At 39.3% G+C, this 143,797-nt stretch overlaps 4 protein-coding genes across 12 annotated transcripts; all 4 read left to right on the top strand.

Annotated features, from left to right (window-relative positions):
- The first annotated feature begins 8,671 nt into the window (after window positions 1-8,671).
- On the top strand, window positions 8,672-33,639 carry YBX3 (Y-box binding protein 3). Of its 2 annotated transcripts, XM_032855000.1 has the most exons (10): window positions 8,672-9,160; window positions 13,180-13,243; window positions 14,273-14,306; window positions 16,955-17,044; window positions 19,727-19,849; window positions 23,414-23,617; window positions 28,933-29,030; window positions 30,875-31,046; window positions 31,700-31,799; window positions 33,197-33,639. In XM_032855000.1, the coding sequence occupies exons 1-9, from the start codon at window positions 8,899-8,901 to the stop codon at window positions 31,763-31,765; spliced, it is 1,113 nt and encodes a 370-aa protein (XP_032710891.1). In that variant the 5' UTR covers window positions 8,672-8,898; the 3' UTR covers window positions 31,766-31,799; window positions 33,197-33,639. The 2 variants fall into 2 exon arrangements, with proteins under 2 accessions (XP_032710891.1, XP_032710892.1); XM_032855001.1 differs by lacking the exon at window positions 23,414-23,617 and having other exon boundaries at window positions 8,677-9,160.
- A 13,884-nt stretch (window positions 33,640-47,523) lies between these two features.
- On the top strand, window positions 47,524-85,420 carry STYK1 (serine/threonine/tyrosine kinase 1). Of its 6 annotated transcripts, XM_032854997.1 has the most exons (12): window positions 63,456-63,626; window positions 65,141-65,373; window positions 67,167-67,320; window positions 70,732-70,879; window positions 71,333-71,467; window positions 73,963-74,229; window positions 75,268-75,449; window positions 77,257-77,340; window positions 79,643-79,851; window positions 81,595-81,635; window positions 82,293-82,389; window positions 84,797-85,420. In XM_032854997.1, the coding sequence occupies exons 4-12, from the start codon at window positions 70,834-70,836 to the stop codon at window positions 84,999-85,001; spliced, it is 1,266 nt and encodes a 421-aa protein (XP_032710888.1). In that variant the 5' UTR covers window positions 63,456-63,626; window positions 65,141-65,373; window positions 67,167-67,320; window positions 70,732-70,833; the 3' UTR covers window positions 85,002-85,420. The 6 variants fall into 6 exon arrangements, with proteins under 6 accessions (XP_032710884.1, XP_032710889.1, XP_032710886.1 ...); XM_032854993.1 differs by lacking the exons at window positions 63,456-63,626; window positions 65,141-65,373 and adding an exon at window positions 47,524-47,592; XM_032854995.1 differs by lacking the exons at window positions 63,456-63,626; window positions 65,141-65,373 and adding an exon at window positions 48,422-48,543.
- A 7,805-nt stretch (window positions 85,421-93,225) lies between these two features.
- Window positions 93,226-112,104, top strand: LOC116866213 (protein mago nashi homolog). 3 transcript variants are annotated; one of them, XM_032854991.1, is made up of 6 exons: window positions 93,226-93,380; window positions 95,868-95,926; window positions 96,859-96,969; window positions 99,139-99,221; window positions 110,595-110,697; window positions 112,038-112,104. In XM_032854991.1, exons 1-5 carry the CDS (start codon window positions 93,287-93,289, stop codon window positions 110,689-110,691), a joined length of 444 nt encoding a protein of 147 aa, XP_032710882.1. In that variant the 5' UTR covers window positions 93,226-93,286; the 3' UTR covers window positions 110,692-110,697; window positions 112,038-112,104. The 3 variants fall into 3 exon arrangements, with proteins under 3 accessions (XP_032710882.1, XP_032710881.1, XP_032710883.1); XM_032854990.1 differs by lacking the exons at window positions 110,595-110,697; window positions 112,038-112,104 and adding an exon at window positions 100,920-101,025; XM_032854992.1 differs by lacking the exons at window positions 93,226-93,380; window positions 110,595-110,697; window positions 112,038-112,104 and adding exons at window positions 93,754-94,169; window positions 100,920-101,025.
- Window positions 110,778-121,911, top strand: LOC116866390 (killer cell lectin-like receptor 2). Its single transcript, XM_032855384.1, has 7 exons — window positions 110,778-110,793; window positions 112,021-112,155; window positions 113,800-113,888; window positions 114,997-115,209; window positions 116,863-117,005; window positions 118,797-118,903; window positions 121,641-121,911. The coding sequence occupies exons 2-7, from the start codon at window positions 112,040-112,042 to the stop codon at window positions 121,909-121,911; spliced, it is 939 nt and encodes a 312-aa protein (XP_032711275.1). The 5' UTR covers window positions 110,778-110,793; window positions 112,021-112,039.
- The last annotated feature ends 21,886 nt before the right edge of the window (window positions 121,912-143,797 follow it).

Here is a 143,797-nt window from a genome sequence, read left to right as displayed (position 1 = left end):
ATTTTTATACATTAGTAAAATTCAAATAAACGGTCATTCTTCAATTTCGTAGGCCCCAATAGTCGGTTCCTTTAGAAGTCAGGTTTCATATGTTAACTTTAGGACAATATTTAATTTCATTATAGTTATAGACTATGAAACTTGGCTCTGAATAAAATCTCCTAAAATTAAGATACAGGAGAATAAGAGTATCCATAGTTAAATAGCATAATACATGTCTTTACTCTCATCTCAAAGACATGTTTTTAGCATAGTGGGATTTTTTTTTCACAGTGGCAGAATAATAATAATTATAATACATTTACATACACACATATGCAAACCATCACCCCGACAACCACCAAAACAAAGTAACCTGCTCAGAAAACAAACAAAATCACTCCACTTAATTCTTGCAATCTTGGTTTTAAAAATTAGCCTACCTGAATTTGTGTTTCTTGTAGATATTATATAACTCTGAATTTTTTTTCATTTTCCATGTAAACTCTCACTGTGAGGACTCCTAGTGTGGTGTAACTTTAAATTCAAGAACACCTGCTTTCATCTTTAAAAACTCTTAAATTGCAGGATGCCTGGGTGGCTCAGTCAGTTAAGCAACTGACTCGATTTGGGCTCAGGTCAGGATCTTATGGGGTGAGAACCAGCCCTGCCTGGGGCTCCCGCCCAGTGGGGAGTCTGCTTAAGATATTCCCTCTTCCTCTCCCTTTGTCCCCTCCCTGCTCTCGCATGTGCACTCTCTCTCACTAAATAAATAAATGAAATCTTCAAAACAATTTATTATTTTTTTATGAACATATAATGTATTATTTGTTTCAGGGGTACAGGTCTGTGATTCATCAGTCTGACACAATTCACAGCACTCACCATAAGACATTTCCTCCCCAATGTCCATCATCCAGCCACCCCATTCCTCCCATACCCTTCCACTCCAGCACTCAAAACAATTAAAAAAAAAAAACTCTGAAATTGCTGCATCCTTTTTAAGATTTATTCTTATTTATTTTAAAGATTTTATTTATTTATTTGAGAGAGAGCAAGAGAGATCACAAAGGGAGAGGAAGAAGAAGACTCGCCGCTGAGCAGGTAGCCCAATGCCCATCTCCATCCCAGGACCCTGAGATCATGACCCCAGTTGAGTGGGGAGACAGACGCTTAACTGAATGAACCACCAAGGCTTCCCTTAAACCAACATTCATCGTGTGACTAAATCCTGGAAATCCTTAAGATAACTGGATGCTGCGACAGCTGGCCTCTTGGTTTTGGGTGTTGTTCCTTCATGGAATTCAGGCCTGAATCTGTGGTATACAATTTTTAGGTGCCTCACCCCACTGGCCAAATGGTATTTTAGCTTTGGCACTCCAGTTACCCTTTCTCTTTCACTTGTCAGCATAGCCGCATGTGCCTCTGGTGACTTCTAAAGGTGACAGGCCTTAGATCCACAGTGGCAACACAGTGAGGGCATCTTATTGTGATGCTTTCTAAATGATGAAGTCTGCTTCGTCCTCTCATTTCTGCTGCTGAGACCAAAGACTAAGATTGCTCCACCTCTAACAATGAAACTACTCTCTTATGCGTTGCTTCTTTTCAAGTTAAACGGCATAATAAGTCAAAGAGAAGAAAAAACTGCCTTGTTGAGAGTCAAGAGGTTGAAAACCACTGTTAGCTGTCTAACCAGGAGTGATAATAAAGGAAAGACTATTTTACTAAAAGAATTTTTGAAAATATATTTCATGTCTCACAAAAACAGCAGTAGATGGATGTGTTTCTGGGAATTTGCAACAAGCTTGTATGTAATTGTAAATTGTAGTAAAATACAATCTAGTTAGGACACAGGTAACCCATCATAATACTGATTTTTGTTCAAACTCAATGGTGACAAAATGACTTTCAGTTATCTCTGTTTGGGGAGGTTCTAAAGACAATGTTTGTGAGCAGGAAGTTGGTGGTGGAATAGAGTCTTGACTTATTGTGAAAGGCCAGCAGGATGTGTTTAACTGGGATTCTATTATCAGGATTTGATAGGAGCAGGAGTCTGCTGTGATGCGCAGTTTACTCATCACTTGACTCTTCCTTATAGCTCAGATTCAAATTCCCCAACATCCTATATTTAGACCAACAGTGACAGGTGCAAAGAATTCAGGTGAAGGCAGAATAAAAAGAAGAGGACTAGATGGGGTACCTGGCTGTTTCAGTTGGGAGAGCATGTAACTCTTGATCTTGGGGTTGGGAGTTTGAGCCCCACACTGGGTATAGAGATTACTTGGGGGAAAAAAAAAGGACTACAAATAGTTTTCTCAGAGTACAGTAAGATTTCTAGAGATCTAAACACTTGAAAGAGCTAGATATTACTCTCTTTGTTTAGTTGTAAAAAAGTGTAAAAATAAGTACACATTCATGTTATACTAGCAAATATTGCTACTTTATACTGAGTTTTTTCTTCAACATTGTGAACTCATCATATGGAAGTCAAAAGTCTGATGGTACTTAATTAATATTAATCTTTCTCTCTTGCGGTTTTATTAGGAGCTACTTTTTTTCCTTACCCTTACAAGTTTTCTCATTCTCAGTTTCTATTCCAAAGTTCCCATATTCAGGGACTATCACAATCAAATTGAACAAGTGTCTCCAAAACCAAAATAGATCACTACAGGAAGCAGTTACAGTCGCTAATAGAGTCTGACCGAGAGGAAGAGTTCATATTAAAGAGGAGAAAAGAAAGAATTTTGAAGAGCAAAAATTGAGGAAGAGATCTATTGGATGCTTTCCCCCTTCTCTTTTCTGGTTGAGGATTTATTTCCCAGAATTATCATATCTACCAAGAAAGGAAGAAAGGAAGGAAGAAAGAAAGAAAGAGAAAGGAAGGAACGAAGGAGGAGAGGAAGGAAGGAAGGGAGAAAGAAGAAAGAAAGGAAGGAAAGAAGGAAGGGAGGAAGGAGGAAGGATGGGAGGGAAAGAAAAAAGAAAAACCCATAAGGCATTAGATTTCCCAGAGTTAGGATTAGGTATCCAATTAGATTTAATTTTTGAACAGGAACAAGTAAAGATATAAATGAAAGTACTGAAGAAGATGAAAAGGAATAGGGAAAGTGGATTAGAACAGGAAAAAAAAAAGTAATCTGTGTAGAAAGAGACAGAAAAAAGCTTTTTCAGGAAGAGGAGAATTGTGCATTGTTTTAGAGAGTCAGTTCCAAATGCTATAAACTGAAATTGCACACAGCTGTTCGGTTTCCTCTCCAGGGGTCCTGGAAAGATGAATATCTTCTAGTGGCCAGAGAGCCTTGCACGGTTGATTCTTTCTCTCTCTTTCTCTCTCTCTCTTTTTAAAGTAAGCTCCAAACCCAATGTGGGGCTTGTACGCACAATGGGAAGATCCAGAATTGTATGCTTTACTGACTGAGCCAGCCAGGTGCCCCCATCAGTTGATTCTATTTCTGAGGTGAGTTCAGAGTATTTACAGATTTCTGTGCGTTTCTTACATTCTACCAGATTCCAATTCTTATATGCTTAATCAAAGAGAAGTTGGGGCACCTGGGTGGCTCAGTGAGTTAAAGCCTCTGCCTTCAGCTCAGATCATGATCCCAGGGTGCTGGGATCGAGCCCCCCATCTGGCTCTCTGCTCTGCAGGGAGCCTGCTTCCCTTCCTCTCTCCGCCTGCCACTCTGCCTATTTGTGATCTCTGTCTGTCAAAGTCAGTTACACTGTCATACCACTATTCAGAATCATGGAATTATGATTCATGTAAGTTCTTTGGGTATTATGTCATAGCGAAACTCATGTGAGCCTGACACCTAAACTTATCTTAATGGGTTACCACAGACGGATGTGTTGTTCAGATTTCAAGGCTAGGACATTTTCACAATGGGCTTGTGGAAAATTACTCAGGCTAAACTTCTCCTTGTCTAGGAGTACCTGGCTGGCTCAGTTGCAAGACCATGTGACTTTTGAGTTCAGGGTTGTGAGTTTGAGCCCCATGTTGGATGTAGACATTAGTTAAAAAAAAAAAAAAAAGAAAAAAAAAGCTTAAAAAAATTAAACTTCTTGTCTAGAATATTTGCACAGCTCTGTGGTAGCCACTAGCCTCACTGAGCACTTTAAATGTGGCAAGTCCAAACTGAGAGGTGCTGTAAGTTTAAAATACACATCAGGGTTTAAAAACAGTATCCAAAGAAAAAAATGTAAAATAGATAATTAATAACTTTATATTGATTATGTGTTGAAATGATAATACATATTTTGGATATATCAGGTTAAGGAAAATGTATTAAAATCAGTTTAATCTGTTTCTTTTTACTTGATTATTGTGGCTGGCAGAAATTTTAAAATTACACATATGTCTCATATTTGGCACTCAAATTATATTTCAGTTATGCAGCTCCTTTAATACAGGAAATATTCTGGTCTTGATTTGCATGATATCTTTAGCACCTAATGTGAATGGCCAATAAATGTGTTGAATGCATTATTAGTGAGTGCCAAACAGAGACTTATAGTCAAGCTATCTCCTCCCCTGGAAGGAGAAGAACATTGCTGAAGACCATGACTAGTCTTTTGCTCTCTTATTTCTGTATTTTTTATTCCAAACAGACCATTTCCCCCCCTCGGTTGTTTTAGCATCCATCAGGTTTAGAAGAGCACTGTTTTTCAATCTCAGATATGCTAATATATCAGTGCTTACATACTTTAAAGCTCTAGTTCTCTGAATGGCTTAAACTCTCCTTAATCTCTGTGAGTCAACTGTATTTTCCTCCCTAGGGTGATATGCTGGATAGTCTCTGGGCAACTCAATATCACCCTTAGCCCCTTCAAAGGCAGTACTGTATTTCCCAGAAGTTCCTTCCCTGTATGGTTCCAGGTTGGAATCTATAATTGAGACTAGTTCAAGATTTAGTTCAAGATCTAGAAGGCAGAATAGAAGGATGTCATTGTTTTCCAGTTAGTTACAGGAAGATGCATGGACAGAGGTTCAAAGCTGCTTACAGATAAACTTCTTGAGGAACTCTAGTATCTACATTGCTGATTACGGTAGATGGTATAGGGTGGACACGTGTGGACACACGTAAGCTAAGGATGTATAGACCTAAGGGGCTTCTTTCTTGCAGGGGCCCTTTCAAGACTATGAGAGTAATTTTGTGTTCATTATTTTTTCTTTTTTTTTTTTTTTAAGATTTTATTTATTTATTTGACAGAGAGAGATCACAAGTAGGCAGAGAGGCAGGCAGAGAGAGAGGAGGAAGCAGGCTCCCCGCTGAGCAGAGAGCCCGATGTGGGGCTCGATCCCAGGACCCTGGGATCATGACCCGAGCCGAAGGCAGAGGCTTGAACCCACTGAGCCACCCAGGCGCCCCCATTATTTTTTTCTTAAAGAGAGGTTTCTAAATTGCATAAGCTGTAAGTCTTCCCCAACCCAACTGTAGTCTTGAGTGGTTGAGAGTCTCCTACTAGAGATCTTATAACTCTAGTGGCATTGGGAGGGTTCCCAAGAACCACTGGCTTTAGGGCTGGATTTGTTATCTTCAGTGGAGCTTCTTGGATTTTCTCTCACCTCCCCCCCAACCCTCCAGTTCTTGTGGAAGTTGTGGAAGCTCCAAGTCTCTTCATCCTAGGAACAGAATGGCTTTTATTTTCATCATCGAGTCAGTCATTGCTTAAAAATGTTTGCGGCCAACAATTAGATTACAATTCGTTTTTTGTATAGTCCACTTAATCTCAAATTTAAGAAGTGACATTTTCTTTTCTTTCTTTCTTCTTCTTCTTCTTTTTTTTTTAGAAATGACATTTTCTTATAAAGGGAATGATAGTGAAAAAAATTATTTAACATCACATTAAAAAACCAACCAAACAAACAAAACTTTAGTGCAAACTTCATTTTGGTCCACAGTGGAGTCTCATAATGTAGCATTTTGTCTGTTAGATAGTGTTTGCTTAGTAACTACGTGCTAATTGAGTGTGTGAATTAATGAGTGAGTGAAGGACCGGAAGACTTTATGTGCATCTGTATCCAAGTTGCTCTCTAGTTATGATAATTAAAACAACATAGCTCTTGGGGTGTCTGGGTGCCTCAGTTGGTTAAACGTCCAACTCTTGATTTTTGCTCTGGTTGTGATCTCAGTCAGGGTCATGAGATAGAGCCCCAATTTGGGATCTGTGCTCAGCATGGAGTGTGCTTGAGATTCTCTCTCTCCCTCTTCCCCTCCTCCTCCTGCTTTTGCATGCTCTCTCTAAAATAAATAAATAAAAATCTTAAAAAAAAAACAAAACACCATAGGTCTTGTTTGTTCTAAATAATCCTCTCTAGATTTACCTAGCACAATACCAAGAATTACCAGCTGCTCACTGCTTTTTTTTTGGATGCAAATGATGAGTAGTTTTGGGAGCCATTCCAGCACAAAATTCTAGGAAATCCCAGGATGCATCTGTAAGTATTTTAGGATCTTCCAAAGGTTGGAAACCCCACCTGTTAACTAGGAATTATTTTCCAAGGGTGAATATATATACAGGTTTCTCTGCTATTGTTATGTAGAGTGTTTCTATGAGCTGGAAATGGCATAAAAACACAATTACCATTTATTTATATGAAAAAATTCTTGAGTATTCCCAGACCCCAAAAAATAACCTCTCTTGGGCTTTTATGATACCTTAGGACACATCTTGCTAACAGATGCACAAAATAAATCAAGAAAGAACACAGATGCTCACAGACACAGTTCAAGGCTATGGCAACTTTATTCTGAGATGCTGAGTGTGGCTCCTGGGGAAAGAGCTTGGCAGGCCATCCTCACTGCTCTGGGTGCACACTGCTTTGTGATGACTTGCCACAAAACGAATGTAGAATGCTATCTTCGATTTTTGCCTTTTTTTTTTTTTTAATAGAAGCGAAATCCTCTTTGGATTTCTTTCTGTTAGTTGAAAACTGGTACTAAATAGAGGTCTTTTGTGAAAGTGAAATGGCTTAACGTGAATTTTTGAAAGGTGGGGCATACGTGCATATATTTTTGAAAAGGGCTTGACTATGAGAATGGGGTTTGAAGAGTTCAAGCCCTCTCTTTTCTTGTGATCCAATTCTACATGGTAAACAGCATTGATAATAACTTTGTTGGCTAAGAAAGTCAATGGCCAGTCTTTGCCAGAATCAATCATGCTTATCATGTAAAGACTAAAATCTTTAAAATTAAGAGATACTTTAATCATGCTAAGTGTTTGACCAGGATTTTAAAAAACGCCCACAATTAACATTACCACATACTCCATATTGAAGTCAAGCTAAAATATGAATCTGACATTTAGGTGTTAATTATTTTGAAAACATATAAGTACATGGGAAAGTTAAAAAAAAATCCACATTTTGCTATTTTTTCTAAGAATTTATTTTTGTTAATTTGTATTTTTTTCATGAATGGAGGAAGGAAGTAATAAAACTATAGTTAAGTTAACACACTTGATAACGAGTGTGTTGATAAGTTTGGAAAATTTTGGTCTTTTTGTTCATTTGTTTTCATTTAGTAAACATTTACTGTGTTCTAGCTCTCTGTTAGCTAGGTACTGTGTTAGCAGTAGTATGGTGAATTACACTTGATAGCACCCTCTTGATGTAGCCACAAAACAGACAATTCCAGGGGGAAACAATAGGTAAATGATTCCGGACACTATGAAATGAAGAAAATGAGCTTTTGTTGGACAAAAGCAGCAGTTAACATATGATGATCTGACACTGGAGTTAACATGATAATCTCATCTCCTTTCCATAGAGCCTTGGAGAAACTTTAAAAGGAGGAAAGACCCTCTGTGACACTGCACACCTAGCCTAAGTGAACTCTCTCAATAAACAGCACCACTAGAATTTTTACCTAGGATTGCCCGGACCCTATAGGCAAAGAACGCCAAATACTCCTACTAAATTCCAAATAGGCGCTGGGAACAGCGCCTAATAACAGGGACTAATAAAATAGTTCCTCTGGCCACGCGTTTAGCATCACCCAGTGCATTCTCTAAAGGCCATGTGGACCCTTCAAACTGGGAAGGGTGCTTTTTTTCTCTGTACCCCTCATCCCTGAAGCTAAGAGGGCTCAGTTGCTTCAGCTTTCACCAGCAAGAGATGCAACCCGAGCAGAAGGTAGGATGTGAATTTATTCTCTAACGTTTGCACTTCAGTTCCCTTACTTGTGGGTTATAGATAAAATCATCCGTAAGTTATCGCTTAGGAATAAGCAGCTAAGTAGAGTTATGATTGTTTCATTCCTAAGTGTTGTGTCAGAAATAGTTTCTGGTACTTCATAAACGCTGAATGAATAAATAGAAAAGGTTTAAAAACAAGGGTATGGGGCAGAGAAGCGCCGCGTAATTCGGATCCCCTATTTTACTTCGCCCACAGGTCAGTTTCAGGTGTCTAGATGTCGCGAGGAAGGAGCCCCGAGGCCCCGCTCCAACAAAGGGCCAGCAGCGCGTGGTACTCAGCGAACCCCAGGCTGCAGTGCGAAGCTTACCCCGGCTTTCCTCGCCTCTCCAACGCGGCCCCTGCGCTCCAGTCCCGGGCGGATTGGTGGCCTGCAAAGGGCACCGGGCGCCTTTAAATGCTAATGAGAGTCGTGCCCAACTCCGAAGCCAACTTTCCCCACCCTCTTCCCTCGCCCGCCCTTCCCTCCCGGGCCGGCGCGCCGCCTAGAAAAACTTGTGCGGGGCCATTTTTGGGGCAGTAAGATCGAGCGAGGAGCCCAAGACCGAGCGCGCAGCCCGAGAGCTCGAGCCGCCTCCGCCGCGAGACCCCACCTCGGCCGCCGCCGCCTGCGCCGCGAGATCCGCACCGGCCTCCCCGAGAGCGAGCCCCGGCCGCCGCGACCACCAGCCGCGCTAACCGCCGACCAACCGCCACCGAGGTGCCCGAGTGAGAGCAGAGGAGGCGGCATGAGCGAGGCGGGCGAGGCCACCACCACCAGCAGCACCACCACCCTCCCGCAGGCTCCGGCGGAGGCGGCCGCCGCGGCCCCCCAGGACCCCGCGCCCAAGAGCCCGGTGGGCAGCGGCGCGTCCCAGGCCGCGGCCCCAGCGCCCGCCGCCCTTGTCGCAGGAAACCCTGGTGGGGACGCGGCCCCCACAGCCACGGTTACCGCGGCCCCCGCCTCTTCAGCCCCCGCCGGCGGCGAAGACGCGGAGAAAAAAGTTCTCGGTGAGTCAGGCGGCGGAGGGTGGGGGCTGCTCCGAGTGGGGCCGGCGGCCGCGGGCGGCTGCGCACGTGCGGGCAGCTCCCGGCTGCATTTGCCAGCAGGGCGGCAGAGTGACAGTCGCGGTGCCGGGCGCCGGTGGGCGAAGCCCGCCCGCTCTGCAGAGGCTCCCGGGTGAGCGCGCGGCGCCCTGCGCTCCTGTGTGCCCCGTGCGCGCCTCTCCCGGTCCCGGGCCAGCAGGTTGGGGGCTTCACTTTTGTCACCTCGGCGCGGGCACTGTCACACATTCCCGCAGTGGCGAATACCTCGGTCCAAAGAGGAAAGGAGCGACGGTCTGGGAAGGGGGTACTCAGGGTAGGATGGATGTGGATGTAAGGGAGGGACAGACACGTGGGACGGGGACTGTGGAGCCCTTGCTTGGGATCTGGGTGAGGTGAGGATTTCCCTCGGGGAAAAGTGGAGGAGAGGGGCACAGGGAGGGCAAGGTGGAGAGGCTTCTTGCCGAGAAGGCTCAGGTGTCTGTCCCGGATGCCCTTCCCACATGGGCACGGGAAAGACGCCATGCTTCTGGCGGCCACATGCCGGCTCGGAGGTGTTGCAATCCTCTCCGGGAAACTTGGGTCTTGATCCCACGTCCTCCCTCTGCCCGCTGCTGCAAAAAAAACCATTCCGTGTTTGCCAGTCGCTTACGCGTTTTCTTCTTCCCGGACTGTGGGAATGCGCTTGGGGCAGCAGCTGAAAAAACTTCGTCGATAGGGTGGGTATGACGTTTGTTCAGAATTTCCTTATCTAGGGACTTGGAACTTAGCAAAACAGATGGGAAGATGAGACGTTCGGGTTGGTGGGGCACAGCAGAGGAAAGGGTTCGTGCGGTCATTGTTGGTTTTGTCGCTTATTAAGCCTTCTGGAGGCTGAACGAACTCCCAGTGCAAGGCTTTAAGCAGGTGGGTGGTGAATATAAACTGAAGGGTGTGTGCTTATGTCATTCACTCTCTTTTTTTAAACAGGAAAGTTAGGAGATGGTGTAGGATGCTTCAGAGCAATTTCCAGTATTTGGGGTGGGGCATGTTTGATCTCTCTGAGCCTTGCCTACCCAATTTCCTAGGAAGAAAATTGAAGGACTAAGGTGAAGAGAGAGTAATACAATTCCATGCCCCCCCCAACCCCCCCCCCCCCCGGCCCGTTTTCTTGTTCTTCCAGGGCTTTTACTCAGTTACTGGGGGACAACTTGCTAAATGTAACCTGTGTAGGTTAAGAAACAAAATTGCCCTAGTTTTGCTGGACTGAAAGTTACTCCAGTCTAGTCACTGTTGTATTGAGATATTGTTTCCAACAAGTGTTTCTTGGAACATTTCCATGTACAATGTCTGAGAGAGACAACCTTGGGGTTATACAAAGCAGTGTTAAGGTATATTCTTAATATTCACAACTTGTTTTTATATACAGGAACGTTTTCAGGTTTTCACTTGATCCTTGCATCCTTCTGAATCTAAACTAAACTGCTGGATTTCAGATGGAAGCAGTTATCTTGAAAGATGAAAGGAACAGATAAATTAATTATTTTTTCTTAACCACCAACTGCTGTTAAGCCTCTACCACATCCCAGGTGATCATTCTGGAGGTTTTTCATGTTTCCATTGTAACTCCAACTCTTAAAATGAAGAACAGCCTTCTGCATGACATTTCAACACTGTTTGTCCCTGTCCAGTGTGTTCTGCCATCTCCTCTCCTTTGCCAGGCAAACACATGGGTGCCTAAAATGTGCCAGGCACAGTGCTGACTGAAATGGAATTCTGGTTTTGGATTCTCTCATTCTAGTTCCTACATACAGTCTTTAACTTCAGTGGATAGCCAGCCATAGGCCAGAGAAAGTAGTTTACCTGAGTGAAAGAAAACTAATAAATATCCTGGAAGCCATATGGTCTTCCTCTGTACATGCCCCCCTCCCTGCCTTCCCTCTTTGGGTATGTGAAGTGAGTTTATGGTTATAAAGCAAGAGGTGTACATGGATGTTGGATCCCATGATGTTGGGAATATTTGTGGAATTAGGACATTTTAAAAAACTACTTTGAGTAGTAAAAATGGCCTTCAGCCTGGATTGAAGTTAGATTTGAAAATTTCATCTTTTTTCCCCATAAACATTGCCTTTCTAATCAAGATCATTCCTTTGACAGTGTTAGACATTAAATATGAAAATGAATCAAACAGTTCCTGTCTTTATGTTTTTCCAGGTCATTAATTTTTGGGCAAATGAAAGGAGGCACAAAAAGCCCATTATTTCAAATAATGTGTAACTTAAAAGCACATGATTTATCAAAAATGAGCCTCTTCTGTGTACAGTTAGATCTAATACATTTTTTTTTCTTTGACCTGTTGCTCTAATTAGAATGGCCTAAAACTGAAGATTCCAATGGTTTAATCTCTGCATTGGAGAGATCTTGGACATAGAGCTGGAGATTTCTCGTCAGTGGTGGGCTGAATGACTTTGGAGGCATGAGTTTTTTTCTCTTTTCTTTTTTCTTTCTTTCTTTCTTTCTTTCTTTCTTTCTTTTCTTTTCTTTTTTTTTTTTTTACAAAGAGAGCTAACATACTTCTTTAGGCATATCAATATAGCAAAACTGTGGACAGCATTTGCCCACAACAAAGCAAGCGCTAATTACTATTTTAGTCTTGAGTTTAAAAACGGAATCCTTATTGTTTATCCTTGGAAGTTATCAACTTTGTATCTCAGTGTAGATTGTTGTTACTTTCATTCTCTACTAAACTTTTTTTTTTTTTAAACCATACTCTTATTGTCATGTTTCCTGTTTCATTGAGTCTTGATAACTGCTCTATGTATTTCCTGAACGTAGGCGTTTCCTAGACATTCTGAATTTAGCATTCACAATTGATTCAAAGGAGTCTTCTCAAATCGTGCTTGATGGCTGACAGATGAATCTCTGAAGGACAAGTTATATGACCATAGTATTTGTTTAGATTCTCTTGAATTCCGTTGAAGTCTGGTGTTGTACAGAAGTTGTCCTCATGATGGAAAGTGGAGGTAATCAGGTTAAAGAGGGGGATTTTGTAAAAAATGCTGAGTTTGACTCTCACCAACTGCAGAGAGTAGGGTAAACAATGAAACAGAAGCCCAAATTCATCTCTCTGGTTTGGAAAGGCCTGTTACATCATGTCTCGGGGTGGTGAGTACAGACTGGGATTGAGACAGCATCGGTTCTATTATTGCTCTTGACTCCTCTGATAGGCCCCCAGCTGGCAACTACACAAGATACTTTATATCTTTGTAGATTAGCTACAAAACAGTAGCTTTGTAGGAGCTACTGGATTTACTTACTCAAGTTTGCTTTATATGTCAAAGCTTTATATGTCAAAATGTGAAAGGGCTGTGTTGGGGTCATTGGTACTTACTTAACCTTGTTCACCCGTCTGCCTTATCATTCATTGTGACCTTCTTTTGCACTTAGAAAATTTTTTCAGCACTGGGGCGCCTGGGTGGCTCAGTGGGTTAAAACCTCTGCCTTCGGCTTGGGTCATGATCTCAGGGTCCTGGGATCGAGCCCCTGCATCAGGCTCTCTGCTCTGCAGGGAGCCTGCTTCTTCCCTCTCACTCTGCCTGCCTCTCTGCCTACTTGTGATCTCTCTATGTCAAATAAATAAATAAAATCTTTAAAAAAATTTTTTTTCAGCATTAAAACTTGGATCTTAAAGAGTATTTTTTGTTTTTTCCTTAAATAATGTTTCCTAGTTTTAATTACTACAGAATTGTATAGACTTATGACCACTCTTTATCTTATGACTTTACTGAAAAGTTTAACGAAGAAGAGAGGTTTAGTCTTCTAAAAAGTGTTTTCCTATGGTAGCTTCCCTTGCTCCATTTTCTTTTCCAAATATATTTTAGATTTAAGCCTTTAATGGTTTCCTCAGGTATGTTTAGGCTTTATATAATGCTATCAAAGACCTTAGTGATATGAGCTTTATCTCTTTGTAGGTCAGATACTAATTTATCTGCTTAATCTTATTTTAGCCACCAAAGTCCTTGGCACTGTCAAATGGTTCAACGTTAGAAATGGATATGGATTTATAAATCGGTATGTGTGTATATCTCCGTACATGTTTTAAATGCATGTTTACTATATGGCGCCAGGAGTTTATAAATCTTTACCATACTTTTTAAAAGGCTTATGTAAGTTTGTTTTGTTTTATTTTTAACTGATGTCTGGAGTAAGTTTTAAGATTTGTAAGTACTGTCAACATTCTTATTTGTAAGCTACTGGTATTGAATATTAATTAAAATACATTTCCAGAATACTGATAAGTAACGTTTTGTAAAATTCAGTCATTAAAAAAGGTGAGGGAGATAAATGAGAAACAGGAAGGGACTTAGGATAATTGGGACCATATCCATAACTTCACAGATGGAGAAATGGAGTCTGAGACCGGTTAAGCAACTTTCCTAAGGTCACACAACTAGTGAGTAATTGAGCTGGATCTGTAACTCAGGTCTGGCCTGAGTCCTGTGTAGAAAGTGTAGTGTTTTTTTTTAAGTGATGGTAGCTTCTAACCACATAAAAACGAGAACACAGCTGTAGGCTGTTGGGAGTATGAGGCTATTTTACATGATAATTGTCATTTTTCTTTGTCCCTGCCCTTAAAAAATTCCTTAATTTCTTCCATATCTGATTTGGTGCGGTGGGGGGTGAATTAAGGCAGGAAGGATGGAGGGGTGCTGTTTTAGGTTTCAGTGTAAGGAGAGCCTAGTTCACAGCTGTGCCCTGTCCTTTTAACTGGCTTACTTTGCTTTACTGGGAGGGAAATCGCAGGCTCTGATTACATTCCACGTGATTTAGGATGAGATGAGAGAGAAGGGATGTTTCTGTAGAATCTGCACATTTGGATCTAAGCACTATGGTAGTATGGAGGAGTAAGACAGGTATCTTGGAGGTTTGAAAGTTTTTCACAAGGGCTGATTCCAGGCATCTGAGTTAAGTTGAGAGATTAAACAAAAATTTATGTTGTCTTTTTGAAGTCTTGGAATCTAAACCCATAAAAACATCTGTTCTTTTAAGTATTTCCATATACCTAGTGCTTTTATTTGTGAATTTTTTGTCTCCCAACAGAAATGACACCAAAGAAGATGTATTTGTACATCAGGTAAGAGGAATAATAAATGTTACATTTGCTGTGTGAGGAGAGGGGTGTCTGTGATCTGCCCTTGTCTTTTTTCCAAAATGAAGTCCTATAAACTATTATTCTACTCTAAACTCTTACTGTGACTTTTATTTTTTTCAAGGGAGCTCATTTCCACGTTTTTAAGATTGGCAGGTAAACTCTTCTATCCCACGATATTAACCGTTTTTAGTTTTTATGTTTGCAGTAATATTCAAATGGAGTAATAATCAGTGAAGACCAGTTTCTAATTTTAAAGCCTTTGAGGCCTTAACAAAATTTTGTTTCCATGTTAGCATCTTATTTTGCTGACTTTGTGGTTCCTCGGTGTTTGGCTGGAACTGATCTGACTTTTGCCTGGGTGGGTCTTGGTTAAAGCCCTTCTACCGGAGGAACTCTGACTTGAGGTAAATAAAAGCACAGTGAAGCAGATGGTTAGAGTGTGTGTATCCAAGACATGAGAAAACTCCCCAGTTCCCAGGATAGTCCTCACTCCTGTTAAAATGAGGCATGGTTGGGGTGCCTGGGTGGCTCAGTGGGTTAAAACCTCTGCCTTCAGCTCTGGTCATGATCCCAGGGTCCTGGGATCAAGCCCTGCATCGGGCTCTCTGCTCAGCAGGTAGCCTGCTTCCTCTTCTCTCTGCCTGCCTCTCTGCCTACTTGTGATCTCTCTCTGTCAAATAAATAAATAAAATCTTAAAAAAAAAAATGAGGCATGGTTAGCACATCTCCAGGTCAAAAGGTCCACATTCCCTTGGATTCAAAGGAAATGTAGAAAACGGGTAAAATATGGGAACCGCAGGCTTCTCTGCTACTGGTATCTTTGTCTCTCTTTACATTCCTGGCCTGGGATGCTATTTATTTCATCATGTATCCTGGACTTGTTTTATAATGTTGGTTCAAAGAAGATATGCCTCCCCTTGTTCTTTTTATATATTTAATTTTTCAGTGACTTGTCTCGAATATGTGGGAGCTCTTAGCATATAACAGGAAGGTGTAGAGCCAGGTACCAGCACATTGACCCGCAGGGCTGTCAGGCCTGTCAGGCGGCTGGTTTTCTGTTTTTGTTTCCTTCTGTTTGGTGTTGTCGGTGGCTTTGAGGTGGGTGTGGTGACGGGAGCTGGGGATATCTAAGATTAAGCTCTCTAGTTGTGGTTTCTCTTGTTTACATTTCTGCTTGACTGGATATGTATCAGTCGTACCTAGATAAGGTGAATGGATTTTGTTGTTGTTGAGATACAGTGACTTTTGAAGTCGTAACAGACTGAAAGTATTGCTTTTAATACCTAGAAGCTAATAAATAGACTTTTTGGGTAACGAACTCTTATGTCTGGTGACTGCTGTAGTAAAAGGACCTCCCAAGTTTCTGTACTGGTGGCCAGCATCGCTAGCCTGCAAGCATGTGACCTGATTCCAGCCCCCATGAGGTTGTGTGTGAGTCACCTCGATGTGTTGAGGCCTGCCCAGTTTAACAGGAAAAAGGGAAGGAGCCGGCAGGGAGGGGCTGTTTTTGGAATGGCTGAATGTTCTAACCGCGGGTGCATGTGTCCTGTCCTGCGCTGCCTTTCTTCCTCTGTGGGTGAGGTCTCTGCCCTATTGGCTCATTTTTTTCCCTCCTCCCTCCCACTCGAGTAAGGGAAGGGCTGGATTACACAGGCCTAATCGCTTTATAAAATAAGGTTGACCTAGTTCCACAGAAACTCTGAGCCCCTTTAACTATTTAGAGATACCAGCTAAAGAAATGGAAATTCATTGCAGAATTGTTCTCTCCCTTCCACTGACCTGAGATAGGGAGAAAGGGAGGCCTTTGAATAGGCAGGTGTCTCCCGCCGCAGAACAGCTTCGTGAACCTTTTAATGCATCATCAGGGAATATATGTGTAGGGATGAGTGAGAGTGGTGTGATGGAGAAAATATTGAATAAATATCATACAGTACAGGGATATGCATTTCCACCACCCACTCCCCCTATACTTTCCCCACCAGGCTGTATCTTTAGGTCTTCTGCTAAATCACTAACCAGGTTTGTGTTTTCTTATCCATAAAGTGGCGGGGGTGGGGGTGGGGGTGGGAAGAGGCCAGATTATGATGATCAGTAATGTTTCATTCTTGAGATAATTTTGTGTATTCTGTCAGAAAATGATCCCTCTGGCATTTTTAAATTCCTTTTTTCTATTCTTCATCACCCCTCCTCTCTTCATACGTTTTACAGTTCCTCTTGAAGTTAGCAGTATCTCTTGTCTGTAGAAATCTCTCTACCTGAAATATGTATTTGTGTGTTTCCTTAAGATTTCATCACGGCGTTTCCCCCCGCCACCACCCACTGATGGATGTTCAATCTGAATCTGAGATGCTTAATAGTTTGAGGGAACTAATAGTATCCAATATCACGATCGGGTTGTAACAGAAGTGTGTGGTAACTGAACACTCTGTTTAATCCATCTAACAAGAAAAATTTCAGAAGATAGCATGAATCCAGAAAATAATGTGTAACATAGTTTTGTTTTGGAGATCCAGGTTAGTGGGAGAATAATTTTAAAAAGTAATTAATAATACACACAGTAAACTTGAAAGATGAAATCTGTGGCCAGTATTGATACATACTTCATTTAGAATTTTCTGTTCTCTTGACAGACTGCCATCAAGAAGAATAACCCACGGAAATATCTGCGCAGTGTAGGCGATGGAGAGACTGTAGAGTTTGATGTGGTTGAAGGAGAGAAGGTGAGAAAATATTGTGGCTGGGTATCAGTGTGCAGGCCTGTGCTTTTCTTGCATAATAAATGGTGCCTCAGCTCCTTCTGAATTAACATTCCTTTGGATTTTTGACAGGAAGAAGTGACTTTTAAGTAGGAAAAAAAATTTTTTTTAAGATTTTATTTATTTGACAGAGATCACAAGTAGGCAGAGGCAGGCAGAGAGAAGGGGTGGGGGGATGCAGGCTCCCTGCTGAGCAGAGAGCCCAATGCGGGGCTCAATCCCAGGACCCTGAGATCATGACCTGAGCTGAAGGCAGGGGCTTAACCCACTGAGCCAACCAGGCGCCCCTAAGTAGAAAATTTTTGATTATTGAATGTCATTATAAATGTTCTTTGACTTGTTATAAAATGGCATTTTAATTTCTCATTTAATAAATGATGAACCCTGTTCAATTATGGAGGGAGAAGCTAATTTTTCAAAATTTAAAGGAAATATTTTTGTTTTGCTATATACTCAAGTGTAGATTAAAATTTAACTTTAATCTCTGTACCCAACATGGGCTCAAACTGACAGCCCCAAGATCAAGAGTTGCATGCTTTACCAGCAGAACCAGCCAGTACTCATAATTTTCATAGTATTCAAAATAGATAAAAGTTGCTTTGGGGAGAAAGATTTCTTTTTTATAAGTATAAAATTTCCATGCTCTGATTTATAAACACTTCTGCACAAATAATACACATTAAAGAATGCTTTATCCTCAATAAAAGAAGATTCCAAAAATTATTTTTAAGATTTATTTATTTGAGAGAGAGTGTGCGTGTGCACACACAGAGGGAGAGGGAGAAGCAGACTCCCAGCTGAGCAGGGAGCCTGATAGGGAGTTCGATCCTAGGACCCTGGGATCAGATCATGACCTGAGCCAAAGGCAGACACTTAAGTGGCTGAGCCACCCCAGCACCCCAAGAAGATTCAAATTTTTAAAAAAGATTTCTTTCTTTATTTGAGAGAAAGAGAGAGCATGTGCAAGCACACACCTGGGGCTGGGGGCAGGACAGGGATGGGGAGGGAAAGAATCTCAAGCAGAGACTCCCCACTGAGTCTGGAGCCCATTGTGGAGCTCGGTCTCATAACCCTGAGAGCGTGTCCTGAGCCCAAATCAAAAGTCAGACTCTTGACCAACTGAGCCACTCAAGCACCCAAAAAAAGATTCAAATTTAATGTAATCACTCTGTTTTCTCTTTGGCTTGGATTTTGGAAAGCCAGAAGCATCTTCGTAGACTGTGTAACAGTTTTGGTCAGATCAGGAGCCATACGAGAAGCTAATGGATCATCTTGAAATGTATCTACAGAACTTTTTTTATACGGTTACATATTTGTTCCAATATCAGTAATGTCCTTTATGCTTTGTTTTTAATCAACAGTCTATTACAGATACCAGTAAAAAAATCTAGAATCAGAAAACATTTTAGAACCATATGTGGTATAACTGCCATGGTCGTTCGTGACAGCTGAATTAGAAACTGAGAGAATGACTAGTGAAGTACTGTGCAGGTGCTCTTTCCACTTACATGCACATTATTTTGTGGTCCACGTTCTTATCAGCTCTCAAACTGTTTTGCTGAAAGAGCAAAAGTTACTGCATTTAATAGAGAAATTTAAATGATTTGTTTACCAATGTGATCCCTAGGCTGTCTTGCAAATCTAGAGTTTCAAGTCATCCACCAGGGAATGCTGACCTGTAGTGATTTCTGTTAACCCACTGAACCCTTAAAACTGTGTGTTGCCAGGTTATTTTTACCTTGTATGTGTTCAGAACGTGAGGTTTTACAAATTGATGTAGAGAGTGCAATAGATTGTTTCGAATCTCTTGTCTGAATTTTTTATGTTTTTGAAGCATTATTTTATCTGTCCATTTGAGAAGGAGAATGTTAAGTCTGTTTCAAGGATAATAAGGAGGGCTAAAGTAGCACTACATTTGTGGAAAACTATGTCTTACTAAATCAAGGACCCTTTTCTGTTGCTGCCAAGATGGGAGAAGTTGCCCTCTCAAACACTCTGTGCTGGACAGAGCCATCTGAGCCCATGAATAGCTATTCTCCTAGTGCCTCTTAGAATCATACAGGTTTCAACATTTTTCTTTTTTCCCTTTTTTAAATAAATATCTATTTGAGACAGAGAGAGAGAGAGTGCACGAGGCAGGGGGAGGGGCAGAGAGAGAGGGAGAAGTAGACTCCTCACTCAGGGCTGGATCCCAGGACCCTGGGATAACGACCTGAGCCGAAGGCAGACAACTAACTGACTGAGCCACTCAGGCGTCCGGTTTCAATATTATTCTAAGAGGATAATGTGTCAGTTATTTTCCTTTGAGGAACATTCTTCCTGGCCTGGCATTATTTCTTTTATAATCGTATTATATTTACCAGTTCATGTTCTTAAAGAGGTGCATCCTGTCTTGAACGTATAACCAAACAGGAAGGAAAAGTTGAGGTTGTGTGAGCAAAGAAACTACATTCTAATCAGTACACCAAGCACCTTGCTCACCTTTTTAATACCTGGGTGTATTTTTTTGAGGTTCTGATAGGAATTGTGAGTATGTTCTGCCAGTCTTTAACATTCTGACTGTCCCAGGCTGTTTTTTTGGGGGGAGTGGGGAGGATGGTGTTCAGCATCTTTTAATTTTGAGGCCATCTTTATTTTCTTACTCAGGGTGCAGAAGCAGCCAATGTGACTGGACCAGATGGAGTTCCCGTGGAAGGGAGCCGTTATGCTGCTGATCGGCGCCGTTACAGACGCGGCTACTATGGCAGGCGCCGTGGACCTCCCCGTAATGTATGTTGTCTCTCTTCTTAAATGGTGATGAAAAAAATTTTCATGTCTAAAATTAAGTGTGCATCCTTGGAGCAGATAGATGTATCTTCTCTTGGAGGCACAAAATGATTTTTTTTTTTTTTGGGTGGGAAATTTTTAATGTCCAGCATTTTTCCATAGCCAAAGTCTCTTTGGATACCTGCCATGCAGAAGTTGTATCAGTTTGTACAAATTTGGCTGCAAGTAACAGACAATTATCTTTTAACAAGAAGGCTTAATTAAGATAAGCTGTGCCAGGGTTGTCAAAAGGGCTTTCTCTTTTTTTGGCTCTTTTATCTGGCCAGAACCTAGTCATGTGGCATTTACTGGCAAAGGGGAATGGGATTTCCATGATTGGTATAAACCTGTTGTTCATCTCTTGGCACTAGCACTGTTGACCTCTAAGAAAATAAGTGTTTGGTTGACAAGGGAGAATGACTGAATAGCTTGGGAATAGGCAAAAAAAACTCTACTGACCACAGAAATACTAATTTGCTTTGACCAAGTAACTATTTTATTTAGCGTAGCATTTCCCCATTATTTTTAAGTGAAGAAGCAGTAAGTAATTCTCCAGATTTTTAGTTCTTTAGATTGGTACCAATCCAGGTGAAAGGGTTTACAACCAAGTCTTATCTGCAGCTTACCTTAGAAGGCTCTATTTAAAGTATTTTCAAGGATCCGAAAAGAATCCCATTCGTTTGTAGTCCTGAGGATCCCATTAAATTTGAGTTATTTTTGATGTTTTAAGAATTATGACGTGGGATTGGCACTACAGAATAAAACTGAAGATGCTGTGTGAGCACTAGATTGTGGCCGTGTATATTATCCAAGAAAAGCTTTTGAAAAATCTCACCAGAATAAAATGTCTGCAGAATGAGAATGATTTATCCCCATGCTTTGGTAGGTTTACATCTTTCTGCTTACCTTAATGCTTTCCCTCTTCATTCTGTCATCTTAACACCCTGCCCAAATTGGTTTTTATCAGATACTTGTTATTTAGTTTTCTGTTTCTGTATTTTTCTTTTTTTTTAAATTTTATTTTACTGTTCTTTAGTTTTTTTGTTCGTTTGTTTTAAGTTTTTAAATTCCAGTTAACATAGAGTGCTGCATAAGTTTCAGGTGTATAATACAGTTACTCAACACTTCGTACACCCCCAGTGCTAAACCCGACCAGTGCCCTCCTTAATCACCATCGCCTGTTTCACCCACCCATCGCCCCCATCCTCCTGCCTAGTTCTGTTAACTTTCTTACACATATTTTGCTTATCCTATTCAATTTTTAGTAAAAACCCATGCAGGGGTAGAGATAGGAATGAGTTACTATAACATTCATTATATCGAGTTAACTCTGTCGTGTTCATCAGATTCACAGAACTCTAGTTTTGATGGTAGTTGACCCTGGATAACACGTGTTTGAATTGTGTGGGTCCACTTACCTGCAGACTTTTTTGGTGAATACAGTACAGTAATGTAAATGTATTTCCCTTATGATTTTCTTAAAAATACTACTTATTCTTACTTTGCTGTAAGAATACAGTATATCATATATATAATCCATATAAAGTGGGTATTAATTGACTCTGTTATCATTAGGCTTCCAGACAACCATAGGCCTTTAGTTAAGTTTTGGGGAAGTTAAAAGTTTTGGGGTTTTTGACTGCATGGGGTTGGCACCCCTAACCTTCACATTGTTCGAGGGCCAACTGTATTTTGATTAGTAGGTTAATTCAGAAGTAAAAATGGTAGAAAAACTTTTTAGTGAGAAATTTTTGTTTTCTTTCTTTCTTTCTTTTAAGATTTTATTTATTTGTCAGAGAGCGAGAGCCCAAGCAGGGGGAGTGGCAGGCAGAGGGAGAAGCAGGCTCCCTGCTGAGCAAGGAGCCAGATGTGAGGCTCCATCCCAGGACCTGGTGATGGTGTCCTGAGCCGATGGCAGCCGCTGAACCGACTGAGCCACCAGGCGTCCCAAGAAATTTTTCTTCAAAGACTTTTCTCCTTGGCTGGAAAGAACATGTTTGGCAATGGCAGTGCCATTATTCTTATTTTATAAAACTCTTAATGAAAGATTTGGCTGTAATAAATAATGATTTATGCAGTCTCACACTTAACTATTTTGGTGTATATTTTCTATGCTAGTATGTTTTTATATAGCTGGGCATTGTGTCTGATGCAGGTTTTACGAAGTATAGAATGGCTTGATTTTTCTGAAATTAGACTGTAGTTGAGACTTTTCCTCTTTGGGAATTTAGTTGCCCATGTGGTGGTTCTGGAGGGCTCTAAATCTTAAAGAAATGGGTCATTATTTTGTTAGTTTTTAATTTATTCATTTTTGAAAACTATAGTTAAATTTCTCTTGACTATCTTTGGCATTTGCATATCTTTATCCTTTAAGATTTGAGGTAAATTTTGAGGGATGTTTGGCTATTTGTTTTTTAATATAAAACATTAGTATTTGATATGGTAGCTTAAGTATGGGAAAAAAATATAAGGTCTAGTTTCCTTTTTTAATAAGGCCTATATTTAGAAACTGCCTATATCTGTTACTTACTACTATAAAAGTACAATTAAAACTTTATTCCAAAACACATGAAGAGAATCATGCCATAAGTCAGTGGTTCTCAAACTTTTTGGTTTTTAGACCCATTTGTATGCTTAAATGTTATGGACAATCCCAGAGTTTTTGTTTATGTGTGTTTATATGTATCAATATTATATCAGCAATTAGAGCAGCTATTTAAAAGATATTTAATTGATTTAAAATAAACTCATTACACATAAATATAAATAACATTTTTAATGAAAACTGTTTTTAAATTGAGTAAGAAGCATGATGTTGCTTATATTTTTGCAAATCTCTGATATTTGGTTTAATAGAAGCCAGCTGGATTTTCATATCTCGTTCTGCATTTAGTCAGCTAAGAGGTTTTATGTCATTGTAGCTTTTTGGCACCCCTCCACATACCCATGAGAGAATAAGAGGGGAAAAGGCAAATAGTGTCTTGGTAGTGTTACGAGGATGTTTGAATTCAGTGCCTGTCTCCCACTTGGGAAGGTTTCGAGACCCTGTGCACGCTTTGAGAACTGCTGCGGGATGGTTAGACTCTTAGGACAAACCTATTGAGAACACCACAAAGTATTTTTTTTCTTCTTGCTTTGTCCTGACTTCACCCCAGTGGATGGCAAATGTTGGGAAATACTCATTTGGCAGAGCTAATTAGTACCAACCTTGTAGTTGTTTTTTGGGGGGTGGTTGATCAACAGATAGTCACCAATTCTAATTAGACGACTGCTAAATTCATTATAGATTGCTCTCGCTTCTCTGCTGCTTGGTATTTTATCTGCACAGACCTACTTTGATCTCAATGTTGTTTATCCCCGGTAATCCCATGATAACCTGGGTTAAATGCATTCTGCCTGTGTAATAGAAGGGATTATTCTTTTGGGGGGGATTTTTTTTGTTGTTTTGGTGATACTCATCCTAAGTGGTATTCTGTGGTTCTGTCCTTGCCGAAACTTCTTCTGAATCTCTGTTTCTTTGCTTGCTAGTACGCTGGGGAGGAGGAGGAGGAAGGGAGCGGCAGCAGTGAAGGATTTGAGCCCCCTGCCACTGACGGGCAGTTCTCTGGGGCCCGGAGTCAGCTGCGCCGCCCCCAGTATCGCCCTCAGTACCGGAGGCGATTCCCGCCTTACCACGTGGGACAGACCTTTGACCGTCGCTCACGGGTCTTTCCCCATCCCAACAGAATGCAGGTAAAATGCACCTGGGACTTGTCTTCAGCAGTCCTCACCCCTCCGTCCTTCCTCTGCCTCTTCTTCCTCCTCCTCCTCCAACATCAGCCGCCGGGAATCAAACCTTGCCTGTGGCTTCCTGATGCTGCAGAAGCTGGGGCAAGGCCTTTAGTGTACGTTTCCAGAGCAGCCAGGCTAGTAATGGTACCACAAGCATAGCCACGGGAGCCATGCCTGTACTTGGGCACCCTGGTGAATAGCGTGCAGTTTAAAGTAGAGACGCAGATGGGTATGCATTAAGAGCTTGAACTCTGAAGTCGGCAGACCTGGATTGGAGTCTTGTCTCTGCTGTGAGAATCTGTGAGCTTTCAAAAAAACGAGTTTAATCCTCATCCATTAAATGGGGGATAATAAGGTACCTCTTCCATGGATTTATGATAATTAAATCAAGGTGAAGATTTTAGTGCACTGCCTCAGGATAGATAAAATCTCTAAATAAATATTAATATTGTGAGATGGCATTGATTATTAAGACAACCTAATGTAGACGTGGAGATTGTTGATTAGTTATCGATTCTCCTTTTTTACTGAAAAATACTGATACAGCTATTGTGAACTTGACCTATAATTAATAAACTTGTACCAATTTCACAGTCCCCAGGAAATTTGGAAGACTTGGGATAGGATATCATTTTTGCTATCACTCACTATAACGTCTTCCTCTTCATGTCCTTGTTTTTTGTTTTCTGTTTTTCCACTAAGTGTTTTGACTGAACACTGTGTTCATCTGTTCTTTGCTACGCATCTCCTATCCCATCACGCATGACTGTGTTCTTTCTACATTGCTTCTTGTTATTTCCCTTCCACTCTTTAACAGCTGTCCCTGACGAATGTGCTAAAAATAACGAGTAGACTTGCATATATGGAGAGATTGGGTCCATGAGGCATAGTAGGTTTCTTTAGGGCAGCACTCAGGGCTTCTAGGAAATGAGAACAGGAAGAGTCAGTGAGATTGGAATACACATTTATTTTTAGGGCATTAGTTGTACTTTCCTGAAATAATCTTTCTTAGTATTTAGCACGTCTGTATGTGTCATTTTTTTTAGAACATGCTGGTTCTTTTTTCTGTGTTTTTAAAATAAATCATATTTCATCTTAGGAATTGAAGATTCAGAGCAAAATGATTCTTCAGTGCTAGGGGGAGCAGCATTTGCACAAGCTGGCTGAAAACGAATTTTGAGAAATGTTTGCTTATTCTGATAATTGCATGGAGTTGTTTTAACTTGTGCTGGACCTCTCATCCATTCCACATATGAAATAAAGACTGTGCTTAGATTCCTTCAACATCTTTTCCTTAACAGTCTTTCTAATACACATCTGCTTAAGGCAATCAACAGCATCAGACGAAAATCCCTAAAACTCTTCCATACAGCTAGGCTACCTCCAGGCTGTTAGTGTAATGGCTTAAAAGTGTAGAGAGATCTCTAGGATGTTAAAATTCTTGAGGTCAGATAGAAAAGTGTTTGCAAACATTTTCTACTACATAAATACTGAAATTTATTGGACGTAACGGGGGGAAAAATGATAATATACAGGACAGTAGTGTTTCCCTTATGTACAAAGGACATGTATAGCATGATAGATCAGTGACCAAATGACTTCTGTTTTTTTAAAGATAATATTCTAGCTTGATTTTAATTTAATTTGCACTTGGAAGTTAAGTAGAACCGGTTACTGAGCGAAGAGCAGCTATTTGTGGACTTTGAGAAAAGAAGTGTATGAGGAAAAGGCGTATAAATTATTTGGCCTTGACCAGGTGACAGATGTTTGAAATCAGTGCTCATTCGGTCTTCCCTGTAGCTTTATAAAATTGGCAGTGGTTTCCTTATTTTTTACTGGTGGTGTTACAAATGAAGAGATTTGAGTATTTTTAAAAACTGGCAACTTTTACCTAAGGTTGCGTGGGCAAGAAGTTGCAGAGCTTGATTTAAACTCAGTTTCTGCTGATGCTCTTCCCATCTTACCATTCTAGTAAGTTCTAATCCTTCATACATGTTAATTGCTGCTTCTGTCTGCATTTTGTGAATCAAAGTTCCTGGGGGAGAAGCAGCTTGGCTTGTTTAGAGCACTAAAGGGAGGCTTGTGTGGTTAGGACAGCTATGAGGGAGGCTGCTAGGGGTGGGAGGTGAGATTAGGGTAGTATTTTAGAGCAGCTCCAGCCTGCCTGGCAGACTGGTAAGGACTGCTGACCTGCTCTAGATGTGACAAAAAGCCAGTAAAGGGATATAAACAGGGAAGACACATTTAAGAGCTCATGGGACTTTTTGTGGAAGCTAGACCACAGGAGGCGGGAGTGGAAGTAGGGAGACCAGCTGCTGTAATCTCCTCGTGCAGAGCTGGTCACGGCATGGATAGGAATGCTAGCGGTGAAGGTGTGCTAAGTGGCCAGATTTAGAAAATGTTTTAAACCCAGAAGTGACGGCATTTGATAATGGAGTAAATGTGTGTTGTGAAGAGTAAAGGATACTTCTGTGGCTTTTGATTTAAACAAATAGAGTAAGACTGAAGAAAGATTAGGTTTGGGGGAAAGGTAGAATTCATCTAGAGATCTCCCCCTACCATCCCTCCTCCACATTAATTTTCCTTGGAGATGTGAAGTAGACAGAAAAGTAAAGCACAGTCAAGAGGGATAACGTGGCTTAAGTTAGGAAGGTGTCATTTTAGATTAAGTGTTTGTCAAAGCCTTTGGGGTCATAAATGAAGGGAGGGAATGAGTCTTTTAGGTACTGGGAAAGGCTGCGATCAGCAGGGACAGAAGCCTAAGGGAGTCCAGGGGTTGTGGGGGGACTAGGTAGAACTTCAGAGTCATAAGGACTTATTAAAAGGCCTGGCCTGGGATGGTATTAACTATCAAATGAATGTTGGTTGAAAATTGATCCTTTGACTGAGTTCTGGGGCACACTGACAATGCAAGACGAGGAAGATGAAGAAGAACCAGATAGGGAGAACATATTTCAAGGAGGAAATGCTGTGTTAAATGCAGTTAAGCATAGGAAGTTGGGCTGAGAATTGATTACTGGGTTTGGTAACTTGGAGGTTAGTGGTCTGGTAAGAGCAAAAGTCTGGTTAGAATGAATTGAAGAGTGCAGAGGCCGAGGAAGAAAAGATATTAGATTCTCCCTTGAGGTTTCTGTGGCAGTAGCGTTAATGGTTTTCTTTTATGTGTGTGTCTGTAGAGGAACTCAAGTGGGGCAGAAGCTGGAGGAGGATATGGGATCACGGCAAGGTTTTGTTTGCTTTTTGTTTTGACATTTAGTGAATTCTATCCTGGCCTCCCTAACCCTTCTCTCCCCAACAACTTACTCCTAAAGCCATTATAGAGGGGCAAGTCAAATGTGCTTTACATTCACCCCCCCCCCACACACACACATGTATAGATGTGCAGCTCATACTGTGTATGTATCAGTATATATTACCATGTGTGTGTCCCTTGTTTCTGTCTACAGAGATGGCCTGAAAACAGAGACTCCTTAATAACACTGAGCATACCTGATCCCTATTTTTTCATTTCTAAATACCATGCTCCAATAAAAAGAAGCTCTCTTGGAGAAATGGCTGATTTCAGACCTGGGCCAGAGAAAGTACAATATGAGCCCAGAACATCTTGTTGTGCCAAAAAGCAAGAAAGTACTCAAAGAATGTTGGAGACATGTCAGAGGGACATGAGCCAGCTTGAAAGGCTTCCCATTGGCCAGTAATGATAGTAACAGATATAACTCATTGAATAAAATAGAAAACCATGAGCCTATACAGATATAAATACATAAATGAATATATTGAGGATTTGATGAGGAGGGAAATACTTACAGACTTTGAAAGTACTTCTCCAAATCCTCATTAAAGACAAAGAGAGAAAGAGTAAATTTACCGCGAAGTAGCCTTGGCAGATACGACCTTAACTACTTCTGAAAGTGAACATTGTCAGTAACGGTACAAATTGAAACCATATGGCATCCAGCAGGATGCAGTGAGAAGAATGCTGTATGACTTCTGTGGCTTCTCTGCCAAAGATGCACAAGCTAAATCATGAGGAAACACCAAACAGCCCCATACTGAATAAAATAACTGGCCTGTAATCTTTAAAAGTGTCAAGGTCAAGAAAACCAAGTACAAATGGAAGAACTGTTCCAGGCAAAGAGACAGCTAAATTCATTGCATGTCCTGCCTGGGTCTTTTTTGCTGTCAAGGACATTATTGGAACAACTGGTGAAGCTTGAATGGGGCCTGGGGATTAGGTTCTGTCCTTCCAACTTTTCTGTAAGTTTGTGATTATTTTTTTAAGCATTGCCAAGTATGGGTGCTATTTTCAGCCTGTTTTGTGTGCCTGGTTAAAATGAGGGTGTAGAGAAGAGGGAAAATTACACAGTGAAGGGGAGGAGGGATAGTGAGTCAGAGTGTTCGAGGTAAGAGAGGAGTTGGCTTTGGACCTCAGCATGGACCAGCCACCCAGGATTAGGAGAGAGGAGAAAATTACGGCAAACACAGGTTTGTGGGCAGATTGGAGAATGAAAGAATGTGGAAATTCTTTGCCAGCTGCTTCTCTTTTCTTAGTGAAATATGGAGCAGGAAGGGTTGTTAGTGTGGAGGAAAAGAAAGTTGAGATGTGGCTGTATTATAAAGAATTCCAGAGATGTCTCTTGGATTTTGTTACTAGTTTTAAGTCATTCCTTTCTCTGGGAGTTCTACAGTAAATTAATTTTATATCCCCAACCTAGAATAAATTTACCATCAAGAAAGTATAATTTTATTATTTTTTAAAGGGTATACTTAAATAACACAAAGAGATGAAAGGAGGAAATTAGAGGTGAAGGTGTAGTTAAGAGGTATGGGAAAACCTTTGAATATAGAAACCATGAATGGTTGAAGGGATACCCTGTTCATAGAATCAGTGGGTCTGAATTGAAAAATGGAAAAGATTCTCATAGGTCAAATGTGGTGTATCATTGTATTTCCTTTTATAATGTAGGGTTTTCTGTTTTTTTTTTGTTTGTTTGTTTGTTTTTTTGTAAGAGATGAATGGGACACTTCAAAATGTTAAGTTAGTATTGTAAGGTGATCTGTGATAGGCAAAGGACTGTTCTAGTGGAAATGGGTTTTTTTTGCTATCATTCATGAAGATCTAAATCAGTAAACAGTTCACTGATAAAGCTGATGATTGTTGGCTTTATAATGAAGCCTCTTTTTACTTAAAAAAAATTGTGAATTAACTGTAGGCTCTATGTCTCTTATATCTGGTAGTATGACATTCATTTTCAGCTCTCACTGCCTTCTTGTAGGCTGGTGAGATTGGAGAGATGAAGGAGGGAGTCCCAGAGGGGGCACAGCTTCAGGGACCGGTTCATCGAAATCCAACTTACCGCCCGAGATACCGGAGGTATGTGATGTTTTTCACTAATGACCAGTTGAAGCACTTGTGAGTACAGTGGATGAGAGTGTTGTGGGTTTTATGGATCTCTTATATATTTAGAAGAAGTGGCTGTATCCTAAGTTTTGGGGGAACTCTGCAGTAAGCTTTCAGATGGCCGTGGGACATTTCCCCCCAATCTAACAAAGTATTTAGGTGTCTCTGTACCAAATATTATTTGTATTTGTTAACCTTCATTGCTTCTTGGCCTTTTGGCTAAGATCAAGTGTATTTGTTAACTTTCATGTGGTATGAATTAATACTTAATTTTTTATTTAATGAAATAAGCAGTAAGTTAATTGATGGGTGATTACTGGTAGAGCTACAAATGGAGGAAGGAGTGCGTGCCAGGAAAGTATTTGGGATGTTGAATTTGGATAACCAAGGCAGTGTAGGTATTAAGTCAGGCTACAGATCAGATTGTGTTTAAATTCCCATCTTGCTGGCAATTAGGACCTGTGTCTCCTTTCGAGATTCCTGGACACTTCAGACTTATACCAGGTCTCTTAAGATGGAGATTTAAGAATATTTTACAATTTTTAAAAGTGCCAATGAATCTAAGATAACGGTACCTGGTATATAGTAAGCCCTTAGTAAGCACGAGACATTGTTACTACCAGTGATGTTCATATTAGTGAAGGAGTAGGTTGTTTGTGCTTTATCCCTTGTGAAGACTGAGTTGGGCTAGGCTCCTTAAGATCCTTATAAAGCTCTTTATATCAGAAGCCTTCCTGTTCCTCTCCCTGGTCCTTGATGTGAGTGAAAAAAGTGGACCTTCACTCCTGATCGACATTGACACCATCTTGAGGTTTGGCAATATGGGTTTATTGAAAAGAGAGTAAGTCTGTCATTTTGAGAAAGGATTTGTACCACTGTGTGTCCTTTTTCCTCACAAGATTCATTCCAGTTTTAGAATAATCACTCCTAATGATTAATTACTAAGGACTTTCAAAAATAAGAGACTTCATGGAGTTGTCTTACGGAAAACAGAAAGGAGACAGTGGTAATGTTGGCTCCAGCTCTGTTGATCCCTGGCTGTGTGTGATCTTGCCAAAATTACATTTGACCTTTGTCGACCTATAAAAAGCAGCATTCCTTAGGGTTCAACCAAATACTTGCCCTCTCTACACTACTCTTGGTATTCTCACCATAAATCCAGTTTCAACTGGATTGAATCCAACTGGATTCAGTTGGCATTGAAATGAAATATTTAACACCAAATCATCCAGCGCAGGCTCTGGCACGTGGTCATATGAGTTTTCTCCCATGTGTAATCCCCGTAGCCTCCACTAACGTGTTCAAGGAGGGCAAATACCAGACACCACTTTTCTTTATAAATCTTCCTGTCCTCGGGGCCTGGCCAGTGCCTGGCGGGGTCCTGGGATGTGTCCAGTGTAGCTTTGGTCACTACAAATCGATATTCAGAAGAAAAGGGAAAATAGTGGAAAAACAGGGTTTTTTCACAGAACTCTCAATTCTGTTTGCTGCGTTAGCCTGTGTGTAATTCTTGCAATAAATACTGAATCATTGACTTAATCTTTTTTTTTTTTAAAGATTTTATTTATTTATTTGACAGAGATCACAAGTAGGCAGAGAGGCAGGCAGAGAGAGGGTGAGCAGAGAGCCCAATGTGGGGCTCGATCCCAGGACCCTGAGATCATGACCTGAGCCAAAGGCAGAGGCTTTAACCCACTGAGCCACCCAGGTGCCCCTCATTGACTTAATCTTAATTTAATCTTAAAAAATACAGATTGTACTCAAGGCCCCCTATCCTTTGCACCTGTGCTCTTTTCCTTTTGCGTTTTCTGCTCTAGAGGCCCTCCTCGGCCCCGACCTGCCCCAGCTGTTGGCGAGGCTGAAGACAAGGAGAATCAACAAGCAGCCAATGGGCCAAACCAGCCATCTGTTCGCCGTGGATACCGACGCCCGTACAACTACCGGCGTCGCCCCCGTCCTCCTAATGCTCCTTCCCAAGATGGCAAAGAGGTAGATTGAGACAGCCGGAAGGGGTGGTGCCAGTTCATCCTTAATCATGTCAGACCCTATTTTGTCTTCCAGCCTAACAGTGGTTTCATAACCTGGTAACTGATGATTAGCATTTTTTATAAAATGTTATTTCTAATAACATTTATAGGAATTTCGTATCCAGCACTCTGTATCTCATATAGATAATAATATATTTTTAATATATAATACTTTGCTTAAGACCTATATCTATAAATGTTATGGAGAGAGAATGGCCTGTACATAACACAAACGAAATATTTGAATTCGGCTAATTAACATTCTCTGAAAGAATTATGCATACTAATAGAGATTCAGAATTAGCATGTTTAGGGCCCTCTGTACAAAAGACAGCATTTAGAGAGGAGCCTTTCTAAGTACGGATTGAAAACAGTTGGGTATCAGGGACTTTTTGTTGTGCACAGTGGTGGTGCTCTGTTGTCATTTATGGGCCTTTCTTCTGTGGTACTGGTTTTTGACTCCTACTTAAGAATAGTTAATTTTGCATGGTGATTTACTCTCATAAGCAGCAAGATGCCAACTTTTGAGACCTTTTAGTCTTAAACTTTGTCATTGGACAAATTGTCCAATTGTCATGATTGATTCCTGACCTGCGGTTTTGTTTCGTGTTTGAGACCAAGGCAGGTGAAGTGCCGTCTGAGAACCCCGCTCCAGCCACCGGGCAGAGCAGTGCTGAGTGACACCAGGCTCCCCTAGCACCTTCACCATCACCAGGTAGGAGCCCCCAGGCTTCTGGCCTGGACCAGCTCTGCGGCTCCTCTGGGCCCACCTTTCATCTCCTTGAGGATTCTGGAGAAAGAGGATTTGTAGTGGTTAAATATGGAATTTGACCTTAATTTGCTAGGCCCTTGGGGGTGTTAACATTCTGAGAGTTAGTGAGAGTATATGTATATATATATATTTTTTGGACAATTTTTAATACTAATACCTCTTAAGAAAACTTTGGAAGTTTTACCTTTGTGACACCTACTGGCCAGTTTGAATGAGACTGATTTGCAGAATAAACGTAGAATGCTTTTTTCTTCCCTTTCATAACCAACAGAATTTATTTTGAGGCTGTGCAGTAGACTGTGTGAGGGTCAGGGGCTTTCTGTACTCAGTGCAGGATCTCCTACGCATTTGCTGGGTGCTACCGAGTGGTTTGTTTATCCTTTACCTCAGCAGCGTCCGCTGCTGATAAAACAGGGTGCCAGCTAGACTTACTACGGTTCTGTCGAGAATTAACGAGAGAACAGGTTCGAAGGGCTTGAATAGGGTGTGGTAAAGCGCAGCCTCTGGGTGAAGGTCAGCTTGCGTCTTTATCGACGTCTTCTGCTTTCCTGTTTTCCTGGTGAAGACCTTGGAAACTTTATGTAGCGAGAAATATAACTGGAAAGACTGACCCAATTGTGAAGCCACTCTTAAAGGAATTTAGAAGCCATGATAGTAGTTCTCATTCTGGTAACTCCTGGGACTTAAATTTCTGAGTATTTCTTGGTTGTTGCCCTTCTCATTAACTAAAGAATTAGTTTTTAGTTAAAAAGAGATTGCTAAACTTATAACATTGTGTCAGGTAGACATTTGTTATGCTGGGTATGTTGTATTTTCTCTCTGGGTTCTGTGGACAGTGTATCAGAATTAAGGTCCCTATTTAAATTTGCTCGCATTAACTGACTTAGAACTGTGTTTCCATCATTTGGCTGCATACTTCTACTTAGTAACATTATTTCTAGGTCTTCTAAGGAAATAATCCAAAATATAGGGAAACAAATATTTCTACTACCTGTAACTTAACCTAGGGAAAGGGCTCAGTTTGGGGGTATATTCATGTTAGGAAATACTGTGCAGCCACTAAAATGATTATGAAGAATTGGTGATACTGTAGAATCATTTATTTGAAAAGGCTTCATGATGGTAATTTTCTCTTAAATAATTTTATAAAATTATTACTACCATGTGCTGAATGTTCTGGTTTATAAAAATTTTTATTAAATGTGTACTTTACAAATCTATAAATGCAAGGATAGATTCTGTTTAGAGCTTGTAAAACACTGTTTTTTTGAATTACATTTTGCCTTTTGATTCTTGAATTTTTGGTCATTTTGTCACTCTTGGTTTTAATTTTTTTCCAGGTGACCTAAAGAATTAATGACCATTAAAAAAAATAAAGCGGAAAGCAGAACATGACTTTAACCAACACCAAAGAAACATCCAAGCAATAATGTGGAAGACTAATAACCAAGATGTGGACATTAGAATGTTTACTATTATTCTTTATGAAACCAACAACTACAAAAGGAAAACGTCAGCCAATTTTTCTAGCAAGCTGAGATCCCGGGAATGCCTGCACAAAAGACAAGAGAGCAACCTCCCCAGTTTCAGCAACCACTAGGTTTATATTTTTTTCCTGGTTTTTACTGTTTTGGTAATATGAATTGAAAGAAGAAATATTAATACCACGTGGGGAGAACCCCAACCAAAGGAATCTGAAATATATAGTAAATGCTTTTTTTTCCTTTTTTGTTCATTTTGGATGCTGGTGCTAAACTTCCAAGTGTCGTGATTTAAAAAGAAATTTTATGCCCTTCTTATTTATTTCTAGGATGAGGGGAGGATAACATTTTTGCTTTCTTATGTGACTCTTTAAAAATGTGCAGTATGAAGTTCCTCAAAAATAAAATTTTTACCCTTGAAAGGAAAAAGGTGTATGACTGGAGCATGCTTTCCTATCTTAGCATTTGTTTTGTCTTTTCACACTACTTAAATCACATAATAGTAAACTCAGAACCAAACGTAAAGGTGCGTGAATGCTATTTGATAAATGGAGGTGTATGAGCTTGAGACCATGGGATTCCTCTTGGAAGGTACAGCTGGGGAGGAACACGTTCTTGTCTGAGTTCGGCAATAGGCACACTTCTTTCCCTTGCTCTTGCATAATCTTCGCTGAGAGGACATGATGACATTCAGATTAACAGTTTTCTTTATATAAAGGAAGGAGTTTGGAGTAATGACCTTCTTCAACGTCCAGCCTCAGGTTTTCAGCACCAACTGCCATGTTGTACGTTTACATGTTGTTGTTTACATCTTTCAGAAAAGAGGAAGGGGGCCCCTTTCCAACCACCCTAGGAATTTCTTGCCCCAGCAAAGATGGTGCCCTCGAGTTGAGAAATGTTACAGTATGTGTCAATGCTATGTGGTTACTTCTCAGATACACTGCACCTTTCACATTTATTTATCCTTTAAATCAGGTACATTTGAGCCCTAGGTTTGTGCAAGCATTATTCTGGTGACGAGGTGGGAACAAACCAATAAAAGACTCTAGTCCCACTGAGCTTACATTTTAGTAAGCAAATATCGGGAATAAATAAACATGTAAACAAATGTGAAATTTAATGTCGGATTCCAATAGATATGATAAAAGAAGAAAAACAGTAAAGGGATAAAGATTGTCATAATTGTAGGAGGTTTATTTATTTTAAATGGGGGGCGGTCTCTACATGATAACAGAATCTATAAATGGATTCATGAGGTGGGAAAGCTATAAGAATATCTAGAGAGAAAAAAGTTCCAGGCAGAGAGAAAAGATGCAAAGACTGCAGGGAGGGAACGTGTGTGCTTGGCCTGTTTAAGAAATGGCGAGCAAGGGAAAGTGGATCAAGAACTTTGTATTGCCTTGCAAGTTCAAAAAAAAACCCCCAAAGTTGGTTTTTTGCACAAGGCAAAAATACTCAAAAGTATAAAGTATTTTAAGAAGAAATGTCATCTTAGTTCTGATTCCCTCAAGGCAACCAGGAAGTCTGTTTTTTTTGTTTTCTGTTTTTTGTTTTTTCCAGTCTATTTCAGATCTTTTATGTTCATGGGTGTGTGTGTGTTTGGCAAACTGATGCACTTCAGGGAAGGGGAAGGGGTTTTAATTGTTATTCTTACAACAAACATTAGATCTGTTTCTAGAATCCTGTGGGTGAGTTTACTGCCCAGCTGGTGTTCTAACTGTCCCCCACCCATTTCTGCTCATTTTAAACAATTTTGTTGTGGTGTCTTTCAGATATTTTTTAAGTGTCCTAACAATATACACTTGGCAGTGACATATTTTGCCCACCTGATTATCCTTACTGTTACGCATTATCAAGCATAGGTAGAGTCCTCCCCTTATTTGTACTGGCTGCACAACATTTCAGTTATAGAGCTGTCCATAATTGTGTCAGCCCTCTTTCTGGATATTGAGACCTTTTTAAAAATTAAAATTATAAACAGTATTTCACAGTTAAACATCCTTACCTCTAAATTCTATCCATCTGTTTCCAGGTTTACTGTTACTCTATATCTAGAGAAAAAAACAATGTCATGATGCATGGAAAGAGTTGGGGGAAAAAATCTTTGGGAGTGGATATAAGTATAACCCTAAAACACTGTAGGTACCAAAGAAAGAATATGAATTGGATGTGATGTGAGGATGGGCCTGAAATAAGTTTTTTTTTTTTGTTTCTGTGTTTTTGTTTCTGTGTCTTTGTTTTCTTTTTTTTTTTTTTTTTTGTTTCTGTGTTTTTGTTTCTTTTTATAACAAGGGATCAGGAACTTGTATTGCTTTATCAAGATACAGAGGCTGGATGGGTGGGAACCAAGCCGAGGTAACTAGAAGGTTGTCATCCTGTGTCATCCGGTGATCGCACAGTAGCATAGGTGATGGAACAGTCCCCACAGAGAAACCCCACGCAGCTCGATATATTTGCATGCCAACTACTTGCCAAGAGTGATGCTTGGTGCATTTGTATCACAAATAGCTCAACTGATGTAGGATTCTAAGGGGCTCCTGTGTTTATTGCAATAGTGCCGTTTTTGAAAGTACTTTTGCTCTTTAGTGGAATGGAATGGAAAAAGGTATTTAAACAGGCTGATACTTTGAGATTTTGAGTAATAGAGTTCTTTAAATCTTAGAGCGGATGCAGATTGAAACTTCTGGGAAGCTAGTACTTGGTTTCAGTTGAAAAGAGAAAATAAATGTAATCTCTTGACTCCAGAGGAGAGATTTTGTATATCATGGCATAGGAATCTTATTAAATAGGAGAAATCTAGAAAGGAAACAGACTGTTAAAAATCTCTAAAAATTAGCTACTCTTGTCCCACAAGGGTGATACTACATTAGTTTTGTCATTATCTTAGGGTAAAAGCATTTCATTTGACACTCTAGATCCAGAACCACCCAGATTTTCACAACAGGGATGGAAGGCTGTCACGGAGCTGAAATCCATGCTAGTCACGTGACAGGTTGCTTAGCTTGTCCTTCCCTCCCTATACCTCTGGAGTCTGCTCAGTATTCTGTTAAGAGAGTTATAGAATGGAGGCATGTGACAGAAGAGATGAGAGATCACTTCTATGTTATTACCATAGTATCTTCTCATGCTTCGATCTCACTGTTTAAAGAGGACTTCATGTGGGGTTCAAAACTTGACTCCTGTGCCTACTGCATGGACATGGCACTAGGGGTAAAAGTCCCTTTCATCAGTTGAGAACAGAAGTCAAGTAATAAAAATATAGTGTGTGTGTGGGTGAATTTTTTGTTTTTTTATTTTTTAAGATTTAATTTATTAGAGATTGAGAGAATGAGTGGGAGGAGGGCTAGAGGGAAAAGCAGACTCCCTATGAGCCCCACCCAGGACTTGATCCCAGGAACTCAGGATCATGAACTGAGATGAAGGCAGATGCTTAACCCACCAAGCCACCCAGGTGCCCTGAATCAGGTTTTCAACTGGTTAGAGTGAAGTCATTTCAGAATTATCCTCAGCCTTCCCTCCACTCTAATACACCGTTGTCCTTTGTGCGCTACTCTGCCACGGTCACACCTAGGGATGAGACTGCAGAACTTTATTTCACTCGTTGAGATTCGTGATCTATATCTGTATATAATTACAGGGCAAAGGTTCGTGGAGGCAACAGCCAATGTAGGTTCCAGGTGTGTGGGAACAGCCTTGCACTGTGAGTGTAACTCAGTTAAGTGAGAGGCTGAATGTGGAGGGCATACTCTGCCCTCTGCTCACTTTGTGTCGGCTTAGAATAGTTTAAGTTGTTAATACTAGAGCTTTTGACAAGCATAGTTTGAGATAACCCTGAAGCTGTTCAAAGTAAAATAGACTAGTAATGGTTAAGAATTGACTGAAATCATACTCTTTACAGAGCTGAACTTTCCAGGTCTTTCCCTGCCTGTATCTCTGCTTCGCCCTCTCCCCCGTCTTTCTTCATAGACATTCAATTACTGCTGGTGCTGTGTGCAGTTAATCATTTCCATCTCCCAGATAAGCAGCAATCGGTAGACATCAAGATAGTGGTTGTTAATCATACCAGTACCATCTTCCCTTACAGATATCAGGGCAGTTGAAAGAGAAAACCCAGGAAGAATTTTCAGTGCCTTTGATTTGCATTTCCTTTCTCAATCTCACTCCTCACAACCCCCGTTTGTATATTTCTAACTTGGAGGGTGCAGGGGGCTTGTTTTTTTCTCCTGCCACCCCTCTCAGGAATAAATTCCCTGAAGCTAATAAGCAGAAGACTCCACCATGCAGTTTTTCTCATGATACTTTGCTAGTGATTCCATGTGAGTTTTTTAAATTTTAGATAGCATCACTACCATTGAGAGCAGTCATCTCCCTGTTCTTTGAATCATCCATTCTAACTAATAAATCAATTTGAATCAATTTTTTAAAGTGAGCATGCACCCCAATACATCTATATTTTTTTATATAGACCCCATGTATGTATGTATGTATGAGTATACACGCATAGCATATGTTATAAAAAATAAAGATGAAAGATGAAATACTGGGCAAAAAAGTTTGTATTAATGTACCAAATGCCTTAACTAAAATATTTTCATAATTATCAGTATGGTGATTTAAAATGTTTCATTATTTGTAAAGGTATTGGCTTATTTTATTTCTTTGTTCAGTGTAACTTGATAGTTGGTTTCCATGGCTCTAATAGCTGAAAAGAATATATGGGCTCGAATGGAAGAGAAGTATTTTGCTGCTGTCATATATAGTTTTTACTGCATCCACCAATTATTTAAATGTTTTTGTTGAAATTTGCTTAGAAAATTTCCGTTTACCTGGTATCAAAATACTTTATGTAAACCAGTTAGAAATTGTTACATACCAATAACTTTCAAAATAAATGGAAACTAGATAAAGAGGTTAGTAAATTCTTTTAAGTTTTATAGTATGTAAATATGAGAGAATTCATATATGAGCAGTACTTTACTTCAGCAACAAAAGATGAATAGGAACATTTCCAGAAACCTATTTTGAAACCCCATAGCAAAGGTTATTTAAAAAAAAAAAAATCCATTTTTACTCACTGTGGACACTTTTACTCATTGTAAAGAAAATCACTTTTGCTTTGAAGATGTTCATGTTTTTTCTAAAACTATCTGCTAGGGGGCACCTGCCAGTCACTGATCACAGAAAAGATAGCAAATCTAGGAGACCTGCCTTTATAGAAAAGGAAAATGGATAGTATTTTAAATGTGACAATTCTCTTAAGTACTTTGATGGTTGTTAAAAAAGTAAGCACCTGAATAGGACAATTTTTTTCCCTTTATTTTCCTTTTTTTTTTTAATTGTAATTTTTTTGAGTAGAGTTGACATACAATGTCACATCAGTGTCGGGCGTACAGCATAGTGATTCGACTTCTTTGTGCCATGCTCACTCTAGGATAAATGGTTTTCAGGATTACTCCCCTTTGCATTCCAAAGTATTGCTATATTTATACTACTTAATGGTTTTGGAGTTATAGGATAAACCACAGTGATATCATCACAGTCTGTATTATGTTAAACCTACGTGAACAAATACATCTTGCAAATGACCAACTCCTTTGTTGCATGTGATTGCCATTCTTTTCCCCAGGAAACCCCATCTTCCATTTGTGATATGTGGACCCCCTGACAGAGTGTACCATCATCACTTTTATATGAAAACAGTGAATTTTAGTGAAAGCTCATTTTTACACATTTCAAGAGAAAAGTACAAGCATATCTTTGTACTTTCCTCTTATTTATATAACTCTCACTAAAGTAACCTCAGTACCAAGCATTGTACATATATTATCTTCTACCTTTATTGTAAGACATACTACTTTGCTTTTACTGATGTGGAAACCAGTGGCTCTGAAAAATTAGGATACCTGCATTCATCAGAGTAATTAATACGAGCTGCTGTAACAACCAATCTTAAATTTCAGTCACTTAATAGAATTTTTTTTTTTCTTGCAGACATATTTGGTTAGGTGGCTCCCCTGGGCAGGTTTCCTCCCAGGAGCTACTTAGGAATAGTCTCCTTCCATGCTGTGGCTCTGTCATCTTTAATATGTGGTTCCAGCATTTCTTGCTGTCATCCAGCCAGAAGATGGGGCAATGAGACAGTCTGCTTCAGACCATGTGGGACATATCACTACTGCTCTTGTCATGGGCAAGAGCTAGTTACATGGCTGTACCTAGGTGTAAGGGGACTGAGCAAGCCCTTAATAGCACCTGGAGAGAAGACATAGGTTAAGTGAACAGAACCTACCACAGTCTGCCACGATTCCCAAGCATGAAGTGTTAAGAGGCAAATCTGGTCTTCAGTCATGGTCTGATTGGCTATAGGATTTGTGTTTTTCTCTTTATGCCCCATTACAGTGCAAGGCAAAGGAAGGACCTACAAAAAGACTAATTGGCTCTTCATGCTGCACGTGGTGGGTGCATAGTCATGATGAAACCAGGTCCTCAGCTTTGCTCACTCATAAACTTTCTATTTGTTAGTTCACCAAGGATTGTTTAGTGCTAGGTTTACCAAACAGGATTTGTTAGAAATGACATCTTAATAACCTAAACTTAAAAACTTCCCTGGGTTTATTGATAATTTTTCTCCTCCCTATTCTAGGGTGAATTACAGCGGTATAGGACACAAAAAGATCAAACAAGTGATAAATTGACAAGAGAATGGGGGAAAGGGCAAATAAAGCTGGAGTCAAAACAGAGGCAGAATTCAGTCTGTTAGCCAGGAAATCCTAGACAGAGCAGAGTGGGCAATGAATCTGGCTCTAAGATGAGTAGCAAATATGGTTCTAGGGTGGAAACGTAAATAGCTATGAGGTGCACTACATCTATGAGAATAATTAAATCGTTTGCTTCAAAAACATGTACAAGCACAGTACATACGCAAACCAGAAGAAAATATAACCCAAACTCATGGACCATTGATTCATCCATTCATCATTTCATGAATACCTACTGAGTGACTGTTACGTGTCAGATGCTGTTTCAGTTATGGTGATACATCTGCGAATAAATCAAAATTCTGTGCCTGTAGTTAGGGAAGAGAGATGATAAATAAGTAACTTTTTAGTGTGTTGGGGGCTGACAAGTCCTAAGGGGAAATTCAGTAAGGGTGATAGATGAACCAAGCAGGAGTGGGAGAGTGGTCAGGAAAAGCTTCACTGACCAGATGACATGGGAACAGAGAACCAAACGGGTGGGGTTGGTGCTTAGCTGTGCTAAAATCTGGAATGTTCCAGAAGCACTAAGTGGCAAGGGCACTGGTCTGGAAACATCTTTAGAGCTTTTGAAAGACATTAGGAAGCCAGGGAGGTGCAGTCAGAGAGATACTGTGGTACTGTGATATTTCCGTGCAGTAACAATGACTGTACAACATGTTCACATCATCTGATCAAGGCATATTTTCCCCTAGGCTATGTTGAACGCACTTGACAGATTTTGCTCTTTGGTTTTTCTTTTTCTGTGCTCTATTCAGACCACTGCATTATTATTATAACATAAATGATTTCTCAATAAGATTTGGATTTCCTATTCCGATTTCCTATTCCTATCTGCAGTGCATTTCTTTTTTTTTTTTAATATTTTATTTATTTGACAGAGAGATAGGGAGAGATCACAAGTAGGCAGAGAAGCAGGCAGAGAGAGAGAGAGAGGGAAGCAGGGTCCCCGCTGAGCAGAGAGCCTGATGTGGGGCTCGATCCCAGGACCCTGAGATCACGACCTGAGCCGAAGGCAGAGGTTTTAACCCACTGAGCCACCCACGCGCCCCTGCAGTGCATTTCTTAATCATGTCTTAGAGACTGTAGTTATTTATAAATATTTTAAGGTTGATTTTTACTAATAGTGTTCAGATGTTTGAGTACAAACATGTATTTAATAAAGCATTTAACTTGGAAAGAGAAGATCTTGGTTCAGATCCTGACCCTGTAACCACAGATAAGCCACAATCACTGAGTCTCAATTACCCTCCGGTACAATAAAGAAACACATGTTCTTCACAATATCTGTCCTCTCTGCCTCATAAAGCTCTAGGGATCAAACAAAATGATGAATCTGGAAGTATGTTGAGACTTCAGTTTAAGACCATTGCTTTCTCTGATCCATTTCCCATATTTGATATCCTTGTGCCAGATATTTCACTAGGGTCTAGCTACAGTGATAAACTGTGGTCTGTGCTCTCAGGGAGAATATAGCCTAATAGAGGAAACAGACAAACTTCTACCAGGGAGAACCACTCTGGGTGCTGAGAAGTTGGAGAAGGACAGACAGTCTATGTGGGAGAGAATTCGAAGTGAAGGTCAGAGACACTTCTCAGAGGTGAGCGGAACCCTAAAGAATGGGGAGGAATTATTAGGAACGTTAGGAGAGGAAGGGCATTGCAGGTATGTGGAACAGAACATACAATTGCTTTTAGGGTCAGAGGATTTAGTACTTCTCATTTATTTTTTCTTATTGTAGGGAATATGAATGTATGACTGGAAGATATTGAAACATGGAAAGAAAAAAGGCATTTATGGACATCATTAAAAGATTTAATTCTGTAATAGTTTAAAGATTCCAGATGGGACGAGGTGTTCTATGACAAGACTTGCTTCTTGGAGATATTATTCTGGTGGCAATATAAAAGGTGAGAGGTTGGTGAGACTGAGAGATGGGGACCAGTTAGAAGACTTATAGAGATTCAGGCAAAAGAAGTGGGGATAAACCAGACAATAGAAAAGGGGAAGGAGGGATGCTAGAATTGTATAAGGTAGAAGAACTTTCTTTGATGCCATTTGATGGGGTGGAATGGAGTGAAAAGAGTGATAAGCCATGCAGCATTTCTTCAATGTCCTGATAAGCCTCAAAAGCTGCAAAAAGAAAAAAAAAAAAAAGACTTGAAGCATATCTCCCCCTTAGGGAGACAGGTCACTTTTTGGAAAATCATATCCAGAGAGTGTTTGCAACTAATTAGTATCAATCTTCAAGACATTGAGATACCACCTTACACCACTTAGAATGGCCAAAATTAGCAAGACAGGAAACAACGTGTGTTGGAGGGGAGGTGGAGAAAGGGGACCCCTCTTACACTGTTGGTGGGAATGCAAGTTGGTGCAGCCACTTTGGAGAACAGTGTGGAGATTCCTTAAGAAATTAAAAATAGAGCTTCCCTATGACCCTGCCATTGCACTACTGGGTATTTACCCCAAAGATACAGATGTAGTGAAAAGAAGGGCCATCTGTACCCCAATGTTTGTAGCTCTAAAAATAGAGCTTCCCTATGACCCTGCCATTGCACTACTGGGTATTTACCCCAAAGATACAGATGTAGTGAAAAGAAGGGCCATCTGTACCCCATCTGTACCCCAATGGCCACGGTCGCCAGACTGTGGAAAGAACCAAGATGCCCTTCAACGGACGAATGGATAAGGAAGGTGTGGTCCATATACACTATGGAGTATTATGCCTCCATCAGAAAGGATGAATACCCAACTTTTGTAGCAACATGGACGGGACTGGAAGAGATTATGCCGAGTGAAATAAGTCAAGCAGAGAGAGTCAATTATCATATGGTTTCACTGATTTGTGGAGCATAACAAATAGCATGGAGGACAAGGGGAGTTAGAGAGGAGAAGGGAGTTGAGGGAAATTGGAAGGGGAGGTGAACCATGAGAGACTATGGACTCTGAAAAACAATCTAAGGGTTTTGAAGGGGCGGGTGGTGGGAGGTTGAGGGAACCAGGTGGTGGGTATTGGAGAGGGCACGGATTGTATAGAGCACTGGGTGTGGTGCAAAAACAATGAATACTGTTATGCTGAAAATAAATTTAAAAAATTAAAAAAAATAAGTAAAAGCAAAAAAAAAAGAATTATTTAATGGTATGTACTAAAATCCTGTTCTTTTGGGGCGCCTGGGTGGCTCTGTTGGTTAAGCCTCTGCCTTAGGCTCAGGTCGTGATCCCAGGGTCTTGGGATCAAGTCCCACTCCTGTCAGGCTCCCTGCTCTGCGGGGAGTCTGCTTCTCCCTCTTCCTCTGCCCCTCCCCCCTGCTTGTACACACTCTCTCTCTCCCTCTCTCTGTCTCAAATAAATAAATAAAATCTAAAAAAAAAAAAAGAGATAAAATCCTGTTCTTTTTACTGTTATCAATGAAGGACATAGAAAAGAAAATTAAGTAGGTTATATACCCATTATGAACTCACAACCCGAAGATCAAGAGTTACACATTCTACCAACTGAGCCAGCCTGGTCCTTTAGGAGATATGTAGAAAATTTTTAATAGGTTTTTTTTTTTTATCAACTTGTAGTTGACCATGTCTCAATAATATAGTCAGAAAACTGTAAGTCAGAGGTTGATGCAGAATTATCTTTAATGATTGCCTGAAGGGGACTGAAATAAACAAGATGAAATTAAGAAGAAATAAATGTAACCCATCATAGATTGCACAGAGGTTAATAATAATCTAGATTGTTATTATCAATAGTATCAGATAATAATATGGCCACTAATATTTATATAGTGCTTTTGATTTTTGAATACTTTCAAGTGTATTTTCTTACATGAACTACTCAACAACTTGATGAGATCGACATTTTTCACCTCCATTTTACAAATAAATAAATTGGGGGTTTGGTGAAGCTAAGTCACATTTTTTACTTAGTATGAGGAATAATTTTCTGGTAGTCAGAGCTTCTATGGATGGAATGAGGGGCCCAGTAGCAGCTCCTCATACTGAGGAAGTTTAGACAGAACTGGTCAGTTCCTGCCAGACATGGCGTCCTGTGTGAAAGGCATCAGTGGGTAAGAATTTGGGGCAGAGGAGTTTTTTGTGTTCAAGGGTTAGGGAATCATGGGATGCAAAACTTGACAAAGACTTGGAGCTAACTACTCCATCCTCTTCATTTCATGAGTGAGAAGACTGACACCCAGAAAAGTCAACCTGTCCAAGTTGGCGCAAGCCGTGGAAACTCGCTGTAGGTCACTGATCTCTAAGCTACACTCAATGATTCTATGAGAATCTTGGGAATCTCATAAGGGAAGGAAGGGGAGAAAGAAATGAGTGGAGCATATGGTTGGCATAAAGCCTCAAACCATCACATTTTCCCCCATGGGGAATATGAATATTCTTTCCCAGAATAAAAGTAGTTGGCAAGTGAGAGAGTTCTTTTGTGGTCAGCAACACTTAACTGATTTCTCACTATTTGCAGGACTATAAAGAGGCATGAGATATGGACCTTATGCTAAAATCTTGTCCAAGCAAGTTGTGGTAGGCAGAATAATACCCCCCACCCCAGAGAGTTCATAATCTAATTCTCGAGAGTTGTGATTATGTTATCTTACACAACAGAAGGGACGCTACAGCTGTGACTAAGATTATAGACTTTTTAGATGGGAAATTATCCTGTGGGCCCAATCTAAACATCACATGAGTCCCTACAAGTACAGAACTTTCCTAGTTGTGGTCAGAGACAGAGAGATAATGATAGAATAGGGGTCAGAGAAACACACATGTGAAGTGGAAAGGACTAGACTGGCCACTGCTGGCTCAGCTGAGAAATGTGGGAGGTCTAGAAGCTGGGAAAGCCAAGGAAACAAGATTTTCTCTAAGAGTCTCCAGAAAGGAACACAGCCCTGCCAATACCTTGGTTTTAGCCTAGAGGGATAAGCGCTGGACTTCTGGCCTAGAAAACTGTAAAATAATAATTTTGTATTGTTTTAGCCCCTGGATTTGTGGTAATTTGTTACCTCAGCAACAGAAGAAGAAACAATGTATGCATGCAAAGTTAAATACACATAATCCACATTCCCTAGGACATAGCAACCTAGGTTAAATGTGAGGCCAGACTGATAGGGCTAGCCCATGTTCTTTTGTCTTTGTCTTTAGTTAGTTGCAAGACCTCAGTATTATTTCAAAAAGCAGTTCCTTGGCTGGCCCTGGGAGCCCTCAGGGCAGCGGAATACCTCATAAATTTTCACCAGTCAAATCCCGGCTCCGGCATGGAGTCTCCCAGTTTCCTTCTCTGCCTTAGATTCACCCTGCTGATGTCTACTGTCCTCTCGAGGCCTGAGGAGCCCCAGTTAGGTGCCAGACATTGGGACTGGGGCTCTATCACTGACTCCATTTACAGCCTCCCACCAGGATTGCTCTGTTTCCCTGTGTTAGCCTTCCAGGTCTCCTTCAGCTTCCTGCCGCCCTCCTGTGGTGGAGCTGGGCTGCCTTTTCAGACAGTAAACTGCAGGATGGAGAGGTCCCCGTGGGTATTCAGGGTGAATTCCTACCGTTCAACACTTCACTTGAGCAGCGCAGATAATGAGCACTGAAACCAACAATTATGAAGTAATTGCGATGCAGAAATAACCAGCTGGCAGGAATGGCTGGAGGGGAGCATTGCTGAAAATGAGTCAGAGGGCCAGACATTTGAGAAAGAGGCAATAATTGAAATTATAAGGGAATGAACATTTGGAGAGTACAAAAGAAATAACAGATATCTAGTCCCTTTATTTATTCATGAGTATAAGTGTGGGACCTCCTGTTTATACCTTAACTAGCACTGTATCTAGAACATACTTAGGTGTTTTTGTGTCTGAGCATCACTATTTCCAGAATTTTCTCTATCTCAGAAAGTTAAAAAATTTCCGTCTTTTGTTTGAATTGCTCAATAAAATTGGAGAGTGAATTCTGGCCTCTTTCACTTGGTTGTATTTTGCCTTTAAAAAAATCCCCATGTATGGGGTGCGTGGGTGGCTCAACGGGTTAAAGCCTCTGCCTTCGGCTCAGGTCATGATCCCAGGGTCCTAGGATCGAGCCCCACTTCGGGCTCTCTGCTCAGCAGGGAACCTGCTTCCTCCTCTCTCTCTCTCTGCCTGCCTCTCAGCCCACTTGTGATCTCTGTCAAACAAATAAATAAATAAATAAAATCTTAAAAAAAAAATCCCTATGTCCTAGAGGTGATAATTTCTATCACTGTAATGGTTCCTTCACAGTAATGGGATTTTTAAATAAAATTTTATAAATTAGAATGGGGATGTAGCAGTCTAGTAGGGTGCTGTACAAATTAAAAATATGAGCCATCTGCAGCCTCTGCCTCAGGAGATTTGATGCTTGGGAAAGCAGAATCAGAGACTGCATAATATCTAATAGTAATAATAATGGCAATAATAATATGCTCAGATCAATTCAATCGGCTTTTTTAAATCAACCATGACCTAAAGGATGGGAAGAACAGTTGGCTGATGAGATTCCATCCTTTTTATATAAAGAAAATTAATGTAATATTCATATACCATAAAGTTATGCACTAACCATTTTAAATGTACAGTTCAGTACCTTTAGTACAATTCATCCGACTTTAAAAGAGCTCTGAAGGAAGAAAAATTTCCATAGAGAAGCTTCTAGCTCCACATTACATTGCACCTAAAGTCTTTCTGTTTTAAATAGGTGCTTCTTTCTGTTTGGTATGCTATCAGTTCTGAGCAAACTGGTCACCTATTTGAGGTATCTGTGACCCGCATTTCTTTGAGAGAACTTGTATTAAGTGTTGGGTATCTGCTTTGGAATTCTTTCAGCCATGTATTTTCTTTTGTGTTTCCTCTGATTGTGAATTCCATGTGGGCAGGTAATATGGCTACTTTCGTTTATGCTATATCCCTAGAGGAGAACCCAGAATGTATTTAGAAAGTACATGTTAATGACTGGTTACCTACTACTGATACTTTTATTTCCAATATTCCTTAGCGATTCCCCAGCAAAGGCTTGAGGTTGCCAATATTTCAGGAGAGGACTCATCGAGCTAAATCCTGATCAACTAGGGACCTTTCAGAGCACCCATGAAGGCTGCTGCTACAAGGTCGGACACGAGGTGGCGCTGTTGCGCTTTATAATGACCCGTTTTCCACCAGGACTGACGTCTCCTTTATACCTGACCATGCGGCAATCACTAGAGGAGGAACTCAGTAAGTAGATCAGTAACAAGTGCAGCTTTTACAGTTTCAGCAGAGGTTTCCTGCTGGCTAGTGTGTGGTGAGTCCCGGAAACCTCAGTGCCCACAGACTTCCCTTTGTGGGGAGCCCGCCCAGACTCCATCCTTTGCTGGCAGCCACGCCCCACCAGTGGGAAGGAGGGACTGAAAAGCATTTCCTTGAGGCTGGCACACCTTGCCATACCCAAACTGATCATTTTTTTTCCCCCTCTGGCTGGGCCAGTTGCATCTGAGAGCAGAGCGGCCGGAGAAGGGACACGGTAGTGGACGGGGATTGGGGGGCAGGAAGGGTGGGAGCTGGATGCCAGTGATGCAGCGAGGGGTGGACCTGGACATTTGGAAAGAAAAGAGGGAGGCCCAGAGTGGGACGGTTGTGAAGGGAAGTTCCAATTTTATGTGAACGAACAATAGTCATCACGTGAGTGAACATGTATTTCTTTGGAAGGAACATCTTGTGGGTTTTGACTTTTATGTATTTATGACTATACAGTATGATATACTGTTGGTGACCGAATTTCTCTAATTCGTCTTCTCTTTTTCTGTGCCTCTTTCCCTTCTCCCTATCCGTCAACCCGGTCCCCATTTTGTCTCCTTTCCTTCCCTTTCATTTCGGTGACCGTGGACTCATTCTGTTAGGAATTTACTAGCCATGTGAGTTTCTCATACATTTCAGACCAAGCTTTCTTCCTGATAGTGAGAGCCATCAGCAGCTGTGGAAATCAAGCCCTAGAGCTCTTGTAGGGTGCAGCACACACATACTGAAATGCACCTGGAGGTGTCCTCCACCTGAATGAACCTCCTCAGCACTCCTCACCCCTGCAAGGGGCCAGCCTGGTCTCTAGTGAGACCTGGGTTTGAGTTGTGTGCGTCCACTTATATACGGATCTTTAAAAATAAATTCAGAACAGCACTGTAAATGCATTTTCTCTTCCGTAGGATTTTAAAGTGTTTTCTCTAGCTTAATTTATTAGCAGAATACAGTATGTAATACATATAATCTACAAAGTTAGTGTTGCTCGACTGTTCATGTTATTGGTGAGGCTTCCGGTCAACAGGCTATTAGTAGTTACGTTTTGGGGGAGTCAAAAGCTATATGCTTATTAGCTGCTGCTTGGAGGATCGGTGTCCCTAAACCCTGCATTGTTGAAGGGTCAACTGTACAGGCAGACTTCAGAGATATTGCGGGTTTGGTCTCAGACCACTGATATAAAGTGAGTATTGTAACAGAGGGAGTCAAATGAAATGTTTGATTTCAGTGCAAACAAAAGTTATGTTTATACTGTACTGTAGTCCAGTAAGTGTGCGATAGAATTATGTGTAAAATAAAAAAAAGGTGCATCCCTTAATTAGAATACTTTATTGCTCAGGCATCAGTTGGTTGAATTTTGCTTTCTTGTGCTGCAAAGATACTGTATTTTTTATGGTTGTTTAAAGTGCCAGGCTCTTGTTTTCCGCTCAGATCATGATCTCAGAGTCTTGAGATAGAGCCCGGTACCAGGCTCCGTACTCAAGCATGGAGTCTGCTTAAAGCTCTCTTTCCTGGACCCCTGGGTGGCTCAGTTGGTTAAGTGTCTGCCTTCAGCTCAGGTCATGATCTCAGAGTCGTAGGTCCCGCAGGTGGGAGCCTGCTTCTCCCTCTGCCCGCTGCTCCCCTTGCTTGTGATCTTTCTCTCTCTTTGACAATAAATAAAATTAAAAAAAAATTATCAGGGGCATCTGGGTGGCTCAATCACTTGGGAACCTGCCTTTGGTTTGGTCATGATTCCCAGGTCCTAGGATCCAGTCCCACATCAGGCTCCCTGTTCAGCCGGGAGCCTGCTTTCTTCCTCTCCTCCCCACCTGTGCTCTCTCTCACTATCTCTGTCACAATCTCTGTCTCTCTGTCTCTCTCTCTCAAATAAATAAATAAAATCTAAAAAAAATTATCATTATTAAAACAAAAAAGACTTTCTTTCTCTAGGGGTGCCTGGGTGGCTCAGTGGGTAAGCATCTGCCTTGGGCTCAGGTTGTGATCCTGGGGTCCTTGGATGGGGATCCAGCCCTGCCTCGTGCTCCCCGCCAAGCAGGGAATCTGTTTATCCCTCTCTCTCTACCCCTTCACACTGCTCGTGCTCTCTCTCTCATGTGTATGCTCTCTTTCTCTCTCTCTCAAAGAAATAAATAAAATCTTGGGACACCTGGGTGGCTCAGTCGGTTAAACATCTGCCTTCAACTGAGGTCATGATCCCAGGGTCCTGGGATAGAGTCCCACATCGGGGTCCTTGCTCATCAGGGAGCCTGCTTCCGCCTCTGCCTGCTGCTCCCCCTGCTTGTGAGCTCTCTCTCTCTGACAAACAAATAAAATCTTAAAACAATAAAAAAAAATGAAATCTTTTAAAAAAACTCTTTCCCTCCCCCTTGTAATATAAAGAAATAAGTCTTTTAAAAAATACTTTACTGCTAAAAACATGTTTAACTGTTATCTGAGCTTTCATCAGGTCCTAATCACTGATTGCAGACCACGGTAACGAATAAAATAATGATTTAAAAAGTTTAAAATGTTGTGAGAATAACCAAAATGTGACACAGAAACACAAGATGAGCAAATGTTGAAAAAAAATGCAAGGTTACCACAAACCTGCAATTTATAGAAAACACAGTATCTGTTATGCATGAGGAAGTGAAATTCAGTAGGACTGCACACACCTGTTTTGCTTCAGGGAGAATTATACACTCTTTTATCACTGTATTAGTTTGCTGGGGCTGCTCTAACGAGGTACACAAGCTGAGTGGCTTGAGCAACAGAAATTTAGTGTCTCATAGTTCTGGAGGCTAGAAGTTCATCTGAAATCAAGCTGTTGGAAGGGTTGGTTCTTTCTGAGCACCAGGAGGGAAAGAGCTGTCCCAGGCCTTTTTCTTTGGCTTGTAGATGGCTGTTTTTTTGTTTGTATGGCTTCCCTCCAGCATATGTGTCTTCAAATTTCCTCCTTTTTTAAAAAAAGATTTTATTTATTTATTTGACAGATAGAGATCACAAGTAGGCAAAGAGGCAGGCAGAGAGAGAGAGAGAGAGAGAGGAGGAAGCAGGCTCCCTGCTGAGCAGAAAGCAGATGGGGGCTCAGGGCAGAGGCCTTTTCCTTGCCTTTCTTTAGCTTCTAAAGTCTGCTTACATTCCTTGGCTTGTGATGCTTCCACCTGCAAAGCCATTTCAAGTCATTCTCACATTCCGTATGTCGGCAGTGACACCTGTGCCTTTTTCTTCCACATTCAGGGTCTTTGTGGTGACATCAGACTCACTGGATAACCCAGAATAATCACCCTGTTTCAAGGTCAGTTGCCTAATTCTGTCTGCAATCTCTATTCCCTTTTGTTATTTTGACACTCTTAAAAAACTAACATATTCATAGTTCTGGAGAATTGGACATAGATGTCTCTGATGGTTGTTACCTGCCAGCCACACTGAGCTTTCAATGACTGGGTTCTCTTTATTGGGTTTATTGTCCTATTTTCACTCTGGGGGATCAATGTTTTACTTGCTATGTGTAGCAGAGAACTACATATCCCTGTTATAGAGACAACCAGCACCCTGCCCAATGATAGAACTAAAGATGTGTTCCCATTGAGCAGAGAGCTGGGCACCCTGATACTTCCTATCTAACACTGTTAGAAACCACTTCCCAGACCTACTGTAATTTTAGCATTACAATTAAATTCTTTATACCCAATTTATTTGTGTAGGTTATTTTTCTCTAAATATTTTTCTTTTGGATCCGATGCTATTTTCATTTTTTTAATTTGTTAAAGATTTAAAGATTTTAAAGATTTAAAATTTGTTAAAGGTTAAAGATGAAGATTTATTTATTTATTTTAGAGAGACAGTGTGAGAGGGGAGTGCTGAGGGAGAGAGAGAATCCAGGTGCACTCTCTCCCAAGTGGGCTGCCTGATGAGGGGCTTGATCCCACAACCCTGAGATCATGACCTGAGCTGAAATCAAGAGTCGGACTCTTTTTTTTTTTTTAAAGAATTTATTTATTTATTTGACAGATAGAGATCACAAGTAGGCAGAGAGGCAGGCAGAGAGAGGGGCGGGGGGGAAGCAGGCTCCCCGTCTAGCAGAGAGCCCAATGCGGGGCTCGATCCCAGGACTCTGGGATCATGACCTGAGCGGAAGGCAGAGGCTCAACCCACTGAGCCACCCAGGTGCCCCAAGAGTTGGACTCTTAACTGACTGATCTACCCTGGCGCCCCCCAGTGTTATAGGTGAAGTTAGTTTTTTTTCATTAAACAAACATGAATTTTGGTATGTGTTATACGCTGGTCTAGGTGGGAAGGATACAGTAATGAAGAAAGAAAGTAGACGAAGGCCTGAAATTCTTGTTCCATGAAGGTGTCTCTCTCTCGCTTCATTCTTGGCCTTCCCACCAGCCTAGGTTTAGCCAGTCTCAATGCCCCACCATACTTCTGACTTCAGATGCCCTCTGCCTGATTCTGGGCTGTGCTAATGAACGGCCTAAAGAAGCTGACCATGCCCTCCAGGAAATTACCAGCTAGTTGGGAAGAAACAGATAACAACAGGCGAACTGATTAAGCACTGAGTAAGCAGGTTGGGTACTCAGTACTCTATATTAGCATATCATCTATTGGACACAGTTTCTAACAAGGAAAATGAAAGTAGAAGGGAATGAGCGCACACCCATCCACCCATGAAGCAGTTACTTGCACCAACTGTGTAGGATGCCGAGTCTGGTCCGGAATGCAGGGACCTGAAATCTGTTTTAAGCTCTGGCACTCTTTTCGTGCTCACTTTTTTATAATTTACCTCAGTGTCATTCATTATCTCCTATTTCTCCCCTACCCCTTAGCGAATGAAGGGTTAATGTAGACTGGGAAACCTCAGGGGAATCTTCCTGGGTTTAAAAAATGAGTCTTTTATTTTTTAATTTCTCACCATTTCTCTCAGTTTCCACCAGGATGATAATGAGGGGATAGGTTAGAATTTAGCTGGGGAGACAGTCACCTCTGGGCAAGAAAGGAAAGTGGGGGTGGGGTGAAGGGGTTCCCACCCATCCCCTGACTTCAGCCTCTTTTCCTGAGCTGACTACTCTTACCTCCTCAGCTCAGGTGGCCTCCACTACTTGCTCCTGCCTAGAACACCCGCTGAGCTGGGCAGGGTAGATCCCAGTGAATGTGACTTCGGAAGGGTGAGTTTTCAAGGAACAGAAGGATCTCCCAATGCTCCTGCCTTCGTTAGCCCTCATCAGTCTCTGTCATGTCCCAACTTCTAAGAATTGTCCCCACCCCGTAACTCAATCTGTTTCCTCAGTTATAATTACAATCTTTCTGGCAGTAGCCATCTAACCATATAGCTAATTTTTAATAATGCCTGTGGTCAAATCAACTTGAAGATAGTGGTGACATTTTTCAAATCTGCGGTTGTAGATTTTTAGGGACTAAATTATTGGCAAGAATTATAAATGAAAAGGAAGTCTGTTTTAATTTTCCTGCTGTAGCTGTTAATCTCCTATAGCCCCACATAGTAAACTGTCCCATTTGTATATATTTAGCAATGGTTTTTAACATGTCAGGTAACAAAAGACAGAAATATGGTGCTATTTCTAGAACACTGGCCTAAATTAAGCTTACTATATGCACGTAATTCTAGGCTATGTTAGAATTCTACTAAGAACAAATTGTAGCAGAAGCTAAAGGTTAAGAAAAAACTGTATCAAAATATACGTTATGGCCATAGGTAAATCTCAATAATGAACATATAATATTCATATTTGAAGCCAGTTTGCTTTCTGGAGAAAGCTTCAGAATTATTAACTTTTGTCTCAACAGTTTTGAATGATTTAAGCAAATATATTGTGTTGGGTAAATGCAGAGTGTTGTGTTGAAGAACTCCAGGAGACAAAATGTATGTTTATATTCATATTATGCTATTAACTGAATGATGAAAAACATTTGTGAAAGGTGATAATTGGAGTTTGGAGAAATTGATCCTAAGCACGTTTTTCTTTTCTCTTTTTTGAAAATATTTTAAAAATTTATTTGAATTTATTTTAAAATGTATTTATTTAAAAAGAGAGAGAGAGAGAGAGTGAGCATGAGCAGGGCAGGAGGAGGGGTAGAGAGAAAGGGAGAAGCCAGCTCCCCATTGAGCTGGGAGCCCAATGCAGGACTCGATCCCAGGACCCTGGGATCATGACCTGAGCTCAAGGGAGATGCTTAACTGACTGAGCCATCCAGGTGCCCCCTAAGCACATTTTTCTGACAGTACTTAGCTATTAGGGCCAGTCGTATGTCAAAGCCCCCCCCCCGCCCCACCCCAGTTTGTATCCTTTGGGTCAATTTCTCCAAATCCCTCTTAAGTCAGTTGGGTCTGGCTTGTCCCAGGCAAGAAAAGCTCCTGTTGGCTCTTGCCCCCATGCTCAGTTGGGGCCCCAGTGTAGTGCTCCTTCTGGCTGGTTAGAGGCTAAGGCAGCAGGAAAGGGCTTGTTGAGCTGAGTAGTAGAGGTGACAGGCTTGCTTATAGTTCAAGGAAGGAGGAGGAAGTCTAAGAAAATGCTAAATATTTATCTTTATTGCCTTGTTTTTCATCAAATTTGTAAGCAGATTCCACAAATCCAGCCAGTCTGGTCTGTAGCTGTCCTGCTTCCTACCTCTGTGGTCTCTTCCTACAGGTTTCAATGCTTGGTCCCTTTAGTTGTTCCGGGGGACTGATGTCTTATTATGAGTCAAAATGAGTTCTGGCAGAGGAAGAAGAAGGAAATAAAGCATCCACTAGAGTATTCTTAAAGCCCTGTAGTGCCTGCAATGAAAACACAGCTGGAATGTGAAGTCTCTAGTCTTCAACCTTGGACACGTAGGGCATAGATTTCCACAGCCTGGTCCAGACATATATACAACCCAAGATCCAGCAGGCAGAAGAAACTATGAAAGTATGTGCGCATTAGGAATTCTAAAAACTAGTATCCTTTTCCTTATCCTCGCTCCTACAAAACTTAACTGAATGACAAGGGGTCAAATCTCCAGCCAGCCTTATGAAGGGTGGAAAATGGTAGCAAAAGAGAACCAGTGGAGATTGAAGACACACAATAGAAGTCTTAACTTAAGTGCTCATTGACTGTTGAAAGACATCTCTCTTGTGTGACTGAGTTTCCTCATTGGTAAGTTGAGGAGGCAAGTTTTTCCTATTGCTTTCAGAGGGCTCTGCTGCTTGTTCAGGATTCTGTGGCATTTCTGGAGTGTGTGATGCCCTCCAAAGCATGCTCCTCAGGCAGAATAAGAAATGGAAGGCAGGGATGCTCTTTTGTTACTTTAGCAGGGAGGTGTGGCTATAGCAGCCCAGAAGGCCCAGCAGTGGTTACTTCCTTTACAGCATGGAAATAGAATGGCTTGTTGATATTGAGAGTTGAACCTGTTGTATTTGCATCTGTTCTTGAAGCCCAAGCATCTCATGTATCACCACCAGGTGACTCAGGTTTCACTGGCTGTGCTACTCGTCCTCACCCACATTCCATTCAATGGTCCAATCTGGAATTCTAGATCAGGAGCATTCACATCTGATTAGATCTCTGATTTATCTTCTGACCTTGGGCCAGTCACCTTATCACTCAGACCTTAGTTTCCACGGATGAAGTTGTTAAGAGAGCTGTAGAGTATTCGGAGGTGGCTTTCTATTATAAAAATGAAGAGGGGTTCCAGGGTGGCTCAGTCAGTTAAGCGTCTGTCTTCGGCTCAGGTAACGATCACAGGTTTCTGGATCAAGTCCCGTGTCAGGCTCCCTGCTTATTGAGGAGTCTGCCTCTCCCTCTCCGTCTGCCACTCCACTAGTTCATGTTCTCTCCCTCTCTCTCTCTCTGTGTCAAATAAATAAATAAATAAATAAATAAATAAAATCTTTTTTTTTTTAAAAAGATTTTATTTATTTATTTGACAGGGACAGATCACAAGTAGGCAGAGAGGCAGGCAGAGAGAGAGAGAGAGGGAAGCAGGCTCCCTGCTGAACAGAGCTCCCGATGCGGGACTTGATCCCAGGACCCTGAGATCATGACCTGAGCCAAAGGCAGTGGCTTAACCCACTGAGCCACCCAGGTGCCCAATAAAATCTTAAATAAAAATAAATAAATAAGAATGGAAATAACTTTGAGGAATATTCCAATTCTGTAGGACTGGGGAAAAAGAAATATTAAGTAAATCAAATGTGATCTTATAATGATCTATAAAGAACCACCCCTTCAATACCACTGCTTTTATCTTTCCAAGTCTGCTTTTCTTGGGCTGATATTAAAATTGACTATTTTAAACTCACTGAGTTAGCATTGGCTGGGGAATGGAGTCAAACTGACTTAAAAATGGAAGCTAATTGCCCTGATACATAGTGAACTCTTGAATTTATTGACAATATACTCTGCCCTGTAGAAACAAGTCAATCAATTACGAACAAGCCTTAATAATGTGTACGTGTATGTGTAATACATGTTTACTCACTTATTAGCAAACTTAAGCATATTTGAACTTTGGAAATTAAAAAACAAAGAGAAAAAAAAATGGAAGCATGAGCTTATGTTAACTACAAACAGATAGCCCATAAAGATCTGATAGTATCAGCATGGCCCCAGGTTGTGGGTTTATAGATATTCAGATAGCATATGAGATAAGTCCCTCACAAAAAGAAATTCATTGAACCTTGGGATAGAACTCTCTGTGCTAGATGGAAATCCTTATTATTTTTACTCTGAGTTATAGGATTTAACAGTGATATTGGGGTTGCTCCTTTGTGGCCTTTGTTTAAACTTTAGTAAAACATATTTTGGGTGTCCAGGGAGCAGTGTTCTCCATAGATTACATGTGCAGAAGCATCTATGTGGATAGAAATTTAGAGATGTCATTCTTTGAATACCATCTCCAGTCCCACCAATACAGGGAAATCTGAGAAGTTAGGCGAACTCAGGCTCATCCAAGAAAGTAAACTGAGTTCTGACAGTAAGAGCTACAGAATGTGGTGTTCTGTGGTCTGTGCATTTATCCAAACATGAGAAGGAACAGTAGTGGCGTTTTAGTATGCTACGGTATTAGATATAGATAGGATGTCTGGCCAGTCTCTATGAGGCAGGTATTGTCCAACCTGTTCTAGAATGAATTTTCTCAGAGACAGAACATTCTGTGATAGCACCAAGTCAGACACAAATTCTGGCCTAACTTTTAGAGGCCACAGAACTGTGAATGTTAGCGTTGACAACAAATGAGACTTGTCCACTGAAAACTACAAAATATCATTGAGGGAAATTAAAGATCTAAATAAGTGGAAAGACATCTTGTGTTCTTAGGTAGGCAGACTTAATATTAAGATGGCAGTACTCCCCAAGTTGATTTATATAGTCAATGTATTCTCTACCAAAATTCCAGATGGCCTTTTTTACAGAAATGGCCAAGCAGATTCTAAAAGTAACATTGGAGTGTAAGGATCTTACAATATCCAAAACAACCATCGAAAAGAGAACGAACTTGGATGACACGTATTTAATGATTTTAAAACTCACTGGAAAGCTAAGTAATTAAGACTGTATACTATTGGTATAAGGATAGACATATAGACAGATTTAAGAGTCTTGAAATAAACTCATACCTATGGCCATTTGATTTACTACATAGTGCTGAAACAGTTTATTGTGCAGACACATTGGATATTCATATGCAACACTAAGACACTGAAACTGTGCTGAAACAACTGGATATCCACATGCAAAAGAATGAAATGGAATGCTTACCTCACAACATACGCAGAAATTGACTCCAAAAAGGTCTTAGACCCAAATGTGAGAACTAAAACCATTATTCAGCCACAAGAAAGAATGAAGTACTGATTTATAGCTACAGCATGGATGTGATGGTTAAGAAATGGAGTTCAGATGGTGGAGAAGTAGGGGGACCTGGGGCTTTCCTCATCCCCCATCATAGCAGTACTGAGGTCTGGTCACTTGGAACATCCAGGAAACCCATCTGAGGATTGGAAGAAGGATTTCCGTAGTTGGAGGGAAATGACGTGGCAGGTGTGAGGTGTATGGAACTGAATTGGGAGACAAAAAAGCTGCCATGCTGCGGAGGGGAAGGACCCCTTTCTGCTGGGAGAGAAAATGGAGAGTGGGAGAGACAGGTTGAGAGTGTGTGGCATCAGGTGTGCACAAGAAGAAAACTTCTCAGACCCAGACTGTGGTGGTTAATTTTATATGTCTATTTGACTGGGCTGTTGAATGTCCAGATATCTGGGAAACGTTATTTCTGGGTGTCTCTGTGAGGATGTTTCTGGAAAGGATTAGCATTTGAATCAGCGTACTGAGTAAAGACCTGCCCTCACCAGTGTGGGTGGGCATCATCATATTTGGGGCAAATATGGTGGAGGAAGGGTGACTTCCTCTCTCTTGAGATGGGACTTCTGTCTTGTCCTGCCCTCCAACATTGGAGCTCCTGGTTCTCTGGCCTTCATGCTTTGGGACTTACACCAGTGGACCCCCGTTCTCAGAACTTCAGCCTCATACTGAATTGTACCACCAGCTTTCCTGACTTTCCAGCTTGCAGACTGTGGGACTACTTGGCCTGCATAACTACATGAGCCAATTCCTATAATAAATCTCCTCTTACATATCTGCATATCTGTGTATATCTATCTATCTACATCTATATATCTTATTGGTTCAATTCTCCAGAGAACCCTAATACAATAGGTGACCTTAAAAACATGGTAAGTGAAAGGAACCAGACACAAAGCTACAGATTGGATGATTCAGTTCATATGAAATGTTCAAAATAGGCACATCCACAGAGACAGCAAGTAGGTGAGTGATTGCCAGGGGCTGGGGGAGTGGGCATCAGGGTGTGACTGCTATTGGTACAGATTTCTTTTGGGGGATGATGAAAATATTCTAAAATTCAAAGCAGTGATGGTTGTACAACTTTGTGAACATAAAAGCCACTGAATTGTATACTTTAAGAAGGATGAGTTTTATGGTATGTAAATTATATCTTGGTCAAAAAGAAAGCAATATTGAAGGTAATTCTAATTTTGAAAAAAAAAAAAAAGAGAGAGTGCGAGAGAGAAAAGAAAAGACCACAGATTTTCAAGGCTCTGCTAGAAAGATGGCATAATGTAAGAAAACAAATTCCAAAGCCACACAACCTGGAAATTCCGAATCCCTGTTACTAGCTGTGTGATCTGGAGCAAGTTACTTAATCTTTCTGTGACCCAGTTTCTTCATCTATATGTGAAGTGCTTAGAACAGCACCTAACACAAAGGGAGCACTATATGAACATTTGTCATTGTATCTACATGCCATCAAATGCACTAGGCTGGAGCGGGAAGCTGTGCTAACCCATAAATGACCATTAAGGAAGGGCACGGCAGGGCAGAGTCCAAAGCAGATGGCTTCACTTGGTTTATTGTTTGAACACTGCTCCGTGTTGACTCGTGGAAAGAAACTAAGTTCAGTGGGAGAGGAGGGAGAGAGAGTATGGGTCCAAGATACAGTATCTATATTTAACTTTTCCTGGGTCCTGAAAAAGATCTAAAACTATGTTAGGAGAGACATTTAGAGGAGGGAACCCGAGAAAGGTATGGTGAAAAGTACTTTAAAAATTTTTGTTGTTCAATTTAGATAAATATTAGGCAAAAATTTTGAGGGTTTTCCTCTGGATTTAGATAATAAACTTAGGATCTTTGTTCTTCCCTTCCTGTCTCTACTGGGGTGTTGTTACCTCTTTCATTACAAAATAAAATCAAACAGCAGTTTCAAGATTTTATTTATTTATTTATTTAGAATGTGGAGGGGGAGGGGCAGAGAGAGAGGGAAGGAGAGAGAATCTCAAGCAGACTCTGTGCTGAGTGCAGAGCCTGTTGTGGGACTCGATTTCATAACTCTAAGATCATGAGCTGAGCCGAAATCATGAGTTGGATGCTTAGTGGACTGAGCCATCCAGGTACCCCCAAGCATATCTTTAAAGTTCATGCCACTGCCACATTTTTATTCCCAAGACAATGAAGAAGCCAGGGCTGTGTCAAGTATTTCTAACAATATTCACGTCCCTTTGTTTTAAACTACTTTCTGCATCCTTGTAGGGTGCATTTACTCTTCCTAACTTTTCTGTAGATCCGATTCTTTCTGTCAACATGTAGCAAAGAAGGACTAGATTATGCAGCCATTTTGAGGTGATGGTAGAAGGTATTAGATTTCTTACTTAAAAGGATGGAGAAAAACTAAGTTGTCCATCTTTCCTTTGGTTTTACACTTCTGAATTCTCTTCTATGTGAATATATGTTACATTGCTTCAGATCATAATTTTCATTTCTTGGATACTAAATAAATAATTCTAATGCCTTATATTTTTACGTTATATGCTTCATGATGCTTTGTATATAAACCTCTGACAAAGAGATGTTAATTGGCATATGTAAGGTCACACACAAGATGGGGCTAACCCAGGGCGGTAACTGAGATCTCATATCCCCTTTGCCTGTATGAGCAGAGGATCCTTTTTTTTTTTTTTTAATATTTTATCCATTTATTTGAGAGGAAGAGAGCACTCATACACAGAGGCAGAGGGAGTGGGAGAAGCAGAATCCCTGCTGAGCAGAAAGCCCTATATGAGGCTCAATCCCAGGACTCTAGGGTCATTACCTGTGCTGAAGGCAGATGCTTAACTGACTGAGCCACCCAGGTGCCCTGAGGATACTTTCTTTTCATTCTACATTTCTCCTAGAACTTGATATTAAGAAATAATCTAGGTGAGAAAAATATGACCAGTTCTAGGGCAGAAGGCAGCTGAAGCCAAGGTGAAGATTAATGCCAGAGCCTCATTATACTTGCTAGTATATAACCATGCTAGTATAGAACTAGTATTATTTAATGTTCATATGATCCCAGGTTTTTCTCTAAAGGCCATCTCATATATGCATTAATCTGTCTTCTTAAAAATTATTGGCATCAATATATGAGAGAAGAAAAAGTATGATCAACAAATGATGGAACAATGAGTAGAATTGGCCTGAAATTTCTGAAATACCAAAGACTTAACAGCAGCTTAACCCTATTTCCCAATCATTTACTATCAAAAAGTTCTAACTGTGGGCTGCAAGGATACTTCAGAAGAAAGGGCCCTAGGCATGTGGGGGCAGGGGGAAAGGGGGAACACGATAATTCTACCTTAGACCTCTGAAATCCATTAACTTTCTTTTAGTCTAAAATTTTAAGTCCTGTTGTATCTTTTATCTTATTTGTCTTGCCAGAATGTCTCTGATTAGGCGGTTCAAGGATTATGATCCATTATTTTAAGGATTAGAAGTTAAACCCAGGGATGTGATAAAACTTGCCCAAAATGACAGAGTCAGAGACAGACAGAGATAATGTTAAAAACATGGATGCCAATTTAGAACTTTATTAAACTAGGGCCTGATAAATTTTAAATCTGACTACATTACTTTACCGACTAACATAAAAAAGCCATTTATTAAAAACTTCAGCTGAATGTAAAATTGAGCGTAAAATTAATGAACTTGAACACAAAATTAATATATTTATAGTAGTCCATTGTCCAGTTGCATGAAAATTTGACATCCCTCTTTGTATTCGTTAGGGTTTTCCAGAAAAAATAGGATGAACAGAACATTTGTGTGTCATCTATCTATGTAGCTACCATCCATTGAGATTTAGTTTAAAGACTTAGTGGATAGTTGGCAAGTCCAAAATCTTCAGGGTAGGTGAGCAGGCTGGAGACACAGTGAAGATATGCAGTTTAAGTGCAGTATGATGGCAGAATTTCCTCCTCTTTTGAGGAGGTCAAAGATCTTCAACTGATTGGGTGAGGCATACCCATATTATGAAGGGTAATCTCCTTTACTCAAATTTCACTGACTTAAATGTTAATCTCATTTAAAAATTCCTTCACAGAAAGATCAATGTTTGATGAATTATCTTGGTACCATGGCCTAGCCAAGCTGACACATAAAATTAAGCATAACCATCTTCTTGATGAAAATTTTTATTTCTACTTTTAATTTTTTTATTGTAGAAAATTTCAAAATTATACAAAAGCAAATAGGTAGGGTGGTAGGATGACTACCTATGTATTTAATAACACAAATTTAATGATTTTCAACACCTGGCCAATCATTTTTCATATTTATCTCTGCACACTTCCATTGCTTAAATCCTGGGATTATTTTGAAGCACATGCCTATTTCTGCTTTCAAAATAAATAAATAACAGTACAATAATATTTTTTTTTGCATGTTCAGACGCATCTTCCATTAAAAAAATCCTCTTAAGGGATGCCTGGCTGGCTCAGCTGGTGGCGTGTGTGACTCTTGGTCTTAGGGTTGTGAGTTTGAGCTCCACGTTGGGTATAGAGATTACTTAAAAATAAAATCTTAAAAAAATCCTTTTATAATTGACTCTTGGGAGAGAAATTCCTGGGTCAAAATTATGAATGTCATTAAGGCTCTTTTCTTACACGTTGCCAAATTTGTTTCCATAACTGTAGAAATTTAGATTCCCTGTGGTTCTTCAGAGTCTCAGAATTCTCTTTCATTTTTTCCTTCTTAAGTGGATAGGCAAATATATTTGCATCTTGTTTTTACTTGAATCTGTATTATTTAATTACTAGTTAAGGTAAACATCTTTGATCTTACATTACCCTTCTTCCATATTTGTTAAATATTAACATTTTAGTTCGGTGTGTTGATTTTCTTTTGTTTTTCACTTTTCATGACCATTTATTTATTGTCATCTTAGTAATTTTCTTACTGTAGTTACTAAGTTACATAGAATTGTTTTTATTCATTGGTTGATCCTTTCTTTGTGATTTTTTTTCCCTATTGGAAGGTATCTTCTCACTCTCTCTCTATTTAAAAATATTTACTTATTTGAGAGAGCGAGCACAAAAGCAGGGGAAGGGAGAAAGACAAGTGGACTCTAGGCTGAGCCTGGAGCCTAGTGGGGGCTCAATTCCATGGGAGGGGGTCACTACTGGAGCTGAAATCCCAACTCGGGCGCTCAACCAACTGAGCCACTCAGGCGCCCTAGGAGTCTTCTCTTTTAGACTTATCAAATCCTCACCAATCCAATATAACTTACACTGTTATTTTTTGTTTCTTAAAACATATAATCATTTTTACAACTAAAATTTAATTTTGCATAGGAATGAAGGATGGAAATTATTATTGCCAAACAAGTAACCATAATATGCATATTATGCATAATCCACATAATGATAATCAATCTTAATAGTTCTCAACCTAGCTGTAATTTAGTATCTCCTGGGAAACAGTCCCTTTTTTCAGTGGTGATAGAAATCATAATTATGGGATTCATAATCATCACAATCTCTTCCAAGATCCACATATATAAATGTTTTGATAATAGATGTTTTGTTTTCTTATTCAGAGTTATAGATGCTTAATGATTGGTACAGCTACTCCCCAGCCTGGGACATAGGTGAAGGGGGGAAGAAGGGAGGAGAGACTGCGACGTATTGACTGTTTGTCATGGGTTGGGCACTATACTAGGTTTTTTACATAAAGTATCCTGTAGAGCTTTCAAATGCCTTGACAGATAGATATTATGGTCTCTAATTACAAGTGGAAAAACAGGCCCAGAAAAGTGAGAATGACTTATATGCAGTTATGATGAATGGTGGACCTGAGATTCAAATAGAAGTCTGATTCCAAATCTCCTTCTCTTACCACTATCCCACAGGGAATTATAGTTAGGGTAGGGATAGGAATGAAACTTGAGAGTTTCTGGGGCTTCTGTGATATGGGTCAGAAGATGCTGGTCTGAAGGAGTCTTCAGAATTTGAGAGGCAAGGTGGTAGAGCTGCTTGAGGGGACTTGCTGGTTGCCCTGCCCTCTGGTGGGATTCATTTCTTGCTGCTCTCTGTGGTTCTTCGCTGCCCTCAGGAGAGAAAGAGGCGTCCTGCTCCCTAAATGAGGAAGGGAAGGCATGGCAAGTTCTGGTATTATGCCTCTGGATGCTTGATGAATAACCTATCAAGCCAGACCAGGACCTCAGACCTCTGACTCTGTTATCATAGCACCAGCTCTTTGCTGATTCCATGTCTCATAATTTCCAGAATGCTTAGCTCTGCAGCATGTTGACCCACTCCTGAAGAGGGACTCTGCTGTTTGCTCCTTGAGGTGCAGAATGACATTCCCAGAGGCATCTTTTTCATCTTGCCAGGCCTTTGTTGTTGTTTACCTAGGATTACCTTCTATGTATAGAATCTTTAGAGGGACACACCCTGGATGACACGGCCTTGAGGTAAACGGCAGTCGAGCTGATTTCCTGATTGTGAAATCGTCTGCCCATTTTTCTCTCTGCCTGCCTGGGTCTGGGACTCATTTATTAGACCATGAGAAAGTGTGCATGTGTGCGTGTGCACACGTGTTCCTTCAGTCTTTCACAAAATGTCTTCCTTCTGTCCTGTTCAGTGTGGCTCTCCTCTCTGCCAGAGGGCAATGTACTAGGATAGGCTGGGGAAGTGGCAGAGCAACAAAGGGCTTCTCATTTATGGGGGAAACTGCCAAGATTTTTAAAGTACCAGAAGTCTCCCCACCACCCTGAAAGAAAAAGTCTAGCAGAGTGACGGGGACTGATCCTTGGAAACACACTGTGACTGACGACAGTAGCAGAGAGGTGTTTGAGAGAAGCCCCCAGCAGGTGTCTTCTGGTGTGTCCATAAGGTAGGAGAAAGGGCACGCAGATGGAACAGAAGCAATTCTGTGTTTAGGGGTGGGAGGTAGTTATGTGTCCTTGGCTTTTCCCTGATTGAGAAGCCTTATCCTGGACTGGGGAAATGGTTGTTCATTAGTGATCTCAGGAACAGAAAACGGTCAGTGGGAGAATATCTAATTTGAAATATATATGTTATTTTTGGGCTTTTGAGGTTCAAATGTGGTAGATGGAGAATAATGGAATCAAGAATGTGCAAAATAGAATGATCCTTATAATAAAAATAATATGTCTTGAATTTGTACAACACCTCAAAGGAAATAAAATGTAATCTCTGTAATCATATTTAAAATCTGATGGGGCATGTAGTGTTACTGTAATTCTTACCTAGATGTTAGGGAGCCTGTCTTGCAACACATTGCTCCTCTATAAAGCAAATTTTTTGGGCAGTACCAGGATGGAAGTTAAGCTTTCTTGTCTCTACCCGTGTAGCACATGCTTTAGGAATTCCTGTAGATATGTAAAAATAAGAAAAGTTGATAACACTTAAGCTCATTGTTAAAAGAAGGTCAGGACCTTTGTTTTTTGTTTTTGTTTTTAAAGATTTTATTTATTTATTTGACAGAGGGAGATCACAAGTAGGCAGAGAGGCAGGCAGAGAGAGAGGAAGGGAAGCAGGCTCCCCACTGAGCAGAGAGCCCGATGCAGGGCTTGATCCCAGAACCCCGGGATCATGACCTGAGCCGAAGGCAGAGGCTTTAACCCACGGAGCCACCCAGGAGCTCCAGAACCTTTGTTTAAACAAGGCCAGGATTCCCAGACACCACAGAAGACTCTCTTCCAACCATTTGTAAGTGCATTTCAAACTCCGGGTTTCTAGGAAAGTGAGGGAGGCTGAAGATCAGAACAACCAAAATCCTTCAGCATCTGAGAAGAACAGGAGGACAAGGGATTCCTTCTGGGTAACCTCCCCCTCTCTTTGTCTCATCCACACTAGCTGGTATCATGCTGCACAAGGCAAGTTATCGACACTGGTCAGGTTTTCTGGATTGAAAGAGTGTCTTTCAATGTGCCTTTCTCTTTACTCTTTGTCCTCTGACCAGTGTGCTTCAAGAGAAAGGTGGAGGTTTGGGTGCTGCGTGGTGTTCTACCCCTGAGGCCAGTGCCCTGTGTCCTGGGAGTTCTAGCCCCTTCCTGACCCTCATGCTCTCAGTGAAAGATTGCTAGTTCTGGAAGCTAGACCCTTTTTCTCAAAAAGCAGAAGGTAGAAAAAGGATTGAGATGAGATCCAGGAAAGTGAGCAAACAAAGAAAATGATCCAGGATTCTATGATCTGGTGAGTCCTGGGAAAAGTTTCTGATGCTACTTTTATTTTCTGAAACGTTTTGAAGACAGACATGCAGACATTGTCTGTGCCCCTGTAAGATCTTGGAGAACTACTCACCTGCCCTTCCCAAATTATGTTGTATTTGTTGGTGAAGTTTGGTTTCAGCATTATGCTTTCTGTGATTCTTTTGGATTCTGACATAATTCTTTTTTGACACTGTTGGTCTTGTCCATTTGAATGACAAGTACAGATGTGTAGTAAAGTAGTTTAAGGAATATTGGGTCTGTAATTAATAGACTGGGTCATGAAACCTTGCTGTGTCATTTACTTGCTTTTTTGTGTTTTAATTTTTTTTAAAGTTTTATGTATTTATTTGGCAGAAAGAAAGAGAGCACATGAGCAGGGGGAGCGTTAGGCAGGGGGAGAAGCAGATTCCCTGATGAGCAAGAAGCCATATATGGGCCTTGATCCCAAGACTCTGGGATTGTGACCCGAGCCAAAGGCAGACGTTTAACCGACTAAGCCATCCAGGCACCCCTGTTTTAACTTTTTTTTTTAACCCTGGTGTATTCAAAACATGATCTTGCTGAGCTGCAGTTTCCTCATTTCTGAGAAAATGCCTAACATAATACCTGGGACATTGTGGTTGCTCAGCATATGTTTATTAAAGCTGAAAATAGGAAGGACAGCTTGCTCTTCAAAATGTTAAAGATTAAGTCATTTTGGAATCCTGTAGATAGAGCTGAGCAGTTCTTTTCTATCTCATTTCCAATTTAAGATGTTCATTCCAGTAAATGGTTTTTGGTTTTGGTTTTGGTTTGTTTTGCTAGACAGCTCAAGGGTAGGGATGAAGGGGGAGGGGAAGAGAAGGTGAGTGAGGTAGAAGGTGGGATGCCTCAGTCTGGGGGCTGCCACTTCTATATATTTTACTCTCCTCACCTGAGGCCTTTGAGCTGTCTGCCTCATAGCCCACAGCTATTAATAGCTCCCTTACCCAGCGTGGCATCCATCTGGGCGGATGGGTCGCTTGTCTTCATAAAAAACATGGCTGGCAGACCCACTTGTGTTGACACACAGATGAAAAGTTTGAGGGTGAGGCTGGTGTAACATTAATCATATCTTATGGGAACGGGGCCAGGTGTTATACAGAGTTCAGCTGAGGAATTTCTCACAACACGTAGGCAGATGGAATACAGAAGAATGGACCTAATTCTTAAAGTCTATTTGTAGATGTATTTTGGTTAAGAATTTCTTCTGGACACTTCTGAGTAAATTGCTGACTATATCTGGGAGATTATATTGTGCTCACTGGACAGAAGTGTTGCTAGTAGGAGTTGTGTTATTCTTGCAAATAGAATTGTGTTTGTGTGTAATGAAGCAGGTACAAAGATGTGGCATAGTGTTATGCTTGCATTGTGCCTACGTATAAGAGTTTGGAGAGTTTGGGGCGCCTGGGTGGCTCAGTGGGTTAAAGCCTCTGCCTTCGGCTCAGGTCATGATCCCAGAGTCCTGGGATTGAGCCCTGCATCGGGCTCTCTGCTCAGCGGGGAGCCTGCTTCCCCCTCTCTCTGCCTGCCTCTCTGCCTACTTGTGATCTCTGTCAAGTAAATAAATAAAATCTTAAAAAAAAAAGAGTTTGGAGAGTTTATGTTCATAGTTAGCTTCATTTCAGTTATAACCATTCACTTGTCTGGTCTCCAGACTGTAATCTTGCAAAGATTTGTGCTGAACTTTACCCCCCATTTCACTCTCATTTTCTTCCTATCATATCTCCTTCTTCATTGTTCTATTTCCTCCTCTAGAGTCTCAATTCAAGAAGGGAGCTGAACTTTTCAGTATGCCAACAGAAAGCCAGAAGTGGTTGAGAAGAGAGAAAATAAGGAATGATAACCACAAATGAGGCGATAATATTGTTTTAATTGGAGCCCTACCTGAGGAGATTTGGCACTGTTAGATGTAGGTATACGTAAGCTATAGGCAAGCTGTGTACATATTTTCCAACCATTAAATGGAATTATCAGAATAAACAATTTCCCAACTTTACTGGATCCTTGATTCTAATGGCTTGAATCTAGTAATACATGGCATAGGGAGAGAACTGTGGGATAATGTTTTATATATGTAAGGACTTCTTCTCTTATAGTCTAGGTAAGAGAAGGAGTAGCCAACGTACATTTTTTCTTTTCAAAGATTTTATTTTATTTTTTTTAAAGATTTTTTTATTTATTTGACACAGAGAGAGATCACAAGTAGGCAGAGCAGCAGGCAGAGAGAGGGGGAAGTAGTCTCCCTGCTGAGCAGAGAGGCCGATGCGGGGCTCAATCCTAGGACCCTGAGATCACGACCTGAGCCGGAGGCAGAGGCCCAACCCACTGAACCACCCAGGCGCCCCTCAAAGATTTTATTTTTAAGTAATTTCTACACCCAGCATGAGGCTCCAACTCACAACCTTGAGATCAAGAGTCTCATGCTCTGTGGACTGAGCCAGCAGAGTGCCCCTACATTTTTGTCTTAACACAAGGAGAAAACTGTAATCTAGATGTAATCAAAGGGGATAGAGTATTAGCCATATGCACATAAATGTTGGTCAAGAACACTGATAGGTTAGAATCTAACGAAGAGGAAGAGTCATCCTAGAAGGTTCTGGCATGAAGGCATGTCTTTTTTCAGGTTGACACAGGGGGCAGGCAAAGTGGTGTGGTAACTGAATATTTTGTTGCAGAGAGGAAAGCAATGGAGAGGAATATTGTTGCTACAAGTGAATATGAGCATCTTCTAATAGAAGTGCTTTGGTGGGCTCTAAAGGTGGTAAGGCTTCCTGTGTAGGCTTCCATGCCCCTGGGGGCAGGAATGCCTGGTGTGTTTACCTTAAAAATTCTAGACTCATTTTATATATTCCATATGTCCATAGCCAAACTGTAACAGTTGGAAAGAGCTTATTGCACAAATGCCTGGAAAGCAGTCTGCGAGTGGCCCTCACCATAGCCACCCCCCCCGCCCACGTTTGTTTCCCTGCTCCAGCATCCAATTACATTGGGCTTCTAGTTGTTAACTACACCCAGCTTCTTCAAAGTATCCATGCCCAAATAAAACTACACAAATGAACCTTGTTTGGGAAATGTAATAGGAGGTCATAGTGTATCCAGATGACCACCCTGTGCTCTGTAATAAGTGTGGCATGCAGGTGCAAGGGGATAAGCAGGGATTTATTTGAGTCACTGGGTGTGGGTGGGTATGTTTGGCCGCATGCCTGTTGTTGTGTTTGGCCTGCCATGAGCAGTTCTAGCAGGATCCGTGTGCACATTGGCCTTTACATTTCTTCCTGCGGTAGGTAGTAGTGGGTGTGTAGTTTGGTTTCTGGGCGGAGCTTGCAAGTTGGAGCTGGCTGCTGACCGACTTTTTTTTCTACTTGTACTGTGGTTAGGAGAGATTATGTCCACGGACACTCCTGGGAAAACCAAACTCGTTAAACTGGCTGCTACCTAAATGAACACAGTTACATCTGATAGTGCACTAAAGGGAAGTAAGAGCAAAGGAGAACAAGAATGAGAATGGCGGTGAGAAATTTCCAAGCAGCTTTGGAATTCTCCTGACCGTGCTAATGTCTTATCATTTAAGATCCTCTCCTTCTCTACCATCTCAAAGCTCCCTGATTCCTGCCCTAGCACCAGTGCTATGGTCTGTGTGATGTGGAAACTTTCCCAAATGCCTTTCACCTTGCCTTCTTGGGTTATAAACTAGAAGAAGATGGACATTGTTATCTTCTAATTCACTGACTTTGTAGATCTCTTGTTCTGCAAAAGTCCACAAGGTGCCTCTCCTTTCCCAGGTCTTCCTCTTGCCTACTCCTCTGTATATATGGGCTTCTGTCAACCAGCTGCACACCTGTCTTTCTTCTGAGTAATAAGAAAATTGTCTACTTCTCGTCTCACAGTACAAGCTCATGGAGCTCCAAGAAGAGTGAGAATGGGGGTGAGGCTGAAACTGGAAGACTTTATGTATGTGTTTCAGGCACTAAGAGACTCTGCCTCAATAAGTCGTATTGTGGTTCCTAGTATTAACAATAAAGCACAACATGTAATAGAAAACCACATATATGGTATAGAGCACATATGTACAATATAGTGTTCTGCAATTCTGATTTGTAAAATTTTTCTTACTAGCAAATCACTATAAAACTAGATCACATACTTAGGATGACCTGGACAGTTTAAAAAAATCACTTTTTTTTTCAGATTAGTCAGAATTAATTAGAATCAGGGAAGACTTTTGTTAACCAAAAGCAAAATAAAGTTTGTAGACATCTATAATATATCTATCTACAAGCTTACATATATGTGTGTATGTGTGTGTATACGTATGTATGTATAGACATCAGTTCTCTTCAGAAAGAGCAAACCGGGTTTTGGGAGCTGTAATTTCATATATATGCTGACCATACAGTTAAAATTGATGCACCTAAAGAATCTGTGGCCCAGTAAGCAAGAAGCTAGTTTCCTTGGAGGACAGCTGTGAACTGAATAAAAGGAGAAGGATGGGGTGGGAGAAAGATTTTTATGGTATATCACTTTAGTTTTTTTTTTTTTTAGTTTTGAAACTTATGAATATATATATATGTATATATATATATATTTTGTTTTTTTTTAAGAGAGAGACACAGAAGATGGCTTGGTTCTGGAACTCCCTTTAATCTACATACTAGTAGGAATGAATGCCTGTGTCTGTCTAAATATAATGACCAGAGGAAAATCCAATTAAAAAATAAGGGATACACCAAAAAAAAAAAAAATTAAACCTGCTTAGGAGTATAGGGGATGTAGATCAATCCTGCCGACCACAAATGCTCACACAGGTGGTGGGAACGGTGAATTTGATCATTGGAGCAGGGGTCTTGGGTAGGAGGGGAAACTTTAAAATAATTTGAGAAACAATGGCATGAGAGGATAAGGCCAGATCAGGGCTATATTTGCTGTATAGTAAGAAAGACAAAAATGCTAGGAAAAAACAAAGTTCTTCACACTTCAAATTCAGGTAGATGGACAGAGATGAATGGATGACTCAAAAAGTTCCAGGTAGCCATGTACTTAATAGCTAATGATTTTTTAAATTTAATTTTTTTAAAGATTTTATTCATTTATTTGATAGACAGAGACAGAGAGAGAGGGGGAACACAAGCAGGGGGAGTGGGAGAGGGTGAAGCAGCCTCCTGGCAGAGCAGGGAGCCCAATGCGGGGCTTGATCCCACGATTCTGGGATCATGACCTGACCTGAAGGCAGAAGCTTAACGACTGAGCCACCCAGTAGCTCCCCTAATGACCTTTTGAGGGGTCTTAAAATTATCTGCATGCTCCGTTTTATTTTTTTCAGAATAACTCCATTCTTGGGAATTATTCTCAGTGGTGCTCTGTGCATTCTCTGAGGGCCAAGCAAAGGAGTGGACAGCTGTGTGGCCTGGGAGATGAGAGGGGCATGGCACGAATACTACTGGAATGCAGTCTCAGTGACAAGCTGTGTGGTAAGGGCAGACACCAGAGATGCCTATCTTCTGATTCCAGGATGACAGAGACTAAGGTCTGCATAGATTCCAGAAGGAGGATGAGTTGACTACTAGTAGAAATGAAGACAGTGTCCATAAAGGAATGGGCACTAGAGGTCATTGTCTTTGAAGAGGGACAACTGCCAGTCAGAGATCCAGAGGCTACATACTTCATCCTACATCACCTCAGCCCGAAAAATGAGAGATAAGACATAGAGCGCACTTGATAGACTGAGATGTGGGGACACTGGGGTTTCTGATTAGAAAGCTGCTCCCAATAATGGTTCCATTGTATGGAAATGGAGGGGAAGAAGGAAGGGATGATCATCTCATGTATGAGGAGCTGAGGACTGGTGGGTAGGGGAGGTTGTGTGGATGTGAGATTGGGGTTCTTCTGCAATCTCTCCTCTCCCTGCTTGATTTCCTACCCAGTTGTCCGGGAGCAGCAGTACGAGATTATCATCATCCCAACCATCCTGGTTGGCATCTTCCTTATCCTTCTTGCTGTCATCCTGTGGCTTTTTATCAGAGGTCAAAGAGCTCAACAACAGTTTCCTGGACTCCAAGGTAAAACTCAGACTGGGGCTGGGAGGAGGGCCAGGGAAGATGGAGATGACAAAAAGGAAGACCCACATCTCAGTAAGCCCAAGTCTAGAAGGTGAGGTCCTTGCTACGGGAGAGGAAGTATGGGTCCTGTCTTGTGGAGTTGAGGAAAGGTGAGCTCTTCTCTAGGAATTCATGAGTAGAAACTCTGTAATGCTTGTTAGTTGAAACAACAGTGGGCAGAAGAGACTTCATGTGACTTGTTTCCATCTTCTTTGTCCTATTGAACTATCAAATATTTGGCCATGTAAGTGTCTACATATTGGGGAGGAAGTTTAGTAGGTAAAGCCCTAGGCTTTTTTTTTTTTTTTTTACCAGCCTTGAAGGATGATATTTTACTCTGTAATACATCCCAGCTCTGCTCTGTGTTCTGGACTGTACGATGAGAAGGGGTGGCCTTTATAGCAGTCTTTGGAGCATTAAGTAGGAGACAATGTCCTGTTCTGAAGTACCACTGGGCGTATAATGAAAGTGAATTAGTTTACATGAAACTAGGAGTAAAACGAAGAAAAAAGTCCTGACAGGGATCAGAAACTGTTTGGTGGCTGATCCCCATTCCCTCTCTAAATGGGAATTGGGTGATGGGCATTAAGGAGGGCACTTGATGTCATGAACACTGGGTATTGTAAGCCACTGATGAATCACCAGATTCTACCCTTGAAACTAATAATGCACTATATGTGAAGTAAATTGAATTTAAATAAAAATTTAAGAAATTAACCCAATTCTCTTCTAATTCATTTATAGAAAAACTTCTCAGAGAAGTGGTCTAACTTCACTCCCATGACTTCTACTTGTCACATTCTCTTTCAAACATATTAAAATAAGGCTTTTATCCCCACCACTCCACCAAAACAGTTCTTTCTGAGATTGCCAATGACAGCTATAACTGAGTCCTCTTCTCAACCTGTCAAAAGCATTTGGAACAAATTTGCACCTTCTCCTTCTTGAAACACTCTTTTCTTTTTAAATCTATAGTCACTCCCTTAATTATCTCATTTTCAGTCTTATGGATTCAAACACTTTCTCTCTTCTAATTGTAGTCCCCCCGAACTTCAGATTCCTGTGTTCAATTTCACAGTTTGGATCCAATACACATCTTGTATGTAATATGCCCACAGCAAAGGTCCTGAAATTCCCTCAGAAATGTCCTCTGATTTTTGATGTGTTCAGTCTAAAATCTTACAGATGTCCTTGACTCCTTTTTCTCTCATACTTTGTATCCAATCCATTAGCAAATCCTGTTAACTCTTATCTTCAAAAGAAATGCAAGCTTCTCTCATGTCTCATAGATCATTGCAATACACTTCTAACTGGTTTCCCTAATTCTCTCCCTATCCCTTCATCCACTGTTCTCCATAGAGCAGTAGAATGATTCTTTTAAGGCCTAAATCAGTCCTGGCCATTCTCTGCTTGGAATAAAATGTAATATTTTTTAGAATAAAAAAAGACAAATTTCTTTCAATGGCCTTCTAGAATCTGGGCCCACTCTGGCCTCATCTCATGTAATTCTCCAATTATCCCACATGGCTCCAGCTGTACTAATTTCATTCCTCTTCCTCAGATATGCCAAGCATGTTTCTTCCTCAATACATCTGCTCTTCCTGTTCCCTCCGTCTGTAATATCCTTCCTGATACCAGTATGGTTTGGTCTCTAATTGCTTCCAGGCACTTCTCAAATGTCATCCTATCAGAAAGGCCTGTCCTGGCCTTGAAATATAAAATAGCATCACAGATAGCCTCTGATTCTGCTGTTTTCCTTTATAGCACTCATCCCCTGGTATGATATTATCTACTTTCTCTAGCCTACCACAAGAAAGTAATCATAAGAATCTGGACTTTGCCTATTCCCAACACCTAGAATAGTTCCTGGCATGCAGGATGTGATACCTGTCACATAAATGGATAGATTAATGAGTGAATGGTGGTTTAATGAGAAGAATTTCTCTTTCCAATGGAGAAAAATTGACTAAGAAAAGGGAAAAGTACCAGAAGATTTTTTATTTTTTTGGTTAAGACTCTAGGAAATATGCAATAATTTGACTTTGGGGACATCGTAAGGGAGGAAGAATAACCATGTCTTCGAGTTGATTGACTTAAGCATTAGTCCCTAGTGGTAGTTACCATCACTTTATAGATATCAGCGGTTTGAGTACCTATTCAGGAATGTCCTTAATTGTTTCTATACTAATGCCGAGCTGTAATCCTGAGAAAGGTAGAAAGAAAATGACATAACCACTTTTCAGAGGTCCATCTTGAGTTGTCTTAGAAGTAGTAGGGTTATTATAAATGTTTTCCAAGGTTCGTGTTGATGCTGGTTCACACAAGGTACCACCACATCGCGTAGAGAGAAAATTGCTAAAGGAACTTCATTGTCGTCTGTCTGTGTGTTCCAGGCTCTGCTCTCCTGGAGCCCCTAAGGTAGAGTAAAGATGACTAGTATCATCTCTTTGTTCTAGGCATTGGCCCTGTGCCTCCATCTAGGGGCCTAAGCTGGGAGGCGGCAGGGCATGGAGGAAGTGTGTTTGTGCCACTTAAGGAGACCTCGGTGGAAAGCCTCCTACGGACTACCACTCATGCTCTGGCTAAGCTGCAGGTGCCCCGGGAGCAACTCTCTGAAGTTCTGGAGCAGATCCACAGTGGTCATTGTGGAACCATCTACCGAACCAAGATGTACACGGGGGACCCTGCTAAGCCAAAGAGTGTTGTCCTCAAGGCTTTGGAAGGTAAAAGGAGAAGTGTTTGACTTCCCTATCTCTTTTTTACTTTCCCACAGTGAGCCCCAGCCCTGAATGCTGATGAGCTTATGGACATTAAGATGATTATGCTGAGTGAAATAAGTCAAGCAGAGAGATTCAATTATCATATGGTTTCACTTATTTGTGGAGCATAAGAAATAACATGGAGGACAAGGGGAGTTAGAGAGGAGAAGGGAGTTGGGGGAAATTGGAAGGTGAGGTGAACCATGAGAGACTATGGACTCTGAAAAACAATCTGAGGGTTTTGAAGGGGTGGGGGGTGGGAGGTGGGAGGTTGGGGGAACCAGGTGGTGGGTATTAGAGTGCAAAAACAAGGAATACTGTTATGCTGAAAATAAAAAAAATTAAAAAATTAAAAAAAATTAAAAAAAAAGATGTTAATCAACGGATAGCTGTGATCACAGTTGTGTGCAGAGGAAGAAAAGAGTAGAAAGTGAAAACTGGAGGCAAAAATATTTTTCTTGGGGTCTTTCCCTGGCTCAGTGTTGCCTATTGAGGCTGCTGGAACTGATTTTTTCATACTGAATCTTAGTGCTTGAGGATTTTGAGGTGGTTCCTTCATTTGTCTGCACTATCACTTTCCCTAATATTGTTTCCTTCCTTCCTTCCTTCCTTCCTTCCTTCCTTCCTTCCTTCCTTCCTTCCTTCCCCCCTTCCTTTCTCTCTCTTTATATGGACCAGTAGTAATGGATACATAAAACAGAACAAAAATAGGATAAGCAAGAATACTAATTGAAAGGCCTAGGCAGTGATAATATTAGAATGTGAACACTTGTCTATTTAGGCAGATGAAAGTCTATCCAGTTCTAAAGCCTATGATTGTTTGCTTTGACAAAAAAATCAGTGACATTGAGAATTATCTTCTAATTAATTCCCCTTTCTCTTTACCTTTTGTCAGTATTTCTTCTCCTGTGGAGTCTTGAAAATTACCATCGTCTTCCCTCATACCTCCCATTGTATTGATCATGTTCTGACCACTTCCCATGGCTCATCTGTCCTCCACAGAACCGACTGGGCTCCAGGAAGTACAGGATTTCTTAGGGCGAGTCCGATTCTATCAGTACCTGGGGAAACACAGGAACCTGGTGCAGCTGGAAGGCTGCTGCACGGAGAAGCTGCCACTCTATATGGTGCTGGAGGATGTGGCCCAAGGGGACCTGCTCAGCTTTCTCTGGACCTGTCGGCGGGTGAGCAGCAGGGTAGAGGTGTTGGGAAGGAAAGGCTTGACCTGGCTGATGAGCTGTTCACATGTCAAGTAGCCTGGCCAATGACAAAGCAGAAAGATCTTATAGCAACATGATAGTGATTGAGTATTACCATCCAATAGAACTTTTTACGATGACAGAAAAATTCTCTTATCTTCTCTGTTCAAAATGGTAGCCACTAATCACATTTGAAGCCCCTGAAATGTGGCTGATGTGACTGAGAGACTGAATTTTTAAAATTTTATTTAATTTTAAATGATAAACAAATAGCCACATGTGCTAATGGCTATCATATGGGATAGTGCAGATTTGGAGTATGAACTTTGCACTTTATATCCTACGAGCTATGTGACTTTGGGCAAGTCACCCCTCTGAGCCTGAATTTTCTGCACCTGTAAAATGGGAATAATAATAAGTTACTATTAAAGTTAACAGAAATTATGTATGTAAAAACTACTGTTAGTATGGATTGTAATTTTACTGCGTTAGTCTTAAATGTGTCTTCTGTTCTATACCATCACTCCAATATGCCAGGGTCGATAAGGAGAAATCCAGCTTGAAAGTTACTGTACTTCAAATTCATATTTAAACAAATTTAGATGTTCAGAAATTTCCAGAGTAAAGTGCAGGTCCTTTTCCTTGCAGTTTTCCTGCTTCTCTACATATTCCTCTATCTGAAGTACTGCATGTTTCCCTAGTTAGTTCCTCACTTACAAGTTTAATATTAACCAAGCCTCCTCCAAAGACTGATTACTTTACTACTAAATGTGTATGATAAAGGGACCCTGTTAATGCCTTACATCTGGTGGTGCAAATAGGACAATGTGCAAGTCTTGAGGCATTAAAACCTTTGTAAGAGGTTATTCGTCTGTAACTTGTTCTCTGCTCGAACTTTGCTATTTTGTTTTTCAAAACGATTATGCTTCTCTATTTTAGACCATCTACACATGCTTCTCGCATTACACCAAATGTCTCCCCTTTCCTTTTTTTACGTTTTTGCATAGTCATTGTCTGCTCATCCTTCAGATCTTTAAATTTTGTCACCATCATCTGCTCTCTTTTCATGTCCTTCATGGAGCTTATAGATATGTAACCATATGTTTATATATGGTTATATACTTCGAGGTCCAGAAGGCAGCAGACGTGTTAATTTACTCACTCTTGTGTTCTGAGTTCCCAAGATGGAACCTGGCACATAGTAGGCCTTCAGTAACGTGCTGAGTGAATGTGCTTAATTAATCACACACATACACAGGCCTCAGGAAAACTGTTGCTTCATCCAGGGGATAGTCTTATGCATATCAGGTTTTTTTTTCCTCTGGACACAATATTTATTTATTTAATTTTAAATTTATTTATTTATTTTCAGCATAACAGTATTCATTGATTTTGCACCACAACCAGTGCTCCATGCAATCTGTGCCCTCTCCAATACCCACCACCTGGTTCCCCCAACCTCCCAGCCCCCCCTCCTTCAAACACCTCAGATTGTTTTTCAGAGTCCATAGTCTCTCATGGTTCATCTCCCCTTCCAATTCTTAACTGCTGTTCTGTTATTCCTTCATTCTGTTATTGATCTACACTATTGTTTTTCTAGGTCGGTATATCATTGTACTTCTTTGCATATCTGAGCATCTCTCATATTAACCTCTCCTTGAATCTTCATCCCTATGTTTTTGTATCTTTTCCTTAGCCTTGACATCTGAATTTAAGAATATCTCTGCCCTTATTTTATTTTTTTAAATCTGTTCATGTCATTTTGATATAATGTTTTTTCTTTGTCTCTTAGGATGTAATGACCATGGATGGCCTTCTCTATGATCTCACAGAAAAACAAGTCTATCACATTGGGAGGCAGGTCCTCCTGGCTTTGGTAAGGCTGGGCAAAAATGACAACAGTTGGTATGGATTTTTCTTGTTAGCCCAATATTTGACATCATATTTCTCATATTTATATTTCCAAGTGGTATAGATCATTAAGAAAACTGGATGGAAGTTAAGGGGCAGAAACTCAAGCACTGATAAATTGTTTTCAGTTCTTTCTTTATGAAATTATTTAGATAATATACCACAAGATTGGTAATTCTAGGCAGAAAGTCGTAGGGTTTGTAGAAGGAACAGGAAGGATTTTAAAAGGTGGTCAACAACCAGGGCCAAGAACTATATGCTTGACATTCTTACTTCCCCTTATATACTAAAATTAAGATATGTAAAATGAAAAAAAAAAGATATGTAAAATGGCAAATAGTGAATGAGTTGGGAAGAGAAACCAAATGGGTGAAACGCTACAGAGCTAAAAGAAGCACACAGTTTTATGCCTGAAAAACAAGAAAGACGAGTTCAGAACATGTTTGGCTGGAGACGTGCTTTGATGCTGAATGTGATAGGAAATAAACATACTTTAAAAAGAACAACAAACAAATGGAAAAGAAGAAATAAAAAGGGATCAAGCCTTCATTCTAAACCAACTTAATTAAATAAAGAGGTAAGAGAAAAATAGGGTTTAAAGGGTTTAAGAGAAAAAATAATGTACATTTACCAGAATTAGGAAATTTAGATGACTATTTCTATGAAGTTATTTAGATAACTGTGCTTAAAATTAGCATTTACTATACAGAAAATCAGGCTCTGTGAAACTACTATTTTAGATAGTTGATATATCTTGCCTCCTTGAGGTGTGAAATGTATCAGGGATCTAAATGGAATCTGGGAAAGCTTAGAAAAGAAGCCGTGAGGTGAGAAGGAGGAGTAGTTAACAGTGGAAGTTCCCATGGCATAGGAGAGAGCACATCGTAGAAATGAATATTATCCACAGTATTTGGAGGGCCTAGTTGGTATGCTCCCCCGATAAAGTTAAGGTGTCAGGATATAGCCTATCTCATATTCTGAACCACAATTGCAGTGGTTCCCCAAAGGGATGCACTGATCATGGGTCTGGGTTACCAGTACAAGGCATTGTCATACTATTTTTTTTTCTTACTTTGACAACCTCAAAGTCACTACATTCTTTAATTCTTCTCATGACAGTATAATCTCTTTGTCCTAAAACCTCACCTCACCAGGGACAGAAAGCTGCTAGGTACTGTTTTCTTTAACATCAGAGACTGGAAATGACCATCTTAACCTTTTATGTATGTATGTATGTTTGTATGTATGTATGTATGTTATTCTTGTTTAGCAATCATAGACCTCAATCTCTAGCTCTTTGGTCATGTATAGCTTTTCAGGTTCTTATACCTTGAATAGCCTCCTGTTTGGGGAAATGATTGCAGCAAATCCGTGCCATCCAGGCACAATGGCTTTCAAATGCTTTGGCTGTGCTAGAATCATTGTGATACTTCTTAAAAATAGAGATTACCAGGTCCTTCTTCCTAGATTTTGGTTAGGTAAACCTGGGCCAAAAATCATATGTTTTAAAAAAGCTCTCAGGCAATTCTGATTTGTAGGCTGGCTAGAGAATTATTAGCAGAATTTGTAGTACTTCCTATGAATTAGAATACCCAGTTCTGGTCACTACCACTTGAAACTGTGTGACCTTATGTAATCATTTAGATTTATCTGAAAGATACTTCCCTAACTCATCTGACCTACTTATTTTAGGGGCAGAAGGAGATGATATAAATCTCTGTATAAATTCAATATTATGACACTCAATTTCACTTTGTATGTATCACCTTATTTGGGGGACTGCTGCTAGATACTTGAAACCTGTTTCCTTTTCCAGGATCTAGCTGGAACCCATCCAAGAGAAATGTAAACTCAGGCAGGGGTCAGACCTTGACACAGAATGAGTGATCATACGGTCCAAACCCAGTATTGGGTTTATTAACCCAATACTGGGTTTGGACCGTATGATCACTTTATTAACCCAATACTGGGTTAATGCTATTTGGATTATTTACTCAGTTCATTAATGCTATTAATTATGTTATTAATGCTATTTGGATTATTATTAATGCTATTTGGATTATTTGCTCAGTTTGGTAATCCTAACCATAATGCAAAAATGTCTGATCCATTATGGTAATTTGGAAGTGATCTGTCATTATCAACGAGACTTGTTCAAAGTTGAAAGTGTCCTTGTCTTTTTGAGGATTCCTAGGACTGCTTCTCCTGGTCTTTGACTGGAGCCATGACCTCAGACAGCTGATCCATCTTTGATCTTATACTGACAGGAATTTCTCCAGGATAAGCATCTGTTCCATGGGGATGTAGCAGCTAGGAATATCCTGATCCAAAGTGATCTTACTGCCAAGCTCTGTGGACTGGGCCTGGCTTATGAAGTCCATGCCCGAGGGGCCATCCCAGCTACTCACTCTGTACCTCTCAAGTGGCTTGCCCCAGAACGACTTCTGCTGAGATCAGCTGGCATCAGAGGAGATGTGTACGGTTTGTTCCTGCCCTTTGGACTTCTTCCCTTCTTGACCTAGGTGTCCTCCAGAGCCTGACCATGACTGCATCTGTTGTCAATTATGTCTACCTGTGAAATCTCTACTAAGAAGTCAGACAGACTCTCCAGGAGAAATGTGTGTTTTGTGACAGAGCTCATACTTGGCATCTGACTGCAATCCTTTCTAGTGCCTTTTAAAGTATTCCTTCTGTATTAGATTAGCAGTTTTAATTAGGAAAGAGAAAAGAAACGTGAAAAGGTTCTTCATACCAATATCCAAGGACTTAATGTAGTAGAGTCCCTCTTCTCTGAAGGAGGTGGGTCCACTTAATCAAAAGTTCTGTTAAGCCAGGAATTATTACAATGAAAAGAAAATACATATTTATTGATTGATCTTTTGAGGGAAGGCCAAAGCCTTTTTTAGAGGATTGACCTGCTAAATGAAGTTATACATTGTATTTTGTGTATAAATAGCACCCATAACACATTAATTTTGAGGCTCAGCTTGGGATGAATCTGAGTGAAAAATCTGAAAAAAATGGTAAAGCAATTTGACCGCTGATGATGATTTTTTTTTTCCAATTTTCTACTGTCGGCTCACCCACGCAATTTGGCAACCCTTTCTTTTTGGCAGTGTATTTTTATAGTATACTTTCAAAGCATTCAGCCTAGTTTTCAGGAGCTAATACTTCTTTGCATTTATATTTAACTGGTTACATAATTACATTGATTTATCTGATGGTATAGCACTGTAAAGAATAACAATTGACTTTAGGTAACCATATAATTCAGCAGCTTGGAGAAGCACATAGATGTAACATATAAGGGGCAACTGGGTGGCTCAGTGGATTAAGCTGCTGCCTTCAGCTCAGGTCATGATATCAGGGTCCTGGGATCGAGCCCCGCATCTGCCTCAGCATCCCTGCTGAGCAGAGAGCCTGCTTCCCCCCCCCTCCCTGACTCCCTGCCTACTTGTGATCTCTCTCTCTGTCAAATAAATAAATAAAATCTTTTAAAAAAACATATAATATCTTACTAGCATGAATGTCATGAGCAGCAGAGGAAATTTAGAACGTCAGTTAATATGGTGAGTCAATTAAGAGATTCCCATTGCTGCTTCACTGCCATCTGCTTTTCAGTAGAGGTCTGGGAATAATAAGCTTACCTGGGAAATATTGCTTGTTTAATGGTGATATTATAGAATAGTGAAATTAACATGTCTTAAGTCATATTGCTCTGACAAATATCTATTTCTGTTATGTGTAAGCTTGTTCTGTTAATATTTTTCCTAGGTTTGGGCAGTTAGATGTATGGAGGAAATAGTAGATAAATGATAAACCTCACTGGGACTTGTGCTAAGAATAAAGGCTAGAATTTCAGCAGGAAGGAATGGAAAGGATGAAAAAGATGCAGAAAGTAGTTTCTTTATGTTTGGGTAGATGTGTTTGTGTGTTTGCATAAACACACACCCCCACAATTTAGCAATTGATAATAAACATCCATTAATGTGAAATATAGAAGAAAGGAGACATACAACCACTCTGCAAAGAGATTAGACTTGATGGGGATTGAACAGAAATACTTCTTAATGCTTTCTAATTACTTTATGTTATGAGACACCTTCAATTCCCCTGTGTTGCCTTTATATGGTTCTTACGAAGGCCCCTGATAGTTTAAGTACTCTCTTTAGGAAAGGAAGAAATAGAAATTAAGTAAATGGCTTTGTTTCTTTCACAGCTGGTCCTTTGGGATCCTGCTTTATGAGATGGTGACTCTAGGTAAGGAGGGTCCCTAAAGTACTGCCTGTATGCAAATATAAAGTATGTTTATTGGGGTGGGGGATGACATATGCTATGGGAAGAGGTTTCAATATGAGGTTTGAACGGGGCTGACATGAAATCCCTTTACTCCTTTTAACTTTATTTGCTTTCTTTTTCTTTCTTTCCCTCAACATTTACCAATTCCAAAAGAGGTTTGAAAATCCAAAGAATAATTCCAACAATGACTTTGCATGAACATAAATATGTTGTCCTTAAATTTATTAACCCATTTGATAGAGAAAATGCAGTACTCTCCCACATTTGGGAAGTGGAGAGCAGGTCTCATCTCTCACTTTTCTCTGTTACTTTTATAAAGACTCAACATTTCCCTAAAATACCAGCATTTTTTTTGGAAAAAAATTTTGGAAAATTGGAAAAAAATTGGAAAGAAAATTGGAAAAAAATTAAAAAAATTTTTTTTTTTTTTAAACGCCCAAACTCTCTATGCTACATTCTTACTGGATCACCGGGGAGCAACTATATTATATCTAACATTTTTCCTTTGGCCCTATCATTTGCAGGCAGTTAGCCCAGGTGGATAAAGAGTCATGTTATAGTTCATATTCTAGAGGACCTAAAGTTCCCTTGCTACTCTCATTTTTTCCATACCAACAGGGGCACCACCATATCCTGAAGTCCCTCCTACGAGCATCTTACAATATCTCCAAAGAAGGAAGATCATGAAGAGACCCAGTAGTTGCACACATACCATGTAAGTAGCTTTTAGGGTCTACTCTTCTCTTCTCTCATTACAACTCATTTTTGATCCTCATCAACTGCGCCCTTTTAAAGTGGCTCAGATAATCCCTAGCTGCCCTTTATGTGTTAATATACAGCCTAATATACTACATATAATATACATACAAACCTATGCAGTAACATACATCTGCTCATATATCATATACATATATATGTATATGTGTGTGTATACACGTATACACACACAGTGTTGAGACAACGGCTGAAGACTATATTAGGAATCTAAGTTGATAAAGTTTAGTTCTTCCAGAAGCTTCTAAAATAGGTAAGAAGTGGACCAGATCCAATGTAAATACAGTAGTGTTTTGCTTGTCTAAATGTCAGTGTCAATCAGAGACTGCCAGCCTCAGTTCTGATATAGCTGCCATAAAATCCATTGCTCTGCAGCTATTCACTGGTTCTTATTTAGTATTTAACTTTAAAAAAAATTGACTATTTTTCCAGTTCTGAGCAAATTAGGAGCCAACAAGAAGAAGGTGGGTAGGAAGAAATTAGAAAGATGGGAGAAGGAGTATCTAATAATGTCAGCAGAAGGGGAACAGCTGATGAGCCAGTGCAGAGGCAGAAAATGGAAAAATTAAAAAGTATACACAGAATTTTATAACCTATAATTTACAAAAAGGGATTGTTATAGAATATAAGAAAAGGTTAAAATATTTGTAAGAAGTCAGGGGAGGATATATTAATATAAGTTTCTGATAAAATTATTGCTATTTTAAAAATTCTTCAGCATTGAAATTTCCATCACCAGAGTTCCGGATCAATAAATAGCTACTGTATCGGGCAGATTATAAATGTTAAACATCAAAACTGTATATATATATATATACACACACACACACACACACACACACACACACACACAAGCATGGATACAGTATAATCATACTATCTGGGTATACTGGAATGATTATTGAAAAATATTTCTTATAGGTTTTTTTCTATGTGTAAAAATCTGTCCTTTATATGGGAGGAGGGACAACCAATAAAGTAATTGGGGGAAGGGACAACCAATAAAATATCTGATGTTGAAGAATTTAATATGTGGATGTCTAAAAAAACCTGAAAATCAAGATAAAGTGGGAGGCAACATAAAAGAAGGATTAAAAGCTCAGACTCTTGTCATAGGGTCAAAAAGACCGTGTTCACTCCTAGTCCTGCTACTTTATGGAACATTGTTTACTTATCTTAAAATAGGTATAATGATAATCCTACCTCAGAGTTGTTGTGAGGCTAAAATAAAATAATGCATGTCAAGTTCCACTACCATGCCTTATAAATAAAATAAGTAAGTTCTTGCTAAATGTTTCTAAGTGTTATTAAATTAGCATCTTTTACACAGTCTCATTGTACAGCAATAAAGAGTATGGGAGACTCAGTGTGAGCTGAGGCTTATCATGTAAGGTTGCCTAGAAGAATTGAGATCTAAAACAAACCTGTAGGAAATAATGACCATCAACAGGATGCTCAAGGAACTGGGCATAGCATGAGCAAAGACAGAGTTAGATGGGGTGAAGAAAGATGGGGTGTTAACATCTAAGGTATAGCAAGACACTGACTTGGCTGGAGGAGAGGCGTTCAGTTAGGCAATGTTAGGTCTCTGAGAAAGAGAAGCTAGCAGGTAGGATGTCAGTTTTACATAGCAGACAGTGGGACACCACTGTGGGTCCCTGAGAAGGATAAGACATGACAAGAAGTGCTTGATAACAGACTACATTATTAATTCTTTGTAAAATTGTAAAATAATTCTTTGTAAAATTCTTTGTAAATTCTTCGGATTGAAGAAAAGACAGCTTAAAGGTGGGTAAGTGCTTTATCTAGATTAAGACAATTTCTTGGAGAAACTAAGTAATAAAGGAGGTCAACGACGTGCATTAATGAAAGGAAACATCTAATTAATTAGATTATTCAAAATTCGGGTGAATCACATTATTCCATAGCTTCTTATTTTGTTGGCTGTGAGGTAACTTTTACTGGGAGATACCTTATAGTTATGGTCTGGAATGCTACAAGTTAGTAACATCTAAAGGATGAGAACACTTCAGTTCTCAGAGTTTTGGGCAATAGAATGAAAAAACAAAACAACAACAACACTGTTCTGTCATACTGATTCTAGTTTGAGAAAACTTCAGTCATTCTTCTTATAAAAAGGACCCTGATAAGAAGATGGTATTAAGCGATTTAATACTAAGAGGAGGAGAAGGAATATTATTCTCCAGGGAGAACAGGAGAGGACAATGAGAAAGAGATGAAAACTGCAGAGTTTGTTGCTACTGTTGTTAAGATTTGTAAGGAGAAGAGACATGTTCCTCAAACATCTGCCTTGTCAGGGAAGCCAGTTTCTCTTATTTCCCTTTCAGGTATGGTCTTATGAAGTCTTGCTGGCGCTGGAGTGAGGAAAGCCGCCCTTCACTGAGAGAGCTGCACTCACGTGTAGAAATCGCCACTCGAACTGCAGATGACAAAGCTGTGTTGCAAGTACCTGAGTTAGTGGTGCCTGAACTGTATGCAGCTGTGGCGGGAATCAGCGTGGACAGCCTCTCCTACAGCTACAGCATCCTCTAAAGATCCTGGGGAAAGAAACATTTGTGGGTGATCACATGCTATTGGGATGGATTCATCCAAGAATGGAGAATAGCTTTCTAGTGGGACATAAAGGGAGAAATAGGATATTCCCCTAACATTTCCCTAGATTCCTGAAATGATGCTAGTTGAGGCTCTACACTCCATTTACCCTGGAGACTGAGAAGGAGAGTTTCATTTCTGCTGTCTCAACCCTGGAGACCCCTGGTAGATGAGGTGGATGGTCCCATTACAAAGCAAGTCTTAGAGATCTACAATTTTTGTCTGGCATTGCACAAATAAGCTGGTCATCCCACCACAGGCTGGTGTCCACTTGAAGCATGCTTTTATCTAGATTATTTTAGGGTCCAGAGAAGTTGGAGTCAACTGAGAGAATAGAGAGCCAATAAAGAAGATGATGAGAAAGAAAATCAAAGGTTCTCTTTGTTCAAGAGTACAGACATGGACCAGGGTCATCCTTCAAACAGAGGGTGGAGGAAGAAGATGAAGTTCCTCAGCCTTGGTCCATTCATGCAGGACTGGAGGAGGACCACGAAGGAAAACTTCCAAGTTTCTTTGTGGGTATAGATAAGGGAGAGATGGATTCTTTTGGTCTACGAGACAAGTGAACTCTGCTGGTACTACTTTTAACTAGAAGCTGGAGGGGTCCTTTCATGATTAACAACATTCACCAGTTATTGTTCATCAGACTAGCTTCCTGGTCCCCATAAAACTAGGGAGACTGAGCCAAGAGAGTCCGTTAGGCTGTTAGGAATACACAGTTGACCCTTGAACAACATAGGTTTGAACTATGTGGGTCCGCTTATACATGGAGTTTTTTTCTTGAGAGATGCAGTGCAGGCTTATAAATGTATTTCTCTTCCTTATGATTTTTGTTCTAGCTTACTTTATTATAAGAATACAGTATGTAATATATAGAACATACAAAATATGTGTTGACTGTTTTTGGTAAGGTTTCTGGTCAACAGTGGCTATTACTAGCTAAGTTTTGGGGGAGTCAAAAGTCATACACAGATTTCTGACTGTGCAGGGGTTGGCACTCTTAATCGCTCTGTTGTTCAATGTACTATGTACTATGTGTGTGTTTAATAAGTAGGAAATGTGAAAGCCAAGAAAGAATGCTTAGTAGTCCAGAGGTCTTTGAAAGGGTTATAAAAGGGTGCAATCTGGGACAGAAGGATAGTAGTTTCCGATTCAATCATTTATTGACGTACTGTGAAATTTATTTAGTTAAATTAATGTTTATTGAGTAAAGGAGGATTTTTCTTGTACACAGCTGCCAAAATCTCTACAATAGGGAGGATAAAAGTAAATAAAAAAAGTAAATAAATGGAAGTTAATGTCAACAGAAAAATTCAAGAAACAATCTACATTGTCAGAAAACTGATTCCTCATGTGTGAAATGGGGATAATACCTACTCACAGGGTTGTTGTAAGGACTGAACAAGAATATACATTTGTAGAGTATTGGGCTCATATGTGCTCAATAAATGGTAGTTTCCTTTCTTTTTCCCTTCCTGTCCTAGAATCTTTCATCTCTTTTTCATATAAAATCTGCTGTAGCCAGAAAGAGAAGCTCAATGTGTCAGTCACACTGCACAGAAGGACATACTGAAGGATAGTATGGTACAAGTACCACGTCACTAAAATCATGAGCTCATCATTTTTGTATGAGTTTCTAGATGATGCTAGTAGCCTCAAACAATTTAAAAATACTGAAAATAACAGGGTGATGACAATGTACTTGAACATGTGATCTATGGTTTTAAAGAACACTCTGGGTGTTCCGGGAGGGACACTGAAGGCTACTGTAGGAAAGATGATTGGCAGTTGACAATTCTGTAGAAGTTGGAATCCTTATGAGGTCATGATTAATCATCCAACTGAATAATGATTCTTGCCCACATGACTAGTAAGGATGCAAATGAGTGTTAAGTTACAATAGGGAGAAGGGAGGTAGAGGGCTTGGCACGTAATGATAAAGTCCTATAGAACCTCATTGTTGTCACTTGCCTGTTAATTTAAGTCAAATTTACAAAATATTTCTGTATTAATTCAACTATTTTAAAAAAGGTGAGTGTTAGGTCCAACTGTGCAAGGCACTGTTCTAGGTGTTGGATAAAACCGAGAGCTTTTGATTACAGTCTAGAAAGTAAGAGACTTTAGGTATATCTTTGTGTGGGTATAATTACAAATTGTAAGTGCTATGAAGAAAAACTATAGGATAGTAGAAAGAAATGTAAGATGACTCCCTGAAGAAATGGCATTTAAATGCAGACCTTAGAGGCAGGTAGGTAAACCTGACAAAGAGTGAGGAGAAGAGCCATCCGGGATGGGGGGCAAGGAAAAAGGCACGATTTGTTTGAGGAACTGCAAGTAGGCAGTGGATGGGGGCATAGTGAGGTTAGGAGGAAAGTGGTGCATAATTCATCAAAGCACTGCTCTTTCATACTGTATGTTAATAGTTGTTTTGGTAGGAGGGGAAGCAGCAGACAATTCCTATTTAAAATTTTTACCCTTAATTTTATTTGTATTTCTGAATATAGGTTTAGAAAAATGGATAAAATAATTGTTTATTCTAAGAAAACTGGGTTTTTCCCCTCACTTGGCCAGGCTTTTTCCAAAAGGGGGTTTATATTTTTGGCATTTTATCTGGTCAGCCAAACCAGGCATTTCTGAGCTAATGAGTGAAAAAGAGAATTAGAGTATTTACCATTCAGGGGCGCCTGGGTGGCTCAGTGGGTTAAGCCTCTGCCTTCGGCTCAGGTCATGATCTTGGGGTCCTGGGATCGAGCCCGCATGGGGCTCTCTGCTTCCCCCCCACCCCCTGCCTGCCTCTCTGCCTACTTGTGATCTCTCTTCTCTCTCTCTGTCAAATAAATAACTAAAATATTAAAAAAAAAAGAATATTTACCATTCAATTAACTTGAATCTGGGCTAGGATTTGTTTTATTGTTTTGATTCCACCCTCCATCTTGTTTTTCCAATTTATGCTTTATTGTTTAAAAAAGCCTCTAACAGCTAGGAACTGACCAAATGCCCACCTAGGTACAGAGTCTAATTGAAAGTTGAAAATGTAGTTTAACTTAGAATAGTCTGAACCAGTAGTTTCAAATGACGCTCGTGCAGAACACTAGTGTTTTTCAGGGTGGATTAAATTAGGTGTTATTAAAATTGAATAATTTTTTTTACCATTTTAAAAGAAAAAGTAAGGTAGCAGATAGCATTTTCTTAATCTTGCTGTAATAATTTTTATTAAATTTTTGCTTTATCATAGCTCCTTTAAAAAAGTATGGCAAATACAATGGAAACTGGGAGGATAGCCCATTATCCTTAATTTAGAGACTGTTTTTACTTGTTTTGGAAATAAGAGTTAGTGGTCATGCTATGTGTTGGAAGCATATGATATCGTCATATACTGGAAAAATTATTAGTCTGAATACTGGAATTAAATATATCATCATGTCATAATAATCTAGCAATAGTGCCTACCACATAGGAACATATCTGAGAAACAATGGTATGAAACTTTTGGTGTTTCTGCGTAATGGTGTTTCTCTTATTAAAAATGTAATACCACTAAGTGGTTGAAAAGACACTTATTAATGTCTTTTCATTTATTATTAATGTCTTAATTTATTATTTATTAATTATTTATTATTTTAAATAATAATTATAATTAATTATATAATTATTTCATTAAATTATTTAATAATTATTATAATTGATTATTTATTATTAATAATTTATTGATGTCTTTTCATTTATTAATGTTAAAAATCCATAGAGAAGTCTATTTTATTTTTAAAAGATTTTATTTATTTACTGATACATTTATTTATTTGAGACTTTTATTTATTTGAAAGCGAGAGACTGCATGCATGTTTGCAGAAGGCGAGGCATAGAGGGAGAGAGACAAGCAGTCTCTGTGCTGATTGTGGAGTCCCACGCAGGGCTCCATGTGGGGCTCAATCCCATGACCCTGAAACCATGACCTGACCTGAAATTGGGTCAGAGGTTTAAGTGACTGAGCTACTCAGGCGCCCCAAGAAGTCTGTTTTAGAAGAGAGAAGAGAAAGGTGGGTGGATGGCATAAAGGCTGAAATAGACCATTTCATTCTGACATTAAAATTTTTTTGATTACCTTAGAATGCTGTTTTAGATTATGTAATATTCTTGATTTATTACTCTGACCCATTTAATAGAATGAGATAGCCCTGGCAGCTTTTGTTCTGTAAATACAAATTCAAACTATTCAAAAGCTACTGATAAAGTAAAGAAAACAAATGAAAACAACAACAACAAAACCTCTCCTCTTTAGTGGTTATCTCGGGAAATTCAGGACATAATTCTGAAAATTTTAAGTAAGAATGATTTGATAATTTTAAATAGGCAAAAGGCAAAAGAAAAGTGTGAGGACAGAGCACACTCAAGAGATCAAAAGAAGAGAGAATTTGAGATGCAGGAAAAATCAGAACATTTTAAAAGATTAACACTTCTAAGAAATAATCATCTCTGACCATAGCCCTCTGACTTGATTCATCACTGTGAAGCCCAAAGCAGTAAACTTAAAATATCAGGGGAAAATAATTATTCTATCAATGAATATTGTGTATTCGATTAAATCATTAAGCCTTACTTTTGGCCGGAGTTGGAAATAAAATGTGTATTTCTTAACTACTTCAGGAGGATATTTTAAAGCTAATCACAGATAGGTTGCTTTGGCAAAGGCAGAAATAGTTCTTTATTTGGCTTCATTTAAGCTGCCCAAACATTTGTTTTCATAAATAAACTCTGGTGATCCCAGTAAGTATGCTCTAATTTGAACCCTATGGCAACTGAGATTGAGATTTCTCAGTGTTTGAAAAATATTTTCACTATTTCCAGCCCAAGTAAAAGTGTATGAAGTCGTTCTTAAGTAACTTCACTGTCCAACACAGTAGTCAAAACACTCATGTGGCTAGTTAAATATTAATGTAAGTTCATACAAGTGAAGTAAAATTAAAAAAAAAAATTTCAGTTCCTGGTCTCACCACTCACATTTCAAGTGCTCAAGAGCCGTTCAGAACATTTCCACATCTCTGTTGTATAACATCCAAGAAAAGACCACAAAACACAAAGGCTTTATCACTCTGCAATCCTTATCAGATAGAAGAGAGAGTGAGGCTTATTTTTTTATATAGATAAAGGATTAAATACATATATTTTCACATTTCATCCTAAAAACAGATAGGGTTAGAGAGGATTAGTCTTTACCTCAGAAGGGGATAAGGACAGTAATTGGCCTATAGATAAATATCTTAACACTGTGCATTCCACACTCACTGCTTACATCATAGTAAGCTCTGGTACCTGTAGCTCGCTCTCTTACATAAGCATGAACATGAACACTGGCATGTGTGCCAGAAATCTGAAGGACATGCACTAGGGAATCTAAAGATATTGAATGAGTCTCCCTTCTAAAAACAAACCAAATGGATTACTGCTTATATTTTCAGAGCTACTATGGGATATTGTGGCCAAATTTCTGTGGGTTATTCTTGTAGTAAGTACCCTGACCAACTCATCCCTGTTTGCCTGGGACTTTGCAGGCTTTAAAACTGAAAGTTCCACATCCCAGGAAACTCCCCAATCCTGGTCGAACTGGAACAGTCACCTTAGTGGTAAGGGATAGTGTTTTATGTCTTTTGAATGTTTTCCATAATGGCAGAATAATCTTTATGTATTAACATTTATGCAATGGTCAATATAGATTTCTATATTTACAGTTATAGAAGTGTTAATATAAACTCCACATAATCTGGCCCAGTCTGCCTTTCTAGTTATTCTACTTGTATGAACCTTATCTTCTAACTATAGTGATTTCTTCGCTTTCCCAAATCACACACTTTCATACCACTGTGCCTTTGCTAAGGCTGTTTTCTGCCTGGAATTCTTTTCCTCCCTTTGAACATATACTGAACTTATTCAATGAGGTCTGATTCAAATTATACCTCTTGTCACAAACCTCACCTGATACTTCCCTTTCTGCAGTTTCCCCAATAAAATGACTTGCTGCTTCTGCTGTCCTACCAGCATTTAAAAAATATTCTTTCTTTCCTTTATTTAACAATTGATAATTTATTAAAATGGCTGATTTAAGCTTCTGCAATGGTGACTTCAACCTCACCTCCCAGCTCAATAACGATGGATGTAATCTGCTTAACAATTTCAGGAGGACTGTGCAAATCAAGGAGTACCCTGTGGATCCTCGGCTGAAAATGATCCCAAATCTTATAAGTTTTTCTTGTAGTGATTCTCAAAGCCTTGACAGGCATCTGAACTGGTCCTCTCACTTTGAGATTCTCCTCAAGTCAGCACATACCTTCTCCAAAGATTTATCTTGTGGCTGGTTAGAGTAATTCTTTTTTTTTTAAGTTTTATTTATTTATTTGACAGAGAGAGATAACAAGTAGGCAGAGAGGCAGTCAGAGAAAGAGAGGGGGAAGCAGGCTCCCCGCTGAGCAGAGAGCCCGATTCGATTCGGGGCTCTATTCCAGGACGCCGGGATCATGAACTGAGCCGATGGCAGAGGCTTAACGCGCTGAGCCACCCAGGTGCCCCTGGTTAGAGTAATTCTTAAGTGAATCGCTACCTCCGGTTCTATGGGTGTCTTCCTGGTGTCTTTAAAAAAGTCATGGCTGCAGTGTGGCTTCCTGACTGACTTGTTCCTCTGTGAGAGGGCAACAGTGGTGAGTCAAGAGCAGGAGCGGGATATCCAAAGCTCCACTGTTGCTGTGACTGCATCTTCCTTAAGGAACTAAAAATATTCTTTCTTCTAACATTTGCTTCATTATGTTAACATTTTTCAACTGTTTGCTTTCTTCTTTGGACTAAAAGTGTAAAGGGCTCTATCATTACCAGCGTCCATCCATTTCTGGCACATAAGAAATGCCTGTTAAAATCATTAGGTGTTTTATAAATTTTAAAGCTTACTATACATTTATTGTCTCATTTGGTCTTCTCAACAATTCTGGAGGTTCACAAAGTTGATTGTAGGACATTGTAGGATATTAATTTGGCTGGTGAACAAAAACAGATGTAGACAGTGACTAAGTAACCAAGGTTAGTAGATGGTGTAGTATGTGGTGGGAATGAATCAAGGTCTTCTGACTGCCACTCTTCTAAATCTTGCTGAAGGTTAAAGGTCACCCAACAGAATTACTCTGCTAGTAAAAATAAAAAAAAAGGTGATCAATAATATTTCAAAAGTAGATTTTGTATAAAAGTTCACCTAGTCTTTCTACTTCCTTCAAAACCCATTCCACACCAGAGCGTTTCTTCATCTCCCCAATTTAATTCTTTCTGGTAAGAAACGTGGGCTGGGGCACCTGAGTGGCTGAGTCCGTTGGGCCTCTGCCTTCAGCTCAGGTCATGATGGGGGGGGGGGTGGAGTCCATAATGGAGCCCCACATAGGGCTTCCTGCTCAGCGGGGAGTCTGCTTCTCTCTCTGCCCCTCTCCCTGCTCACACACACACACTCTCTCAAATAAATAAAATTAAAAAAAAAAAGAAAAAAAAGAAGAAACGCGGGCTAAATCATTTGATCTTAAGTCAAACTGTCAAACTCCACAGGCTACTAAAGATTAACCCTTACTGAATGATTAAAGTTTTACTATTAAGAGGAACTCTCTTATGCCATGACTGTCAGAGATCTTTAGTTCCAATGTGCTTTTCAAATTTCAGACCTCTTGTCTGATGGATTCTTTCTACTTCATCCCTATTCTAGGCTTCTAGCTGCTGGATAACTAGCAGTCACTGCCCAAAGGGGAAAGCTCCAGTTAGGAATCTGGAGGGAAGGGTGATACTCCAGGTCTACCATTCTGATTCTGGGCTTTATCTTTCTCATTCCACCAGTTAAAGGGGACTGAGGCCACACCCACCTCGTGAGGACAGGATGTCGCGAGAATTAGAGACCTGAAAAGTAAGCGACGTGAAAAACCTTAATTCTAAACCCATAAAAAATGCGCTCACATTTTCACACTTCTGTGTTTTACTAATATAATCTGATCTACTTAATTTTTGGGAAAAAAATATTCTTCCAACCCCATTAAAGCGAAATTCCTCTCGCCCTGGCGCCTCCAACCCAACTGTCTTCCCGGTTTCCTTCGGTGACCTGGGACCCGAAAGGCGCGCCCTAAGTGACGCATTAATCCCGGGCGATGACGTCACTACCAGGCGCCCGGCGGCAAATTGGCCGGGCCTTGGGCTGGCTTTAGGGGGCAAAAATGTCTATGGCCAGCGATTTCTACCTGCGCTACTACGTAGGGCACAAGGGCAAGTTTGGACACGAGTTTCTGGAGTTCGAGTTTCGGCCAGACGGTGAGCAGAGGAGCGGTGCCGCGGCCGCAGGCTAGCGCGGTGCGCGGCTAGGGGAAGCGGGGCGGAGAGGACCCCTTTCAGTGGGCTTGCAGGTATGCAGTGGGGACTGAGGTCACTGCTAGAGCCAAAGTAAATCCGAACCGAAGACTATCAGAAGCATAAGTTGGTGTAAGTGAATTCAGAAAATCTAATCCTGCCAGATACTGGAAACTTGAACATAGGGTAATCAGAATCCTACTTTCAGCACACCGTCTGGTTTACTTGACGTCATCCTTGAACACTTTAAAGAACGTCCCACCACGCTGTTGTGCAGTGGATGCTTAGTCTTCCGGTGACCGGTAATTTTCGGACTCCCATTCAATCATTGTATTCATGCTGGCGCTCTATGTAAGGCCACGTGTCTAGGAAAAGGAATGAGACCTACTCTGCAGGAGGGGAGCTCCGCGTGTAGAAAAATAATTGTAGGGTGCTTAAATATAGTCGTTCCCCATAGGATGCATTAAGAATAAAAAGGGCGAATGGTTAGGGGTACATGTAGGAGTCAAAGAAAGCTTCCTAGGGAAGGTAGCAGTTGAAATTGTAGCTGGTGCGCAGGGATGCTCTGGGGTTCCTAAACAGACCGTACTGGGGGCTCACAGCTGACAAAATCCAAAGGCAGAAAACCTACTGGTGGTGAGACAAGAAAGGAATTTATTTCAGAGAGGCCAGCATTGGGAAGACGGTGGACTAGCATCTCAAAGACCGTCTCCAAAATGCCAAAAATACGTGCCAAAAAAATGTGGGGCAAAGGTGGGTTTGAGATCATAGTAATATACGTAGCGAAAGTCCTCTTTCAAGGTGAGCTTTGAAATGAGAATAGGTATTTTCTTGGCCTTTGAGGGGAATAAAACCATTCAGACTGCTGAAAGCAGCATGAGCAAAGGGAGAGGTGGAACTGTGTGCTGACACGTAGGTGCAGCATATTCTATCATTTGAGAGCCCTAATTCTCTTTAGAGAGTTACTGTATACTGAACTCTGCTTAGAACAAGGACAGTTCACCTGCATAGATTTTTGAGAGCTTTGTGAACATTCTTTGAATGTGTGTTATGTGCAGGGCAACACATAAGTACAAAAATTGAGGGTACAATAATGAGTAAGTCTCTTTAATTTCTCTGAAGGAGTTATATCTTGGTGGGTGATGCAGACATGAACCTAGTCATAAAACAGTGTGGATGTTAACTGGTGTATTAAGCTTTGGACAAGTTCTGTGAAAGTGAAAAAAAAAAAAAGTAGAGAAGCATCACATATTAGGAAAGAGGAAGAGTATCAAGACATTTAAGGAAGAACTCAAGGTAGCTACAGCCCTGAAGTTCAGAAACCTTAATCACTTTATTCGCCCTTGTTCTCCTCATGTCTCTTCTAAATTTAGCTAAGGAGCCAAATTTACCTGAATTCTCCATCTATTCTTTTCTTAGATGATACTCTTCTTAGTGCCTTTGCCTTTGAACAGCTTTCAGCTTGCCTCTGTCATGTTTAGCCAGTCACATAAATTAAGTAGTCTGATATTATCAGGGAGAGTTCATGCCAGAACAGTGGTTCTCATCCAGTTATCTGCCACCACACCACCACGTATTTCCATCAGTAGTGAAGGGATAACCTTGTTAGGGGAACCTACCATTTTAGAGATCAGGACCACGTTACATTTATATCTGAGCAACTCACTACAGCTGTGAGTAGAAGCATGCATCAGGCAATACAAAGTCATGATGGATTAAAATTAAACATTGGTCAGCTAACAAACTGGTCAACTTTTATCTAGAAGCAGTACATAGTTCGTGTGCATCTTAGTCACAGTGCTAAAATAGTAGCATTGCTGTATTGTATACATATATTAATTTGAAGGAAGTAATTAAAAGAACATTTTGGAGTATTGGGGAAAACATGAGTTTTGGAAGAAGGTAGACCTAGAGATGAATCTTTCTGACCCTGAGCAAGTTATTTAACTCTGTTCTCTCAAGTGTGAGTAGATGAGAGAATAAAACATTTTAAGGATTGTTTTACCGATTAAATTAAATTTTCTGGGTAAATCACTTAGGGCCAATACAGATATATAACAGGCTTTAAAAGAAATGTTAGTTCCTTTTCGGATTCCCTGTCTAGTTCATGACATAGCTTAAGCAAACGTGCCTTAAAAATGACCCTCCTGTTATACTGAATTATATTGAAGGTATGAAATATTTAAAAATTATGTTGAATATTTAAAAATTCCATTGAAAGTATGAAAGTTTTGAAAATGACTGGCTTCAGTTGTAGCCAACTTCTTACCAACAAATATTTGAGTGTTTATAGGTCTAACATTGATCTTATGCTAAAAGGTGGAAATATTAATAAAAGTAGTACTGTAAAACAGTCTTTACCTTTGAAATTGCTTACAATGTCATATCTTTATTATTTTTTTTTAGCAGTTTTTGCTGTTATAGAGTGAATTTTTTTTCCACTCCCCACAGGAAAGCTTAGATATGCCAACAACAGCAATTACAAAAATGATGTCATGATCAGAAAGGAGGTAAGTTCTTTTCAATTGTTTAATTTTTTACATTTAGACCATTTTCTTTATGTCTTAAGAATTTACATAAGTACATCTAAGGTTGTATTGCTGTAAAGAAGCCAATTTATAGATAGAAAAAGGAGTCCATTTAAATTAGATCTAAATGTAGCATGTGTAACTCCAAAGAAGCAATCTGAATATATTAAGTTGTCCCACCTTTGAACATATAATTTCATTCATTTCCTACTTAGGTTTGTATTTTTATCCCATTCCCTGTTTAAATTAATTGGTAGTCAAGATTATTTATTTATTTAAAAAAAGATTTTATTTATTTATTTGAGAGAATGAGAGAGGGAGAGGGAGAACACGAGAAGGGGGAGGGTCAGAGGGTAAACCAGTCTCCCCACTGAGCAGGTAGCCTGATGTGGGACTTAATCCTGGGACTCCAGGATCATGACCTGGGCCGAAGGCAATCGCTTAACCAGCTGAGCCATCCAGGTGCCCAATAATCAAGATTTAAGCACAGTATGAATTTTAAATGAAAGGCTCAAAATTTAGGGGTAAGAAAAATTTCAGAGCAGTAACTGTAATGTCTACTTGTATTCGTCTCTGTTTGCCTCACAGATTTTCTGTTATTGTTAACTATTCAGAGGTATTTGAGTCCCATGTTATAAAGGCAAAATCCAGGGTTTTAAAAGGGGGCTAGTGTAAGTTATCTTTTTTTTTTTTTTTTAAATTTGGAGACAAATACATATTAAAGGAAAGGGAAAGTGAGTTAATAAAATCTTAAGGTTGAGTGATTCTCTCCCATCTTGTATTTTGGGATCAGTATTAGATTTTTCTGTGACAGTCTCTTTGAATATTTAGGGTTTGTAACTTTGTATGTTATTTCATTCTGAATTGTGGGAAGTAATAGACATTGCAGAATTTTTATTGTAATTTATTCTCAGGCTTATGTGCACAAGAGTGTAATGGAGGAACTGAAGAGGATTATTGATGACAGTGAAATTACAAAAGAAGATGATGCATTGTGGCCTCCCCCTGACAGAGTTGGCCGACAGGTTTGTATTCAGTGGTTCTTTATGTGCACACATGTTAGAAATTGGTGATGTAATTTTTATGTTTCTCCTTATTTATTTAGCATAGATCCTCATTGATTCTTTGGTTTTCCATTTAGTAGGCACCCAGTAAATACTCTTTAATTTTATTTTACTTAGTCTCATTTTCTGTACTATCTCTGAATAGGAAAGGAGTCAGTACCGAGCTCTACATGTAGACTTCTCTCTGACCAGTCTTCTCTGTAGCCTCACCAGTTAAAGTTAGGATGTTTTCCTGTTATGGATAATTGCTATTGAATATTAATTACTTCTATTAGGAATAACTACAGCTGTTTGTGAAATTCAAGAGAGGATTGTTATTGACTGTAGAATTCACCTTCTTGGTTTTCATAATGTTGAGAACTCTTTACTTGCACCCTTATGCCTCAGAGAAGGATTTGATTGGTTTCTCTGTTCAAACTGACCATTACTTTTGCCTCCTATTCCCTATGGAGTAATTAATGTTTCTCAAAGGGCTTCTGGAGAAGTTTGAAGGCTTAATTTCACTTTGTAGAGAGACAGTTTGATTGGGTTTTTTCAACTCTTAAAGAAATGAGATACAACTCCTGGAGGAAGAAACACTTAATTTCACTTTTGTATATTCCTGAGGATTATACTTAATATCCCCTTCTTTGACTAGGAGAAAATGTGGAGAAATCAAATAAATGGTGACATTCTGTAGTAGTCACTTAACTCCTCTTCTCTTTAAGGAAACATTTAGGAAAGCAAAGGTAAAGTTAACAGAATTTATGTTCTGCATTGTAAACACTTCTAGAAAGTAAATTTAAATCTTGGTTTGTTTGATGCAATAGGTACATATGTAATAAAAAATAGATACCACAGCAGTAAACCTTTTATCTCTTTTAGACTCAGGGAGAACCCAGTATTTTCATCTAGGTTTTGCTATGTTCATATGTTTTAGTGGGGAGGGGTAGGCATGTTCCAGAAATCATCTATTGGATCTTTGAGTCAAAGATTTTTTGATCGTTTGAGAGCGTTAGTTAGTTCTCTGTTTTGTGTGTGCCAAAAACTGTACATAATTAGGTCTCGTAATGAAGTACAGAGCTAAGATCATCTTTATTGGCATTTGTTACTTAACTCGGTAAATCACTATAGTCATAGCCTCTTAATTATTGGTTTTAGATTTGCAGATAAAATCTAGAAAACAATTTCTACAATAATTATGGCACACTAAGAATGTCTACAGTGTGTCATATTTGTTTTACTAGGTCTTAATTTTCTTTTTTTTTATATTTTATTTATTTATTTGACTGACAGAGATCACAAGTAGGCAGAAAGGCAGGCAGAGAGAGGGGAAAGCAGGCTCCCTGCTAGCAGAGAGCCCAATGCGGGGCTCGATCCCAGGACTCTGAGATCATGACCTGGGCCAAAGGCAGAGGCTTAACCCGCTGAGCCACCCAGGCGCCCCTAGGTCTTAATTTTCAGTGCTTTGTGAAGTCAAACCAGGGTGAGTCTTTCAGTCTTAATAGCCGAGGACTCAAATACCAATACCTTTGCTTACTCATGGTTGTAAATACATCATTGTTTTTTCCCTATGCTTTATGCGTCTGGTATTGTGCATTTATAAAATACCCTGAGAAGGGTGTTTTAGGGCTTACAGAGTATGTTTGTAAAGTCCTTAATGGCAGGGTCTCCTACCTAGTAGATGCCAAAGCGATGCTGTTAGTATTACACATTGTATTTATAAAGTCTGATAGAAAGACTAAATGTGCTTGTATTTATTTATTAAAAATAGGTTTATACCCATATTTACACAATTGTGCTTCAAAGTTGTATCTTTAGTTTTTACTGATTTAAGAAATATTTGTGTGTATTCTTACGTATATCATTCATATTTATGGTGTCTTCTTTCTGAGATTTCTGGAAAGCTATTCTTGGTTGATCCTAATACTAGGGACTCCTGAGCAGTTGATGAGGTTTGTATTTTATAGACATAGTTTATGTCTATCATTCTTTTCCATTTGTTTTCCTTTTCCTTTTCTTTCCTTTTTTTTTTTTTTTTTTCCCCTCCTCTGTGACTGCTAGAAAACTTGCAGCTAAATTGGGACCTCTTGGTAAACTGTTGAGGTGGAGTTTTACATTAACTACAGCAATCTATTTTATTTTTTTCAGGAGCTGGAAATTGTAATTGGAGATGAACACATTTCTTTTACCACATCCAAAATAGGTTCTCTTATTGATGTAAATCAGTCAAAGTAAGTATGCTAAAGTATTTTAACTAAATTGATGTAATTTAGGGATGTCTGTAAGGCTCAGTCAGTTAAGCGTCTGCCTTCGGCTCAGGTCATGATCCCAAGGTCCTGGGATCGAGTCCCACATCCAGCTCTCCGCTCAGTGGGGAAGAGGGGAGCCTGCTCCCTCTGCCTGCCGCTCCCCTGCTTGTGCTCTTTCTTTGACAAATAAATAAAATCTAAAAAAATAAATTGACATAATTGATTTGAGAGGCTCATTTTAGAACCGTAGCCAGTTTTCTAGGATTATTTCAGTGGCCACTTAATCAGTTTATTCTGCAGATATAATTCTGACTTTTATGTCATTAAAGACTTCCTGTCAAAGTGATTAGCAGTTTATTTTTCTGATTGTCAGAAAAAATTTTATCTGACCACTGCATAACAGTGAGCAAATTTTAATAGCTATTTTTGGTAAAAACCTGGGTAGGATTTCATAAAATTTAAAAGAAGTCCTTATTGGATTATATCAGCCTCATTAGGCTAATATTGCATCATTCTCCTCCTTGAGTTTAATATTTGAAAGAAATTGAAGAAAATCAGTATAACTTAAGTGTGGTTTTAGCTTCTTCGGTCTTCCCAAGTTTGTTTCCTCTGGGCCTTTGTAGGACATACTATTGTTTTTGCCCCCCAAATTTCCTTCTTCCACTTCTTCTTTCTCGTATGCCTCAAAATGTTTTCTTAGTGCTCTTTCTTCTGTCATCCTAAATTGTAAGAACTTACTTGTTTGCTTTTCTGGTTTGAATGTGAATTCCGTGAAAACCTTGCTATGTCACCAAAGTTAGCACAGTGCCTGGCACACAAGAAGTGCTTTGTAAATATTTATTAGAGGAAGGAAAAAAGGAATGAATGCATAGTAACTATTGGATACAAAAGACTGTGTTTCTAAAAGACCAATCAGATACTTTTGAATTATCAAGCTGATTTTCCCACAGTTGATGAGGATGTGGTGGTGTTCATACCCTAACTGGGATTTAAAATTGGTACAGGGTTTTTTGGGAAGCAGTTTGATAATTATGCATCAAAAACTGTTAACATTTTATTTTTTAAAATTTATTTTATTTTTATTTTTATTTAAATTCAATTAATTAACATATAATATATTATTAGTTTCAGAGGTAGACTGATTCATCAGTCTTCTATAATACCCAGTGTTCATTACATCATGAAGCTGCTAACATTTTAAATTCATGGTTGCTGGGGGTGGGGGAGGGGTAACTGGGTGATGGACGTTGGGGAGGATGTGTGTTATAAAGAGGGAAAAATAATGTTAAAAAGGGCACAGGGTATGATTTTAGGTATGAAAATAGAGAAATGCCAAAATATTTATAGTTATCCTGTGAGAAATGACATTTTATAGTATTATGAGTATTATTTTTTCTATCTTTATAATTTTATCTGCTTTCTACATTCTTACTATGTATAGCTATTTCTTTTTACAAGAAAATAAATACTAATATAAAATTATTATTACTGGTGAAGAGATTTATATATTTTTTAGAAAAGACAGAAATGGTGATCAGTATGTTCATTTTAGTTGCAGCAAATCCTTCCTTTCTCCTGAATTCCTTTGTTTTGGTGTGTGTTTTGTTTTGGGAATTGACTTTAAAATTATGTGTTTCATCTTAGGAACAAAAAAGTAACTTTTACCTTTTTAAATTTTAGGGATCCTGAAGGCCTTCGAGTATTTTACTATTTGGTGCAGGACCTGAAATGTTTAGTTTTTAGTCTTATTGGATTACATTTCAAGATTAAACCAATCTAAATTGTATGTTTTTGAAGCTGTTTTTATATTTAATTAAGGGATGGGTTTGTCATTTACACTCTTGGGATTTTTATAAATGTGAAGGTTTGTTTGTTGTTGTTGTTGTTTTTTTTGTATGCCAACTAACAATAAGAAAATACATAAACAGGCTTAGTGGTTATTCTCAGCTCGGGTCCAAGTGGTCTGGATAGTTCTCACACATGAAATTCTGTAAATAAAAGCAACCTTTTGTTGAAAGTTTGCTGTAATAAAACATATCAAAGCCTGGATGGAGAGTGGGTTTTTTGTTTTCTTTTTTTTCAGAAGGCTAAGTCTCTTTATTCACTTTAAGGTAATAAAGAATTGTTCTAGTAGGTACATCCTATGGTAGAAGTTCTTTCAGGCAGAAATGTGATGCCAGATTTTTATCCTTTAAGGGCAGTTGCAGATGTCTTCTTATTTCTTCCATACCTAATGGTCTGTAATTTTTTGGTGCCTATAGAAGTTGTTTACAGAAGATTCCGGATTTTTCACATGTATCCCAAACCCCTCAGGAATTCTTAAAATTTAAATATTTTTGGTATAATCAGTAATTGTCTAAAGAGTTATGAGAGTCAGGTCAGCACCCCAGTTGAAATACATCTTCTATTATGCCCTTATTCCTTTTTTCACAGTAGATTTTTGTCTATAAGATATTTCAGAATATAATTTGTGTTTCTGTAGGAATTAAATGAGTTCTCAGCATTACAAGTTATTTAAAATCGAGACTTTAATGCACGTGTGTGTGTATCTGCACTATTAAGAGCATGGTTCAACTTATGATTCTCAGTTTTCTGCAACCTCTTTCATTAACTTCCCCTGCTAGTAACTATGCCCCTGGGATTGTTAATCCCCCATCTGAACCCCCAGTCTTTAAAAGTGTGCAGTCCTAGTAGTGATAATTCACTCGCCCTGGGACCTCAGGACTGACCTTATTGGGAAGAATTGATCTCTGAAGGTTTGCCAGTATTCTTGAGCTTGGTTCTAGAGTGGGTCTGTCCAGTAAACTTCTTTGACATAAAAGAGATGTTCTGTATCTGTCGACCAATAAGGTAGCCACTAACTACTACACGTGGCAACTTAAGTACTTGAGATGTGGCTAGTATAACTGAATTTATAGTCCTATTAAACTTTTTTCAAGATTTTATTATGAAAAATTTCAAACATAGAAGTTACAAGAATTGTAAAATGAATACCCATCTGTCATTCAGGTTCTTTAATTAACTATTTTTACTGAAGTAAGTCTATTCCAGATCATGTCCTGTTAATTTTTCACGTAAGAATAAAATGGTGTAATTGCTGTTAACCAACCATTATTTTTTTTTTAGTGCTATTTAATTTGACTAAATTTTGATAGCCAGTGTGCCCTGTGGCTACCCTTCAGATATTTTAGCTCTAGAGCATGTCTTGGCAGCCTGTTTGCCACGGAGTCTTGTGTGATCTTTGACACTGCATGAACATCCAGGGCCATCCTCAAGGTTTGTCCTAAAAAGTCACCTGATCTCCACTGTGCAAGACTATACTGGTTATCACCTCCAGGTCTTTTCAGGAAATAAACATTTCTCTTCAAGTTGTAGACCTTGATGGATATGTAATGTCAAATCACGTTGTAATTTTCTTACAGTTAGATGTCAACCTCAAGGAGGAAGGGAGAAATGCTTGCTCTTTGATCTTGTGGGCCCACAATTTTTTGTTTTTTGTTTTAAATAACCCATATTATTTATTTTTAACCATATATTTGCCCTTTACTGTTTACTACTTCCTCCATTTGCATTCTTCCACCTGGGATATTTTCCCTTCTGCATGAAGAACTCCTTTGGTGAATATCTACAGGATAGGCACCAACTTCTCTTAGGTTTTGATTAGCTGAAAATGGTGGTTTTTTTTTAAATTTTTAATTTTTAAAAATTTTTATAAACATATAATGTATTTTTATCCCCAGGGGTACAGGTCTGTGAATTGCCAGGTTTACACACTTCACAGCACTCACCATCGCACATACCCTCCCCAATGTCCATAACCCCACCCCCCTCCTAACCCCCCTCCCCCTATCAACCCTCAGTTTGTTTTGTGAGATTAAGAGTCATTTATGGTTTGTCTCCCTCCCGATCCCATCTTGTTTCATTTATTCTTTTCCTACCCCCCAAACCCCCCATGTTGCATCTCCACTTCCTCATATCAGGGAGATCATATGATAGTTGTCTTTCTCCAATTGACTTATTTCACTAAGCATAATACCCTCTAGTTCCATCCATGTCGTCGCAAATGGCAAGATTTCATTTCTTTTGATGGCTGCACAGTATTCCATTATATATATATATATATATATATATCACTTCTTTTTTATCCATTCATCTGTTGATGGGTATCTAGGTTCTTTCCATAGTTTGGCTATTGTGGACATTGCTGCTATAAACACTCAGGTGCATGTTCCCCTTCGGATCACTACATTTGTATCTTTAGGGTAAATACCCAGTAGTGCAATTGCTGGGTCATAAGGTAGCTCTATTTTCAATTTTTTGAGGAACCTCCATGCCGTTTTCCAGAGTGGTTGCACCAGCTTGCATTCCCACCAACAGTGTGGGAGGGTTCCCCTTTCTCCGCAACCTCACCAGCATCTGTCATTTCCTGACTTGTTAATTTTAGCCATTCTGCCTGGTGTGAGGTGGTATCTCATTGTGGTTTTGATTTGTATTTCCCTTATGCCGAGTGATGTGGAGCACTTTTTCATGTGTCTCTTGTGGGCCCACAATTTTTGGTTGCTCCTCCAAATAGCCATTCTGTGGCTCCTCAGTAAGACATTGAGTGAGTAAGATGATCAAGATGGAGCAAAGTTGGGAGAAAGTTCTTCATTCTCTGACGTGTCTTCATTCTCTGACTTCCCTTTCATGCTGACGTGTTCTGTCTGTGTCCACTGTCTACTGAGTTTCTTACATTCAAACCAAGATTGGAGGCTATATCATTAACATAAATATTTTATATTGTCTCTGGTTTTTTTTTCAAAGATTTTATTTATTTATTTGACAGACAGAGATCACAGGTAGACAGAGAGGCAGGCAGAGAGAGAGGGGGAAGCAGGCTCCCTGCTGAGCAGAGAGCCCGACGTGGGGCTCTATCCCAGGATCCCGAGATCATGACCTGAGCCGAAGGCAGAGGGTTTAACCCACTGAGCCACCCAGGCGCCCTGTCTCTGATTTTCTAATACCTTGTTTGAACTGGCTTTTAATTGATTGTAAGCTGTTGGTGGACAATGATCACTAAAATTAAATTTTGTATAATTCTAGTTTTATATGAAACTGGAAGGTTACAGCACTCAGGTCAGCAGATACACGTTCCCTTCCCCCTCACCCTGTAAGCAATAATCAAAACTTATTTTCCAAGTATTGGTTCTGTGCCCATCGTTCCTTTGGCCCCTTTATGGGGTGGAGTATTGTTTCCTAGCATCTAGCACAACATTTTTCATAGAGTCAGTGCTTTGTAAAAGTATTGAGGTGGTTGTCTTTTGTACTTACTGCCATCAGATTATTTTGTCTCTGTAACTTAGTGTGAAGGGGAAGAGGTTCATTTCTCCTGCTATGGAAAGCCTTTCTGTCACCATGAACTTTGCATAGGCCCATACTCCTGCCAGAGTTGTATATTCAGACACTTTGGATAAAGATGTGTTTTTTGGATGTGGTCCAGCTGTCATCCTAATTTCTCAAGTAGAGCACTGTAACTTTGCTCAAACAAAGCATTAGATAATGGGACAGCAGAGAGGACTGTTGAGAATCAGGATGATCTGCCAGCCTCTACCATTTAATTTAATTTATTTTATTTTGAGTTTCTGAGGTTTGTGCCTCTGCTTCTTATAGTTAAGAGTGCAGATGGCTAGGGCACCTGGGTGGCTTAATCATTAGGCATCTGCCTTCAGTTCAGGTCAGGATCCCAGGGTCCTGGGATGGAGCCCCATGTTGGGCTCCCTGCTCCTTGGAAAGCCTGCTTCTCCCTCTCCCACTCCCCCTGCTGGTGTTCCCTGTCTTACTGTCTGTCTCTGTCAAATAAATAAATAAAATCTTAAAAAAAAAAAAAAAAAGTACAGGCAGGTATTTTACCAAATGAGGCTGGATTTATATTCATATGGACAGTTTTAATATAAATTGAATGATAGCTGAGATTCTTTATTTTGTATATCCTGTTATTAGACTATTCTGTTTTGAAATATATGAGACTTGTGAACATGGATTGTGCTGTAAGTTCAAGTACTGATCCCTGTAATTTTTAAAAAGACTTTCTTGGGAGCAATTTTAGGTTCCCAGAGAAAGGAGAGGAAGGTACAGAGATTTCCCATATACTCCAGCCTGCATGCATGCTTAGCCTCCACCAGAGTAGTACATTTGTTGTATTTGATGAGCCTCCATTGACACATCATCACCTAAAGCCCATAGTTTCCATTAGGGCTCACTCTTGGCAGTGTTTGTTCTGTGGGTTTAGGCAAATGTATAATGACATATATCCTTTTGTATAGTATCACAGCTAGTATTTACCCTAAAACTCCTCTGCGCTCCATCCATATCTCCCTACCCTCATCACCAACTCTTAGCATCACTGCTACTCTTTGTATTGTCTCCACAGTTTTTTTCCCATAATGTCATATAGTTGGAGTTATACAATATATAGCCTTTTCAGATTGACTTCTTTTACTTCTTTCACTTACATATTTAAATTTCCTTCATGTCTTTTATGACTTGATAGCTCATTTCTTCTTAATACTGAGTAATATTCCATTGCTGGGGTGGACCTCTGCTTATCCACTTATCTAGTAAAAGGCATCTTGGTTGCTTCCAGGTTTTGGCAATTATATAAAGCTCCTGTAAACATCTATGTGTAGGTTTTGGGTGATCATCAAGTTTGTTGATTATTTTAATAATTGGCTTCCTACCATTATATGGTAATGAGCTAGAATAGAATGTCCACAAAATTTAATGAAAAAATAAACAACAGGTAAATGAATGATTTGAGGGTAAGTTCAGAGTCTAAACCATGTAAAATAGTGGAGGGAACACTAACTGAAACATCAGAAATCTCAATTATGCCCCTACTTTGCAGACTTAACTTTCCTTTTCCACCTGTGAGTAGACAAGTTACCTTTAGTGGCAGAGAGTCCATATGGCCCCTGAAGTCTTTTTTTTTGCCATAATTTTTTCAAGCTTATTTCCTGAGTTGGTCTTCTCATTTAGTTATTTAGAAATTGGAGGTAGGATGGGTATTGTTTGATAGACTGCTGGAGGGCAGTTGGGCCCATATAAAGGATTTTACCTCCAGAGCGTTAGAGACGATTTTATTGTAAAGACAAGGACAGATGAGGTAACTAGTTAGAGGAACAAGAAACCTCAAATGAGGTCTTTTGAGTTTTTACATCAAAGACCAGAAAATTAGCATTGCTCAGTGCCCTAAAGGTTAGGTATGAAGTCTAACTGTGGAGGTGGGAACCTGGCGAGGTGAAGTATTCCTCCTAGAGGGATGCAGACCATCCTTCCGTAGAAGCTGGTGTTGCTTCTAAACATCCTTCACTTTGGTCTGCAAGTAGAAGAACAGCATGCTGCTGTGAAGTGATAAGCCACTGAGGTTTGAGGTGTTACCAGAAAGTTTGAAGGTGTGACTAGAAGCTGTGAGCTAAGCTAGTTGACAACGTTAATAACTGGTCAATAATGGTTGGGGTACAATGTGTGGTTTCCCAAATGAAAACAGGCTTTTACAGCAAAACAGCTAGGAAGTAAATAACTACATACTTTATATATTCGTTGTGTGTATGTGTTATGTGTGTCTTGCACATAAGTGAATTTAGATAACGAAGTACGGGAACATTGAAAATATTCTTCAAATTTTTCATCTTTCTGTTTTATGAACCAGTGGTTTTTCAGATGAAGTTTGATGCTTCCCATTTTGTGCTGCTTTGATCAAAGGGCCATGCTAGGAGTTTCAGTTCGTGCCACTATCTGATGCTGCTTGTCTTCTTTAAGAAGAGTTTTGCCTCTTTAGAAATTCGAGATTAGTAACAAAGAAACCAAATAACTAGAGCTTGGAGGGAGCTGCTACACAATTTGGCTACCCAATCATTCATCTCAATTGCTTTTCTCTAAAACTGAAAAATTAGATTTTCTAGTCAATTCCTTTTTTTTTTTTTAAATTTCAGAAAATATAGTTTATTTCACTTTATTTTTATTATGTTCCGTTAGCCAGCATATAGTAAGTGTTCCATTAGTTTTTGATGTAGTGTTCAACAATTCATTAGTTGGGTATAACAACAAGGGCTCAACCTAACACATGCCTTCTTTAATACCCATCACCTGGGCACCCCATCCCTCCACCCCCACTCCCCTCTGTAACCCCCAGTTTGCTTCCGTGAGTCCAGAGTCTCTCACGGTTTGTCTCATTCTCTGATTTCTTCCCATTCAGTTTTCCCTCCCTTCCTCTGTGGTCCTCTGTGTTATTCCTTATGGTCTACATAAGAGTGAAACCAATTCCTCTTCACTTGCTCCATCTTGTTCATGTCAGCATCACATGTCTTGTCTGTGCTGCAGTTACGAATAGGAACTCAGACGTGGTACTCAGCTTACAGAGGATAGACAGCTATGGTGGCGTAAAACAGTGTTCTGTACCTGGCTAGCGTGTGTCATGGGAACTGACTTCCCTGCCCCCATCAGCTCTAAGGATGTAAATCAAAACAGAATAAAGGCTCAGCATTACTAGTGACTGCTTGGGACAGTAAGGTGTGAGTAACGGGGTCTGAGGTCACAGAATGGAGGTGGCACTATGCTGCCACATATTTTCAGTTCCTCAACTGTATTAATGTGCCCCCTGCCCCTCCCCACCCCTCTCTTCCAAGCCTGACGTGAGGACAGAGAAACCAGCTCAGCCTGTCAGGATTTCTACTTTGCTGTCCTAGCACTTGCACTACTTATAGAACCTTGGGAGAGAAAGGGAAAAAATGAATATTTTTGTATTTTGAAGTCTGAGAAATCCTATCTGCTGCTACTCTCATTGAATTCTCCCAAGCTTATGAAGTGAGTGACATTCTTATTGAACACATGAGGAAGGGGACTCGATCGGGAGTGACTTGTTGACATTTTTACATCTAGGGAAGATTTGAACCTTGGACCGCAACAATACTCAATATTTAATGAGCCTGATTTAAACATGGATCAAGAATTAGCAATAATGTATCTTTTGGCAAGTCAGTGAACTTCTTAACATTAGTTTCTTCATGTATAAAATGGGGGCAATACTAAACAGCTATCAGCGTGGGGAAGTTTTGATACGGTTATACATACAGTGGGTCCTTCAATAAATGACAGCGTCTCTTTCTCTGCCACCTTTCCAATCACCATTAATACTTCCCGCTCCCCTACTCCCTGATTATCTCAGCAGTTGTTTTATCTACCTATCATCTGTCTGTCTATCTATCATCTATCAATTTATTTATATTTGGCATTAGGATAGAGGGCTAGGATCTTTCTCTGTTTTGAGGTTAACAAAGCCAATCTAGGATTGGAGTAAAGAAAAAAAAATGCCCAGCAGCCGGTATTCTTGAGGTGTCCAGATTCTACCCATGAAGCTCTGCTTATATTATTAAATTAAATTAGTGTCTAGGAGGTATTTCAGCTGACTGCCTGCACATGAAGACAAAGTGGTGATCAGAGATTAAGGTCGCTTTGTGTGTGTGGGGGAGCGCCTGGGTGGCTCAGTGGGTTAAGCCTCTGCCTTCGGCTCAGGTCATGATCTCAGGGTCCTGGGATTGAGCCCTGAATCTGGCTCTCTGCTCAGTGGGGAGCCTGCTTCCCCCTCTCTCTCTCTGCCTGCCTCTCTGCCTACTTGTGATTTCTGTCTGTCCAATAAATAAATAAAATATTAAAAAAAAAAAGGTTGCTTTGGGGACCGAAGGGCATCAGCTGAGGGCCAAACCACAGCAGGGTAACCTAGCCTGGTCCTAGTGGTCAGAACACTCAGTAGCTGTGTTTGTAAAGTAGTTTGGAGGAGAGGGGGGAACGCGTGAGCAAACTGAAGAATGGGAAATCCATCCGAAGTATGATGGTTTAGTTGCAGCTGGAGGTTGGTAAGGAAAGAAAAGAATGAGTTAGGAGCTTGGTCAGAGTCTGGTGAAGTAAGGGTGAGCTGTCTCTGCATGACCAATTTCTGTTTCTCATCCTGCTTCCCTCCTCTTCTGCTATAGTCCATACTAACCATAATCATCTCCTTCGAAGAACAGCTTCAGTTGGTTTCATAGACCTGTATGTCAGAAGACTGACAAGCCATATTAAATGAAAATGAACTTCAGTGAGGTTCAGGTAAGGTCTGGCTCATAGAAACAGTTACAGAAGCGCATTTCTTTTAGCTGGAAGTTTGTAGGTCTTCATGAAGTAAGATTCATGCACAAAACTCAAGGAATAATTCAGCAGCATCTCTTGAAAAAAAATCAAATGTGAGCATTTTCACATACCACTGGTGCTGTATAAATGGGAGCAGCTTCTCTGGAAGGCATTGGGCAGTATGTGTCAAAGTGCTTTCAGGTATTGATCCCCTAATTTCATATTTAAACACTTTTCCTCAGACAGCATTATTTGTGAGTGATATTCTTGTAAGGGCAAATATTTTTTACACTAGGAATAAATTGGAAAACAACCCAAATGTTCAACTGTAGAGGATGGCTTAAATGAATTGTGGCATAATCTATATGGGTAATGACTATATATGGGTTTTTAAATCACATTTTTGATATTTTTAAAGTGAGGAGACATTTGTTAAAAATAATAAAAAAATTATGTATGGAATAACGCCAGTTTTCATAGTAATCATAGTGTGTGGATAAAAAACAGGAAGAATATACACCAAAATTTTTTATAGTGGAATTATGGATGTTGTAAAATAATTTCTTTTTCTTTTTTTTAAAGATTTTATTTATTTATTTGACAGAGAGAGAGATCACAAGTAGGTAGAGAGGCAGGCAGAGGGAGAGGGGGAAGCAGGCTCCCTGCTGAGCAGAGAGCCAATCCCAGGACCCTGAGATCATGATCTGACCCGGATGCAGAGGCTTAACCCACTGAGCCACCCAGGCGCCCCTGTAAAATTATTTCTAAAATACATTTATCTGTAGTTCACATAAATGGGAACCCCCCCCCTTTTTTTTTTTCAAATCGCATGCAAGAGAAGTTTCTAACAGACTCTTTAAGAGTTCAAGAGTTTGGTTATGCTATTTCTTCGGTATATGTATACTTACACATATACATTTTAATATTTTGTTTTGCTAGTAGTTTCTTTTAAATATGTGAGTTTTTTTGATGATATTAGTTCTTATTTTTTTCAATGCTGTGTTTGTTTATATTTTCAGTCCTCAAATATGATTTTGAATGTTATTTTGCAGAGCGTATGAAGTGGTTGGTTAGCTGAAATGGAGGAAGATGCACCTCAACAGCAGCCTTTGCATACAGTTTCCTTTCAGCACTTTGGTCAAGAGGAGGGGCAGTGAATTTCTGAGTAGGAGTACCCTTCAGAGATGATCATTTCTGCCTTCTGTCTTACAGCCCCTCACGCGCGCAAGGGATCCAGGGTCGGAGAGGCCAACTTTTTCCATGTCTTCTCTGGATCAGCTTTCTCCGCCTCCATCCCTGCGTGGCATAGACACAGGTAATGTCTGCTCTTCCCCCCGATCTTTGTTATCTGAGTGTCCTACTAGTGCCACTGATAAAGAAGAGATACGGCAGAAAGAAAGATTCTAGGAAGGTAACACTTTATTATAAATGGCTTGGCGTGAATATGGGACTGATCACATTAGACCTGCATTAACTCTTAAGCATTTGAAAACTGTAGTGCAACATTCATGGGAGGTTATTTCCTTTTTCTCGGTATACTGTGACTTTTGCTTTGTGTCTGAATGATGTACATATTATCTGCCCTAAAGACTGTGTAATAGAAAAGACTTCTTTCCTTACGAAATTAGGGAAAATGTGATTAAGTTTAGGACATTTTGTAAATTAATAAATTTAAAGAGAATATAGTTACATGTGCAATTTGTTTTCCATATTTTGTTTCTTTTCACACCGACTCGTAAAAGAACCAAGGTAAATTTTAAAGGTTTACTATTTAATAATTTCTTTTTATATTGGTATCCATTAAGAGATTGAATCTTTTATGGATATTAACCAATGACTGCCTGCTGACAATTTTATTTTCACAGAGGCTTCTCTTGCAACATCTTACACTAGAAAATTATGTCTAAAGTTCAAATACAGAGGGAATCTTTTGAGATTAAAAATATGGGCAACTGGGCTTCAACTGAGAGATTTTTCTCAGCACATCTTGCACAGGGCACTGGAGTCTGGATTGTTGACCAATCTGTGATGTTAACCTTTAATAATTCTTTTGCAGATGGTGTATGGATTGTACATTGAGAAACGCTCTGGTAGACTCAAGTCATAATTGAAAAGAATGCAAGAACTTTTAAATATTTATATGTAGATGTGAACATGTGTATTAAGGCCTTTTTAAAGGCAAGATATTTATATTTTTTCAGAATTTCAGAAACAGAATTTTCATTTTTTGAATTGATAGTTTTAAAGTGTCTCAGTAATTTATACTGGTGGTAATTTTGCCCAACATTTTTATATGTATGTTGAACATTTTGAGCTAAATTGGCTGGGTGAATAGGACCCAACCTATTCAATCTATTGGGAGATTAAAAAAAGAAAATTCCTTCTGCATATTCTAATAATTTTGGCAGTAATCATTAGGAGTATAAATGATTTTAACAGAAATATTAAGAGGTTTTCCATTTGTTATATAATTCAGGCTCAGTCCACGTGCTTTATGCACTGGAAGGAGTTAAACACACATTCACACATACACATACACAGACCTCTAGGTATGTCCCCGGTATATTTCTACAGCCCGACATTTTAATTGTTCTTTTGGCAGAAATCATCCTTTGTGAGGTTTTAATGCAAAACATAGTTCCCTTCTTACTCTAGATATGAGCAATCAGCAAGTGATTTATTCTACCCTGAAATTTCTTCAGTCTCCTTCAGAGTCACCAAATAGATTGAGGCCAGATGGGAATCAAAAGTCTGGGAACACTGATGGCAAAGGTATGTCTTAAGCATCTCTTACGGATTGTCAAACTTTGACATTTGAAAAAAAGTTTCTGTCTGTCCTTCAGGTTGTCAAATGGTAATAAGAAACCATAATGGTGTAGAGAGTAGAACAAGTCTTTTTTTTTTCTTTTTTTTAAGTTTGTGAGAATGGAGAAATTAACGAATTGTTCGAAATTTGCAAAGCTAATAAAGTGTTTTTATTCAGATTTGGTTAAGAGGAATTCATGAGGGCTTTAAAACGTAAAGGACAGATTAGAGTCTCAAGAGAACACTGCATTTCCTAGAGAAATAAAGCTCTTAGAGAATGTTCGAGAAATGAAAATATTTGTTAGAAACAATGTTTTTATTCAGACAAAAATTTTTAGGTGTCTTAAGTATTTATCAATCTTATTTTTCTTTTTATTTTAAAGTTGTTTTTTTTTTCAGATTTTATTTATATATTTGTCAGGGAAAGAGAGAGGGAGAGAGAAAGAGAGAGAGAGAGAGAAAGAGAGAACAGAAGCAGGGGGAGTGGCAGGCAGAAGAAGAAGCAAGCTCCCCAGTGAGCAGGAGGCCTGATGCAGAACTCAGTCCCAGGACCCTGGGATCATGACCTGAGCTGAAAGCAGATGCTTAACTGACTGATCCACCCAGGTGACCCAATATTTACCAATCCTTAATTAGCAATGGAGAAACAGAAAATTATTCCAAAGGAGCATTTACTTTTTGCTGTTGTCTTTATTATTTATTTATTTATTTATTTATTTATTTGACAGAGAGAGCACATAAGCAGGAGAGCGACAGGCAGAGGGAGAGGGAGAAGCAGACTCCCCACTGAGCAGAGAGCCCGATGTGGGGCTCCTTCCTAGGACCCTGGGATCATGACCTGAGCTGAAGTCAGATGCTTAACTAACTGAGCAACCCAGGCACCCCTTCTGTTCTTTTTTCTGTTTTTACCTTCTACCTTCAAATATTGTCATAGACTCTAAATTGAGAATAATTTTTACTATCTTAATTAGTGATGGAGATAGAATGCTCAGACACAGGACCTCAAAAGTAGGAGGATAAAGGTAATATTGTTTAGGGAAAAATAGAATTGATGAAAAAAAAAAGGACAGTTGATTTCTAGAAACTTTAAGAATGGACCCTGATCACATTTCCAGCCTCATAATATACTCTGCTGGCTACCAATTCCTCAAGAAAAATGACTGCTTTTTCCTTCTTTTTCATCATTCGTTGTGGTCACAGGAAGGAGTATACATGTCAGTGTGGATTCTTATAAATTTTTATTATATTTGTTGCCCTCTGCTTTTTTCTTAAAATTTTTTGAAATTTTTTTAATTGAGTTATAGTTGACATACAATGTATGTGAGTTTTGGATGTACAGCATAGAGATTGGACATCTCTGTATGTTATGCCATCTGGAGGGGAAATGCTTTTAAGATCCTAGAGGACTGTTCTTGTGTGTAGGATTTATACAATGGGTGTATATCATCATAAATCTGAAACCTTAAAAAGTGTAGTTCCTAGGTCAAAAATTAAATCAATTTGTATGATACATTTTTCTAAAATTTTTAGAGAAGATTATTTCTTTGTTTCAGATAGTATCCCAGGTTAAGGTTAGCAGTGAGCAAGACACTTCCGGATGATTATCTTTCTTCTTTTCAGTGTCCTGGTATTTTATTGCAGTAATTCTTGGGATCCTGTGTTTACTACTATTGGCGACAGTTGCTGTGTTGGGGACAAAGAGTGAGTAATTAAAATACATGCTTCAAGTTTGAGTAATAGTGACCACTATTTGCACAAATATTAAGTGTGCTTCATTAATTGTTCCCTGGCTATCATTAGGGAATGTCCCACATATGTCACAGTGTCATTTTCATTGTGCTTAGCTCTTCCAATGGCTGTGTAGTTTAATGAGCTGTATGATATATCGCATTCCTTCAGATACAGGACTTCATCATATCATGCCTTCTGAGTTTAACCATTGTGAATCTTAGATACACGTTCCCATAAAACAATTGTTGCAAATAAAGTATGACTTTCTCTTCATTTTTTCCCATATGTAATGAGGATATAATTTAGTAAAAATACTGATTTTTTATGTGGATATTAGATGATCTTGAGTTCAACTTTTATCTCTTATTTGGATTTCTTGACATCTTTAGAGAAAATCACTAACATGTGACACTCAGATAAATGTACATATTTACATCTTCCTCTCTTTTCTCCTGTGGATATTCGATCTACTCCAATAATAATGGTGCTGTTACTTTATGTTTCTTAGTGCAGATTTTCATGCTCAGGTGATGTGTTGCTAAGTGTTCTCTGACTGGATTTTACTCTGTTACCTATTTAAAATTATGTGCTGTTTAAAAGAAACTGAACTGGGGGCACCTGGGTGGCTCAGTGGGTTAAAGCCTCTGCCTTCGGCTCAGGTCATGATCCCAGGGTCCTGGGATCGAGCCCCACATCGGGCTCTCTGCTCATCAGGGAACCTGCTTCCTTCTCTCTCTCTGCCTGCCTCTCCGCCTACTTGTGATCTCTGTCTGTCAAATTAATAAATAAAATCTTTAAAAAAAAAAAAAGAAACTGAACTGAAGGTAAGGTGTTACCATCATGATTTTATTCAGATATCTTATTTTATTTATTCTATGCGGAAGTTGCTAATAGCAGGAAGTTTGATGTTTCCATTTGTATGGTCAGTTTATTGAGGTGTTACTTTCTAAATGTCACATTAACCATTTAAAGTAATGAAATGGGTTGGTTGTTAAAGTGAGATCTTTTATTTTGTCTTAAATTTTAATATTCAGGCATTATGAGTACTTTTGTATTATATCTATGTTATTAATTTTAGTTTTTCAGTATACTCAAGAAAACCGTCGACAGAGGGAAATGATAGGAAACCTGACTCGAGAGCACCACATATTGCAAAATGACAGCTACTTAAAGGAGAAACTTTTGACAAATAAGACTTTAGAATATAACATTCTCAAAAATGAATTGCTTCAGCAAAAAAAGAAACAGGATTTACTCTTTATAAATAGGACATGTCAGAGAGAAAATAAAGGTATGAAGGGCATCTTGAATGAAAGATTGCATGATTTGCTATTATTTCTTCCTCTTCCAGAAGCTTTGAGGCCTAATAGGCAGGCTTATGATATGCTAGTGATCTAGGTCTACTAGACACCTTTTCATTTGTACCTCAAGCTGTAATATCAGTGTTTGGATTTGCCCATGTAACATGTGAGACTGAGGACCCAGGAGTTGTGTTGGGATTAATAGAGTTCTGTATCTCCCCAAATTCAGTGGAAGTTCCTACATTCCTATTGGATTTCACCTAGAAGATGAAATAATATGTCAGCTTCCATGAAAACGTGGATCATTTTGGACCTGGGGGCAAATTAGACACTCCACTTTGTGGTTGACATAAAAAATGGAGGCTATTACTAAAAATATACTTAGGCTAAAATGGGCGCAAGGCCTTTTATTTGGATGCTCTCATAAAGGTAATTGTGTGTGTGTTTCCATTCTGCGTTGACCTCCCATGTTTGGTCTATACACTCTCTGTAGTACTTCAAGTTTTGCCAAGGTGTTGGTGTTTGTATAACTGTGTGATAACACCCTTAAAAACATCCAACAGATAAGAATATTAAATCTCATACAATACAATCTGTCATGTAAATGATGGAATAAATTGACCCGGTTAATCAATAAGTATTAGATATTTGTTTAGGATTTGGAGTTTGCAAAACAATTTTGCTTACTTAGTCTTTTAGACATGGTAGCAGGAATTTATATTTTCTGTTATTAAAGAAATAATAGTATTTTAAAAATTTGGTACATTATAAAATATGTGAGGAAAAGAAAAAATTCCAAAGAACTGTGTTTCTTTTATTTACAAGGCATCCCAGAATCTTTTTAAAAATTTACTTTTATTATTTAAAAAACAGTTCTATTTAGGTATTATGAATGTGTGAAAAATTGATCATATCTAATGTATATAATTTGACAAGTTTGGACATATGCGTGTATCTATAAAATCATCCACAATTAGGGTAGTAGACATGTCCTGTACCTCCAAAAGTTTTCCCATGTCACTTTTTCTTGGGGAGTGGTTAAGAGCACTTGACATGAGATCTACCCTTTTAACAAGTTTTTAAGTAACAATTCAGTATTGTTAACCATAGCCACTATATTGTACACCAGACTTTAGAACTTACTCATTTTGCATAACTGAAGCTATATACCCATTGAACAAAAGCTCCTTATTTCCACCTCCCCTAGCCACTGGCAACCACCTTTCACTCTCTGTTTTTCTGAATTTGACAATTTTTTGTGTCTCATATAAATGGAGTCTCCCAGTATTTGTCCTTCTGTGACTGGCTTATTTCACTTAGTATAATATCCTCAAGGTTAATCCATGCTGTTACATATGACAAGATTTCCTTCTTTATAAGGATGAGTAGTATTTATATGTATATAACCACATTTTCTTTATCCACTCATCCATCAATGGATTCTTGGGTTGTTTCCGTATCTTAGCTGTTGTGAATGATGCTGCAATGAGTATTAGAGATATCACTTGGCATTCTAGAATCTTGGTGAACCTGATATTATCATTATTGATAGCTATTTAGATTTTATTTAATTATGGAGGGCTGATAAGTATATTGCATTATTTAACAGAATACCAAATAATGTTTCACCTTATATGTTGTAGGCAAATTCTATGGAAACTGCTGGTCCTGTTATGGAATAAAGTGTTATTATTTTATTCCTGAAAGTAAAAACTGGAACAGATGTAAACAGACTTGCCAAAGTTATAATTCATCCCTTTTGAAGATAAATGATGAAGATGAACTGGTATCATGGACTGTTACATCCACTTTTATTTTCCTATGTCTCTCATGCTTGGGTCCAAGATACTGAGGATGGGGGAAGTCCAGAAAGAGGGACCTTCAGTTATTCTCTGTGTTGTGTCTGTTGAGTGAGCAAAAATTATGTAGGTGAGAAAGGTAAGGGTTCTAGAAAACCCTGCCTACTGATAAGCATATAGAATCTTGCTACTCTAAGCATCCAGTATATATTCTTTATCATGATGACCATTATTATTTCCAAAATGGAAACCCCCTTGAAGATTCAGTTTGGGTCTTTGCATTCATTTCCTTTTGTAAGGTGTGTGCAGGACAACAACTCACTGAAAAGTATGCCTCTCCTTCCGATGGAGCCCTTAACCCTTTAGTATTTATAGCCTGGAGGCAGTGGTTACTTATCCTTGCAGGGTGGCAACTAAGAACCTGGAGGAACCTAATCCACTAGGTGCTGTTAGGAATCCAGGAGCCAGATTGTCTGGGATCCTGCAAATCCGCTTCTGCCACCTATTACCTGGGTGACCTTGGGTGAATTACTTAACCTCTGGATCTCAGTTTTTCCATCTGCAAAAAGGAGATAATGATGAGAAATATAAAAGTGATAACAGTTTTACAAATTAACCTCATGGTGATTTTCATGGGATTTATAGTAACATTTTCTTGATCAATATTCTAATATATTGTATAGTGATGTATATCTTTCAAAAGGAATTGTAAAAGAAAATAGACAACAATATCAAAATTATCTTTTAAATTTATTACTACTAAAAACTATCCACACACAAAAAACGTTTTTTACAGAGAAATATTTTCAAAAATCAGCCTATACCTCTAATTATCTCTTAGGAAAACAGCACAACATTTATATGCAAATCTAATGTTTTATCATCATAACATAAATTTATGATATTGAGTCATAAAATAATGTTTGTTGCAGTAAAATTCACTTAAATTTAAACCTATATTTTAAAATATAGTCAGTCATTTAATCAGATGTTATGTAAAATGTCACTTTGCCGTATTACATTTTTTGACATAGGAAATATTTCCAAATACTGTCCCTTTTCCCTTCACCCCTTCCAACTATTAAACTATAGCAAGCCTTTCTCCTGTGAGGCTGAGGGTTTTGGTGCACAACTTCTCACATATAGTTGTTACTTTAATAAATTTGTTGTGAAGATTACTATTTTCATTAATAATAAGTAATAATCGGGACACCTGGGTGGCTCAGTCGGTTAAGCAGCTGCCTTTGGCTCAGGTCATGATCCCAGGGTCCTGGGATCGAGTCCCGCATTGGGCTCCTTGTCCAGCAGGGAGCCTGCTTCTCTCTCTGCCTCTGCCTGCCACTCTGCCTGCTTGTGCTCTCTCTATGACAGATATATAAAATCTTAAAAAAAAAAAAGAAATAATAAGTAATGATCACTTTCCATTCCATTAAATATTTTTCTGGAGCATGAATTTGGGTAGTTTTATAGTGACAGACATTATTTAACAAATCTAATGTTAGATACTTAGATTTAAAATTTTTTATGTTTTAAATAATCCATGAGAGTGGCAGGCATTTTTAACATTAAGTAAATAATCTTTGAGGAAAAACTTACTTCGGAAAATAAAGGCACGAGGATGGTGGAGGGGAGGGAGGGTTTTCTAGGAAGTAGAGATGAAGGGTGGTGTGGTGTGTAGCAGAGTACTGTCCCAAGAAACAGCTGGGACCTTCACCTTCCTCCTTTTCATTCATCTAGCAGATGGGGCTAGTCACATGATATGTTTTGTTTCCTTACAGGCCTTTATTCAATCCCAAACTTATAGGAATAACTACTGGATTGGATTATCATATGATGATAGAGAACAAAAATGGAAATGGATTAACACTGGCCCACCTTTTGGGATGTAAGTCTCTGGAATGCATTCAGGCTCCAAACGTTTGTGCTGGGGTTGGGAGGACTGTATCTAAAAAGAATCTCTTATATCACATGGTTTTCACACAGAGGTCATTGGTAAGAATAAGTAGAATAATGAAGAAAATGTTTTAGGAAGTATAATGAAAAAGAAAGAGAAATGTACAAATTATGAACAAAATTTTGATGTTAAACACATGCTCAGAAGTATGCATTATGAGGTACACAAACCAAACCCAAATCATAAAGTGATATGACGGTATTGGACCATCCTGACTCAGCTATAGTGATCCCTCCCACAGTCACAAATTAAGAACTTTAGGATCCCTAAAGTTCATTTGAAACTTCTTTATAGATGGTCCCTGACTAACAATGGCTTGACTTACAGTTTTTCTAATTTACAATGGTGAAGTCAATATGCATTCAGTAGAAACTGTACTTTGAATTTTTAATTTGATCTTTCCCTGGGCTGATGTGCGGTATGAACTTCTGTTCTGATGCAGGGTGGTGGCAGCTGGAGCTCACGGTGAGCCACATGATCACGAGGATCAGCAACCCAGTACCCTTAAAACCATCCTCTACCCATTCAGCCACTCTGGTTTTCACTTTCAGTGTAGTATTCAATAAATCATAGGAGATGCTCAGTATATTATTATAAAATGGGCTTTGTGTGAGATGATTTTTGCCTAACTATAGGCTAACACAAGTGTTCTGATCATATTTAAGGTACACTAGGCTAAGCTAGTAGGGTGGGTTTATTACATGCGTTTTTGACTTACGGTATTTTTAATTTGGGGTTTATCAGGTCATAACAACATCATACAATCTGTATATTACTAGTTTATATTATTTATAAATATAAATATAACTGTGTATTCACACATATACATACATATGCCTTCACTATAGTTTTTTTGTTTGTTTGTTTTGTGGTTTGTTTCTTTGTTTGTTTAACTAATCACTACACCCAGTGTGGGGCTCAAAGTTATGACCTTGAGATCAAGAGTCACCTGCTGTCCAACTGAGCCATCCAGGCATCCCCATAGTTTTATTCTGAAGTGCAGCATTTTGTAAACTCTTGGGTTTCCATTTAGTTATGATATTCTGTTAGAGTGTTCAATCATTTTTTTTTAAATCTTAACTTTTATACTTTGTATTTCTAGGGATTCTGGTTTAAGTTTTTAAATCTTGCTAGTTACATTTTCAAGGTGTCTTTTATTTCTTGAAAGATATCAAACATACTTATTTTAAATTTGGTATCTGATAATTCTAATCTTTGAAGTTTTGTGGGTCTGCTCTATGGTTTCTGCTGGCTTTTGTTCCTGGTGTCATTTTCTTTGTAGTGTTTAGGGATTTTTTTCTTTTTGAGCTGCTGTGGGAATTATTTGAGGACTGAGATGAAGGTGGCAGCAAACTTACAAGAGATGTCATGCAGGAAGTTATCTTGATGCAGTCCTGGCCTGTGAGTCACTTCCAGGCAAACAGCTCAGAGGCCCAGAACAGAAACACCAGGCCAAATTAAGATGCTCAAATTATATAGTTAATTAAATCAACTTAGAACAAGTAGCCTGATGCAAGGGGAAAGAAATGGGATAGCTTATCAGAATGGGTTGGGATAGCATCAGTCATCACTCTCAGGATAAGGAGCAAATGGGTGAAAAGATCACCTGAATCCTGGTTACATAATCTTCAGATTGGCCTGACTCTTCTGCATCCCCCTTTCCTGACAGTGGTGTGGTTTCTAGGCTATCACTTGAGTTTTGAGCAATGGGGCTCAACAAACAGAAGGTTCTATGACTAGCATGCACATTTGCTCTAGTAGGGAGATGTGGGAACATGTAAGGGTGGGGACAGCTGCAGCTTTTCAGTGATCCTGATGAGCTAGCTAAGGATTTTTTTTGAGTTTGTTAGGCAGAGGGCCAGTATGAGTGTCACCAGTAGGAGGTGAAGTAAGACCTCATGGATGTTTCTATGTGCATAATGTGTATTTTGAGTGAGACATGTAGTGCAACTTGGTTCTTTCTTCTTTTCCTATGTTCAGCAGGCACATCCTCTCCTTACAGTATCTATACCTGACACGTCTCACTTCCTCATCTATACATATTGAACACATCTCATGCTTTCTGCCCATGCCTCCCAAGCTACTTAGTTTCATTTATCTTATCTATCTATCTATCATCTACTTATTTATTTATTTATTTCTGTAGGAGATTTGGATATTCAAATAATATAGCAAATACAAATTGCATGTGGGATAGTTGGTAATTTTGGATTCTTATGTGGGATTATTCATTTTCTTTTCTGCTTAAGTCCAAGGTTCAAGACTTTTCAAGGGTAGTGTATGTTGAAGATACATTTTCAGGGTCTCAACTCCTTGTAGGTTTTCCTATGGAAACCTGAGTGGAATTCATATTTAATCTAGTGTATAAATGAAGGGAAAAAATGACTTCAGTCCTTCACTTACACTTCTAGGTTCCCACCTTTACTTAACCTCAGCCTGAGCATGAATTTGCTTATTGCCAGCTCATAAATTTATTCATGAAGGTTTTAGTTTTTTTAAAGATTTTATTTAGAGATAGAGCAAGAGTGAGTGAGAGAGGGAGAAAGAGAGAAGCAGGCTGTCCACTGAGCAGGGAACCTATCACACCTGAGCCGAGGGTGCACGCTTAACTGACTGAGTCACCCAGACATCCCTAAACAGCTGAACCTGTGTGTTTTCTATTCTACAGTAACTATACATTCATGAATTCTTCTGGAAGAGGACAATGTGCGTTTTTAAGCTCAACAAGAACAGCAACTATTGAGTGCTCTAAGACCTACAGTTGTATCTGTGAGGAGAGAATTGATGATGTTTTCTCTGCCTGCTTCGATAGGTACAAGAAGAAAAGGTACAATGGAACCTGTCATTTGTTTGTTTGTTTGTTTGTTTCTGTGATAATTTGTGAATACTTACAAACTAATGTTTTTGCTAGTAAGAATTTACTGGGGAAACCGAGATGAGTAGGGAAAGGAAGGAAATGTTCTTTTGGACTATGATTTAAGAGATTAGATGCCATCTGTCTTCTTGAGGGAGAGTGCATGCTTTTATCTTTGGAGAGGTTTCCCCTCTCTTTAATGGCCCTGAGAAATTCCCTTTCTCTTTCCCTAAACCACCCATAGAACCACTTAGACAACTCTGGTAGCCTGTTCTTTTTCTTATTAATAGCCTGGGTCTTTTCCTTATTAATAGGATAAATTGGATAAATAATTTCAGTACCCTCCAGGTTTGAGAGATGGCACAATTAAGAATTAAAAAATAGTTATTTTGCCTCCCTTCCCCCATCTAGATAATCATCTTGCATTAAAATGTTTTTTACTTTGCTATAATTTCATTCCTCCTTAGTAGTTGAAACAATAGTATAAAAACTCTCATATAACCTCTGCACATAGTTACTATTTGTTAATATTTTGTTCTTTCTGTGCTTTACAGTTCTCTCTCCCCTACTCCCTTGCCGTTCCATTTGATAATTAATTGTGGATTTTATGTCCCTTTGTCTAAATATTTTATAAGAACAAATACTTTGTCTTGTATAACCATGGTGGAATTATTAAAATCAGGATATTTAGCATTGATAGAGTACTGTGATTTTTTAAAAAATATTTTATTTATTTATTTGACAGAGACAGAGATCACAAGCTGGCAGAGAAGCAGAGAGAGAGAGGGAGAAGATGTGGGGCTTGATCCCAGGACCCTGAGATCATGACCTGAGCTAAAGGCAAAGGCTTAACCCACTGTGCCGCCCAGGCGCCCAGAGTACTGTTATTTTGTCTATAACCTGTATTCAGATTTTGTCAACTGTCCTGATAATGTGCAGGATCATGGGATACATTTAGTTGTGATGTCACTTTCGTCTTTTTTAATCTCAGAGAATTCCTCAGGTTCCTTTGTCTTGACCTTGACATTTTGTTTTGTTTTACTTTATAAGTACTTATTTATTTATTTATTTATTTAGAGAAAGTGTGAGAGGTGGGAGGGGCAGAGGTTGAGGAGAGAGAATCTTAACCAGACTCCATGCTGAGGGCAGAACCCTACCCCGGGCTCCATCTCAGGATACTGAACCAAAACCAAGAGTTGGCCACTTAATGGGCTGAGCCACCCAGGTGCCTCCTGACCTCGACATTTTAAAAATCAACTTTATTTAGTAATTCTTTCATGCAATAAAACGCACACGTTGTAAGTCTTGAGGTCAGTGGGTTTTTAGCAAATGTATACATTTCTGAAACACCATTAGGTCAAAGATATAGGACATTTCTATTACCTGTAAAAGCTCCTTTCTTCCCCCTCACTATCCACCTGGCCCCAGACAACCAGTGTTACACTTTCTGTCACTATGAATTGGTTTTGCCTCTTCTGGAATTTCATAATCATGGGCTCTTTGGTATCTGACTTCTTTTGCTCAGCATGTTTTTGAAATTAATCTGTATTCTTTCATGTGTCAGTAGTTTGTCCCTTATGTTGCTGAGTTGTATCCCATTGTACTGATATACCACAATTTGTTCATCCACCTGTGGACATTTCATGTCTTCCCTATTTTCGGCCATTGTGAAAAAACCTGTCATCAGTACTTACATGCAGGTTTCTGTGTGGACAGGTGTTTTCATTTCTCTTTGTTTATTAAATACCTAGGAATTTGCTAGCTGAGTCCTAAAGTAAGTGCATGTTTAATTTGATTAGAAACTTCTAGTTTGTTTTCCAGAGCGGTTGCAACATTTTGCATTCCTGGTAGCAACATAGGAGGGTTTTAGTTGCTCTGTATCATTGCCAGTACTTGATATTGTCTGTTTATTAAAACTTAGCCATTATGGTGTGTGTGTAGTGGTATCTCATTGTTTTTTAGGTTTGCATTTTCCTGGAAAGTAATAACATTGAGCACCTTCTCCTGTGTTTATTGGCCATTTGTGTATCTTCTTTTGAGAAGTGTCTGTTTAGTTTTTTTGCCCATTGAAGTGTCCATTCAGTCTTTTTTACTTTTTATTTTATTTTTTTAAAGAAGATTTTATTTATTTTACAGAGATAGAAAGAGTGAGAGAGCACACGCAGGGGGAGAAGCAGAAGCAGGCTCCCCACTGAGCAGGGAGTCCAACACAGGGCTTGAATCCAGGACTCCAGGACCTGCGGATCTTGACCTGAGCTGAAGGAAGATGCTTAACCAGCTGAGCCACCCAGGCACCCCTGTTCAATCTTTTTTAAAACTGGGTTTGTCTGTCTTCTTATGGAGTTGTAAGTGTTCCCAAATAAATAAATAAGTAAATGAAATCTTAAAAAAAAAAAAAGATATAGAAAGATTTACTTCCTTTTCTTCATTTTTTCCTCTTGCTTTATTGTACTGCTTAGGGCCTCTGGTACAATGTTGAAGAGAGTGATAGGAGTCATCCTTGTCTTGTTTCCTGTGTTACCAAAAAAAAGGTAGTTAGTTTTTCCACTCAAATGTGAGGTCTTCTGCAGGTTTTTGGAGATCTATCATGTTGAGGAAATTCCCTTCTATTCCTGTTGATTGAGACTTTTACCATGAGTGAAAATTAAATTTTGTTATATAAATTTTCTGTATCTCTTGAGACGTTTATATAGATATTCTCTTATATTCATTAATATGATAGATGGCATTATGATTTTTTAGTGTTAAACAAAACTTGTACTCCTTGGGTAATTCCCATGTGATCATGTTGTATTTATTATCATTTTTTATAAGTTGATAGATTTGCTTCTGTAATATTTTGTTAAAAATTGTGTACTAAGGTTCATGGTGGATATTTAATTAATTAATTTATTTTAAAAAATTATTTATTTATGAGAGAGAGCACATGTGAGCTGGGAGAGGGGCAGAGGGAGAGGATAATGGACAGAGACAGAGTTCCTGCTGAGCCAGCAGCCCAAGGCAGGCCCCATCTCATGACTCAGAGATCATGTCCTGAGCTGAAATCATGAGTTGGATGCTTAGCTGAGCCACCCAGGTGTCCCTAATTTGTTTAAGTATCTTTTTCTGTTTATGGTATTGGAGAAATACTGGCTTTATGTATTCATTTGGGATCTTTCTGAATATCTGTCCATTTTGTGGGGTAGCATTTGAATTTTCACTCCTGAAGTGTTTCCTCAAATGTACTAGAGAAAGAATTTGTGTCTGAAGTTTTCTTTGGGAGAGTCTGTTTCATTAGGGTTACCATTTCTTTAATAGAGGCTCTTTAGACATTCTGTTTCCTGTCAATTTTGATTATCTTTTGAGGAATTTGTTGATTTTGCCTAAATTGTTAAAGGTATAGTTTTAGTGTTTTTCACAGTTGTATTAATTTCCTAGGGTTGCCATAACAAAGTACCACAAATTTACCAGCTTAAAGCCATCACAATTTATTCTCTCACTGTTCCGGCAGACAGAAGTCCAAACCAAAGTGTCAGTATGCTTCCTCAGACTTGGGTGGAATCTTTCTTTGCTTCTTCCTGGCTTTTCACTTTGGCCATTGCTTCATGGCATTACTTGGCTTGCAGTTGCATATCTCACTTTCTGCCTCTGTTATCACATGGCATCCTTTATGTGTGTCTCTGTCTTTGCATACAGTTTCCTCTTCATATAAGGGTGCCACCCATATTGGATTAGAGCTCACCTCTAATGGCCTCATCTCAACTCGACTGCATCTACGGAGACCTTATTTCCAAAAGGGTCATATTCACAGGTGCAGGGGTTAGGACTTAGCATATCTTTTCAGAGGATATAATTGAATCCATAACAATAATATTCTCCAATTATCTGTTTACTGTTTATAGGACTTATAACCCTGTCATTTTTTTCCATGATATTGTTTGTTTCCGATGTTGTTGTATTTGTGTTCTTCTATTTTGATGAGTCTAGTTAGAGATTATCAATTTTACTTATCTTGTGAAGAACCAGATTTTTGCTTCATTGATTTATTTATGTTTGTCCATTTTTCATCTTACTTATTTCATCTTTTATCTTTTTTATTGTGTTATGTTTGTCTTTACCTCTTTTTATTATGTTCTCTCTTCTACTTATTTTGAGTATGACTGCTTTTATTTTCTTGCCTTCTTCAGTGAAAGCATTTTTATTTATTTACTTATTTGAGAGAGAGAAAGAAAGAAAGAAAGAAAGAGCACGAGCCGGGGGAGGGGCAGAGGGAGAAGGAGAAGCAGATTCTCTGCTTAGAGCAGAGCTTGACACAGGACTCCACCCCAGGACACTGCATTCATGACCTGAGCCAAAGTCAGACCATTAACTGACTGAACCACCCGGGCACCCCTTAACTGAAAGCTTTTAATCCTGTTGTCACACATAGATCTTGACCTATATGAGACCTAAAAAGTTTGTAAAGGCCAAGTTAAGATGCTTTGTCACTAATCATTGTCTGAAGCTAAGGGGCTAAGTCTCACTAATGACCTCCTAAACTTTACCTAGTACAAAGGTCATAAGATGGAGGAATTGTACAGAGATGGGACAGCTGTAATGGGGATGTCCCTCAGTGCACCTGAGTGCTAACGCCTTAGTGCACCTCACACACAGCCTCAGCTGTAGGTGATCATTGCAGGAACAACGGTGCAAGACCAGGGGTTAACACCCTGAGAGATGTGTGAAGCTGAGGCTGAGAATCTGAGAAGAAACATAAAATGTACCTTTTTTGCAAAACCAGGCTCCAGGATTTAAGGTGGGTATTGTCCATGGGAGACAGGGATAGAAAGCTGGAGGATGGGAGAGAGGGAGAAGGCAGGGTAGTTTTAAGCCCTGTGGACTTGAGGTTGCACCTCTAGCAACAGCTACCTTACTTCTATGTTCCTGCCTCCTATTGGACGCCTCTTCTGTGCTTCTAGGTTCTGCACAGGTGGCTCAGGGAAACCACCTCCTTTCCTCCCTAGGATAGGATAGGGGCTTCCCAGTGTTAAACTCTGAGTGTCTGTTCTTATTGATTCCTGGTTGGTTTCTGAGCATCTTTGTCACCTCATTGAATTCCCTAGATTTCATTCCCTTTGCTTTAAATACTCAGAGACATTTCTATTTTCCTTGTGGACACTTACTAATACACATGTATCTTCTCACTTTACCACTGTAACTATCCCGTGAGACAATACATCATCCTCATTTTATAGATGAGGAAACTGAAACTTAGTAAGATCAGTCAATTAATCATGGTGTTGGGGTTTGAGCCCTGGCTGCTTGCCTCTCCTCTGACAATGATATAGCTCTGATCTTTAGCTTTAGCTCGGATATCTTTGCATTGTCTTAATAGGTCAAGAATAATGATTCATAATAATAATTAGTGATAATAATAGATATGTTCCTGGGTACCAAGGCAGATGTATATGTTCTCATAGGCGTTTAAAAACAGTAGGCGCAATGCTTCCATGCAAATTATATGCTAATTACTTACAATAGGCCTTTCAGTCTATTATAGGAGCAGTAAGACCAGGTGTAGATACAAATTGAATCTGATAAAAGAAACAAAACAAAACATGAGAAAACAAAACCAGCAGTTGAACCTGATACTAAGTTCCCTGGGCAGATGCCTACTCATGATGTAAAAAGAAGGATACAGAAGATCAACTGTGGCAGAGAGCTGTTTTCAATTTTCTCCTTTTGACTTTATCAGTCATGTCTGTGTTCACATCTCCAAGTAGAATCTAGATTTTATTTTAAAAATTTTTTTAAATTAACATATAATGTGTTATTAGCCCCAGGGGTACAGGTCTGTGAATCGTCAGACTTAACACACTTCACAGCACTCAACCATAGCACATATACCCTCCCCAATGTCCATAACCCAACCACCCTCTCCCTACCCTCCTCCCCCCCGCAACCCTCAGTTTGTTTTGTGAGATTAAGAGTCTCTTATGGTTTGTCTCCCTCCTGATCCCATCTTGTTTCATTTTTTCCTTCCCTACCCCCCAAACTCCCCACTATGCCTCTCAAATTCCTCATATCAGGGAGATCATATGATAATTGTCTTTCTCTGATTGAGTTATTTCACTCAGCATAATAACCTCTAGTTCCATCCACATCATTGCAAATGGCAAGATTTCATTTCTTTTGATGGCAGCATAGTATTCTATTGTATATATGTATACCACATCTTCTTTATCCATTCATCTGTTGATGGACATCTAGGCTCTTTCCATAGTCTGGCTATTATGGTCATTGCTGCTATAAACATTCAGGTGCACGTGCCCCTTTGGATCACTACATTTGTATCTTTAGGGTAAATACCCAGTAGTGCGATTGCTGGGTCATAGGGTAGCTCTATTTTCAACTTTTTGAGGAACCTCCATATTGTTTTTCAGAGTGGTTGCACCAGCCTGCGTTCCCACCAATAGTATAGGAAGGTCCCCCTTTCTCCGCATCCTCGCCAGCATCTGTTATTTCCTGATGAATCTAGATATTTTACACCAAAATCCCTAATGTAATTCATTCTCTATGCTACATGCTGGTCGTTTCACCCTTATGTACTCTAGCATGAGTTTCATTTGGCCGGTTGTGCTTTTTCCTTTTTAGCTTCTCTGGGGAGTCAGCTCACATGGGACCTTTGTCCCGTCGCTGAGACTCCAGCCCTGTCAGCATTAACTGCCACTTTCCCACTCTATGAAACTCCTTTGTCTCCTCTTCTGTCACTTTGGATCACATTAAGTAAATGTTTCTTCATACAAATTGCATTGGGAAGTATTTTTAAACCTTCTGTCATAATTTATGTTAATTTAAAACAGGTTTTCCCGTTTATTTCCTTACTTAGTAGCAGTTTACTTTTGTTATTGAAGTAATACAAAAACAGAACATCAGTGGCTTTTATAGGGATATCTTAAAAAAGCAGTGAGCATTTAAAAAAAGAAGAAATTTCTTTGGTTGACTATGAAGAAATTTATTTTCCAGTGGTGAAAATTATAAGCAGAAGATTGGTAGCTCTCAGACTTCCTTTGAAAAATTCTTTCAGAATATTTATGATGATAAAACCGTCAGAGGACACGGGGCTCTGGAGAGTGTGTACTTGGTGTCAGGTATCCAAAATGTACTTCAAAGGTTAAAAAAAAGACATTTTTAGAGTTTGTTTTTATTCAAGAAATATTAAACAAACTACTGTATATAGGAAACTATGGTAAGTATAAGCTATTTAAAGTTAATATGCATATATATCACTGCCTAATCTAGACTGAATGGTAAAGTGATTATTAATTAACAAACAAATATCCACAATAGGAAATAACTTATTAATGAGAAATGAATATTATAACTAGGGAGAGGTACAGAATGTAAATAACATCAAATACAGGGCTGCTAAAGCTTATATTTTCTTTTACTTTTTACACACTAACCCACTTGATTACTAAATGTGCTAAGGTGCAGATTTATACACTGAAAATCAGAGACAAAAATAATGAGAAGCAACTCTTCACAGAAACATGTTTCGGGACTGGTGTAAATGTTACATTAATGTAGGACGTTTATTCCTATTTTGCATAATATATAGCTAATGAGGAACAACACAGTGGCCATATCATGTAATGTCACGTTTTGAAGTGAGAGCAGCAAACCCTTATTCTTTAACTTTGTTTATGTTTCCAGATGTGGTGGCAATGCGATACATATAATATAATACATATCTTATAATTTAAATTTTGGACCATTATTCTTTTATTCTTTCATTGAAGGAAAAGAAAGTTTTGCTGTTTTCTACCCAATAATTGAGCAAAGTTAAAACATAAGAACAGTTATCAAATGACAATATTTCATGATTTATAATCTGTCCTCTGGCTAATTAAAAGATAATTTTTCTACTTCCCATATTCCCACAGTTTGAATTTGTAATATTCTCTAAACGGAGAATTCTCTTGTGCATTTTCTTCTTTAACTCTGTCTGCCCCGATGTGGGAGGTGCTGTCAGACAGAATACTCTTGTATCCTCTTAGTTCTTCTTGGATTCCTCTGCCATCATGCAAACATCAGGGAAAGATGAGAGTTCTGTATGGAAACTACATGCAAAATGATTACAGAGATTCCTAGCTAAGTAGGCACAATTTTGACCAGATTATTTCCCATTTCCCTGTCTTTTCTTTTTTTCCTCTCTCCTTTCTTTCTTTCCTTCCTTGCTTTCATTGTCTTGTCATCTACATTATTATTTTTTCCTCCAGTTATGAGTCAAAAATATGTATTCATAGATACTTGTTTTTGACTCTATGCCCTGGGTAAAGAGAGGAGCAAGAGTCTTTTAAGAAAAATATAAACATGGGGCACCTGGGTGGCTCAGCTGATTAAGCATCTGCCTTTGGCTCAGGTCATGATCCTTGAGTCCCAGGATCAAACCCCAAGTTGGGCTTCCTGCTTAGCAGAGAGTCTGCTTCTCCCTCTGTCTCTGCCCCTCCCCTCACTCCTGCTCTGTCTGGCTCTCTCTCTCTTTCAAATAAATAAATAAATCTTAAAAAAAAAAAAAAAGAAAAATGTAAACATATGTAAAAATTAGAAACTTTCAGAGTGTTTCTGAAAGGTCAAGATCCCCTGTCCTACTCCTGGGAATATTTTCAGTTGTTCTGCACATCAGATCTTTTCTTTCTTTTCAGCCTGTATTAGGGAAAGTGAACCCCTATCACCTCTATTTCTGACCAAACTGTGTGTGGCCCTTTCTGATAAGGTCAAAGATGTGATCAGCTACCGTTTCTAGAGATTTTATTAACATCTTTAATTCTGTCTGATGGGAATTGATATTTGAAATTCAAGAACAGGAGAAGAAACTCAGAACAATAAAACGTTAGAGAAGAGGAGTAAACCTCCTGGATTACAATATTTTCAAGTAGAATCCTACTAAATTAAGAGGTCATTAAGTAGAAGAATTTGTATTCTGGTGATGGAATAATGCTGGGTCCTCTAGTTTCTTTCCTTTGGAAGTGCATTTCAAAGACCAAGAAGAGTGAAGATGCACATTTACCTTTGTTCTTTAGAAGTAGTATTTTCGTGAATGCTTTGTGTCATCCTTTCTAGTTGGCCTTTATTCTTAATTATAAACTATCATGCAGATAGGGCATGTTTTATTCTCTAGAGGCATACAGATAAACAACTCTGTGAGATTTCTTTTTTCCTTATAAGTTGAAAACTTGTTGAAGATGAGTACTTTGTATATTAGCTGAGACAAACCCATTTAAGGGAATCAAATTATTCTTTTTTTAGATACTTTAAAAACTAATGGCTCCTTCTTTTTAGTTTTGTTTATAATTATCTTCCTCAAAAAGAACATTCATTTGTTCCTTTATTCACTTGTTCAAGAGTTGCTTAACACTATGTGTAAGGCATGATACTTAGTACTGAAATGATACTGCAATTAAATCCCAGAGCTCAAACCTTGGCACTATGTGAAAGCATATACAGTTGGGTCATAATTAAGATGACCTGAGAACCCATAGGAAGGTTGGAATTAACTCTGCTCAGGCACAGGGAGGAATTTTTCAAAGTGTGGTGGGTATTAAGGAGGGCACGTATTGCATGGAGCACTGGGTGTTATACGTAAACAACGAATCTTGGAACACTACATCAAAAACTAATGATGTACAGTTATGGTGACTAACATAGCATAACAAAAAAAAAAAAGAAATCCATTCAGCTGTATTTACAGGATGAGTATGTGTTTTGCCAGTTGGACAAGACAGAAGAATGAATTTGACTCAGAGCAATTATAGGCCAAGCGCGTAACTCTCCACAGACCATTGCGCTGCTGGAAGGTGGGATATGGGACGTTGCTGGAGGAGCTGTGACCAGGGACAAACCAGCATGGTGTTCAGCCGGAGCAGACAAATACAGGGTAGTTATATAAAGAACAGATGTGAGAATGGATAGTGTAGAAAGATCAAAATGTATCTGAAGATTTCTATGGAGGCCCAAACTGTTTCTCTTTTCTTCTTTGATTCAGGTCCAGTAACTCATCCCTCTTTCCTTCTCTATTAAAGGCTTTCCTTCCTGTGCTGTTCTTTAGCATCACCCCTGCCCTGGACACATACCTCAGGTGGGATCCTTCTAACTGCATTGGGTTTACATGCAATGATTTAGATTCTTTTGCTTTTAAGGTTTGTTTGTCTTTTATTCATTCATTTATTTTTATTTTTACTGATGATTGCTACAGATAAACTAGCAGAGGATAATGATACCAAATAAGTAACACAGTAGAAGGTTTTTTTTTGTTTTTTTTTTGTTTTTTTTTTTTTGTTTTTTTTTTTTTCTCCCTGTATTCTGTGGTATATAGTTTCTAGTTTCTTTTCTGTAAAGTAAAAAATGCCCTCTGGACCCATTACTTCTACATTATTTTGGGGGATAAGTAATAAGGAAATAAAAAATGTGTTGATGCCTGGTTAAATCTTGTGTTAGCCTTAGTCTAGCATGGCAGAGACTATTGGCCAATCCATGAGACTTTCCTTTCAAAAAAATTTTTTTATTGAATATTTTATTTATGTATTTGACAGAGAGAGAGACAGTGAGAGAGGAATCACAAGCAGCGGGAGAGGGAGAAAGTGAAGCAGGCTTCCCACTGAGTAGGGAGCCCAATGTGGGGCTCGATTTCAGGACCCTGAGATCATGACCTGAGCTGAAGGCAGATGCTTAACAACTGAGCCACCCAGGTGTCCCTATGAGCCTTTCCAGTCACCTTTTTTCCTGCCATTCCCACAAGTTATTCCCTTTCCTGGATCCCCTTGCAGTGAGAGTGGCTACCCAGCCTACCTTTGGCCATTGAAATGTAAGACAAAGTTCGCTAGAAGATTTCTAGAATGGCTTTCATTGCCTTTATTCTCTTTTTGTTTACCTGAATACTGACAGTAACCTGGAGCTGTAGCAGCTGTTTTGTGGCAGTGAGGTTGTCAACATGCCGAAGGACAGATTAGGAAGATTTTGAGAGCTAATGGCATTGATGATGTTTTTGAGCTGTTGGACCAGTGCTTAGTACTCTATCTCTGGGTTTCTTTGGTATCTATGTCCAGATATATGTCTAAGAACTACCTCCTGTGGTTGTCAATTTTAGCTGGTTCCTTTTCTCACAGAAGAGGGAGCACACAGTGAATTAAAAACATAAACTAGGTAATTTGACAAGTGGGAAAAACAGGATGGAGAAATCAGAAGAATATTGTATTTACTATTATTAGAACTATAAACTGTGTTCTTATAATCTGATATTATAATATACAGAGGATGTTCTATGCTGTAAAGCAAGATGGTTTAGGATTAAAAACTAACCAGGGCAACACAAATGGAAAACCTTGTGATTTGTGGCTTAGAAATAAAAGGGCCTTCAACCTCTCAGGCAGCCAAAGCTGCAGATTCTCCCCCTGCTTATATTCTCTGACAGCTCTGCTCTTATGTATTTTAGTTCCTGGCCTGTTAATTTTTTTTTTTTTTCTGATTATAGATCACATCTTGTCTTAACACCTAATGGTTTCACTCTCCTCGGGTTAAACTATTTCTCCATCCATGATTGACACAGCAGTATCCCTTGGATCTATAGAAGATCACAAATGGGAAATCCCAATGTAAGCTTTACTTAGAAAGGTCCTTCAAGGGAACTTTCACACAAAAGGAAGAAAATCTACTCTTATATTATCTTTTATTGACTGCTAAACCCCATATGTCATATGGGATGTAGGAATGGTAATGATTTTTTTTTTCTTGAGCCATTATGGAGGAAGTTCTTTTCCCATAGTTTATCTCAATATGTTTCTCTACTATCCAGAAATGACTGAGAAGGATATTTACACAAGGAGAAATCTCATAACAAAAGGAAGAAAATATAATCCAGAACTTCTTTTTTTTTAATTTTTATTCATTTTTAAAATTTCTTTTCAGTGTTCCAGAATTCACTGTTTATGCACTACACGCAGTGCTCCATGCAATATGTGCCCTCCACAATACCCACCACCAGTCTCACCCAACCTCCCACCCCTCCAAAACCCTCAGTTAGTTCCTCAGAGTCCACAGTCTCCCATGGTTTGTCTCTCCTTCCAATTTCTCCCAACTCCCTTCTCTTCTCCATCTCCCCATGTCCTCCGTATTATTCCTTGTGCTCCACAAATAAGCAAAACCATATGATAATTGACTCTTTCTGCTTGACTTATTTCACTCTGCATAATCTCTTCCCATCCCATCCATGTTGATACAAAAGATGGGTATTCATCCTTTCTGATGGAGGCATAGTACTCCATAGTATATACGGACCACATCTTCTTTATCCATTCATCCGTTGAAGGGCATCTTGGTTCTTTCCACAGTTTGGTGACTGTGGCCGTTGCTGCTATGAACATTGGGGTACAGATGGCCCTTCTTTTCACTACATCTGTATCTTTTACTGGGTAAATACCCAGTAGTGCAATTGAAGGGTCATAGGGAATCTCTATTTTTAATTGCTTGAGGAATCTCCACACTGTTCTCCAAAGTGGCTGCACCAACTTGCATTCCCACCAACAGTGTAAGAGGGTTCCTTTCTCTACATCCTCTCCAATACTTGTTTACTGTCTTGTTAATTTTGGCCATTCTAACTGGTGTAAGGTGGTATCTCAATGTGGTTTTGATTTGAATCTCCCTGATGGCTAGTGATGATGAACATTTTTTCATGTGTCTGTTAGCCATTTGTATATCTTCTTTGGAGAAATGTCTGTTCATGTCTTCTGCCCATTTTTGACATGATTATCTGTTTTGTGTGTGTTGAGTTTGAGGAGTTCTTTATAGATCTTGGATATCAGCCCTTTGTCTGTACTGTCATTTGTGAATATCTTCTGCCATTCCGTGGGTTGTCTCTTTGTTTTGTTGACTGTTTCCTTTGCTTTGCAGAAGCTTTTGATCTTGATGAAGTCCCAAAAGTTCATTTTCACTTTTGTTTCCTTTGCCTTTGGAGACATATCTTGAAAGAAGTTGCTGTGGCCGATGTTGAAGAGGTTACTGCCTGTGTTTTCCTTTAGGATTTTGATGGATTCCTGCCTCACTTTGAGATCTTTTATCCATTTTGAGTTTATCTTTGTGTATGGTATAAGAGAATGGTTGAGTTTCATTCTTCTACACATAGCTGTCCAATTTTCCCAGAACGATTTATTGAAGAGACTGTCTTTTTTCCACTGTATATTTTTTCCTGCTTTGTCTAAGATTAGTTGACCATAAAGTTGAGGGTCCATATCTGGGCTCTCTACTCTGTTCCACTGGTCTAAGTTTCTGTTTTTGTGTCAGTACCATGCTGTCTTGGTGTAGTAAAGCTTGAAATCAGGCAACGTGATGCCCCCAGTTTTTTCTTTTTCAACATTTCCTTAGCAATTTGGGGTCTCTTCTGATTCCATACAAATTTTAGGATTGTTTGCTCCAGCTCTTTAAAAAAATGCAGAATTTTTCAAATTTTGAAAAAGGTGGAATTTTGATTGGAATGGCATTGAAAGTATAGATTGCTCTAGGCAGTATAGACATTTTAACAATGTTTATTCTTCTGGTCCATGAGCATAATCCAAAACTTCTGACAGGAAATATGATTATATCAAGCATTTATTTTTGCAGAATCATAATGTTCGAACAGGATCTTATATGTCTAAAAGTCGCTGCTAAGTGGTAATCTACCCTGTTTGAACATCCCTGGGGAAATTGAGCTCATTTTTCTCCAAGGTAGTCAATCACAGATTTTAACTGCTCCTAGAATATTTTTCTTTATTCTGGCTCAAAATTTTTCTTCTAACATCTGATCTGCACAAACATGACTCCTGAGCATTTTAATGGTAAAGAAGTAATACTTGTTAACGTACTTCATGACTTCTAAGGCTGAGTCCAGCATCTCAGAGAACAGGTCATCTTCTCTCCCTGGATCCATCACAGTGCAGAAAATATAGGAAAGATCGTCTTATTTTACTTGATGTAGAGTCAGTGTGTCTTTGCTATTTGATGGTTTTTGTCATTTTGGAAGAGAAATACTAATGTCAGGAATTGTGTTCAAGTGATTGTTGTCTTAGTTTAAGAAACTGCCACAGTCATCCCAGCCTTTAGCAACCCCCATCCTAGTCATTCAGCAGTTATGGACATGGAGGCCGCCCCCCTGCCCCCACCAGTAAAAAGGTGATGCCTCACTGAGAGCTCACGTGATGTTTAGCATTTTTTTAGCAATAAGGTATTTTTAAAATAAGGCATGGACGTTTTTAAAATTGACATATAATGTATTATTTGTTTCAGGGGTACAGGTATGTGATTCATCAGTCTTACACAATTCACAGCGCTCACCATAGCACATATTCTCCCCAGTGTCCACCACCCAGCCACCCCATTCCTCTCACCTCCCTCCCCTCCAGCAAGCCTCTGTTTCCTGAGATTAAGAGTCTCTTATGGTTTGTTCCTCTCTTTGGTTTCATCTTGTTTCATTTTTTCCTCCCTTCCCCTATGATCCTCTTATTTCTCAAATTCCTCATATCAGTGAGATCATGATAATTGTCTTTCTCTGATTAACTTCTTTTGCTTAGCATAATACCCTCTAGTTCCATCCATGTCATTGCAAATGGCAAGAGGTTTTTTTTTTTTAAATTTATTTATTTGTCAGAGAGAGAGAGAGTGTGAGAGAGCACAAGCCGGCAGAGTGGCAGGCAGAGGCAGAGGGAGAAGCAGCCTCCCTCCTGAGAGAGGAGCCTGATGTGGGACTCCATCCCAGGACCCTGGGATCATGACCTGAGCTGAAGGCAGCTGCTTAACCGACTGAGCCACCCAGGCATCCCAAGAGTTTATTTTTTTGATGGTTGCATAATATTCCATTGTGTATATATACGACATCATCCTAATCCATTCATCTGTTGATAAACATCTAGTCTCTTTCCATAGTTTGGCTATTGTGGACATTGCTGCTATAAATAAAAATAAAAATATAAATATAAATATATTTATAAAATATAAAAAAAGGTGCACGTGCCCCTTCAGATCACTACATTAGTATCTTTGGGGTAAATACAGTAGTGCAATTTCTGGGTCATAGAGTAACTCTATTTTCAACTTTTTGAGGAACCTCCATATTGTTTTCCAGAGCAGCATTCCCATCAACAGTGTAGGAGGGTTCCCCTTTCTCTGCATCCTCACCAGCATCTGTCATTTCCTGACTTGTTAATTTTAGCCAGTCTGACTGGTGTGAGGTGGTATCTCACTGTAGTTTTGATTTGTATTTCCCCGATGCCGAGTGATGCTGAACACTTTTTCATATGTCTGTTAGCCATTTGGATGTCTTCTTTGCAGAAATGTCTGTTTGTGTATTCTATCCATTTCTTGATTGGATTATTTATTCTTTGGGTGTTGAGTTTGATAAATTCTTTATAGATTTTGGATACTAGGCCTTTATCTATTATGTCACTTGCAAATATGTTCTCCCATTCTGTTGACTGTCTTTGGTTTTGTTGACTGGTTCCTTTGCTGTGCAAAAGCTTTTTATCTTGATGAAGTTCATTTTTGCCCTTGTTTCCCTTGCCTCTGACGATGTTTCTAGGAAGAAACAAGAAGTTGCTGCAGCTGAGGTCAAAGAGGTTGCTGTCTGTGTTCTCCTCAAGGATTTTGATGGATTCCTGTCTCACACTGAGATCTTTCATCCATTTTGAGTCTATTTTTTGTGTGTGGTGTCAGGAAATGGCCCAGTTTCATTCTCCTGCCTATGCTGTCCGATTTTCCCAACACCATATGTTGAAGAGACTGTCTTTTTCCCATTGGACATTCATTGCTGCTTTGTCGAAGATTAGTTGACTATAGAGTTGAGGGGCCTTTTTGGGGCTCTCTATTCTGTTCCATTGATCTATGTGTCTGTTTTTGTGCCAGTACCATACTGTCTTGATGATTTCAGCTTTGTAATAAAACTTAAAGTCTGGAATTGTGATGCCACCAACTTTGGTTTTCTTTTTCAACATTCCTCTGGCTATTCAGGGTCTTTTCTTGTTCCATATAAATTTTAAGATTATTTGTTCCATTTCTTTGAAAAACATTGGTGGTATTTTGATAGGGACTGCATTAAATGTGTAGATTGCTGTAGGTATTATAGACATTTTCACAATATTTGTTCTTCCAATCCATGAGCATGGAACATTTTTCCATTTCTTTGTGTCTTCCTCAATTTCTTTCATGAGTATTCTACAGTTTTCTGAGTACAGATTCTTTGCCTCTTTGGTTAGATTTGTTCCTAGGTATCTTATGGTTTTGGGTGCAATTGTAAATGGGAGCCTATTGGCTAGTATTTGGTGAGAATTTTTGTACCCATGTTCATCAGGGATATTGGTTTGTAATTTGATGGGGTCTTTGTCTCATTTCACGATCAAGATAATTCTGGCCCCATAGAATGACTTTGGAAGTCTTCCTCTCATTTCTATTTTTTTGGAACAGTTTCAGGGTTCTTTAAATGTTTGGTAGAATTCTCCTGGGAAGCCATCTGGCCCTGGGCTCTTTTTGTTGGGAGATTTTTGATTACTCCTTCAATTTCCTTGCTGTTTATGGGTCTGTTCAGGTTTTCTTTTTCTTCCTGGCTCAGTTTTGGTAGTTTGTACGACTCAAGGAATGCATCCATTTCTTCCAGATTGTCTCATTTGCTGGCATATAGTTGCTCATAATATGTTCTTATAATTGTATTTCTTTGGTGTTGGTTGTGATCTCTCATCTTTCGTTCATGATTTTATTAATTTGGGTCCTTTCATTTTTCTTTTGGTAAGTCTGGTTGGGGGTTTATCAATCTTATTAATTCTTTCAGTGAACCAGCTCCTAGTTTCATTGATCTGTTCTACTGTTCTTTTGGTTTCTATTTCATTGATTTTCTCCTCTGATCTTTATTATCTCTCCCCCTGCTGGGTTTAGGCTTTCTTTGCTGTTCTTTCTCCAGCTCCTTTAGGTGTAGGGTTAGGTTGTGTATTTGAGACCTTTCTTGTTTCTTGAGAAAGACTTGTATTACTTTATACTTTCCTTTCAGGACTGCCTTTAGTGTGTCCCAAAGATTTTGAACAGTTGCGTTTTTATTTTCATTTGTTTCTGTGAATTTTTTTCAATTCTTATTGAATCTCCTCATTGACCCATTCATTCTTTAGTAGGATGTTCTTTAGCCTCCATGTATTTGAGTTCTTTCCAGCTTTCCTTTTGTGATTGAGTTCTAGCTTCAGAGAATTGTGGTCTGAAAATATGTAGGGAATGATCCCAATCTTTTGGTACCAGGTGAGACCTGATTTGTGACCCAGGATGTGATCTATTCTGGAGAATGTTCTCTGTGCACTAGAGAAGAATGTGTAATGTGTTGCTTTGGGATGGGATGTTCTGAACATATGTGTGAAATCCATTTGGTCCAGTGTGTCATTTAAAGCCTTTATTTCCTGTTGATCTTTTGCTTAGATGGATGTGTCCATTTCAGTGAGGGAGGTGTTAAAGTCCCCTACTATTATTGTATTATTGTTGATGTTTTTCCTTGATTTTGTTATTAATTGATTTATATAATTGACTGCTCCCATGTTAGGGGCATAGATATTTAAAATTGTTAGATCTTCTTGTTGAATAGGACCTTTAAGTATGATAAAGTGTCCACCTCCTCTTAAATCTGGAGGTGTCTTTGGGTCTAAAATGAGTCTCCTGTAGACAGCATATCAATGAGTCTTGTTTTTTTTTTTTTTAATCCATTCTGATACCCTGTGTCTTTTGATTGGGGGTTGTAGCCCATATACATTGAGGGCAGCTATTGAAAGATATGAATTTAGTGCTGTTATGTTTCCTGTAAGGTTACTATTACTCTGTTCCTTTCTGGTGTATGTCACTTCTAGACTCTCTCTTTGCTCAGAGGACCCCTTTCAGTATTTCCTGTAAGGCTGGTTTGGTATTTACAAATTCTTTAAGTTTTTGTTTGTCCTGGAAGTTTTTTTATCTTTACTTCTATTTTCAATGACAGCCTAGCTGGATATAGTATTCTTGCCTGCATATTTTTCTTATTTAGTGCTCTGAATATATCATGCTCATCCTTTCTGGTCTTCTAGGTCTCTGTGAATACATCTACTGCCATTCTAATATTTCTTCCTTTGTAGGTCATAGACCTCTTGTCCTGGGCTGTTTTCAGGATTTTCTCTTTGTCTCTGAGACTTGTAGGTTTTACTATTAGATGGTGGGGTATTGGCCTGTTTTTATTGATTTTGAGGGGGGTTCTCTGTGCCTCCTGGATTTTGAGGCTTGTTCCCATTGCCAAATTAGGGAAATTCTCTGCCATAATTTGCTCCAATATACCTTCTGCCCCTCTGTCTTTCTTCTTCTTCTGGGATCCCGATTTTTCTAATATTGTTTCATCTTATGGTGTCAGTTATCTCTCGAATTCTCCCCTTGCAGTCCAGTAGTTGTTTATCTCTGTTTTTCTCAGTTTCTGTATTCTCCATCTTTTGGTCTTCTGTATCACTAATTCCCTCTTCTGCCTCATTTATCCTAGCAGTAAGAGCCTCCATTTTTTATTGTACCTCGTTAATAGCCTTTTTCATTTTGACTTGGTTAGATTTACTTCTTTTATTTCTCCAGAAAGGATTCTCTAGTATCTTCTATGCTTTTTTCAAGCCCAGCTAGAATCTTTGTAATTGTCATTCTGAACACTAGTTTTGACATCTTACTAATGTATATATTGATTAGGTTTCTGGCAGTCCGTACTGCCTCTTGTTCTTTTTTTTTTTGGAGGTGAGTTTCCATTTTGTCATTTTGTCCAGAGAAGAACAGATGAATGAGAGAACAAAATGCTAAAATGTTAGCAACAACCGCAGAAAAAATATACACTAACCAAATTGGAAGAGACCTGAAACTGGGTGGAAAAGAAAGGGAGGGGGGAAAAAAAGAGAGAAAAAAGAAAAAAGAAAGAGAGAAAAAAGAATATGGTCAGGCTGGTGAATAGAACAGTACCACACCCTAGATTCAGGATATATTTTGGTCAGTTAGATGAAACTGCCTCCCAAAATTTTAAAGAAAGAAAAACTTTATACACACACACACACACACACACACACACACAAATAAGGGTAAATATGATGAAGGGATGCAATATGACTGTAAAGATGAAATTTTAAAAAGAGTGTAAAAAAGGACTTGATAAGAAGTTCATTGAAAAAAAGAGAGGAATAAAATTAAAAAAAAAAAAGAGAGAATGTGATCAGGCAGAAGAATAGAACAATGCCATACACTAGATTTTGGTTATATTTTAGACTGTTAGAAGGAACTGTATCACAAAATTTTAAAGAAAGAGAAATATATATATATATACAAAAGAAATATATATATATATACAAAAAATAAGGTTAAATAAAATGAAGGGATAAAATATATTAAAATGAAAATTAAAAAAGATTTTAAAAAAGGAATTGATAAGTTGTTGGTTGAAAAAGGAAAGAAGAAAAATTAAAAAATAATAAGAAAGAAAATTAGAAAAAAAATTAATTCCAAAAGTCTAAAGAATCATGGGAAAGAAGCCATGAATTCTATGTGCTGTATTCCTGTAGCTCTGAAGTTTTGCAATTCTCATTGATCAGAGAGTTTGGTCTTGGCTGGATGTTCTTGCTGATCTTCTGCGGGGAGGGCCTGTTGCAGTGATTCTCAAATGTCTTTGCCCAAGGCAGAATTGCACTGTCCTTGCCAGGGGCCAGGCTAAGTAATCTGCTTGGGAGCTTTTGTTCCCTGAACGCTTTCCATACTTCTTTGGAGGACAGGAATGAAAATGGTGGCCTCCCAATTTCTGGCCCTGTGGGAGCTGAGAGCTCATGGCCCCACTCCTCAGTGCACCATCAGAGAAAAGCAGTCAATCCTTCCTGTCTTCTGGTCTCCAGCCGTGCTTTGTGCTCACCTGGCCTGTGACCAAGCATTTCTATTTCTGGTGCACGGCCCCGTTCGGAGTCTCCAAACACAGCAGATTCCTGCAGCGTGCTTCCGTGCCACTCCTCCTGGAGGAGGAAGGTGAATGTCCCCAGATCCCACTTGTGGGGTCTCGAAGAGCAGTGGTCCAACTGTGCCAGGGATCATGGTTTAAGGTAACCCTGAGCTGAGAGTCCCTCCTTGACTCAGTTTTTGCAGCCAGCTTCCCAGCTCTGATACCTGGGAGCTCTGCTGCACTCAGTAACCCCCAGTCTTTCTGTGACCCTGACTGTGAGCACACTGTCCCAGTGAGGGTTCCACCCTCTGCTTAGCCACTGGAGCGATGTCCCTCTGCGGAGCAGACTTCTAAATGTTCTGTGGCTTTATCACTTGCTGGGAGCCAGCTGATGGAGGCTCCCTCCCACCATGGTCTATCTTCCCTTGTATCATCTCAGATTCATTTCTCTGAACGTCCTACCTTCGAGAAAGTGGTTGCTTTTCTTGGTATGCACGTTTTTTTTAGAAGACATAATGCTATTACACACTTAAAAGATTACAGTATAATGTAAACATGATTTTCTAGGCATTGGGAAATAAAAATATTCATTTACTCACCCTATTATTGAGGTGGTCTGGAACTGAACTCGCAATAACTCTGATGTATGCCTGTACGTAATTTGTAGTAGTGTAACACATAATATTGGTATATAATAATAATAGGATAATGTATAATGAAATGTTGGCTAAGTTATATTTATTTATTTATTTTTAAAGATTTTATTTATTTATTTGATAGACAGAGATTACAGGTAGTTGGGGAGGCAGGCAGGGATTGATGAGGAAGGCTCCCTGCTAAGCAGAGAGCCTGATGCGGGGCTTGATCCCAGGACCCTGAGACCTGACCTGAGCCAAAGGCAGAGGCTTTAACCCACTGAGCCACCCAGGCACCCCGGCTAAGTTATATTTAAAACATATTATTTATAGTAAAAATTTTAGGTTATAAAAATCCAAAGCCCTTGTGAAAGGTAATAATTTAAAATGTACTATTTTGGGGATGTCTGGGTGGCTCAGTCAGTTAAGTGTCTGCCTTTGGCTTAGGTCATGATCTCATAGTCTTGGGATAGAGCCTCACCTCAGGCTCTCTACTCATCCAGGAGCCTGCTTCTCCCTCTGCCTGCTCTGCCTGCCCTCCCCTTGCTTGTGCTCTGACAAATAAATTAATACGATCTTTTAAAAAAATAAATAAAAATGTGCCACTTTTGTAACAACTGAAGTTTAACCCTAAAACAATAAGTAACTTAATGGTCTGTAGTTTCAGTTAGGTCACAGTGGGAAAAGCAAGCAGGTCCCAAACTCTGACTAAACATCAGTTGTTTGACAAAACATTTCCTGAAATATTTTGCCTTTTGGTGTAAGGATATCACTGTAAGCCCAGGAAGGTACAAAGGATGTAGTAAGACACCAATAGGAATGTACAATTATAGCCTTAGAGAAGTATAAAAAAATTATAGGACTAACAAGCAAAATGAAGGTTAAAAACTACTCTTATGTTGTAAATTGAGTTTAAGTATAAGAATAGCATTAAATTTTGAAGTAATCTTATTTCCTATGTTTGCTGCTTCAAGCATTTGGGGTGTTCAAAAGACACTCTCTGATCGCATTTTAAATTTTGTATAGGACTTGAGCAATTTAGTTGAAATTAATGTTGAAATGTTTAAGCAGGCTTCAGATTCCCTTTATTAGTGAATTAGCTATTTGTAATGAATTACCCTACAGCTGATCTCACAGTTTTTGTGCGTCAGCAGCTAGGCATGGCTCCCCTGGGTTGCTCTGACTCATGATTTCTCACAAAGCTGCCTTCAGGGCATGGGCCACAGTTGGGGGCCTCAACTCCAAGCTTCAGGAGGAAGGATCTGCTTCAGAGCTCATTCACTGTGGCTGTTGGCTGGCCCCAGGAGCTCACTGGCTATTGCCCCAGACTTCCATTTCTTGCTCCATGGATCTCTCCATGGGGCTTCACATCATAGCTGTTTGTTTCTTGTGGGGGTGGGGGAAGATGGTGG

This window comes from Lontra canadensis, unplaced genomic scaffold, assembly GCF_010015895.1.
Source record: "Lontra canadensis isolate GAN:19392208 unplaced genomic scaffold, GSC_riverotter_1.0 scaffold9, whole genome shotgun sequence".
NCBI classification, from domain to species: domain Eukaryota; kingdom Metazoa; phylum Chordata; class Mammalia; order Carnivora; family Mustelidae; genus Lontra; species Lontra canadensis.
Note: the sequence above shows the minus strand (reverse complement) of the source record. Positions and strands in the feature narration are given on the sequence as shown.

What these genes read in the sequence shown, in the direction of transcription:
- YBX3 (XM_032855000.1), top strand. Translation starts at nt 8,899, where the DNA reads ATGAGCGAGGCGGGCGAGGCCACCACCACCAGCAGCACCACCACCCTC. An exon ending in CGCGGAGAAAAAAGTTCTCG is followed by an intron (nt 9,161 to 13,179) that starts GTGAGTCAGGCG and finishes ATCTTATTTTAG; the next exon opens with CCACCAAAGTCCTTGGCACT. An exon ending in CCCATCCCAACAGAATGCAG is followed by an intron (nt 23,618 to 28,932) that starts GTAAAATGCACC and finishes GCCTTCTTGTAG; the next exon opens with GCTGGTGAGATTGGAGAGAT.
- STYK1 (XM_032854998.1), top strand. Translation starts at nt 70,834, where the DNA reads ATGGCACGAATACTACTGGAATGCAGTCTCAGTGACAAGCTGTGTG. An exon ending in TTCTCTGGACCTGTCGGCGG is followed by an intron (nt 75,450 to 77,256) that starts GTGAGCAGCAGG and finishes TTTGTCTCTTAG; the next exon opens with GATGTAATGACCATGGATGG. An exon ending in GCTGGCATCAGAGGAGATGT is followed by an intron (nt 79,852 to 81,594) that starts GTACGGTTTGTT and finishes TTTCTTTCACAG; the next exon opens with CTGGTCCTTTGGGATCCTGC.
- LOC116866213 (XM_032854990.1), top strand. Translation starts at nt 93,287, where the DNA reads ATGTCTATGGCCAGCGATTTCTACCTGCGCTACTACGTAGGGCACAAG. An exon ending in GTTCGAGTTTCGGCCAGACG is followed by an intron (nt 93,381 to 95,867) that starts GTGAGCAGAGGA and finishes CACTCCCCACAG; the next exon opens with GAAAGCTTAGATATGCCAAC. An exon ending in ATGTCATGATCAGAAAGGAG is followed by an intron (nt 95,927 to 96,858) that starts GTAAGTTCTTTT and finishes ATTTATTCTCAG; the next exon opens with GCTTATGTGCACAAGAGTGT.
- LOC116866390 (XM_032855384.1), top strand. Translation starts at nt 112,040, where the DNA reads ATGAGCAATCAGCAAGTGATTTATTCTACCCTGAAATTTCTTCAGTCT. An exon ending in TGCTGTGTTGGGGACAAAGA is followed by an intron (nt 113,889 to 114,996) that starts GTGAGTAATTAA and finishes TATTAATTTTAG; the next exon opens with TTTTTCAGTATACTCAAGAA. An exon ending in TAAATGATGAAGATGAACTG is followed by an intron (nt 117,006 to 118,796) that starts GTATCATGGACT and finishes GTTTCCTTACAG; the next exon opens with GCCTTTATTCAATCCCAAAC.